This window comes from Cuculus canorus, chromosome W (assembly GCF_017976375.1).
Source record: "Cuculus canorus isolate bCucCan1 chromosome W, bCucCan1.pri, whole genome shotgun sequence".
NCBI lineage: Eukaryota > Metazoa > Chordata > Aves > Cuculiformes > Cuculidae > Cuculus > Cuculus canorus.
Genome location: NC_071440.1, coordinates 2,139,430 through 2,283,608, shown reverse-complemented (window position 1 = coordinate 2,283,608; position 144,179 = coordinate 2,139,430).

Here is a 144,179-nt window from a genome sequence, read left to right as displayed (position 1 = left end):
GTCATTTGTAAGTGTTTAAATGGTTTGTGCAAGTTGAAGAAAGGAAGAAGAGGAGCTGGAAGGAAGTATAAGGGGGGCAAAAGTGAGCAAAGAATTTCCTCAAGCAAGCCCCTTGGGGTGTATATTGAGACACTGGAAGGAATTGGCTGGGCGCCCAGGAGGTTCAATGAGTAAGAAGAAGTTGATAACGTTTTGCAATCAGTGGTGGCCCCTCTACATATTGGATGATCAGGAAAAGTGGCCAGTAAATGGCACCCTGGAATATAACACCCTGTTACAATTAGCATTATTCTTAAGAAGAGAAAGGAAGCGGGAAGAATATTCATATGCTGATCTGTTCTTTACCCTCCGAAACCATCCAGAATATCAAAGAGATTGCGGTCTTAACCTACCACAAGACCCTATGGTGATGGCCTTGGAAAGAGAAAATTTAAAAGAGAGAAAAGGCAAGTTGAGGAGGTGGTGTTCTGCATGTAGTATAGGGCAGAGTTGTGTGAATCCTGAAAAGGTTCGTAAAGCACAAAATAAAGGGTTACTGGGGCATGAAAGACCACCGCCAGCAGGGGCACAGGAAAATTCTGAAGAATCTGAACTTGGTAGTGCCACGGGAACAAGTAGTGCCCCAGAAACCCCTGTTGCGCGCCACACGAGGGCAAAGGAGGGGCTGAAAATGGAACTTATTCAGGCACCGTTACGGGACCAGATGGAAATGCAGTATTGATTAGGGTGCCGTACACATCGTTGGACTTAGAATCATGGGAAAGAAAGGCAAAAAGTTATAGATTAGATCCTGTAGGAGTGGCAAAACATTTTCAGTATTTAGTAAGGCAGCATAACCCTGATTGGAAGGATGTCCAGCTAATGCTAGACAGTGTGACCGAAACAAAAAAGCAGCTGGCCAAAGTGAAAAGGCATATTTCCTCCAACCTTTAAGGTTTAAATTGGGAAAACAGTTGGGAATTCACAAGTTTCTTTACACGCCAAACTCACCCAAGCCACTATTAGGACGAGATTTATTAGAAAAACTGGAAGCGGAAGTAAAATTCAGAAAAGACGGAATAGAATTTAAGGTAGGAGGTGATCAATTAATTGAACTTTTAAGCTTGGCACTGATAAGTCCCTCTGAAGAGATGAAAGTACCAAAGGAGGTGGAGGATAGAGTGTTCCCTGGGGTGTGGGCCACTGAGATGCCCGGCAGGGCAAAAACAGCCTTACCCATAACAGTTAAAATTAAATCAGGAGCCAAACCTATGAGAATAAAACAATATCCTTTGAGGTTAGAAGATAGAAAAGGAATTTGTCCAATCATAGAACGATTCTTAAAATATGGATTGTTAGTAGAATGTGAATCTGAATACAATATTCCCATATTACCAATAAGAAAACCAGATGGAAAATATAGAATAGTTCAGGACCTTAGGGCCATAAACAAGATAACTGAGGATTTATACCCTGTAGTGACCAATCCATATACTTTGTTAACAAAACTAAAATCTGAATTGTCCTGGTTTACTGTACTGGATTTAAAAGATGCTTTCTTCTGCCTACCTTTGCTGAAGAGGGTACCAGCAGAAATAGAGCCCCTAATTCCAGACGGTAAAATCCAAAGTGATCAAATTCCTAACTATTCGAAGAGGATCAAAAACTCATTAGAGATTTAGGGGGAAAAACAGAAGAAAATGGTTGGGTTAAAACACCACAAGGGAGAATAGTGGTGCCTAGCACATTACTCTGGGCTATAATCATGACTGAACATAAAAAGACTCATTGGGGAGTTGAGGCCTTGTATAAATATCTAAACAAACACATTGTCGCTCGCAACTTGTACACGACTATCAAACAAGTGACACGACAATGTGACATTTGTTTGCAAAATAACCCACAGGTAAGCCGGAAGTTGGAGCTAGGGCAAATAGGGAAAGGTAATCCCCCCGGACAATGGTGGCAAATTGACTTTTCAGAACTTCCGAGAAAAGGGGGATTTCGATATTTGCTTGTATTAACCGATACCTTTTCAGGATGGCCAGAAGCGTTCCCCCTGCCGAACAAACAAGGCTAGGGAGGTAACTAAGGCTTTGCTGCATGAAATAATACCGAGGTTTGGGGTCCCAGCAATAATATCTTCAGACAGGGGCCCTCATTTTGTGGCCAAAGTGACACAACAGGTTAGTCAGGTTCTGGGGACAGACTGGCAATTACATACTCCCTATAGGCCCCAAGCAAGTGGCCAGGTGGAGAAGATGAACCATATTCTTAAATTACAGATTGTAAAATTGGGTCAAGAAGCTGGACTAGCTTGGCATCAGTGACTACCCCTAGCCTTGTTGAGAATAAGAACTAAACCAAGGGCCAAGGAAGGATTGAGTCCCTTTGAAATGTTATATAGAAGGCCCTATTTGGTTCAAGCAGGAACATCAACACAATTCGGTGCTGAAATGTTAACAGACTATATAATAAGCTTACAAAAACAACTCAGAAAAATAGAAAAGCTGGTCTCAGGAACTCGTGCTCATGGCCTGGATGGGCCAATACATAATATAGAACCAGGTGATTATGTATATGTCAGATCTCTTTCAGACTCACCCTTGAAGCCGAAATGGGAAGGACCATTCCAGGTTCTACTGACGACACATACAGCAGTTAAGATACGGGAACAGGCATCGTGGACACATCACACCAGAGTGAAAAAGGCACATAAGTCTTCATGGAAGGTCACGCAAGTCCAACCGGGAAAATTGTCTTTTTCACGATCTTAATTACAATTCAGGAATGGGAGGGCACTTCTAGGCAAAACAATGCTGAATGGCCTTGGTCTCAAGCTTATGTTAGGTACACCAGATCCACGGGTATAAATTCTGCCCAAGAGGGCCTAAGTTTGTCTACTGTGGTTACACATGGAAATCAGATGTACCTCAGAAAAGAGTGGAATTGGGATAAAAAAGAAAGGGTTCATCGACTTCAGGGGAGCATGGGGGAAGAAATTAAAGTAGGATGCCGGATGATTAATGGTACCATTTATAAGAAGGCATCCCAAATTACTATCTCAACTATCCCTACAGATAAGAAAATAGAAATATGCACTTCCAGTGAATTAGATTGTTGGCATAATTTTACGTTAACACAGACCGTTAAGGTAGTTTGTCTTTGGGCACATGATACTATTGGACTCTCATTCAAATTTTAAATAGATGCTATAGTTAGGCCTGTTACAGCAAGCACACAAACAACAATCACACACCCTAAGAAAGATACGTCTACTGAACAACCTATGTCAACACCCAAACTCAGATCCAGAATCTATGAAAATCGGACCGTACGTAATCAGAAATATAGGTCAGCAACAAATGTTATTCCATTCAGAACGGTCCCATAAACGTGTGGAGATGCTAATGCAAATCAATGTCTCTGACATTCAGCCAGGATGCTCTCCCTTCTTCAAAACATCCTTTGAGGGCTGGACAACTCGGTTGCAAAAAAGAACGCCCTTTAGAGACCGAATGCAGAGAGACCTAACTGGCATATTAGGGATGGGATTGGGGGTCCTAAATGGAATTGATTCAGAAATACTGATGAATAAATTAGCCGCTGCAACTAGTGATCTGACAAAATTACAGCAGCCTTTTACAATCATCTCTATCAGCATTAGGAACTAGCCAGTGGCTCTTATCGAAAGTGTTACCAAAATGGGTTAAGATAGAAGAGCAAGACCATGAATTAATAATGAATGCACTTGGTACGGTTCAAGATAATATCTCTTTGGCTCTCAGTTATATACAGGTGCAATTGTGGATGCAGTCAGTGGCCCGCCTTAATTCTAAGAGAAGGTGGTGAAGGTACTTTCCCCACCGAAATTCGGAAAATAGTTTGGGATAGTGTCACTGACTTAGAGAGGGAGCATCAGTCCTGGTGTAAGCACCAGGCCTCATGTAAGCTAGACTGCAGTGGGACAAATTTCACCCTGAATACTTTGTTGTCTCTGTTTTATCCTCTTTGGTGCCGTTGAAAGGCTTCTCATTGCCTGACTGAGAGCAGGACATGTAGGAAAGGTTCAGTCCAAATAAGACTGAAGAGATGCTGGCAAATTATAAACCAGAAGGTCATATTGTTTACAAAACAAGCTCACAAAAAAAAGCGAAAAATAAAAGTGTTTCATTAGCCATGCCCTCTCAATAGAAAGCTGAAATACATGCTTTAAATATGCTTTCCTAACTTCATAGGCAAATAAATATGCTCATCTGCAAATTCCTTGTAGGGTAAATCTGCATCCAGCTTCCTGTCTCCATTAATTTCACATTTAAATAGATAAGACATATGAAATCAGAAAGAGTTAAAACCAGCAGCTCTGATTTATATCATTAAGTGCAAGGCATACATCTGTCACCTCCCCTACAAGATAACCCCATGTTCCACTCCTGCAGACAGACATCTCTTGCTTTCTGCAGGAGCAGCCTGAGCTGTTATTGATCAGTTAGACTCTGGCCCCACTGGGTGCTGTGTTTGAGAATCACGTTCACCTCCCGGTCAAAGAGCAATGAATTTTACTAAGCAAGCAGCAGTATTAGACCTATAGGGGAGGGGGTGTGGATGTGTCCTCTAGGCCTCCACTGGAGTATTGCTAGCCTTGGTGCAGAATGAGAAATGCAAAAGACAGAAGACAAGATCTCTCCCAGGAAAGAAAAATCAATGTCTGCATGGAACTGTATTCAGATTTTGGATCCCTCTAATTAGATGGGATTTCCCTAATGTGGTTTAGCATAAATCTTTAGACTTCCAGATGGGCCCTCCTGTTTCTGTCCCCAGACGCGCACTCTGTCCCTGAGTTTAATTACTTGGAAGCTGTGATGTAACTGTTCTCAGTATTAACAAAATCACCTTTGAGCTCTGCAGTAGATTTCAACTGAGTTGCAAATATCTCACCCTAAACAGAGCTCAGGCAGAAGATGACATAAATGAAGCTAAGCACACATCACAGTTGAAGAGCACTTAGAACTACTTGCTTATTTGCAAACAAATGCAATGATGACAGAATTCTCAGTTCTAGGAGAAGCAAGGCAGAGGGGTGAGGTGGGGTGGTGAGGTGGTGGTGATGGGGGGGGGGGTGTCAGCAGATTGGCCACCTTGGACTGCTGGAGGGCAGACATTGTCTGTTCCGAAGGATGGTCGATCAAGTTCCATGGGAGACAGTCCTTCAGGGCAAAGGAGCTCATGAGGGCTGGATGCTCTTCAAGAAGGAATTCCTGGCAGCACTAGAGCAGGGCCGTCCCTGTGTGCCGGAAAATGAGCCGATGGGGAGAAAACCGGCCTGGCTGAGTAAAGAGCTCTGGGTGGAAATCAGAAAAAGAGGAAAATATAGGAACTTTGGAAGAAAGGGCAGGCAACTCATGAGGACTACAAAGATGAAGTGAGGTCTTGTAGAGAGAAAATCAGAAGGGCTGAAGCCCAACTAGAACTTAGATTGGCCTATTCTGTGAAAGATAAAAAATCCTTCTACAAAGATATCAACAACAAAAGGAGGGCCAAGGAGAATCTCCATCCTTTACTGGACGCCAAGGGGAACAATAGTGACAAAGGACAAGGATAAGGCTGAGGCGCTTAATGCCTTCTTTGCCTCAGTCTTTAATAGTAAGGTGAGATGTTTCCCTGGGTACTCAACCTCACGAGCCAGTAGACAGGGAAGAAGAGCAGAACAAAGCTCCCTTGATCCAAGAGGAACTGGTTAGAGACCAGCTAGGCAAACTAGATATCCATAAGTCTATGGGGCCGGATGGGATCCACCCGAGGGTATTGAGGGAGCTGGCGGAGGTCCTTGCCAAAACTCTTTCCATCATCTCCCAGCAGTCCTGGCTCACTGGGGAGGTTCCACTTGACTGGAGGCTGGCAGATGTTACACCCATTTACAGAAGGGACGGAGAGAGGATCCAGGAAACTCCAGGCCTGTCAGTCTGACCTCAGTGCTGGGGAGGTCATGGAGCAGGTCATCTTGGGTGCCATTTCACAGCACACGCAGGACAATCGGCTGATCAGGGCCACTCAGCATGGGTTTAGGAAAGGCAGGTCCTGCCAAACTAACCTGATCGCCTTCTATGACAAGGTGACCCACTTGATGGATGAGGGACAGCCTGTGGATGTAGCGGACCTGGACTTTAGTAAAGCCTTTGACACTGTTTCTCGCTAGGCTCTACTTGAGAAACTGGCAGCCACTGGCCTGGACAGCCACACCTCTGCTGGATTAAGAACTGGCTCGATGGACGGGCCCAAAGAGTGGTGGTGAATGGCAATTCAGTCCAGCTGGAGGCCGGTCACAAGTGGTGTCCCCAGGGCTCGGTGCTGGAGACCAGTCCTGTTCAATATCTTTATCAATGACCTGGATGAGGGGATCGAGTGCACCCTTAGCAAGTTTGCAGACACACTAAGCTGGGAGGAAGTGTCGGTCTGTTGGAGGGTAGGGAGGCTCCGCAGAGGGATCTAGACAGGCTGGATCGATGGGCTGAGGTCAATGGGATGAGGTTTAACAAGCCCAAGTGCAGAGTCCAGCCCAGGTGGCCAAAAAGGGCAATGGCATTTTGGCTTGTATCAAAAACGGGGTGGCCAGCAGGACCAGGGAGGTGATTGTGCCCCTGTACTCAGTGCTGGTGAGGCCACACCTTGAATCCTGTGTTCAGTTTTGGGCCCCTCACGACAAGAAAGACGTTAAGGTCCTGGAGCGCGTCCAGAGAAGGGCAACACAGCTGGTGAAGGGGCTGGAGAACGAGTCTTGCCAGGAGCAGCTGAGGGAACTGGGTTGTTTAGCCTGGAGAAGAGGAAGCTGAGAGGAGACCTCATTGCTCTCTACAACTACCTAAAAGGAGGTGGCAGAGAGGTGGGTGTTGGTCTCTTCTCCCAAGTGACGGGTGATAGGACAAGAGGGAATGGCCTTAAGTTGCAATCACGGGAGGTTCAGATTGGACATTAGGAAAGTTTCTTTACAGAAAGAGTTATCAAGCACTGGCAGAGGTTGCCCAGGGAGGTGGTGGAGTCCCCATCCCTGGAGGTGTTTAAAAGGCGGGTAGATGAGGTGCTTGGGGGCATGATTTAGTAGTAGACAGGTACGGTTGGAGGTTGATGATCTCAAAGGTCTTTTCCAACCTAATGATTCTATGATTCTCTGAATGCTCCCCCTTTGCTTGTTCAAATTCTATTTCCTGTTGCAAGCATGCTTGCTCTCTGCCACCAGCTCAGCTCGAAGGGAGGATCGCTCTGCCTCCATCTCTGCCCAAACTCCATCTCCGCTTCCCTTTGTGCCTGTTTGCACCATTCCTTTTGAGCAGCCATGAGGTCAGCTGCTACCACTGCACAGACATACGCTTCTCTGCGGTGATGAAGGAGACGCAGACCTCGCAAATTTCTTTAAGCATATTCTTTTTAATCAGCACGGCATACAGGAATCAAATTAAGAAAGTACTACTATTGCTTCTCCTTAGTACCCGGCTTCTCTCATTCAGGCAGACCTTTATACAGTTCCTCGTTTTCCAACCTTCAGACAAATAGGACGTTTTTGGTTTTGTCTATTCCCCACTCTCTTGACCGTTTTCAGTCATATCTCCAATTCACTCATTCCCAGGCAGTTTTTCCCAGCCTGGCCTTATCACACATTCAAGATAAATGATCCTGTGTGCTGAGCTCGAACACCTGGTGGTTTTTAATAATATTTATTGTAATATGCTTGGTACCAGCTTCATGCTTTATCTTAGTCCCAATTAATCTTCCATATACTTGGCGTTGCTACTGCACCTTTCCTTTGCCTGGCTTGCTCTGGCAAGAGCCCTGATCTGTTCTGCCACCGCAACTGGTAACTGTCAGTGTTTCTCTGCCAGCCACATCTCGCAGGGTCAGGACATGCTTTATAATCTTTCAAAACATTTTCTAATGGGGAGCAGTCGAGGACGAGCATCCGGACTGACATGCTTACTGCTGGGACACAACCTGCTCCTTAAGCAAGCGAGTAACTCCCTATCACAAGCTGCTTATCCCTCCTTAAAACCTACAATTTTGGGAGCAGAGCAGTCCAGCACTTCCAAAAGCTGACGGTCTGCTGGGACACATCTACTTCGCCGTTCCATAAACTGCTTATCCCAGTATCACACTGTCCCCCTCACCGTTGCTCACCAGGACCCTGCTCGCTGCACCAATTTAAAAGCTGTCACGGCCCACTTTTTTAAAGTGAGTTCTTTATCCCGGCATGGTGCCAGAGCGATCCAAAATCACTCAGTGGGAGGGGTGTAAATGATACTTTTTACTAAATGAGGTGCATGCCCTTAAAACATTCATTTTACTCTCCCATTCATGCTCTTAACCCAGGCATTGTGAGCAAAACAGTCTTGAGTCATGGAATTTCACTGAATTGAATTTATTGCCAATTTCATCAACTTATAAATATGGATTTGAGTGCTGTGAAACAAGTAAGTGAAACAAAGAGATAGGTTCAATAGCCAATGTAACCATTAAGCAGGTATTCCTTATTCACAGCACTGGAGGAAGCACTGGGATTTCCCTCAGAGCGCTCCAACTCAACAGCGATTCCAGAGAGTTTATATTTACAGAGGCATTTACATATTCATAGTTTTTTCCATGTTTTTCCATTGACATAAGCACGCCCGTTCCTGGAACTTCATTGCATATCCAGGAGGTGAGTCATTCCGTAGTCATCTTCTTGCAACCCACGGTAGTTTAAGTCTGGCTCCACCCAAGTAGTTAATCTTATCTTGTCACCCAGAGTAGTTAATCTTATTTTGGTCATTAATCTTATCTTAAAACACAGTGGATTAGTTTTAACACATTGCAGTCGACAGTTTATCCCATCTCATCATTTACAAATTGTCCTAGTACTCATCACCTTGTCATAAGAGTCAAACAAAGATCAGGGAAAATACCCTTTCTCCTTTGCCTGTCTTAACTTTGCTCCAGACACCTCTTCTCCCTCCTTAGTCCTTCAGTGCCCTTGCTTTTGCTGCATTTTATACTCAGTCCCTTCGGTGAGGTGGTGGGTGGGCACAGGAGGTTGGGGGGGTCAGTATTGAGTGATCTGATCTGGAACCAGCTGTGGCCGGCAGAGGGCAGTCTGTGGCCTCCTCTCACACACATCAGCCCTGCAGCCCCCACCTCCAATACCTTGCCAGTTATGCCAAATACACTCCACCCCTTGCCTCTTCGAACACCTTAATATAAATTCTACCCTTCTTCCCAGACAATGGGGATTGCCATGGTAACAATGTGTACGTGCACTGGGTATATGTGGCAAGGCTTGGTAGTGGGGGGAGGGGCCTGCAGGGGTGGCCTCTGTGGGAAGAGGTAAGGGGCCTGCTTGTGCCAGACACAGCTGGTTCCAGCTGGCTTGGCAATGGACCCACCGCTGGCCACAGCTGAGCCAATCAGCAGTGTTGGTGGTGTCTCTGTGCTAACATATTTAAGAAAGGGAAAAAAAAAATGCTGGGCAGCAAGAGGAGGAGGGAACAAAAAGAGTGAGAAACAGCAGAGGGAACACCAAGTTCAGAAAAAGGAGGAGGAAGAAGAGGTGCCTCCATGGCGGAGCAGACATTCCCTGAAGCCTGTGGAGGATCTGTGTGGGAGTGGATATTCACCACAGCCATTGGAAGACCCATGCCAGAGCAGATGGAACTGCTACCCATGGAGAGGCCACGTTGGAGCAAATTTTCCTGACAGTACTGAAGCCTGTGGAGAACCCATGCAAGGATGTGGTGGGTTGACCTTGGCTGGATGCCAGGTGCCCACCAAGCCGCTCTCTCACTCCCCCTCCTCAACTGGACAGGGGAGTGTAGGAAATATATTGGAACAAACTGGACATGCTGTAATCCTAGAAGCCTGCTTGCACAACCCTGCCTATGACAATCAGTAGAAAGGAATGTGCTAAAGTATCAATGTTTAGACACAAAGGCCTATAGTCAGTTCTTAGATACAAAGCCTTAGTATAAGGCTTCAAGGTTGTGATGTTTTCTGAGAGCTTTGCTATCTCATGAGAATGAGGAGGCTGGCTTGATAAAGTCAGAACCAGGCATGGGAACCGGGTGCGTAGTTCAACAGTGTGACTTTACGATTAGACTATGTCGTAAATATTCTGATTCCATGGAAACATGCACTCATGATTATCTGTATAAATAGACCCTCAGAATGTTACAATAAACGAGCAGTGATTCATACCTCTGGGAGGACTCGTTCATTGACTCCGGGGCTCCCTTCCCCCAACAGGGGAGAGAAAGTATAGCAAAAGGCTTGTGGGTCGAGATAAGGACAGGGAGAGATCACTCACCAATTACCATCACGGGCAAACCAGACTTGATTGGGGGAACTTAATTTAACTTATTGCCAATCAAATCAGAGAAGGATATGAGAAATAAAAACAAATCTTAAAACGCCTTTCCCCCACCCCTCCCTTCTTCCTGGGCTCAACTTCAGTCCTGACTTCTTTACCTCCTCTCCCAGAGCAACACAGGGGGACAGGGAATGGGGGTTGCAGTCAGTTCATCACATGTTGTCTCTGCCACACCTTCCTCTTCAGGGGGAGGACTCCTCACACTCTCCCCCTGCTCCAGTGTGGGGTCCCACCCACTGGAGTCAGTCCTTCAAGAACTTCTCCAATGTGGGTCCTTCCCATGGGCTGCAGTTCTTCACAAACTGCTCCAGCATGGATCTTTTCCACAGGGTGCAGTCCTTCAGGAACGGATTGCTCCAGCGTGGGTCCCCCGCAGGGTCACAAGTCCTGCCAGAAGACATGCTCCAGCATGGGCTCCTCTCCACAGGGCCACAAGTCCTGCCAGAAGCCTGCTCCAGCGCGGCTCTCCATGAAATAAGAGCCTCCTTTGGGCACATCCACCTGCACCAGCATGGAGTCCTCCATGGGCTGCAGAGTGGATCTCTGCTCTGCACCTGGAGCACCTCCTCCCCCTCCTTGTTCTCTGACCTTGGTGTCTGAAGGGTTGTTTCTCTCACATATTCTCAGTCCTCTCTCTTGAATGCTGTTGCACAGCAGGTTTTTTCCCCCTTCTTAATATGTTATCCCAGAGGTGCTACCAAACATCGCTGATTAGCTCAGCTTTGGCCAGAGGTGAGTCTGTCTTGGAACTGGCTGTCTGACATGGGGGAGCTTCTGGAAGACCCATGCCAGAGCAGTTGGATGTTTCCTGAAAGAATTGCAGCCCATAGAGAACCCACACTGAAGCAGACTGTTCCTGACAGGTACTGCAGCCCATGGAGAGGACCCATGCTGGACCAGATTTTTTTCCTGAAGGGCTGCAGTCCATGGAGAGGACCAACACTGGAGCAGGGGAAAAGTGTGAGGAGGAAGGAGAGACACAGAGAAACTGATCAGGACCTCCCCATTTCCCATCCCCCCCCCCCCCCCCCCCCCCCCCCCCCCGCACCACTGGGGGGGGGGGTGTGGGTGTGGGGGGGGGGTGTTAAAAGGAGTCAGGAGCGAAGGAGTGAAGTTTGAGATTGGGAAAAGGCGTGAGGGACTGTTGTTTTAAATTTTGTTTGTTTGTTTGTTTCTCACTATCCAAATTATTTTAGTTGGTAATAGATTAAAATAATTTTCCCCAAGTTGAGCCTGTTTTGCCTGTGACAGCAACTGGTGAGATATCTCCCTGTCTTTATCTCAACCCATGAGCTTTCTCATTCCTGTTTTTTTCCTATTTTCTCCCCCTGTTCTGCTGAGGAGGGGGGGTGAATGTGCAGCTGGGTGGGAGTTTAGCTGTTAGCCAAGACTAACCCCCCATGGTATGTACATTCAGTAAAACTCCACCCCTTGCCTCCTGCAAAACACAAAAACCTAGAAGGTTACTACACTTTGAACATATATCCATTACAAACTCCACCCCTTGTCTCTACAGACTAGATTTTTGGGCTTAACCTCATAATAATCTGAACTCTTATTACAAACCTCAGGCCTTGTCCCTGCAAAACACACAGCCGAGAACATTATAGCCCTTGGAATATTCACTATAGTTTAGCCTACAAGTAAATGATTAAGATATAAGCAACAGGTAACACCACCATTAGAAGTTCATGACTTTGTTCTCCTAGAGCATGCTCCACATCCTCTAACAGCATTAACTGAGGTCTGACCTTTTCCCTGCACTTCTAATTTTTAATTCGCAGATTGAGATCTCTGACGGGCTTTCTGCCCCACTTCATCATATCCCCCCCCTTTTCCTTCAGGGACATCTGTAAGTCCCAGTGTGTAGGGTGTGGATGTGGAAATTTTCAACCCTTGGTGCCTTTTGAGTTTGCCCAAGCTACTGGGACTCTGCGTCATCCTTGGCTACGCTGCTAGTCTTACATCTGCCTTCCAGCATGTTCCTCCCAGTACAGTACATATAGGTCACTCTTTGATCAATAGGATGTCCCACTGTCTCATCAGGCAGTGCCACGGGAGCATTAGTAACTGTGCCTAACTGTCAGAACTTTTGGGCCATGGCATTAGTGATCACTGCCTTTTTGGGGTATCCCTTCCCCCTTGCCTGTAAACACACTCCAGCAGTCCAAGCAACTGCAGTTGATTACCTGCTTCTTCCCAGTCCTTCCACGAGGGTCTCTCATTTGCAGGATCAGGCCATTGCTCCATGTAGCCCTCCGTCAGCTGATCCCAAAGCTTTCGTCTCTTGCACAGAGCAGCATTTACAAGTGGCATAAGCCCCAAACTCCGCAAAGCAATACTCTCTTGAGCCATCAGCTGTATCCCAGTGTCCCCAGTTTCCCAGCAATGCCATAGCCACTGCAGGAACGTCTCCCTAGGGTGGCAGCTGTAGGTGCTGAGTAAAGGACCACTCCAGGGAACAGTGCTCCCATTCCCATAGGGCTACCTACTTGCTCTAACTGGGGCAGCCTGAAAGGGATCGATTTTCAAGTCACCATCAGAGTCCTCAACTTCCCCATCCCGGGTGTTGGGGTCCCATTCCAGGGCAGTCACTTTAAGCTCTATGGCTATTCCTGCAGCAGCCTGGGCAGTTCTGTGCACAGCTTTCCACATGGCCATTTCAGTGCTAGTAGTCGCTAACTTCTGAGCAAGGGCTTCCATTCCAGAGCAAACGGCAAGCCCTAGTTGCACCCCCACAGCAGAGCAGCACACTTTTCTTCAGGCATCTCACATTCAGCACAGCCAGGGCTGCAGCTCCTGGGCTAATGTTTTTGCATCCTGCACATGGTGACTGTCCAGGCTCCAGGCCACTGGGACACGGGCTTGGAGAGGGACTCATCCCAGTTCTTCCCAATTGCCTTTCCATCTGGCAAAAGCTCTCTTTCTGGTCCCCTCCTTGACTGTCCCCTGTTTCCACATTGTTTGCACCTACCCACTCCATAGGCAATGGGTGCGCCACTACCACCACAACACAACACCACAAATTTCCAATACCAAAACCAAGGCTCCTCTGGAGTTTCGAAGTCACTACCATTATTCCAGTCCAGGCTACGCCAGGTCCAGGAGGTGCCCTCATTCTCCACCAATCACTGCTGTGGGCAACCAGTCTTGAATCAGAGAATTTCATGGCATTTAATTGATTGCCAGTTGCAGCAACTTTCAATTATGGATTTAGGTATTGAGAAAAAAGTAAGACAGTCAAGCAAACGCTTTGGGAAAACACCTTTCTCCTCACTTTGCTGGTCTCAACTTCACTCTAGACACTTTCCTCCTCCTCCCTTTCCTAGTCTCCAATCCATTTGTCACATGTTACATTAAGTCCCTTCAGTGACATGATGGGCAGTGCAAGAGGTTGAGGTCAGTGCATAGTGGTTTCCTTTTTTTTCTGCTTCTTGTTTCTTACTCTTTTCAACTGCTCTCTCTGGCATGGGCTCCTCCACAGGTCGCAGTCCCCTCAGAGGCATATGTCCTCCTGTGTCTTCTTTTGTGTGTCTTCACATCTCCTTCAGTATCTCCTTTTGTGCCTCCTTCTTTGCTCCAGCAGCTATCGACATCTTAATATGTTTTAGCAGAGGGTGCCATGTGTTCCTCTGGCTGATTCCATTTTTGGCATGTGGTGGATTGGTTTTGTTTGTTGCCAAGCTGGCTGGAGCAGGCTGTGACTGGCACAAGGCAGGCTGTGACCCCCTCCCACACAGGTCAACACTATAGCCTCCGACCTCTCCTACAGCTACCAAAAGCTTGCAAGTCATACTGGTACACTCAGGTCAAATTGATCTCTACATCCCTTGTTCTTATTGGCAGTCTCTGAATTGTTATAGTTCCTGCAGGAATGCAGGTTTCTTTACAGGGCTAACAGATGGAGACCTATGTTCCTTGCTCCTGTTTCATAGAATCATAGAATCATTAGGTTGGAAAAGACCTTTGAGATCATCATCTCCAACTGTACCTGTCTACTACTAAATCATGTCCCCAAGCACCTCATCTACCCGCCTTTTAAACACCTCCAGGGACGGGGACTCCACCACCTCCCTGGGCAGCCTCTTGCCAGTGCTTGATAACTCTTTCTGTCCCCTCATCCAGGTCATTGATAAAGATATTGAACAGGACTGGTCTCAGCACCGAGCCCTGGGGACACCACTTGTTGACCGGCCTCCAGCTGGACTGAATGCCATTCACCACCACTCTTTGGGCCCGTCCATCGAGCCAGTTCTTAATCCAGCAGAGGGTGTGGCTGTCCAGGCCAGTGGCTGCCAGTTTCTCAAGTAGAGCCTAGCGAGAAACAGTGTCAAAGGCTTTACTAAAGTCCAGGTCCGCTACATCCACAGGCTGTCCCTCATCCATCAAGTGGGTCACCTTGTCATAGAAGGCGATCAGGTTAGTTTGGCAGGACCTGCCTTTCCTAAACCCATGCTGAGTGGCCCTGATCAGCCGATTGTCCTGCGTGTGCTGTGAAATGGCACCCAAGATGACCTGCTCCATGACCTTCCCCAGCACTGAGGTCAGACTGACAGGCCTGGAGTTCCTGGATCACTCTCTCCGTCCCTTCTTGTAAATGGGTGTAACATCTGCCAGCCTCCAGTCAAGTGGAACCTCCCCAGTGAGCCAGGACTGCTGGGAGATGATGGAAAGAGTTTGGCAAGGACCTCCGCCAGCTTCCCTCAATACCCTCGGGTGGATCCCATCCGGCCCCATAGACTTATGGATATCTAGCTTGCCTAGCTGGTCTAGTCTAACCAGTTCCTCTTGGATCAAGGGAGCTTTGTTCTGCTCTTCTTCCCTGTCTACTGGCTCGTGAGGTTGAGTACCCAGGGAACATCTCACCTTACTATTAAAGACTGAGGCAAAGAAGGCATTAAGCACCTCAGCCTTATCCTGAGGGGCTGGCGGATGAGAGGCAGATTAATGAAATGTTACAAGGCAGCTTGGTGAGACGCCTTTGATAGTGAAAGGCAACTGAGATGACAGTTGTGGCAGGATAATGAAAGCGAGTCAGGAGGAGATAGGATTCGATTAAGTGAAGACGAAGCCCAGTCTTACTGGGGACTAGGAGTATATCTCACAGTAGATGACCACAGAGAGCCGTGGTCCCTTACCCAGCGAGCTGCATTCTGGGCTGTAGGGCTCGATCCTTTAGAATGCAGGGACCCCACGGTCATACTACCCTGGGGGTGAGCTATCTTACAGAGAGCGTGCATAAGGCATCCTGCCTCCAACTGATGCATGAGTTGCAGTTAGTCCCTGGACAACCCTCACCCATGCAGACGCTGCCAAAGCAGACAGGATGACACCGTTAGTGAGGGGACTGCCTGATGCACTGAAAATGTATGCAGTGCAGATCCAGGATTGATTGCGAGCTGCGGCAGCAGGAGGACCTCAGGCTGGCCCAGGTCTTACTTGGGGAGAGGTAGCAAGGGAGTTGTTGAATTACAGACACCGTGTGGGATTTTGGACAAAGGATGGAAAGAATCAGGCTGTAGTTTAGGCGGATGGAAGCATCAAGAGGCGCTCCTTTCCACTCGAAGGGGGGTGGAAGACACAGGGAACCTGTTTCCCGATACCAGCTATGGAGAGAAGGGATAAGTAAAGGCATCCCAAAAGACCTAATGGATCAGCAGTCTTTCTCCAACCTGCAGCTACTGATAGAGATGTGGAAGTTCCCAGGAGACAGGGAACAAGGAAGGGAAAAAGCTCATGAAGACAATCCCTTTGGCCCCTCCTGAACCACCTCCTCATGTTTCGGAGCAGGGAAACCTCCTGCACCATCCCCAGTAAGTGAGCTGGGGGGCAGCGAGTGGGTACACATACAAAGGCTCTCAGAAAACAACCAAGGGGATTTGTTGGCAACTTTCCCCCTTGGCCCTTCCAAAACTCCCGTTATTTTCGTGGTAGATACCGGGGCACAAATCTCAACTTTGAATATCGATACAGCGCCCGTAGGGGGATAGTGCCAGACAAAAAGAAAATCCTAATCACAGATGCTTTTGGTTATTCCCAGCGTCAGCCAGTAGCACGAATGAAATGTTGGCTCCCGGGAGACGATCACCTGACAGACACAGTCATGGTATTGGGCACCCTTCCTTCCCCTACTGTGACAGTGAGGCTCTTACAAGTTGCCCCATTTCTCCCTCCCTCATAAATGTGGAAACCATATCCTCTACCTTTAGGAGCCAAAGAGGGTATTACCCTGGTAAGACAGGAGCTACAGGAACAGGGGGTGATTATACAAACCTATTCTCCCTACAATTCTCCAGTATAGCCAGTTCGTAACTGAACATTAAATAGCAGCTCACTGTTGGTTATCAAAAGCTGAACGCCAACACTGGCCCACTAACAGCTGCTGTGCCCAATATAGCTGAATTGATCTCCACTATACCAGAGCAGTCCCACAGAATTTTAGCCACCATTGACGTGAAAGGTATGGTTTTTTATGGTTCTATTACAGAAGGCTGATCAGGATAAGTTTGCTTTCATATGGAAGGGAATCCAATATACATTCACCCATTTACCACAAGGCTATCGGCACTCGCCCATGCTGGCACATCATGCCCTAGCACAGGAGTTAGCTGAGATATGCCTGGAAGAAGGAGTCAAGTTGTATCAGTATATTGATGATGTACTGATAGGTGGATTGATAGTTAGAAAAAACACTGCAAATGGTGCACTTCTAGCAAAGCATTGTGCTGGCACAGCCTAACTTAGCCTGCAAAAAACAGGACAGCTGTCTGTATTGGGGGAAGAAGCTGTACATCCTGCAGAGACTGCTGTAAGCACAGGTCCTTCATCAATGCCACCATATACCTGCAGCCAGATGTGTGGGCTGATGGAAGATACAATACCTGATGGTGACATATCCCTCCCCTCCTTGAAGCTGCTGAAGAAGGGCTGCTTTGCTAAGCCACGGGGTGGAGAGGGGCTAGATGGAGGTCTGATGGCCACTCCACATCAGCGCCACATCAAAGCCCACATGTGCAGCAAGGATGAGTGGGGGAGAATGAGCTCGCCATTATGTCTCTGCCACTCGTTTGCCTATCAGGATGACCAAACTGGCTCCTGGCTATCCCCTTCCTTGTCAGAGTTACACCAGATCTACAGGACAAAGACTCCGAGGTGATCCTCAAAGCAAAAGTATTAATAAGATTTGGGAATAGAAATCGACATATGTTGTACTGGGATGATTTATAAATACAGAAACGATAAGTTGTGTGTGTTGGAAATGGCCTGATGTACGACTCTGGAATTTTCTGGATCCCTACGCCTTGGTGGGGGTTGCACTGGCAGGGGGGATGAAGCAACCTACTGTGTCCCTTACCATGTTACTTCAGATGGACTGACTCAGACAAAGGTGATTACTCACTTAGAAAGTTTGGGGCTACAAATTCCACCAGAAAAGATACAACCTCCATCTCCAGAAGTGAAGTTTCTGGGCATAAGGTGGAAAGGGGGAGCGGCATGCATTCCTCCCGAAACTTTAACACCTTTGGAAGTGGTAAAAATGCCCGAGAATAAGAAAGAATTACAACACATGCTAGGCCTGTTAACTTTCTGAAGGAGACACATACCAGACCTTTCCATTATTGTCCGTCCCCTATATAATCTCACTCGTAAAGGAGGCCAGTGGGATTGGACTCACATTCATGAGGAAGCCTTAAAGTTGCTAACTTTTGAGGCGGGGGTACACCAAGCTCTGGGTCTGATTCACCCAACTGACCCACTCTACATTGAACGGGGCTTTGCGGCACATGGTGCATCCATTCATATGTGGCAACGTGGTCTAGAGGGTCCGACTTGGCCTGTGGATTTCCACTCTCGCAGCTTTAAAGATGCTGAGAAACAGTACTCAGCATGGGAGAAAGGTCTTTTTGTGGTTACTCTAGCCTTACATGAGGCAGAAAAGACCATCAAGCAACAGAAACTGCGAGGACCTTTTAAGGTGCTGAGGCTGGTACTGTTTGGTACCTCTCCCCCTGTGGGCGTGGCACAGTGAGATACTGTGAGAATGTGGTATGCACAGTTAGAACACTTCTCCCATACCTATAAAACAGAGGAAGGACCCCCCAAGCTATTGCCAATCCAAGATGAATCATCCATCTCCCCAGAGAAAGGGACCCTTCCTAGTGAAATCAAGGCAGCTCCTTCTTTTCACCCCCACGTGAAGAATGTGTGGTTCACTGATGCTTCCTCCCGACAGGAAGGAAAGAAATGGAAATTTCGAGCAGTGGCTCTCCATGTTGATTCAGGGGAGCAGATTACAACAGAAGGGGAAGGCAGTGCCCAAGTGGGAGAATTAGTAGCAGTGTGGAGTGCATTGGATAGGCAACAAGAGGACTTAGATCCCAGATACATCTATACGGATTCTTATGCCATGTTTAAGGGATGTGCTGAGTGGCTTCCTTTTTGGGAGCAGAACCAGTGGGAGGTGAATAGAGTCCCAGTACAGCAGAGAGATAAATGGAAAGAAACACTGGATATAGCTAAACAGAAGCCAGTAATGGTAGGATGGGTGGCTGCCCACCAGAAAGGGGACCAACCTGCACCTATATTGAACAACCAAGTCGATTCCTTCACCCATCTGATGGGGCGAATGGAAATGGAAGAGACAAGTAGATGGGAATGCTTGCTTGAATGGTTGCATATTAGAAGAGGGCACAGTGGAATTAAGGACCTCCTATGAGAGGCAGTGGAAAAGGGATGGCCAGTGACATGGGAAATGTGCTCCACTGTAATTTCCTCGTGCGGTGTTTGCCAAACTCGATTTGAGAAACACCCCATACAGGACCCTCCTCTTCATATACGAGACAGAAAGGGACTGTGGGAGGCCTGGCAGACTGATTTATATTGGACCTTTTAGGCTATCAGAAGGTAAAAGGTAAAAGGTGTGGGTGGAAGTTGTATCCGGACCTGTACAGGCTGAGGCGTTCGCCAGGATGACAGGAGAGAGTACAGTGAAGGGTTTAAAGCTACGGTTCAGTTTCCTTCCAAAACCTAAGACTCGTCAATCTGACAACGGCAGCCACTTTACTGCCAGGGCGGTCCAGGAATGGGCAAAAGGGGAAGGAATACAGTGGATATTCTATGCCCCCTATTATCCTCAAGCAAATGGAATTGTTGAGAGGGCCAATGGGCTCTTAAAGCAGTACCTCCAACCCCATGAGGCAGGGCGATCCACTCGCCTCTCCAGTGCAATGACCCGTGTGAATGATAGATGGGGAGCTAATGGGTGTCCCAAACTTTAATGCCTTTTGCTCTACCCCTCCTGCTTTGGGTCACAGACAAAAGATGACAGAAGACCCCCAGGTTATTCAGGGAGAACCAATATACTGAGCTGGGCAGTCTGTTCTTGTGAACTTGCCTACCATCAGAGAAGTTCCACTGACCCTGAAGATACCCCTAGACTCCACTTCTTGGGTCGCTGTGGATGACCAAACACGAGAACATAAGATCAGTACTAAGTGGATTATTCCCTCTTTTTGACATCCAACCCAAAAGGATCGGCTATATCCCTTCTTGTCTCCTATACAGGTTATCATCAGGACATCTCTTGCTCAGGAAGATTGGAGACAAGCACTGATAATCTACATTCCCTGTATTGCTGCAGTTTTTATACGTTGTTTGTGTAAACAGCTTTGATATATTGTTTTGTATAAATAAAAAATAAAGAGAGGGGGAGTTGATAACACAACAGAAGTATTATTGTGTAAAATATGCTCCCTAACCTCTCATGCTTTAATGTTAGGCTGTTTACTGCTTTGCAATATTCTTACAACCCATGAAAACCAAGAGGCTCCCAATTTGGTCTGGAGCCAATCCGAGGTTACCATAGAATGTGGGGACACATAGACAAAGGGATATGCGTGGCCATTCCTAGATCAGTTCAAGAGGGCCTGAGATTCTTCATGCTAAACTTGGACTGGTCCAATCTATTCAGACGTAACAGTGCTACCTGTGGAGCCTTCACAGATGATCGGTGGGAGGTGACAATGGGTGACAAAATTCAAACAATATATTGGCAAGGGAATGTGGCGCTGGGGACCTCTGGTCTTCGAGACCTGTGCAAAATTGCACCTATACTCAAACATCAGTAAATGTAACTTTTGAGACATCTGTGAATGTGAGGGGGAATGTTATCATAATTAGTGGTCCCATAAAACTGGACTCCCAGGAAAAGGACCATATTTGTAAAACTTTACCTTGGGACCCCACATTTGACCCATTCTATGTGCCAGACTATTATGAAGCCAACTACACTGTGCTGTGGGGACCTTCCTGGTGCATTTCCCTTCCAAAACAACAAATTCCAGCTGGGAAAGCCTTGAACAAATTATTATTTACCTGGCCACGACAAGGTAGAAAGCGACATCGTACTGACATTTCACCCCCTCACCATGGACCTGATAGGCCTCTTTTTAACTACTCCAAAGTTATTACCTGTGAAGATGGGCCAGGAGAACCTCCTGCGACCTGGTTGTTAACAGTATAACAACTCTGATGAGAAATATGTGCATCTGCAGGATGTGCAGGATGGAGAAACGATACCAACTGCAACTTGACAGATACAGCTTGCAAGAACCGATGTGGGGTTCCCCACACACATTTTCCCCGCAGAGGCATGCCCCTACACACACGACCGGCAAACACCCTATTCAACTGGACAGATCAAAAGGAATGCAATACCAGTACGTATTCTACCTGCTGTTTGTGAACAGAGAAGGCCTTGTGGGGGATGTGACAGTTGGAGGACGCCTGGGACAAAGCGATCATGAGATGACAGGGTTTTAAGTTCTAGGTGAGATGAAGAAGAGGATTAGTAGAACAGTCACCTTAAACTTCCAGAGGGCAGACTTTGGACTGTTCAGAAGGCTGGTTGGCAAAGTCCCATGGGAGACAGTCCTTAAGGGCAAAGGAGCCCACGAGGGCTGGGCGCTCTTCAAAAATGAAATCCTAGCAGCTCAGGAGCAAGCCACCCCCATGTTCCGGAAAAGGAGCCGGCAGGGGGAAAAAATCAGCTTGGTTGAGAGGCATCAAAAAGAAGAGGAATGTCTATGAGCTTTGGAAGAAGGGACAGGCATCTTGGGTGGACTACAGGGAGGAAGTGAGATCATGCAGGGAAAAAATCAGGAGAGCTAAGGCCCAACAAGAAATCAAATTGACTAAGTCTGAGAAAGATAATAAAAAATCTTTCTACAAATACATTAACAAGAAAAGGAGGACTGGGGAGAATATTCAGTCCCTATTGGATGCAGAAGGAACAACAGTGACAAGGGATGAGGACAAGGCTGAGGTACTTGGTGCCTTCTTTGCCTCAGTCTTTAATAGTAAGGGAAATTGTTCCCCGTGTACAAACCCAGGAGTTAGAGGAGCAGAATGAGACTCCCATGATCCAAGAGGAGGTGGTTAGAGACTTGCTTGCCCAGCTAGACAGCCACAAGTCTATGGGACCAGATGAGATCCACCCAAGAGTATTGAAGGAGCTGGCGAATGTCCATTCCAAACCCCTTTCCATCATCTTCCAGCGGTCCTGGCTGACTGGGGAAGTTCCACTGGACTGGAGGCTGGCTGATGTTGTGCCCATCTACAAGAAGGGTTGCAGGGAAGATCCAGGGTGCTACAGGCCTGTCAGTCTGACCTCAGTGCTGGGGAAAGTCATGGACCAGGTGATCTTGAGTTCTATCATGAAGCACATGCAAGAGAACCGGGTGATCAGGCCCAGTCAATATGGGTTCACAAAAGGCAGGTCTTGCCAAACTAACCTGATCGCCTTCTGTGACAAAGTGACTCGACTACTGGATGAGGGAAAGGCTGTGGATGTAGTCTTCTTGGACTTCAGTAAAGCCTTTGACACAGTTTCTCACAGCATTCTGCTTCAGAAACTGTCAGCCTCTGGCCTGGACAGGCGCACACTCTCCTGGGTGGAAAACTGCGGAAGAATGGCTCATGATTTAATAGCAGTGAACAATCCAGGGTTTGCTGTCTGTAGCTAGGCCTGACCTTGAGATAAGATAAAAGGGAGTAGAATACAAGAATGTGGAATCCAGCACGGGAAAGTCCCGAAGAGTTGTGATGAGAACTTTGTATCTGCCCCTTTCGCGTGCTCAAGAGTGTCTGGCCAGTTGCGCGACAGCATAAGGGTGGAAGCGTGGATCTGATGGAGGGTAGGGAGGCTCTCCAAAGGGATCTGAACAGGCTGGACCGATGGGCTGAGACCAATGGAATAAGGTTTAACAAGGCCAAATGCCGCGTCCTGCACTTGGGGCACAACAACCCTATGCAGTGCTATAGAGTAGGAGAAGTCTGGCTAGAAAGCTGCCTGGAGGAGAAGGACCTGAGGGTGTTGGTTGACAGCCGACTGAACATGAGCCAGCAGTGTGCCCAGGTGACCAAGAAGGCCAATGACATCTTGGCTTGTATCAGAATTGGCGTGACCAGCAGGTCCAGGGAGGTTATTCTCCCTCTGTACTCGGCACTGGTGAGACTGCACCTTGAATACTGTGTTCATTTCTGGGCCCCTCACCACAAGAAGGATGTTGAGGCTCTGGAGTGTGTCCAGAGAAGGGCAACGAAGCTGGTGAGGGGTCTGAAGAAGTCTTACGAGGAGCGGCTGCGAGAGCTGGGGTTGTTTAGCCTGGAGAAGAGGAGGCTGAGGGGAGACCTTATTGCTCTCTACAACTACCTGAAAGGAGGTTGTGGAGAGGAGGGAGCTGGCCTCTTCTCCCAAGTGACAGGGGACGGGACAAGAGTGAATGGCCTCAAGCACTGCCAGGGGAGGTTCAGGTTGGACATCAGGAAAAAATTTTTCATGGAAAGGGTCATTGGGTGTGGAGAGTTTTTGTAGAGATGTGGCTTGAGGAGAAGGGACGTGAGAAAATACAGCTGGTGAAATAATAGCAGCCTCGTACAAGGCCACAGTCTCCTTGAGCAAGAAGCTAGGCGATAACAGGAGATAAAAACAGGAGCTAGAAAAACCACAAACATCCTAGGAATGTAGCAATAGAGGCAGGGCTGACACTCTGCATCTGACCAATGATGAGCCTTACTTTTGCAATATGTATGAGCCTTATTACTGCTATTATAAAAGCATGCCTATCGTATCAATAAATTGAGACTTGTTGATCATCATCGGATGTGCTTGTCTCCCGTCGACTCCGTCAATTGGGCACTGGAACAGGCTGCCCAGGGAGGTCGTTGAGTCACCTTCCCTGGAGGTGTTTAAGGGACGGGTGGATGAGGTGCTGAGGGGCATGGTTTAGGGATTGTTAGGAATGATTGGACTCGATGATCCAGTGGGTCCTTTTCAACCTGGTGATTCTATGATTCTAAGTATCCCGCTCCCTTTGGCTAGCTTGGGGATGCTCTGATGGAAAATTTTACTCACATCTAACATTTACACATCATGCTGGACTAAAGTGTGCAGTGGGTATCCCTTCCCTATGCCCCAATCTAGTTTTCAATTTCACCATTCCACATAAGCAAATCAGGCGAGACACACCAACTGGACGTCCAGAGTGGGCCATCTCTGGAATACGACCTCCAGACTACTACACCACCGGGCAACTGGTGGTCATGTTTTCTGAAGATGTCTTTACCCCTTATAAAGTTTTAAAGCGGCACCAATTTGTTTTAGAAAATGTCACGTGGCATGTACACATCTTGAGTAATTGGACAAGGTTTGCATTTGGAGAATTGAATTTACAGGTGGAACAAGTCTCAAAGATGTCTCTTCAGAACTGTCTAGCCTTGGATGTGCCGCTTCTTAAGGAGAACAGAGTCTGCGGAATGTTAAACCTCACTGTCAGAGAGTGCTGCATCACCCTTCACAATGCATCTACCTCAACAGAAGCAGCTAAAGCCAAGATGAAGGAAGTTGTGGACCAGACTGCTGAACTGTTCCAATCGAGAACTTTCACAGCAAGAACACCCCTCACATCCTAATAGGGCATGGATTTGCCCTATAAATAGTGCCTGACAAGAAGGTACGTAGCACATGCGCCCACCACCCCATGGAACTGGCCTGAAGAATTGCTGCCAGGTGGACCACATTTTCCTGAGGAACTCCTGTGCCCCACTGGAGTGGTGATAATCTTTCTTTTTCCCCTGCTACTTCTCTTTCTCTTTCTCTGACTTGTCTTACCGTTCTTTCCTTTTTCTTGGCACTATGCTGTATCGGATCGAATCCAAGTTATGTTTTATTTTGTTTAGCAACCTTGGCTGTGTTCAAGGCATCAGACTGTGATCTGAACAGATTGGGATCTGGTTTTGAAACTTTGAAAAGCTGCAACTTGGAGTGCACCCGAGTATCTGTTTTGTGATTTTGGCTGTGTCCAAAATAAATACTGCATTTGAATTTACCCTGGGAGATTTGTTGGTCTCCAATTTGTCACGCAGATATTGAAAGAACACTTTTTACCTTCTCTTTTCAACTGTGCATGTCAGGGTGAGCCCTTAACATTACTGGTGTCGGGAGTAGGGTGTAACAACTTGTCTCCAGTCCTGTCCCTTGTTAATCCTGACATGTTGATTTGACTTCTTAGATTGACCTCGGACCTGACTTGTCACCTCACCCATGTCTGATGATTGTTGGACTGTGGATGGAACCTGCTACTGTCACCATCCCTGCTCTGCTCACCCTGTTTAGATACTGTGGTATTGTGCCCCTTTTGGTTAGGTCACTGCCCCTGCCTGCACTGCAGTTGCCCTTGTGTCAGAGTCCAATACTGTCTGACCAGGTTCTTTTAATTATTCCACATGAGGACGGTTTAATATTTAATGTCAGATTTACTTATCTGTAGGTATTTGATGTTATGTGAGATTTTTGATTTAGCAGACTGATACAGCAACATACTGAAATCACAACACACACTATAGCAATTGCAACAGAGCTGGATCACAATACAAGCATGATTCCTATTACCAATATCTATATGCTCACCATTATGACACTGAGCATCTCCAGCTGCCAGGAATGAATACATGGGTTGAAGCCAGCTCAAGCCTGTTACTCTCTTCAAAGTTCACCTTGCTGGCTGTCCAGATTTTATGTTCTATGTTGGGCTGAGCCACATATACACTTCCTCCATGTTGGTCTGTCTGGCTTAGGAAGATAAAAATCTCTAGTGATTATTTTGGGGAAGGTCATTTACATAACCAGCTGCCCACTCAACTGATACAGCTGTTTATCTAAAACAGTCCCATCTGTGTTAAGTTCAGCTTCCTTTACGATACGCGTGGTCATTTCCCACATTCTTTTCTGAGCTTCACCAGCTCATCACCCTTGCCTATCTTCTCTGACCCTTCTTCCATTGTAGAGGTCTGTTGATGGTTACATCTTGGTTCTCAGCTCACCTTCCGTCACGGAGCAGTTCTCTTGCTGCTCCTTGACAGTTAGCTCAGGCTTTGTTGAGCCCTGAGCTGAGCACCATGGAGTCTGGCGCTCAGGCTGGACAGGGATTTGCCCCCATGATCCCCCCCCATCTCCAGGCTGACCTACAAACCCTGCAGGAAGCTGTAATCAGCATGCAGAAGCAGGTCACAGCCTGCCCCCCACCTCCCCAAACCCTTCAATGGGCATCAGGTGAAGTATGGGAATTTATTCATGAGATACAGCTAATCTGACAAGAAGGTACATAGCACATGAGCCCACCACCCCATGGAACTGGCCTGAAGAATTGCTGCCAGATGGACTATGTTTTCCTGAGGAACTGCTGTGCCCGTATCTTTATGACATGTATCAGTGCCCAGCCCTGATCCACCCCAAGCACAGTGATTGCTATAAGATGAGAGAAGAACCTGAGATTGGGGAGGGGGGCATCAGTCATGAGACTTTTCCCCTTTGGGTAACCATGGCACCTGGACACCAAGATTTTGCCCTTCCTCATCCTGCACACACCCCTCTTTCTAGTCATCCTTAGGCTGCCCTGGTTATGGAATAAGAACCTGTAATTAACTGACAATTGGTCTTCTTGGACTTTCCTGTAGAAAAGGAATATTTAGAGTCTGAGGACAAGATCTGACCCTCTTGGGGCTGTCTCCTCCACCACAGCACCCTCTGTGACTTGACCCAGAGACTCCCATGCCCTGGCATGCCTACATCATGTGAACAGCTGTCCAGGTTGAACATACCTCTGCCTCAGTCACGAGACTCCTTGCTCCCAACAATGTTCCTAGTATAGTGACTTTGAGAAGAAGGGGATGGAAACACTACTGTCCTATTGCCCATATGACTGTCCATTGACCTGATCCTAGGTCCTCCTAGGAGGAGCATTTCAGATGCATCTATGCCTGGAATTAGCAGCTCTTGAGGACAATTGGGCATACAGGTTCATCTGTCCCCTCCATCTCCCCCACTGGGGCCCTCATGTTATTCAGCAAAAAGAATGATGGAGGTTTCTGCTTTTGCATAGAATACAGGAGGTTGAATGATACAATGGTTAAAAATCACCATCCACTTCCTTCTCATCCTGAAGCTCTAGGTATATCTGCAGGAAGCATCTCTATGCCAAACTCAAGAAATGCTCCTTTAAGAAACCAAAATGAGCATTCACTACAGCTCCATTCCTAGACTACCCAGATGGTGTTTCATTGTAGAAGTGGATGCCTTAGACAGAGCTGTAGGGTTGGTTGAGGTGGTGGAACAGTTGTTTGATTTATTAAAAGAACATCAGTGTCGCTAAAGTTCCCTGGGCCAAGAGTGGGCAAAAGCTCATTGGTTCCAACCTCAGTGTGTAGTCGATCAAATTAAGGTACTGCACAAAGAAAGGGGGTTTTGGATGGGGAAAAGTAAAGTTCTCATTGGTGCAGTACTAGGAGCTCATTTAGCTACCACCATAGAAGACAGGAAACAAAGAGTGAGGCACGCAGATGTGATTATTGACTCATTGCAGATGGTGGTTAAATTGTTACAAGACCAACTAGGAGATCTTAAAGATCAGTTAGAAGAGGAGACAAGTCAGAATAAGATTTTGTAGGAGGAGTTGAGAAACTACTTATGTCAGGAAATGACTGACTCCGAAGAGGTGGAACCAAAAATATTGGGGGGGGGGGGGGGGGTGCAATTAAGCAAATTTATCCTCAGGAGGAACTGCAAAAGGCAAAGGAGGCTTTAGAATTGGAAAATGTTCCTCATGTATGCCCCCTGGTTAAAACTGAATATGCGTATGACCATGGGGAAGATCAGAACCCTTTGGTAATTACAAAGAGGAAGCTCCATTTACAGCTAAAGAACTAGCCAAGCTCAGGAAGGACTTTGGTAGGAACCCCCGAGAATCTGAAACAGAGTATGTTTGCAGAGTCTCCTTGATGGGCAGGGTGTGTAATTGATGAGCCAAAGCAGACAAGGGGGGTTGGGAGTGTGGAATAGCATTTTGTTATCAGAAAAGGAGGCTGAAGGCTACTGGGGCCCTAGTGTGTTTTTAACAACTGTCAATTGCCAGGCACGATGGTCTTTGACACAACATACCACGTATTGGGCAGGGGAAGGGGTCTTAATCTCCTTGAGCGAGGTGCTCCCCTCACTATTACTGGAGGCAAGGATCAGTTGGTGAAGAACATACAAAACACTGCCTGCCTTCAGATGATGCATGATTGTGAGCTTAAGCCTAATCGGAGCTCCATGATGATGACTCCTCTGATAAGAGGTCTTCCAGCTCCAAGGAAAAATACAAAACACCCCCAGGACATATAAAGTGTTGGCAGTGTTAGAGGGGACAGTAACTCTAGATCATCACCAGTCATCCAGGAGGAAGGTTTGGACATGAGGGGAAGGTAGCACAGAAATTAATTATGGTAGGAAGTGTGGTCCTCTCAACAGTTCTTCTGTTAGATCGGAACCAAAGAACATTCAAGCTACTGGGGTAACTCTTCCCCAAATGCTAGGACTCCCTTGTGGGTGCAATGCCAAGTATATGGAAGTTGAATTGGGACTAAGATAAAACATGAAGCCGGTACTAAGCATATTGCTATAAATATTATTTAAAACACCAGGTGTTCCGAGCTTGACACACAGGATTATCTTGAATGTGCAATAAGGCCAGGCTACGAAAAACCACCTGGAAATAAGTGAATGGCAGATATGGCTGAAAATGGTCAAGAGAACGGGGAATAGACAAAACCAGAAACATCCTGTTTGCCTGAAGGTTGGAAAAATCGAGGAACTGTATAAAGATATGCCTGAACGAGAGGAGCCAGTACTAAGTACTAAGAGAAACAGTAGTAGTACTTCCTTTATTTGATTCCTGTATGCTGTGCTGATTAAAAAGAATATGCTTAAAGAAATTTGCAAGGTCTGCATCTCTCTCATTGCCACAGAATGGTGCCCCATGTGAGCCTCTTCTGGGTGAATGCGTGATCCAACAGGCGAGTTTGTTCATTATTTTTTCAGGATTTTTTTTGGCCACAGTCCTTAAGAAAGGGTACAGTAGCGCCTGTTGAACAGGAAAGCTAAGGAATCGTATTGCAATGGGACAAACACTTTTGCAAGAGCACAGGCTATATTTGAAAATACTGCAACAAGCATTGTATGCTGCTGGCTATAGAGAAACCTGAAAGAAATTTAACACAATTACTACTACTGGTAAAAGACCATTGTGACTGGTTTCTGGCAGACAGTTCTTTTGATAGTACTATTTGGGAGCGAGTAGTGGAATGCTTACAGGCACGTGAATAATCAGGTGCTCAAACCCCTGATTTTGTTCTTGTGACATAGTGATTCTTATATTCCGCATTAGCGCAGCTCAAACCATCAGAGGCTACTGTTAAAAAAAAAAAAAGATAGCGACAAAAGCCAAAATATACATGAACAGTTTAAAAAAAGCCCCAAATGACTCTGAGGCTGAGGACCCTTTTAATCCAGGGCCAGTTAATTCACAGAATGACTCAGACATACCCTTCTGCTTTGTCAAAAACACTGCCGCTAACTCCTACACTGCCCACGGCTCCTACTAACCCCTTTACAGAGGAATCAATTGAGGTAAAAATCAGTAATACAAAAGTGTAAAGCAGCAGCTCTGGAACAGGGTGATTTTAGTTTTGCCTTCCCTGTTACACACAATCCAAAACAGCCTCCAGCTTATGAAACTTTGCCCTACCAACTTTTCAAACAGCTTAAAAAAAAAATCAGTTATGGACAAGAGTACAAAATGCATTCACTGTAGGAATAATAGAGGCATATATAATGACACCATGGGATCGGAAAATACTAATGAAAACAGTATTATCCTGTGACATCCCACAAGATCAGGCTGCCCAAGGCCCCATCCAGCTTGGCCTTGAACACCCCCAGGGATGGGGCGCACACAACTTCCCTGGGCAGCCTGTTCCAATGCCTCACCACTCTCACAGTAAGGAAATATTTCCTTACATCAAGCCTAAATCTGACCTCTCCAGTTTATACCCATTACCCCTAGTCCTATCACCACAAGCTTTTATGAATAGTCCCTCTCCAGCTTTCTTGTAGGCCTCTTTCAGGTACTGGAAGGTCATTATAAGTCCTTCTCTGCTGGACAGCTCTCAATCACATCATCTCCCTCCTGTACTGAAACTGGGGATTGCCCCGACCCAGGTGTAGTACCTTGCACTTGGCCTTGCAGAACTTCATGAGGTTCTCACAGGCCCACTTCTCCAGCCTGTCCAGGTCCCTCTGGATGACAGCCTGTCCTTCCGGTGTGGCAACTACACCACTCAGCTTGGTGTCATTTGCAAACTTGCTGAGGGTGCACTCAATCTTGCTGTCAATATCATCGATGAAGACACTAAACAGCACTGGTCCCAGTAAGGACCCCTAAGGGACATCACTTGTCATGGATCTCCATCTGGACTTTGAGCCATCGACCACTACTCCTTGAATACGACCATCCAACTGGTTTCTTATCCACTGAATAGTCAATCTATCAAATCCATATCTCTCCAATTTAGAGAAAAGAATGTTGTGAGGGACAGTGTCAATGGCTTTACAGAAGTCCAGAGAGATCACATCCATCGGTTTACCCATGTCCACTGCTGCAGTGACCCCATCATAGAAATCCACTAAGTTGGTCATACAGGATTTGCCCCCAGTGAAACCATGCTGGCTGCCATTAATCACCTCCATGCGCTTTAGCATAGCTTCTAGGAGGATCTGTTCCACGATCTTCCCAGGCACAGAGGTGAGGCTGACAGGTCGGTAGTTCCCAGGCTCGTCTTTTCTACCCTTTTTAAAAATGGGCACAATGTTACCCTTTTTCCAGTCACCAGGGACTTCTCCTGATTGCCATGACTTCTCAAATATTATGGAGAGTGGCTTGGCCACCACATTGGCCAATTCCCTCAGGACTCTGGGATGCATCTCATCATGTCCCATAGACTTATATATGTTCTGGTTCCTCAGGTGGTCACAAACCTGATCCTCCTCTACAGTAGGAGGGGGTTTACCCCCTCGGTCACCATCTTGTTGTCCCATGACCCAGGAGGGGTGAGGAGAGCGGTTATTGCTGAGGCAAAAAGTTGTTAAGTACCTCAGTCTTCTCCTCATTTGTTGATACGTGATCCCCATTTCCAGCCATCAGTGGGGATACATTCTCTTTAACCTTCCTCTTCTGATTGACGTACCTGTAGAAGCCCTTCTTGTTAGTCTTTACTTCCCTTGCCAAGTTCAGCTCCAGTTGCGCCTTGGCCTTCCTGACCTCATCCCTACACAACTGGGCAGCATCCCTATGCGCTTCCCAGGTTCCTTGCCCCTGCTTTCACTGTCTGTGCAGTTCCCTCTTGCTCTTCAGTTTGACCAGCAGGTCTTCACTCGGCCACACTGGTCTCTTCCCTTTCCTGCCTGATTTTCTACATTTGGGGATTGAGCGCTCTTGCGCTTTATAAAAAGCATCCTTAAATGTTTGCCAGCTCTGTTACACTCCCTTGTCCCCTAGGACCACATCCCAGGGGGTCCTACCTTGAAGAGCCAAAGAGCACCCTATGAGCTCCTCCTTGGAGCTCCCTAACTTTCTCACCTTCTCTTGACTTCTCAAATTGCAAAACAACTTGGCACCCTAGATGGGACACCCTCTCTGCCCGGCTGCAGGTGGGGAGTGGGGCATTCTAAGGCGCGCCCCGGTTAAGCTATTTCTCTGGAGAATCTCCCATCTCTATCCGATCACTGTGGGGGGAGAGACGGCCCATCAGCGGGCGGACCAGGTATGTGATTTATGTATGATAATTTGGATGTACCTGCAGGAGAAGGAGGGGCCGAGTCTGTAGATCATGGATGGGACGCCTCACGTGATGACGAAGGGTTAGGGTCATTTTGCCGAGACCCCGTAAGTCTGTAATGGGGGATATGAGTCCCCTACTTGCGCTGGGCGAGGAGGTGGCACTGCCTGCCCCTGGGTAAAATAGCGAATTCGCTGCTGTGGTATGGTATGGGTGGTCCCTGCTGTGATAGCAAAGCACCAGGTAAAATATAATCCCAAGATTCTTGTTAGACGGAGACACGTAGTGAGGGATTATGGTATTATATATGGTGTTATAGATAAGATAATATTATCATTGTATATAGTATTATTATTAATTGAGTACTCCTTGCTGAGGAAGCAGGAGTGCTGCATATGAGATAGCTATCATCTACACTTGTTGCAAATCTTCAGTATCAGTACTGTGTATATTTTAACATAATTAAGAGCTCATTTTAAATTTCTCATATGTTATGGAGTGTTTGAATGTGAGTGTGTGGTAGCGTGAGATGCGCAATTGAGCACGAAGCGAGTGCCGAGTTCCAATCCGCGGTTCTGCTCTCCTGCAAAGAAAGCAGCCGGAGACGAATGAAGTGAGTGATCACTGCTATACGGTGTGTGTTTTATGTCATAAGTATACTCTGTGACTTACTTGATGTATAACAGAGTACCAGCAGATTTGAGAGGGATAGCTTACCAGGGGACATTCTTCCTCCATAGACAGGAGCCAGAGGTGGACTGAGCTATAAATGTTGAAAGACTTGCAAATTGTTTAGAAGCCCTGTTTGTTTTGATCCTAGGAATGCACCTACTAAGCCTTTTAATTCCAAACATACATTGAGCCATCAAATGGGTATATTTACCTCAGACCTTTGGAATGGAAGGCTGCAAAGGATGAAATTTTAAAATATCTAGCATAGAAGAAGAAAAAAAAAGGAGAAAAATGGGAGAAGTGGCTGAGAGTGCCCCTCCCTTTTACCCCCTTCCTGGTATGCGAGTTATGCGATTTAGGTGCTGTGTGTGTGAGTTAACCCCTCCCCTCCCAGAATGTGAGTTAAGTGTTCTGTGTGACAGAAAAGAATAATTTGAAAGTGTAAAAGCAAAAGGTTTGCGTAGACAGGGGGGCCAGAATTCTGCAGGCTGCGGGAATGGATCAGATTTGGTGTTCGGACTATCATAAAGTTTTATTGTGCTATTCAGCTAGGTTGGGATCACTCTATTGTCCCGAGTGTCTGTAATCTGTAGATGGGAACTGTTGTTGCTGGTATTGTGGGAAGTCTCTGAGAAATTAGAGACAGGACATTTGTAAGTGCTTAAATGGTTTGTGGAAGTTGGAGAAAGATAGAGTTGGAAAGTAGTATAACGGGGGCAAAACTGAGCAAGAATTTCCTTGGGCAAGCCCATTAGGATGCATATTACAGCACTGGAAGGAATTAGCGGGGGGAGCCGGAGGCTCAATGAGTAATAAGAGGATTACATTACCGTTTTGCAACTAATGTTGTTTTTAAAGAGGAGGAAAGTGGAATGAAGTGTTTTTCACCCCCCGAAACCATTCAGATTAGCAAAGGGATGGTGGGATTTTGCCACTGCAGTACCCTATGGTACTTGCCCTTGAGCAGGAAAATAACAATTTAAAGGTAAACTGAGGCAATGTTGCATGATGTGCAGTATTGAGCAAGGGTGCACTAGAATAAATAAAATTCACCAGACACCAGAAGAGAACAATATTTATCTGATTTGCTTAAGCCTCCCCCTCGATCACAGGAGTGGGATATGGGTTCAGACGAGTGTCCCCCCGAATAGCCCGGTATCTTCCTGTGTCAGGGAAAGGTCTGCTTTGACAGTTTTGCAGGCACCTCTCTGGGAAGAACAAGACCAAAAAGAAAAAAAAAAAAACCAAAAAAAACAAAACCAATTTAGTCCACCAGGAGGCACTACACAGGTGCAAGGCTGGAGCAAACTTTCCAGAACTAATTATAATACCAACCAGGGAAAGGTTATGAATATGTAGTAGGTGCTTATACCTATGCATGTCTTTACACTATAAGTAGCTGCCTGTTAAGCTATACGGTGTGCAAGCTAGGAGGAGAACCCCCTTGCACCCCAGCACTGGAAATAAACATACCTGCTTTATAACTCATTTTGGGTTATAGGGTTTATAACTAATTTATTTCATAGGGTTCATAACTCATTTTGTGTTATTGGGTTATAGGGTCTTACGAGGAGCGGCTGAGAGAGCTGGGGTTGTTTAGCCTGGAGAAGAGGAGGCTGAGGGGTGACCTTATTACTCTCTATAACTACCTGAAAGGAGGTTGTGGAGAGGAGGGAGCTGGCCTCTTCTCCCAAGTGACTGAGGACAGGACAATGGGGAATGGCCTGAAGCTCCACCAGGGGAGGTTCAGGCTGGATATTAGAAAAAAATTCTTCACAGAAAGAGTCATTGGGCACTGGTACAGGCTGCCCAGTGAGGTGGTCGAGTCACCTTCCCTGGAGGTGTTCAAGGAACGGGTGGATGAAGCGCTTAAGGGACATGGTTTAAGGGAGTGTTAGGAATGGTTGGACTCGATGATCCAGTGGGTCCTTTCCAACCTGGTGATTCTATGATTCTATGATTCCGGAAAACACCTTCAGACACCAAGGTCAGAGAACAAGGAGGGGGAGGAGGTGCTCCAGGTACTGGAGCAGAGATTCCCCTGCAGCCCTGGTGAAGACCATGTTAGTGACAAAGGCTGTCAACCTGCAGCCCATGGAGGACCACGGTGGAGCAGATATTTACCCTGCAGCCCATGGAAGACTCCACACTGGAGAAGGTGGATATACCCTGAAGGAATCTGCAGTCTGTGGAGAGAAGCCCATGCTGGAGCAAGTTTTCTGGCAGGGCCTGTGGCACTGGGGGACCCACACTGGAGCAGTCCATTCCTGATGGACTGCACCCCATGGAAAAGACCTATGCTGGAGCAGTTCATGAAGAACTGCAGCCCATAGGAAGGACCCATGTCGGAGAAGTTCATGCAGGACTGTCTCCCATGGGTGAGACCCGACACTGGAGCAGGGGAAGAGCATGAGAAAGAAGGAATGGCAGTGATGAAGCATTATGAACTGTTTACAGCCTCCATTCCCCATCACCCTGCACCACTTGACAGGAGGAGGTAGAAGAGTTGGGAGTGAATCTGAGTCTAGAGAAGAAGGGAGAGGTGAGGGAAGATATTTTTAGGTTTGCTTTATTTCTCACTGTCCTACTCGGTTGCAATTAATTGGCAAATTAAATTCATTTCCCCCAGTCAAGTCTGGTTTGCCCATGACAGTAAATGGTAAGTATTCTCTGTCTTTATCTCGACCCACAAGCTTTTCATTACATTTTCTCTCTCTTTTCTGTTGATAGAGGAGGAGTGATAGAGTGGCTTGGAGGGCAGCTGGTGGCAAGCCAAGGTCAACCCACCACATCACCTTTTGTCAAGCATGTGCTTTTGCAGCTCCGCCAGCTTTGCTCTCATACACCCCTCATGTACACACCTTTCTTTCTCCAGTGTTCAATCCCACCTTCACTTTCCTTCCACTCCTTTTCTCCAGTTCTCCATGTATTTCATAGGCCTGTCACAGAGAGCAAACACTGAAGTCTGTATCTTCAGCCTCCCCATCACGTGGCACATGCAGAAAAGTCACTGTCATATTGATGGCTCAAAAAGAAAAATATTCACCCTGAGGAAGACTTCCTACTTCATCCCTAAGACCCCGGCCCACGACCATCAGGAGGCACTACGCAGGCACAAGACTGGAGTGAACTTTCCAGAACTAATTATAATACAAAGCGGGAAAGGGTATGAATATGTAGTAACTCATTTTGGGTTATAGGGTTTAATTCCGCAAAACACCTTTGCCCCCCTCAGGAAATTTCCCACAGACTGCTCAACTTCCTACAGGACATTTTCTGATGCCAGAGGCTTTCCCAGACAGCATCATTACTGACTGAGTAGAGAGGGCAGCAGTTTACAGCCAGATTTTGGAAGGAGCTTGTGGGACTCTTCCCCATAAAAACTCGCCTCTCACCCTCTCACCACCCCTAGACCAATGAGCAGTCAGAGAGAGTGAATTAGAACCTGGAACAATATCTCTGGCATTACAATAATTTTCTCCAGGATGACTGAGTCACCCTCCTCCCATTGACATAGTTTGCTTACAAAAATAACATCCTTGCATCTACAGAGCAGACACTATTATTTGCTAACTTTGATTTCCACCTCCGGAGTCATTCAACCACAACAGCTGCTTCACATGCACCTGCAACTGGTGACTTGCTTGTACAATTCCAGCAAATTCACATCCTCCTCATAATCCAGTTGGACAAAGCCAAAAGAGGCAAGAGGGCAGGCAGATGGTGTTGCCTAGCCACAGCCATTGGTCACTGAGTTTGGCTTTCCACCAAGCACATCCAGACTGCCTGACCACCTGACAAGCTGGACCATCATTATTTGGGGCCTTTCACAATAGCTGACCAAATCAACCCAGTTATCTGCTGCCTGGAGCTTTCATGATCCCAGAAGATTCACCCAGTTGTTCATGTCTTCCTCCTGAAGCCTCATCATCTAGACCCCTTCTACTGCAAGCCCATGATAGAACCTGTTGTTATCACCACTTCTGCTGTGCTCACCCTCCTCATATACTGTAGGGATGTATCCTGGTTGGTTGGGTCATTGCCCCTGCCTTTTATGTAATTGCCCTTTGGTTTTAACTCTTTTTTTTTTTTTTTTCCTTCATAGTTTTGTTCTTGTTTCTCTTTGTCAATAATAGTGTGAGAAGTTACAGGCAGTGCCATAAGGCATGGCTGGATTTCAGACACCTAAGGGGAGCATCAGAGGCCTTTGGGGGAGTAGAATCTCGCAAGGCCAGCAGTGCTTGGGTATCTTTATCAGTAATAATATATATGGCCTTGGGAGACGAGGATGACTTGAATGCCTTGGAACTGGTATCAGAAATACCAAATTTATGTACAGATGTAGTAAAACCGGGGTGAACAGGGAAAACATGTTTAGGGGTGATTGTTTATATGGGAGGAGAGGGGCATTAAGTGGGGGAATCCACACCACCATCTCCTGGCAAAATGGCTTGGATACCAACAGCTGATAAGAGAGGAATGTGAGTCCAAATAGTGTGCATGAATATAATATCCAAAACTGTTTGAGAGAGTGTTTACCCAAAAGCTGATGAGGCTGAAGAGGAAGTTTGCTTAAGTTGACCATGGGACAAATTAAGCAGTAACCAGTGAATTACCAAGACACTTTTGAAAAAAAAGGCATCAGCTCGAAAAGAAGTATAAAAGCAGCATGAAAATTTGTAACAGTGGGGAGAAAAAAGTGAGAACAAAGCAGGAATCAAAACCTGGTTTGACACTGCCAAAAGTCACCCTGCAGGCATCATGACCTCCATCTAGGCCTGTGGGACGCCATGAGTAGTATTGCACTGAAGGTACAGAGTGCATGCAGCAAATAGAGACTCACACCTTCGGGGTGTGTATGTGATCTCACGGGGTGCTCTCTCACCAGGAATGTAGGGAGCAGCATGACTTCACATAAAGCTGGATCACTCACATTTCCCACAGGAAGTGTGTGCAAGTAGAGGTACCCGCACTCCCAGGAGAGGGTGTGCATATAACCATGTGAACGTGTGTGTGCATATGGGGAGGGTATTAGAACTTCTTGAGGTTAGTTACAGAAGGGTGCTTAATTTTTTTTAAGTGTGTAGTACTGTGCTTTATCTGTTGAATTCCCGATATTGATCCTGAATGTATAACTCACTGATTGCTGGCTAATTATGCTGTTAATAAATCAACAAACTATTTGGATCCTGATTTGCTTTAAACTACATGGGTTCACCAGATTTTTTCCTACAGCAGATGTATGAGGGCAGCAAAAAGGAGGGTGAAGACATGGGAAAAGGAATAATTTATGCAAATCATGGGATTAGGGCTGTCTGGAGGCACCTGCCAGACAGCCCTGAACTGGATCACTACAGCTTAAATCAAGATGTTAAACAAAGCCTGTTGTTCTGACCATGCCGTGCAAATCAAACCTTATTCTGTGCTCAGGAGGATGGGAGGGAAGGTAGGCTGTTTTCTGTAGCTAGCAGGAGAACACTCTGACAGGATGGGTCAAGCATCTCAGTATTGCCATATCAGTGCCCATTATAGACATGATGGCATTTTGCTAATCAGTGCCTAATATCTGACATAGTTGGCAGAATCCTGATCTGAAGTCAGCAGACTAAACAAGTATGTCTGGAAAGGAGAGTTTGGTTATAGGAGGAAAAGGCCCTCTGGGGGAAGCAGAGGGGTGCTTGGAATGAGTAGGGAAATTGATGGAATGATGTGCAGAAGGGGAAGGTAGCATGGACAGGTCCTGAGCCATGATCCTCCTGGATGAAATGGAGAAATTGGATGGGAAACATAGTCACTAACTACTCTAAGAATGAGAAATTATGTAAGGCCACTCCAGAATTTCTACATCACTGCAACCCCCTCGGTTCCACAGCCTCCAGCTCTGACTCCCTGGATTACTGGGAAGACCTGTTGCTGTCATCACACTGCCTCTAGTGCTGTGGGACTGTACCCTGTTGGTGAGGTCATTGCTTGGCTTGTGTTGTGAATGCCCCCAGCTTCTGGCTCACCTGCCTTGAGGGGGCAGCCCTGCTCTTGCGGCTCCCTGACAGGTGTTTCAGTACCTAAGGCAGTCTCTTAAAGGTTAAAAAGTGACCCTGCCTGATGAGCAGGTTGTCTAAATGATCCTTTTAAAGTAGGCAGGGCTTTACCAATGATAAAGAATGCCCATTCATGTCATCATGCCATTACACACTAGCTCATATACATAAACAGTTCTGTTCCTTCTCATTTGTTAACTGAGAGAGGCTATGAAATTTTCAGGGAACATTAAGAGTGAATGCTTTGTTGAGGGAGTACAAGCTGGGAGACAAGGATGACAGCAATGCAGGCCAGGTGACTTCACTTACAAGGTGTGCAGCCCCACCCTCAGGGTGCAGTGAGGGCTGGCTGCTCCCTAAGGGAAGAGGAGCCAGGAACTGAGCATGATAACAAGGCCAGCAGAAGCAGTGACCTTGCCAGCAAGGACCCAGTCCTACAGTACCTGAGTGAGGCAAGCAGGGCAGGTCTGGGGATGGTGGCTGGATTCAACCAAGAGTCCCAATTGCCAGGCAAGTCTGTGGTGGTGAGGCAGGTCTGAGGCCAAGCTGGGAAGTCTATCCCCAGATCAGGATCTGCAGCAGTGGGGTCTATGAACAAGTACAGGCATGGCTGTGATGTAGTTGTAGCTCAGGTAGAGGACAGCTGCTAGAGTCTCAGCTTAAAAGCAGCTTCCAAGGGAAGTAGGTCTAGTCTCCCAGCAGAGAGTGCTCTCCCCAAAGTCACCAGAGGGAAGCTGCCCTGAGTGGAGGCAGCCAAACCTCTAGGAGGAGGGGCTGCTTTCAAGGGCCCTTAAACCCACAGGACCTATCTGGGTGAGGAGAGCAGAGTAGGTCTAGTGACAGTAACCAGGGTCAGACAACAGTCTAGATAGCCAGGCAAGTTCATAGTGGCTCATTTTTGAAGTCTGAAATATTGAGGTGCTTTACTGAAGGCTGATCGCTAAGAAAAATTTCCAAACTATGAAGCCAAATCATATCATCTCTCTATGTACAGAGGAAAGATTCCCAACGAAACAATACCAGGTGCTAGACAACGCTGCAATGAACACAGGCTATCTATGTGGATGCAAAAGATTAGTCATTACAAGAGAAGCTAGTAAAATACCTTGAAATGCTTTATCATCTATAGACTGATGACAAAGGTTCCCTTTTCACACAAACTATGATTAGCAAGGGCTTGAATGAAAGCTGAGGCAGAGGCTCAACCTAAATAAGATGGCAGTGATTCTGGGAACAGCAACCCAGGTGATAACTAGTATATCAATCTCTTCAACTGAGAAAGGTCTGAGGAAGGCAGTGTTTTAAGAATGAACGTTTGGGACATGTATGTGCATTTGAGAAGATGAGAAAAGAAGAACACTATACGTACTCAAAACCCTTCTTAAAATACCAAATTTCAAACCCATTTCCCACTTCTTTCCCTAAATAGAATCATGGAATGATTTGTGTTGGAAGGGACCTTAAAGCCCATCCAGTTCCAACCCCCCTGCCATGGGCAGGGACACTTCCCACTGGATCAGGTTGCTCCAAGCCCCATCCAACCTGGCCTTGAACACCTCCAGGGATGGGGCAGTCACAACTTCTCTGGGCAACCTGGGCCAGGGCCTCCTCACCCTCACAGGAAAACATTTCTTCCTAAAATCTAATCTCAATCTCCCTTCTTTCAGCTTAAAACCATTCCCCCTTGTCCTATCCCTGCACTCCCTGATCAAGAGCCCCTCCATAAAATGAGAATGAGGTACTCATTCTTCCATCTACATTAGAAGTCAAGTAAATTAACTTCTAAAAGAAAGCTGTATCTTAGATTGCCAAAGCACAAGAACAGCTGCCAATAATTTTCCCTTCAACAGTGAGAAAATGTTTTCCACATCCAGAGAGCCCTAACAACCAAATAGATATTTACTGTAACTTATACACACAAAGACAAAAACCAAAACACTCCACTACTATAGAACAAGCATAAGAGAGTTCAACCAAAACGTATCTAAAGAAAAAAGAAAAAAAGCAACAGATAAACAAAAACAGGAGGAAAGAAACACATCAACATCAGCATGTTCACATTAAGAGAGATTCATTACAAAATTTTTAAGACACTCCCTGATATTTTGCATTCTTGTTTGAAGAGAAGAGAGTGTAGTCAGAGCATCCCTCCATGGTTTTGCAGCATCATGCTTCTCTCCTCTCTTCCAAGTCAGACATTCCCAATCATTTTAGAGTCACACTGAAAACATTCCTAATCCCCATCCAGGGTTTCAACTCTATGTATAGCTGACATCATTCTATCTGAACTTCTAATATAAAGCACATACCATATATGTAGACCTGATGAGTGATTTTCAAGTGCAAGAATCTGGAATTAAAAAAACATTTAAAACCTTGTTCTCAGGCAATATAGGTTAAAAAGATTGTGTGTGCATGCAGGTTTCATTTTGCCAAGGTAACATTGAGGGTGAAGAAAAGAGTATATAACCAGCATGAAAAGAAGAGCAAAAGTTTATTTAAAAAAAACTAGTTCAGATTTTCCAAGGGTTTGTACATTCACAGTCACGCTTATTAGTACCCTGATTGGAGTGTTGGAATGGAGGGACAGACAGGCAAGGGAGATGAGGTGGTATTGTCCTCTATGTCAATGACCAGCTGGAGTGCATGGAGCTCCACCTGGGGATGGATGAGGAGCTGACCAAGAGCCTATGGGTCAGGATTAAAGGGAAGGCAGGGACAGGAGGCATTATGGTGGGGGTCTGCTACAGGCCACCGGACCAAGAAGAGGGAACAGATGAGGCCCTCTATAGACACCGATAGGCGCAGCCTCACGTTTTCAAGCCCTGGTCCTCATAGGGGACTTCAACCACCCTGATATCTGTTGGAGGGACAACACAGCAGGGCACAAGCAATCCCGGAGGTTCCTGGAATGCGTTGATGATGACTTCCTTCTCCAAGTGATAGAAGAGCTGACAAGGAGAAGTGCTATGCTGGACCTTGTTCTCATCAACAAGGAAGGGCTGGTGCGGAATGTGAAGCTCAAAGGAAGCCTTGGCTGCAGTGACCATGAAATGGTGGAGTTCAAGATCCTTAGGGCAGTGAGGAGGACACGCAACAAGCTCACTGCCCTGGACTTCATGAGAGCAGATTTTGCTTCTTCAGGGATCTGCTTGGTAGGGTGCCATGGGGTAAAGCCCTGGAGGGCAGAGGGGTCCAAGAAAGCTGGTCAATATTCCAGGATTACCCCCTCCAAGCTCAGGAGCGATGCATCCCAACAAAGAGGAAGTCAGGCTAAAACACCAGGAGCTCTGCATGGATGAACAGGGAATGCCTGGACAAACTTAAACTCAAAGAGGAAGCAGAAGGCAAAGGCAGGAACTGGGAGAGCAAAGAACCACACACTGTAGAAGATCAGGCGTGAGACATTCTAAGGAACCTGAAGGTACACAAGTCCATGGGACCTGATGAGATGCATCTGTGGGTCCTGAGGGAACTGGCAGATTAAGTTGCTAAGGCCCTATCCATCTTATTTGAGAAGTTGTGGCAGTCTGGTTAAGTCTGGAAAAAGACTGGAAAAGGGGAAACATAACCCCCATTTTTAAAAAAGGAAATAAGGAAGACCCAAGGAACTCCAGGCTGGTCAGTCTCACCTCTGTGCCCAGAGACATCATGAAGCAGATCCTCCTGGAAACTCTGCTGAGGCACATGGAAAATAAGGAGGTCACGTGTGTCTCCCTGTGTGAGGGCATGTTTCTCCCTTTATATGTGCATGAGCGTTCTCCTCTCCTACTGCATGTGCATTTGCTCAGCTGATATGGGGAGAGCAGTGGATATCATCTACCTCAAATTTAGCAACGTGTTTGACATGATCTCGATGGCAAGTTGGTAAGATGTGAACTGGATAGATGGACCACAAGATGGGTAAAATACTAGCTAAACTGCTGAGCTGGAAATAGTCAAGACAGCTTGATGAGGTTGTAGGTAACGTAATCTAAGACCCTGCTTTAAACAGAAGGTTACACCAGATGATCTCCAGAAGTTCCTTCCAACCGAGACTTTTTTATGAGAGACACATTTGCTCATATGTGTGCAGAGAAACATTCATGCATACATACTTGCTTGCTACAAACATACCTATAGAAGCATTTCTTGTTATTCTTGACATCTCTTGCCAGTTTGAGCTCCAGCTGAGCTTTTGTCTTCTGAAGGAAGAGATTATTTGTTATAAGATGCTAAGCTATTATATGTTTGAATATTATGTATAGTTTTTGTGATTTTAGAACTAAAATATAGGATCAGCTTGAATAATATTTTTTAGCTAGCCTGTGCCTGGATACTTATGCTTACATAAGGAATTTTAACAAGGCTGCAGTTAGAAAGAATGGGAAAGAATGTGACTGTATCTAATTAAGCCAGGTAACAAGGACTAGTGCAATGACAAGAGAAAGAAGAACCAGCTAGGACCAGATGCAACCTTGAAGAGGTGCCCAAGGAATCTAAGAGCATGTGCAAGAAGGAGAGTTGAGAAGTTCATTGTGAAGAAGACTGCAAGCCTTCCTCTAAAAGCCCCCAGCCCAAGACCCCTAGAGGGCAGAGCGTGTGCGCCAAGGGGAGGAAACTTATGTAAATAAATTCGGGGAACTGATTATAATAGACACACCTGTTCCAGGAAAAGTGATGAATATGTATGCTTTGACTGTATATCACCTTTGTGAATTGTACTAGAAGTTGCACGCACATTAGGTGGAGCCATCCCCTGCATGCCGGATGTCGCATAAAAGGATACCTTACTTAATAATCAAATTGGCATTGATTATTGAGTCTGGCTTTACATGGCATCAATTTCTAACTGGATCTTTTCATGCCCAAGCAATATTTTTATATTCTTTGGGAATTTGTCACTTTTTCCATCTCTCATATGCTTCCTTTTTTGCATCTGAGCACTCTCAGTAGCTCAGTATTGGGGACAGTTCTGTTTAATATCTTTATCAATGATCTGGACAAGGGGATTGAGTGCACCCTTGGAAAGTTTGCAGATAACACCAAATTGGGTTGGAGTGTTGATCTGCTTGAGGGTAGGGAGGCTCTACAAAGGGATCTGGACAGGCTGGATCGGTGGGCAGAGGCCAGCTGTATGAGGTTCAACAAGGCCAAGTGCCGGGTTTTGCTCTTGGGACACAACAACCCCATGCAGCGCTACAGGCTTGGGAACAAATGGCTAGAAAGCTGCCCAGAGGAAAAGGACCTGGAGGTCCTTTTCATCCAGCTGAACATGAGCCAGTAGTGGCCCACGTGGCTAAGAAAGCCAACAGCATCCTAGCTTGTATCAGAAACAGCGTGGCCAACAGGACCAGGGAAGTGATTGTCCCTTTGTACTTGGCATTGGTGAGGCTGCACCTCAAATCCTGTGTTCAGTTTTGGGCCCCTCACTACAAGAAAGACATTGAGGTCCTGAAGCATGTACAGAGAAGGACAACAAAAGTAGTGAAGGGGCTGGAGAACAAGTCTTATGAAGAATGGCTGATGGAACTGGGGTTGTTTAGCCCAGAGAAGTGGAGGCTGAGGGGAGACCTTCTCACTGTCTACAACTGCCTGAAAGGAGTTTGTAGCGAGGTGGGTGTTAGTCTCTTCTCCCAAGTAGCAAGTGATGGGATGAGAGGAAATGGCCTCAAGTTGTGCCAGGGGAGGTTCAGATTGGATACTAGGAATTATTAGGAAATATTAGGAAAGCTGGGGAGGGGCTCTTTATCAGGGAGCATAGTGATAGTGTTATCCAAGGTGGGGCTAAAAGAATACTTTTGATCTTCTAGGCTGAAAGAATAACGAAAATATATTTTGTGCCTTGTTTATCTTCTAGGTTTCTATTACATCCTGACATCCGATCAGGGCACCCTGACATCTCTTGACACCTGTTAAGGGAGGTAGACACCTAGTTGTGAGAAAGTAATAAACTCAGTAGTTAATTAACTCAAGGCTGAGAACCTGTGTGTCCTCAAGGAAAGGAGCGTCAAATAGGATGAATTTGTGATGGTTTAGTGTTAATCTGAAGGACCTCCTTATCCTAACTAATGATGTGAAAAAGCAGATTAAGCAGTTTTTTAGAATTGTGTAACTTAATGAATATGTATTAGATAGGTGTAACAATTATATTAACTAGGCAGGATCTTAAGCGTTCGGTTTATATAAATAACCTTTTGCGGTTTTCGCTAGGTGTGCTAGTTCTGTGGAAAACCTTTCCACCTAGCACTGTGTTCACAATAAAAGCAATGTCTCCTCTCTAAACAAAATACTTTGTTTTAGGACTTACTTTATTGATTTCAGGTAACAATTGTACGAGGGGTAACAGTTTTAAGGTGAATGAGGGGAGAATGAGATTAGATATTAGGAAGAAATGTTTTCCTGTGAGGGTGGGGAGGCACCAGGACAGGTTGCCCAGAGAAGTTGTGACTGCCCCATCCCTGGAGGTGTTCAAGGCCAGGTTGGATGGGGCTTGGAGCAACCTGATCCAGTGGGAAGTGTCCCTGCCCATGGCAGGGGGGTTGGAACTGGATGGGCTTTAAGGTCCCTTCCAACACAAACCATTCTATGATTACTTCACTGAAAGGACTGTCAAGCACCGGAACAGGCTGCCCAGGGAAGTGATTGAGTCAACATCCCTGGATGTGATGCTTAGGGACGTGGTTTAGTAGTGTCTTGACAGTGCTAGATCAAGTGCTAATATCAACTCAATGATATTAAAGGTCTTTTCCAACCTAAATGATTCTATGATTCTAAAGATGGTTTCTTTTTATGTCTACTCCTGTTCCTGCTTAGGAGGATGGACTGCTCTTGTGCTTTGAGGAAGCTGTCTCTGAAAATCTCCCAGGACTCTCGAGTTCCTCTGACCTGCAAAGCAAACTACCATGGGATCCCTCATAACAGTTCCCTACACGAGTTGAAATCAGCTCTTCTCAAGTCCAAGGTCTTTATTCTGCTATTTGTCTTCCTCATGCCCTGTTGAACTATAACAGAAGATTGGCAAGGAGGAACTATAACAGCACTGGAACAGGCTGCCCAGGGAGGTGGTCAAGTCGCCTTCCCTGGAGGTGTTTAAGGAATGGGTGGATGAAGTGCTTAGGGACATGGTTTAAGGGAGTGTTAGGAATGGTTGGACTCGATGATCCAGTGGGTCCTTTCCAACCTGGTGATTCTATGATTCTATGGTTCTATAAAACATGCTCAAGTGACCTTGCAGCTGGGATGTAGAAAAACACATAAATCATGCTAATCATTGCCCAGTCTCATGTGCTTGACAGGTAGAACCTTTGTGTTTAGGTAACATAGGCCTATCATAAACTCCAGGCCATCCCAGAAAACACGCTTGAGAAAGATCAAAGCACAGTGGAAAACTACTATGCCTGTATTTTATCAGGGAAAGGCAAAGTGGCAGGTTTGACAAATGCTTTCTAGTAAGGACCGAGCTCCACAGTGCCTGCATTCCTGCTTGCATTCTGTCTGCCCGGGTGCTGTTTTGGAGTTGCCTCAGTTAACAAGGTAATGGAAATAAATTTATTCTTTGCATTGATAGGTAAACATAAAAAATATAGAGTTTAAAGAAACTTAGAAGCAGCTTAGTTTATTGTAAACCGCACCATATAGGGGAAAAGCCAGACTGAATTCAGGGCGAGTTCACTTGTGGAAGAGGATATACTTCAACCCTGAGACCCCAGCCCACGACCACCAGGAGGTGCTGCACAAGCGTGAGACTGAAGAGATCCTTCCAGAACAAATTATAATATGAAGATTATGAATATGTAGTAGGTGCTTATAAATATGCATTTCTTTACACTATAAGTAGCTGTTTGTTAAGCTATACATGTGCAAGTTGGGCAGAGCTTATCTCCCTCGCACCTGCCAGCAAATAAACACATACCTGCTTTATAACTCATATTGTATTGGGTTATAGTTTGATTCCACAAAACAGCATTTTATCCGTGGCTTTGTAGTTGTTCCTGCATCCTGCCTGTGTTCCGCTCACACACGCCCCTTAGGATCTCAAACTGTGATCACTGCAGCCAAGACTGCTCTTGACAGTCATATCTCCAAATTCCTTATTTGTAAGCAGTAGGTCCAGAAGAGCACCCAGCGATTCCATTAGGAAGCTGTCCTCAATGAATTCAAGAAATCTCTTAGAATGCTTGTTCACTGCTGTGTTGCTTTCCCCAACAAATATCAGGATAGTTGAAGTCCCCCATAATAACCAGGGCCTGCAGATCTGAGGCTTCTTTAAGTTGCTATAGTGTTTGCATGTACCTTCCTGCGTGCACTGTGTGCATGTGCAACTCTCCCTGTGAGCAGTGAGGATTTCTCTCCCTATGTACATGTTTAAGCGTCCTCTATGCGTGTGCATCTCCATCTGTCTGTGTCTGTAAACATCTCTGTAAAGATCAACTTCTTTATTTGTATTTTGTCTGTCTTAAACACCATCTGGGTGCGAGGCTGAGCGGTGCTTGGGGGCTTTGTGCAGCTTGGCAGCAGCAAAGGAGAGAGGGGGAGGTGCGTGAGCAGGCACTGCTCCCCCCCACCTGCAGTGTTGGCTCCTGGTGCTGAAGAGGCAGGAGCACCCCTGACTGCACATGGGTGCCCAAAGGGTTCATGTGGCGGTTATTCTGGCAAGGGTCCATTGAGCTGCCAGTGACCCCTGAAGCCCCCAGCCCCAATTCAAGAACTTTCCTGAAGGCACTGAATGTGAAGGCATTATAATGTGTTTAGCTATGCTTTGTTTGTTTAAGTTTAAAGTAACTATTTCCCTTATAAAATGTTTTAGCTATGCTTTGCTAGTTTAAGTTTTAAAGTAGCTATTTCACTTACAGAAGCATATTTTGTTCTTGATAATGAACATCTGTTGCCTGTGCCTGGCCAATTAAGCCAGATAATAAAGACTAGTGCAATGATAAGAGAAAGAACTCGTTAAGACCAGGATAAGAGGAAGAAGAAACAGCTAGGACCAGACGCAACCTTGAAGGGATGCCCAAGCTGTCTAAGAGCATGCGCAAGGAGGAGAGTTGAGAAGGTCACCCTGAAGAAGACTGCGAGCCTTCCTCCAGAAGCCCCCTGCCCAAGACTACCAGAGGGCAGAGCGTGTGCGCGCCAGAGGGAGGGAATTTACGTAAATAAAATCCGGGAAATGATTATAATAGACACACCTGTTCCAGGAAATTTAATGAATATGCATGCATTAGTGTAATAAATAGGTGACCATTTTGTTTCTCAGTGTGCAAGCTAGGTGGAGCTATCCCCCTTGCATCTGATGCATCATACACCAGATGTGTAAACATACCTGCTTTATAACTCTTCCTGAGTTCTTCCCGCACATCAGTGCTTCTAGGCCTCTAGGCCAATTCGAGAACTTTCCGCACAGAGAAGCGGTGCAGGCTCAGCAAGACCACTCCTCACATGCTAACAGGGGACACAGCTCCTCCATGAATAATCACTACCAAGAAGCACGTGTGCGTGCCCTCTGCCCCATGGACCATGGTTCCTGAAGAAACCTCCATTGGAGTGGTGATTGTTTTTCCTCTTTTCCCTGCTACTTCTCTCTCCCCTTATTCTACCAGATCTATTTTTTTTTTTTTTCCTCTTGGCACTTTCCAGTGGATTTGATCATATCTGAGTTCTTGTTGTGGACTGTGCATGACTTTGACCATGTTCAAAGTGAAGATTGAGATGTGTTTGTTACTTTGGCTATGTTCAAAGTAAATATTGGATTAAAGCATACCCTGGGAGTGATTTGTCTGTGCACATTAGTGTGTTTCTATGTCTATCTCTGTGGACACTGCTTGTAAAATATATTTAGCTGTTACTGTTTAGTTACTCCCAAAATTTGAAGAGGGTTTAATAATATAGTCTTGAACTTGATTTTTTTATTACCTTTTGGCAAAAATGGAAAACTTGTTTTCAAGAATATGAATAGCAGGATTTTCAACAACATCAAAAAAAAATCAACTTCCTGATTCCACAAATAGGTGCACAACTCATTCTCTGGTATAACATTTAAATGCACTAAATAGATTTTCACAAATCCAAAGTGATTTTTCCCAGGGTAAGGGGTAGGACAGGAATAATTTCTTCTCCCCCATCTACACATGACCCGATTTGATCTGTAAAATATCCACATTTTCTTAACGCTAGATTAATTGCAGATCATAATACACATTAACTTTATAAGTTTGAAATTATAACTAACAATGAACATTCATCTGCTATGAGGATCCAAACAAATTGTAAAATGTAATCATTTGATTTTGGTACCCAAAGGAGCTAAACTCTTTGAACAAACTGGCCCCAACTGTTCCAAGTGCCATAGTTGCAAAGAAGCTTTTCTGACTGCAACATCATCTTTAACAGAGATTGCTAAAAACCTGAATGTTTAGCACAGGATCTGTGTTAATGAAGACCAAAACTTTTGAACAACCCTCCATTCCTCTTCAGACAAAAGACAAGAAAGTAAATGAACTCCCCCTAATCCAGTGGCAAGATCTTGGTACACAGTTACCAGGACTATGATGAACTGAACAAGCAATAAAGGTTCTGTTTCTTTACTGTATCTAAGAGTTTCAAAGTCACAGACAACGTAAAATCTTTTCTTTCACAGTACTACACTAAGTTGATTTTATCATGAGATTATCAGAAATGTGTGAGAGCTAGGAGAGGATTTGTGATCAGACTTTGACCTGAACTGTTCAACTATACCAAGAATGTCCAATTTCTATACAAAAGTTCATTTCAGTTCTGCTGTTAAGTAAAACTTCCCTTCCTGAGATCACTTATCTTGAGAAGATTTTTTTTTTCTGTTAAATATAATCTTTTGTGAAAGGCACACATAACTAGGGAGGAGATAGCTACATAAGAAGCAATATTCAATACACATACACAGATATTTCTGCAATATATAAACCAATTCAAATGTAAAAATTAAAATTCTTTCTAAAATTTTAACATGGCATTCCTTTAAAGCATTTCCAGCCACAAATTCCAAGGGAAAGTGGTAAACCCTGTTGTGTATAAAATATATCTAATTTTAAAGTAAGATTTCTAACATTGCAAACATCCATGCTACAGATTTCCATAAGTCATCTAAGTAACTCCCCAAGACATAAGCACAGTTACAAATATATTCTAGGAAAGGACTAATTAGTATATTTATCCACGCTCTAATCCCAAAGAACGATTTCTCATTGTTTGCTGTGCTCCCTGTACCAATGCATAGTTATTGACTTCACATATATAAAACCTATGTTATAGATATGGTTATGTAGTTATAAGATTTCAATATATTATATAATAGTTCTTATTGCTATATGCAAACAACGGTGAAAAAACATCTAGGATCCAGAACAGATCCCAATGCTGAAAGCACAGTTGTGTTCAAAATTTAATCATGTGGGAAATCCCAATGCAGTCTAGAAGAAAACTTCCACGTTTAAAAATAAACACATAAACCTAAGTGTTAGGGCCTCAGTCTTGAAAACATCATAGCTCCAAAATAAAAGTGAGTTCAGTGCTCCAAAGCTGTTCCTCAGAGGGATATCTTCATGTAACAATTTTTAACAGGAAATGGACTTGACACTTAAAAAGTCAGGTGTCAAATGGCCAATATACAGAAATTATTAGGAAGAAAGATAAGGTTTCCGTAAGATGATATTTTCACAGCATTTTGGAGTTACCAACACATACAAGAATTTAAGAAGCTATATCAGTCTTAATAATAGTTTCAAAATACACTGACGGTAAAGTCGTCAACCAGCTAGGGGCTGCTTTGGATTTATATACGCATGCGATTTTGGAACTGAATGCTACTCCTGAAGGTCTTCAAGTTTCCCAACAAAATAAATATTCTAAAAAACAAACACTTGATGCTTACAAAAGTGTCAGTTCACTTTCCAGTACCAATATAGCCAAAGGACAGTAAGAAAGCAAGCAGCCAGCTACTCATTAAGGAAATTAAGTAAGAGTACATCACCCATACACTTATGCAATCTACTACATTTAATAACAGATTAGCTGTATTAGGAGGGCGTTTCTTTACCAAATAGATTAAAGCTAACCATATACAATCACTGAATCTCACATAATATTTTGGAGGATAAGCTAAACAGAGTTACTACAAAGTTACACAGCTTTGGTATTCAGAATACCACAAAAGTTAATGATAGTACAGACATATTTCAAGGCACAGTAAAAAAACAGTAATCTCAAATTAGAAAAAAAAAACATTATACCAACAGGCCAGGAAATACAAAGACAGCACAGATATTATACTAAGAACAAACGTGCCTACTCAAATATTTACAGCATTTATTCTCCAACAGCATAATTTATAATGCCACATCTGATTCTAAGAAAAACAATATATATATCTGAAAGGTCTCAAAGAATGGAATAACTTTAAATGCTTCTATCCTAACACCCAACTCGGGCTCTGTGGCAAGACCCATGCACCCCTTTAAGCCACACAGAGCAAGAGTTCAGAAACTTTTTCAGAACCCTAACAATTCTTTTTTTTTTTTTTTTTTTTTTTTTAGTAACCCTATGTTGTGGTTTAACCTCAACCAGCAACTAGGATCATACAGCCACTCTCTAACACTTTCTTCCAACAGCTTTTATTGCTGATGTCATATGGTATGGAACATCCCTTTAGTCGGTTGGGGTCAGCTCTCCCAGCTGTGTCCCCTCCCAACTTCTTGTGCACCCCCAGCCTGCTCGCTGGTGGGGTGGGCTGAGAAGCAGAGAAGGCCTTGACTCTGAGCAAGCACTGCTCAGCAGTAACTAAAACATCCCTGTATTATCAGCACTGTTTTCAGCACAAATCCAAAACACAGCCCCATACCAGCTACTGTGAAGAAAATTAACTCTATCCCAGCCTAAACCAACACACCCTAGCAGAGTTTTTGCTCGGTCGCTTTTCTGAGACCCCGACGTCTCTCATGTGTGTGCTGCTGTTCTCTTGTCACCCCCGGGAACTGAGCACCCTCCACGCCGTGAGGCGACCACTCAAGAAGGTCACAAACTCTGAGGGCAGAGACACCTCAAAGAAGATGGAGGGCGATACCACGACTCTGGTCTCTTCCCCCATCCCCGCGCGTTTTACCGCCTGGCGTCCAGACACCCGTCGTGTCTCCCGTGGGGACACATACCCAGCAGGGCGGGCATAACTCCACTGAAGTGTTGCGGAGGGTGGTCAACTTCTGGGACCTTTGAGGGAGAAGATGAACATAGGGGTAGTCCGGGGGGAGGGGGGGAGAATAGCCTTCCCCGCCCCAAAATACTTCCCCGCCTCACACGCACCGCTTACCTGACACAGGGGCTCTGGTGCCCGAGGCGACGACGTGTCTGCCCCTGCCCTGGCTCCGAGTTCCTTGCTCCGGGAGGCTCGGCCTGTGTAGGGGTAGCGGCGGCTGCTGGCAGAGGGTGGGGGGAGGCGGCTGCTGGAAATGAGCGGCGGCCCCATTCATGGCGAAGCTGAGGAAGCTGGAGTGGATTCAGGGGAGTTCCGGGGGGGGCGGTGACGGCTGCAGCAGCGATGGGGGAGGGGGAGAAGAAGGCGGGGAAAGACAGCGCAGGAGGAAGAGGGAGGGAGCCGGTGGAAGGAGCCACCAGTCTGCTGGTTAGCCCAACTTCCCTACCCGCTTCTCCCACCTGGCGAAGGGGATCCGATCGATCTTTAACGCCGTCCTCCCCGGACTTTGCGGATTCTCGGTCGTAGTTCCGCAGGCAGGCGGAAGGAAAGAGGCGGGAGTTGGGCTGCACGGCGTAAGGTTGCGAGTTGGCGGCGATCGGCATCACTTCCCCCCGCCCGCCTCCAAGCAGTTGGCAGCAGACAGGATCCCAGCTGCTCAGACAGCGTACGAGGGGTAGTGGGCACGGTAGCAAACTTCCTTTCGGTCTCCCCTCCCCTGCGAAGTAGCAGCGGTGGGGCAAGGGGTCTGACACCGCTGGTTGTCCCCGATACGGGCTATGGGACGCTGGGCGGGGGCTAAGCCTGCTAGCTCGGCAGGAGAGGCGATTAGCTGTGCCTCACGACTCAGAGGACTAGGGCTCAGTGTAAGAGAAAACAAAGGCGGCATAGAAGGCTATTATACCTCTCCCTCCCTCACCTCTGCCCTGAAAACAATAACAGCGCTACGCCAGGGGAGCGAAAGAAAAGGGTATCTGAATCAGTGAAGTCAGTCGTCTCCCCTCGCTCTTCCGTCTCGGGGACTTCCTCTGCTGTCTTGGCCCCCCCCTCCTACAAGACAGCAAGGTCTTCTTCTCAATCCCGTCCCTGACCGGAAGAGGGGGGTGATTCCCCGCGGGTGCTTGTTCAGGTATTAGATCCGCCTTTGCGTGTTTGCGCGCTTTCCTCTCTCCCTATGTAAGGAAAGGGCAATTCCTCTATCCCCTAACGCTGATCTGGCTGCTCTCAGGGAAAAAGTTGTGTCGTTCATCCTCTGCCATCGGCCTAAATTATACACTTTTAGAAAGAAGAGTGCTCAGCTTGCAGCCAGCCCTGCGTGTTCCTGTTTCTATACCAACTCTGTCCACTCAGATCCCAAGGCAATAGAGGGGAACAGTGCCTTTCTGGAACACCAGACCTCGAACAGGACAGAAAGTGACAACCAAGGGAGGGCCTCATCCCCACCAGACACATAAACTTTTCTCCCCTTGTTTTGTTCTCCCTTCTACTTCCTTTCTCCACTTCTTTTCCTTCCATTCCACTCCCATTGCCAGCATTCAGCTGCACCAGCAGATCTCAGCCCAACCACCTTGGGTACCCCTTGGCCATGCTGGAAGGGGAAAGCTATCCTGCATCACACAGCACTTGAGATGCTAGGGCATATCCCTCTCCCAGGCCTTGCTCCCTTCTTTCCACAGATTCTACTTGCCCCCACTCCCAGCGGTGGCAGTGACAGATGTCTCAGCAGTCAAGAGCCTGGCACTAAGCTCAGGCAGAGCTCCACTCATCTTTATCTTTTTTTCCCTTCTCTTTTCAAAATCTTATGACCAAAGCATGCAAGCAATGGAGGGAGGGCAGCCTCACATGGATTGCTGTATGCGCACAGAAAATAGAAAGCCACTGGCTAGTAGTACTGCCTGTATTGCTTGGCATATACTGCTGCATCTCAGTATGAGGAAAGGCTGAGAGAGCTGGGGCTGTTCAGCCAAAAGAGAAAGCTTGGAGGGGTCTCATCAACTGATATAAATACCTGAAGGGAGGGTGCAAAGAAGACAGAGACAGGGTCTTTCCAGTGGTGCTCAGTGACAGGACAAGAGGCAATGGGCACAAAGGTAAACACAGGAAGTTCTGCCTGAACATCAGGAAACACTTCTTTACTGTGAGGGTGACCGAGCACTGGGACAGGTTGACAGAGAGCTTGTGGAATCTCTGACCTTGGAGATGATGTAAAAGCCATCTGGATATCATCCTGGGCAACTGGCTCTTGGTGACCGTGCTTGAGGCAGGGGGGTTGGACAAGATGAGCTCCTGAGGTCCCTTTCAATCTCAACCATTCTGTGATTCTGTGTATGTGTGTGTACGCACAAAGCTATAAGCTCAACAGGGAAGGCTTGAAAGGGTTTGGTAGACTTTTCCAGGCCTGGCTCCTTGCCATCCATGCATTTTCAATTAAATGAGCCTTTGTCTTACCAGGGTGGCCCTGGTTCCTGGGAGAGCTGCAAAAAGCCAGGAAATCTCTGCCTGAAATAAATATTCAGCAATCAATTGTGTTGAAAAAGCCCTGAGCAGATCAGACACACCAAACCTGCAACTGTCATTGTCCACTTTGTGCTACTTCATTGATCAAGACTCAAGCATGTCCTTTATGCTCCAGCTACCCCTAGCTTCTCCCATTGCTCCAATTCAGAAGCACCTACAAGTGTCTCCCTACAGCTTCCTCCCCAACCTCTCACATGCAGTGAGTTTGCAGGGAATGTCTGTAATTGCAAAGGAGTCTCCAGCAACAGGGCTGCCTTTGCAGTGATGCATTTCTCTCCCTTTCAGCTAAGTGCTTTGCGGGCGGGGGGAAGAGCAGAGTGGAGGTGGGAGAAGAGAGAACTGCTGCCATCATTCGATTGGGCAGTCAGGCTATTTATTGCATGGGGCTGTGTGCTGTTTGCAGGGTTGGCTCTTCATTCATTACATGCAAACCCTTGCTGCTGTTTGGGGAGAAGAGTTGAGCTGTCAGAAAGAGCAGCGCACAGTGGCGGGGACTGGAATCAATTATTTACAAAAACCTAAACGTATCTTGGGCTTGTGGTAAGGTTCCGGTGGGGGGGGGGGGGGGGGGGGGGGCACTGCAGAGGTGGCTCCTGTGAGGGAACACCAAAAGCTGCCCCCATGTCAGATAGAGCCAGTTCCAGACGGCTCCAAGATGGACCCACCGCTGGCCAAAGCTGAGCCAGACAGCGATGTTGGGAGTGCCTCTCTGATAACATATTTAAGAAGGGGAAAAAATGCTGCACAACAGCAGCCAAGAGGAGTGAGAATATGTGAGAGAAACAACCCCGTGATGAGCAAAAGCAGACATGGAGGGTTGGGACTGTTTGTTAGAGCTTGGCGTTGTTCGCCTTGAAGACCTTGGAAGTTGATAACGAAGGAGCCAGCTAGCAGAAGTTTACCGATAAGTGGGCATTGGAATGCACAAAACTGGCTGCATTTGGTTCAGGAGTTTGAAAACAGCCAGAGGAGACCGCATCTGTGCAAAGTTCAAGAATAAAAATATTCATCCCGAGGAAGACTTCCTACTTCATCCCTAAGACCCTGGCCCACGACCACCAGGAGGCACTACACAGGTGCAGGACTGGGGAGAACTTTCCAGAACTAATTATAATATGAAGAAGGGAAAGGTTATGAATATGTAGTAGGCACTTATACCTATGCATGTCTTTACACTATAAGTAGCTGCTTCTTAAGTTATACAGTGTGCAAGCTAGGAGGAGAACCCCCTTGCACCCCAGCACTGGAAATAAACATACCTGCTTTATAACTCTTTTTGGGTTATAGGGTTTGATTCCACAAAACAATTTGGCACCCTAGATGCGACACCCTCTCTGCCCAGCTGCAGGATTGGTGGGGAGTGGGACATTCTAAGGCACATCCCAGTAAGCTATTTCTCCGGAGAATCTCCCATCTCTATCCGATTGCTGCGGGGGGGAGAGACGGCCCATCAGCGGGTGGACCAGGTATGTGATTTATGTATTATATGGTATGATAAATTGGATTTACCTGCAGGGTAGTAGGGGACGAGTCTGTAAATTGTGGATGGGATGGAGCACGTGATGACAAAGGCTTAGGGTCACTTTGCCGAGACCCTATAAGGCCATGAGGGGGGACATGAATCCCCTACTTGTGCAGGGTGAGGAGGTGGCACTGCCCGCCTCTGGGTAAAATAGTGAATTCGCTGCTATGGTATGGTATGGGTGCTCCCTGCTGTGATAGCAGAGCGCCAGGTAAAATATAATTCCAAGATTCTCACGACACGGAGACACGGAGTGAGGGATTATGGTATAATCCCGAGATTCTCGTAAGGCGGTGAACGCAGGGTGAGGGATTATGGTATTATATATGGTATTATAGATAAAATGATATTATTGTATATAGTATTATTATTAATTGAGTACTCCTTGCTGAGGAAGCAGGAGTGCTGCATATGAGATAGCTATCAGCTACACTTGTTACAAATCTTCAGTATCAGTACTGTGTATATTTTAACATTGTTAAGAGCTCATTTTAAATTTCTCATATGTTATGGAGTGTTTGTATGTGAGTGTGTGGTAGCATGAGATGCGCAATTGAGCACGAAGCGAGTGTGGAGTTCCAATCCGCGGTTCTGCTCTCCTGTGAAGGAAGCAGCCGGAGACCAACGAAGCAAGTGATCACTGCTATACGTTGTGTGTTTTATGTCATAAGTATACTCTGTGAATTGTTTGACGTATAACAGAGTACCAGCGGAATTGAGAGGGATAGCTTACCTGGGGACGTTGTTCCTCCATAGACAGGAGCCAGAGGTGGACTGAGCTCTAAATGTTGAAAGACTTGCAAATTGTTTAGAAGCCCTGTTTGTCTTGATCCTAAGAATGCACCTAGGAAGACTTTTAATTCCAAATATCCATTGAGCCAGCAAATGGGTATATTTACCTTGGACCTTTGGAATGGAAGGATGCAAAGGATGAAATTTTAAAATACCTAGCATAGAAGATGAAAATAAAAAAATTAAAAAAAAAGTTGGAGAAAGGTAGAGTCAGAAGGTAGTATAATGGGGGCAAAACCGAGCAAGAATTTCCTCGGGCAAGCCCATTAGGATGTATATTACAGCACTGGAAGGAATTGGTGGGGGGGAGCTGGAGGCTCAATGAGTAAGAAGAGGACTACAGTACTGTTTTGCCACTAATGTTGTTTTTAAAGAGAGAGAAAGTGGAATGAAGTGTTTTTTCACCCTCTGAAACCATCCAGAGTGGCAAAGGGACAGTGGGATTTTGCCACCACAGGACTCTATGGTACTCGCCCTTGAGCAGGAAAATAACAATTTAAAGGTAAACTGAGGCGGTGTTCCGTGATGTGCAGTATTGAGCAAGGGTGCACTAGAATAAATAAAATTCACCAGACACCAGAAGAGAACAAGATTTATCTGAATCGCTTAAGCCTCCCCCTCGCTCACAGGAATGGGACACGGGCTCTGACGGGTCTCCCCCTGAACAGCCCGGTATCTTCCTGCGTCAGGGAAATGTCTGCTTTGACAGTTTTACAGGCACCTCTCTGTGAAGAACAAGACCAAAAAGAAAAAAAAAAAAAAAAGAAAAGAAAAAAAACCAAAAAAACAAAACCAAAAACATGAGATTTGGAAAGAGCATTTCCTATCCAAGACCCGATGTGGGATCCAGACAGATCTAAACATGTAGAAAAATTACAGGTATATCAGGAGTGATTCTCGAAGGGAATGAAAAGGGCCATTCCCAAACAAGTAAACAAGGTCCCTCTAAATCACCGTCCGAATTTCTAAATTGACTGAGGGATATAATATACAACAACTAGGTTTTTGGGTTTGGGCCAGTCTAAAAGAGGAATAGTGGCTCATGTGAAGGAAGACTGACGGGGACCTGGAGAATCCACCCTAGTGGATCCACTGGTTATAATGAAGCCAGGGAAAGAGGAGAAGAAAGTAGAATTTTAGTTGACACAGAGGCAACGTATTCAGTTCCGAACTAAGCTTTGATGTCCCTAGGAAATAACTGCATCGTGGTAAAAGGGGCAACTGGCCAAAGGGAAAAGGCATATTTTTGTGAACTCCTAAGATATAAACTGGGAATACAATGGGGCATCCACAGATTCTTGTATATGCCCAACTCCCTGAAGGCACTTTTGGGGAGAGATTTATTAGAACAATTGGGTGCAATAATCAAATTTGAAAAGGGAGAGATTACTCTGGAGGTAAATGACCAGCAGTATATGCATAGAATGGGTTTATCCTTAGTCAGTGTTCCCAAAGAAGGAAAAATCAGTGAAGAAATCGCAAGCGAGGTATACCCCGAGGTATGGGCCATCGATGTGCCCAGGACCGTAAATAAAATAACCAAAACCTTTACCCGGTGGTGGCAACTCCATATACCCTGTTAACTGTATTAATACCTGAACTAAACGGGCTTCCAGTTTTAGACCTGAAGGATGCCTACTTTTGCCTCCCTCTCCATGAAGCCAGACAGAAAATATTTGCATTTGAATGGAAAACCCTGAAAGCAGGTACAGAACTCAACTCACCTGGATATTTGGTAATCAACTTGCAAAGGATCTTGAGGCCTGGAAGCCCCACCTGCGGAAGGGAGACTGTTGCAGTATGTAGATGATACCCTGATTGCCACCAAGACAACGCTTGCATGACCTGGATGGTGAGTCTGTTAAACTTTTTGGGGCTCCAGGGTTACTGGGTATCTAAAAGAAGGCCCAAATAATGCAATCTACTTGGGCTATGAAATCAGTGCTGGACAAAGAACTTTGGGACAGACCTGAAAAGAGGCAATATACCAAACCCTGAGACTGTAAACAGTGAAAGAGTTACGAACTTTCTTGGGGATGACTGGGTGGTGTCAGCTATGGATCTATAACTATGGACTGCTTGTTAAACCCCTGTATACACTAACCACGGCGGAACAGAAATACCTCCAATGGAGCAAAGAGGCTGTGCAAGCCTTTGAACAGCTGAAGAAAGCCCCGATGTCGGCCCCGGCCTTAGGACTTCAAGATGTGAGTAAGCCATTTTTCCTCTTCTCTCATGAGAAGCAAGGGATTGCCCTAGGGCCTGGCTGTTTATGAGCAGTTGCAGCCGTTGTGTCAAACATCCAGGAGGCATGAAGATTTACCCTGGGGCCAGAAAATGACTGTGTTAGTGTCTGGAAGTGAAAGGTGGGCACTGGCTTTCTCCACAAAGATTCCTAAAATACCAAGCTATAACGGTGGAACATGATGATATGGGAATTGTGGTTACTAACATCATCAACCCAGCTTCTTTTCTCAGTGGAAATACAGGAGAACCAGTGCACCAGGACTGCTTAGAGACCATCGAGGTCACATACTTGGCCGTTTGGACCTGAAAGACAGTCCCATGGAAGACGCTGAGGGCTGGTTCACGGATGGAAAAAGCTATGTCCTAAGCAATAAAAGACATGCCAGGGCAAAAACACCAAGTATGCAGAGGGATCCTGACACTGCTGGAAGCAGTCCAGCTGCCTGAGAAAGCGACAATCATGCACATCAAGGTGCACCAGAAAGTGAATTTGAAATTGGGGAGAGGAAATGAGCTGGCGGACAGAGAGGCACAACTGGCAGCCAAAGGTGAGGCAAAACCAAAAGGGGCTTTGATCCCTGACAGGCGAATCTCCGTAGAAGGTAAGCCAGAATATACCAAGGAAGATCAGATAATCATAAATTTATAATAGACCTGGAAGGGTCATATAGTAAAGAGGGGTGGGTCCTCACTCCTCAAGGGAAACTAAACATTCTCCCTTATTTAAAATGGCTTTTGATGAAGGAAGAACACAGGAAGAGACATGAGGGGAGCAGAAGCTTTATATAAACACCTAATTAAAGGGATTGTAGCTAGAAATTTATACAGCATTGTGAGACAAGTGGCTCAGCAGTGTGACCTTTGCCTCCAGACTAATCCCAAAATTACCCCAAACCAGAAATGGGCCAAATTGGAAGAGCCAACGGGCCTGAACAACACTGGCAGATTGAATTTTCGGAACTCCCAAGACAGGGGGATGTCGATACTTATTGGTATTAACTGGTACCTTTTCACGTTGGCCGGAGGCATTCCCTACTTGAACAAGGAGATAACCAGGACATTTATACAGGAGATAATACCACGCTTTTGGGTTCCAGCAACAATGTCTCCTGATAGGGGACCACATTTTATCTCAGAAGTAGTACAACAGGTCAGTCACTATTTGCGTATAAAATCATGACCTCCTATATGGTGGCATTGGACAAACAGCTCCAAAAGATTGAAAAACATGAGGCTGAGACGTGAAGTAGGGGGTTGGATGAACCTGTGCATAACATATGACCTGGAGATTATGTATATGTAAAGCCTCTTGTAGAGAGGACTCTGGAACCGCAGTGAGAAGGACCGTTCCAGATGTTCCTTGCCTCCTTCGCAGCAATCAAAATCAAGGAGCAGAGTGCATGGATCCATTGCACCCAAGTGAAAAAGCCACATAAATCTCCATGGAGGGTCACGCAAATCCAACCAGGAAAATTATTTTTCTCATGATTATAATTATAATCCAGGGAGGGAAAGGCACCACCAGCAAAAAAAATACTGAGTGGCCTTGATCTCAAGCTTTTATTTGGTATACTGGAGCCCTGGGAAATATTCTGATTGAAAGGGTTTAAATCTATCAACTGTGGTTATGCATGAAAATCAAGTATATGTGAGGCAAGAATGGAATGTGGATAGAGAACAGGGGATTCAGCAACTTCAGGGGACTGTAGGAAAAGAAATTAAAGTAGGATGCTGAATGGTTTATAGGACTATCCATAAAAAGGCATCCCAAATTACTATCTCAACTACACCTACAGCTAAGAATACAAAGACCTGTATTTCCAATGAATTAGACTCTTGGCATAATTTTACATTAGTACAGACCATTAAGGTGGTTTGTCTTTGGGCCTATGATACCATTGGGCTCTCATTCAAATTTAAAATAAATATTACAGCTAAGCCTATTACAACCCATAATTTATGAGATTGATCCGTATATAATCAGGAATACAGGCCAACAGCAAATGCTGTTCAATCCATAGTGTTCTCTTAAATGTGTTGAACTGCTAATGCAAACTGATATTTCTGAAATTCAACCAGCATGCTCTCATTTCCTGAAAACATCCTTTGAGGGCTGGACAACCTGGCTGTGAAAGCAAGTGCCCTTCAGGGGCAGAACACAAAGGGGCCTAACGGGAGTGTTACAGTCAGGATTGGAGGTCCTAAATGGAATTGACTATCAGAAATGTTACCAAAGTGGAAAATGTGGAGAAACAAGACCATGAATTAATAGGAAATGCACTCGGTGTGATCCAAGATAAGGTTTCTTTGGCCCTCAGTTGTATACAGGCACAATTATGGATGCAATGAGTGGCTGCCTTAATTATAAGAGAAGGTGGTGAGGGTACTTTCCCACTGAAATCCGGAAAGTGGTTTGGGACAGTGCCACTGGCTTAAAGAGGAAGCTTCAGTCCTGGTAGACTCTGGTAAATTTCACCTATGACCCCATCACTAATACAGCCACAGCCTTTGTGTTTACCATATGTAACTCGGCAATATATGTAATCCACTCCATCATTGCATTAGGATTAAGCCATGATAAAACTGTGCTCTATCCTTCTGAACATAGACCATGGGCACAAATAGTGAATGGGAAATGGCAAACTGTAAATTTAGAATCTTGCATTACACGAGAACAACAAGGATTCATTTGCTAAATAATGCAATCCATGCTTGAGATATCTGCCTCGACACTGAGCAAAGCATCTGTCACTTTGAGATCCATCTAGACGCTAATCAGAAGACTGCACTTGTATATATGGGCCAGGGTTGTGTGTATTCGAGAACTACTTGTACCTCTGTAGTAATAGATGAGATAATTATGGATAGTAAGAATCACTCTAATTTCTAATTTCTATATTTGTTAGCTTGTTAAGATTGTTGGGTGTGACTTTTCTTACTTAGCACCAGTCGTATCCCATCAGCTGATAAAATCCACCTATACAATATTTCACAAATTATCACCTGTACCTATTGGAATGAATCTTACTTTGGTAAAATGATTAACGAAACAGTTAATGAAACATCAGGACTTGATTATAATTCTGGACAAGGTCCAGGAAAGTGGGAAAAGACCCTGATAACAGTCCATCATGACACAGAGGAAAGAAAGGGCGTCCTATAAAGGCTAAAAAAAAATGTGAACCATCATTGGAGGGTCGTGTTTTTTGGATGGTCCCCTACTGCCACTGGCATTCTAAATATTTTGTGTCACCCCATTATTGCCCTTCTGATGCTAGTTTTAGTTAGCTTTGTTTCCTCTGCTATGTTATTTATTTGGAATTAGAGAATGCTACAACAACTAACAATTTTGACTTCTATGTAACTAAAAATTTTGACTTCTATGTCTAGTGCCTATGAGAATGTGTTAAAAGGGTAATTTTTCAACAAATCTCATCCAATTCCCCTTTGAGAGATAAATTACACAGTTGGCAAATGAATTTGCCCATGTTAAAAACACAGGGGGTAATTGATGAGCAAAAGCAGACAAGGGGGGTTGGGACTGTTTGTTAGAGCTTGCCGTTGTTTGCCTTAAAGACCTTGGAAGTTGATAATGAAGGAGCCAGCTAGCAGAAGTTTACTGATAAGTGGGCATTGGAATGCAGAAAGCTGACTGCATTTGGTTCAGGAGTTTGAAAACAGCGAGAGGAGGCTGAGTCTGCACGAAGTTCAAAAAGAAAAATATTCATCCAGAGGAAAACTTCCTACTTCATCCCTAAGACCCTGGCCCACGACCACCAGGAGTCACTACACAGGCACAAGGCTGGAGCAAACTTTCCAGAGCTAATTATAATAAGAAGCAGGGAAAGGTTATGAATATGTAGTAGGCGCTTATACCTATGCATGTCTTTACACTATAAGTAGCTGCTTCTTAAGTTATACAGTGTGCAAGCTAGGAGGAGAACCCCCTTGCACCTCAGCACTGGAAATAAACATACCTGCTTTATAACTCATTTTGGGTTATAGGGTTTATAACTAATTTATTTTATAGGGTTTATAACTCATTTTGTGTTATTGGGTTATAGGGTCTTACGAGGAGCGGCTGAGAGAGCTGGGGTTGTTTAGCCTGGAGAAGAGGAGGCTGAGGGGTGACCTTATTACTCTCTATAACTACCTGAAAGGAGGTTGTGGAGAGAAGGGAGCTGGCCTCTTCTCCCAAGTGACTGAGGACAGGACAATGGGGAATGGCCTGAAGCTCCACCAGGGGAGGTTCAGGCTGGATATCAGAAAAAAATTCTTCACAGAAAGAGTCATCGGGCACTGGAACAGGCTGCCCAGTGAGGTGGTCGAGTCACCTTCCCTGGAGGTGTTCAAGGAACGGGTGGATGAAGCGCTTAGGGACATGGTTTAAGGGAGTGTTAGGAACAGTTGGACTCGATGATCCAGTGGGTCCTTTCCAACCTGGTGATTCTATGATTCTATGATTCCGCAAAACACCTTCAGACACCAAGGTCAGAGAACAAGGAGGGGGAGGAGGTGCTCCAGGTACTGGAGCAGAGATTCCCCTGCAGCCCTGGTGAAGACCATGTTAGTGACAAAGGCTGTCAACCTGCAGCCCATGGAGGACCACGGTGGAGCAGATATTTACTCTGCAGCCCATGGAGGACTCCACACTGGAGAAGGTGGATATACCCTGAAGGAATCTGCAGTCTGTGGAGAGAAGCCCATGCTGGAGCAAGTTTTCTGGCAGGGCCTGTGGCACTGGGGGACCCACACTGGAGCAGTCCATTCCTGATGGACTGCACCCCATGGAAAAGACCTATGCTGGAGCAGTTTTAATTGGCAAATTAAATTCATTTCCCCCAGTCAAGTCTGGTTTGCCCATGACAGTAAATGGTAAGTATTCTCTGTCTTTATCTCGACCCACAAGCTTTTCATTACATTTTCTCTCTCTTTTCTGTTGATAGAGGAGGAGTGATAGAGTGGCTTGGAGGGCAGCTGGTGGCAAGCCAAGGTCAACCCACCACATCACCTTTTGTCAAGCATGTGCTTTTGCAGCTCCGCCAGCTTTGCTCTCATACACCCCTCATGTACACACCTTTCTTTCTCCAGTGTTCAATCCCACCTTCACTTTCCTTCCACTCCTTTTCTCCAGTTCTCCATGTATTTCATAGGCCTGTCACAGAGAGCAAACACTGAAGTCTGTATCTTCAGCATCCCCATCGCGTGGTACATGCAGAAAAGTCACTGTCATATTGATGGCATGGGATTGGGAAGTAGGCATTACAGTGACCATGGTGAAAGGCACATGTGCGCATTCCTCAGTCTGACATTCTTAGAATGGTTTTTTTTCTGGGCTTTATTTTCCCTCCTGAGACTGTGAAGCAGGGATGCTATGGGCATAAGTTTTAGTAATTTGTTACCATATTATCTGACAGATAAATTGCTTCCCTTCAAAGAAAGGGGCAAGCTCTAGTCCTTGGAGAATCCACTGGGACCTTCACAGTCTCTCAGGGTTACATGCAAGCAATTCTGTCCCCGTGCATGAAGATTAATTAACATTTAAAAATTCCACATATTTGATTAGTGTAGTGATGCCCAGCTCTGCTGTCAAGATCAATCAGAAGAGGTGTCTGGAATGTTTAACAGTTAATTTAACTGGGAAAAAGAAATGGACAGGTGTGGCAGGGTGACAGACTTTTCAGTTACTTCAATTTGCTTAAAAAATACTTCAGTCAGTATTTGAAGGGGTAATATTTTCTAGACCTGTAGCTTGCAGTTTCTTGGTGCAAGCAATTATACTGACCTTACCATTTCATATAAGTGAAAAATTTGACACAATGGCTGCAGCATATGAATTTGGTAACATATCTAGTAAGCATTTTTCATCTCAACCATTTTACAATTAAAAGATACATAAATGCAATTAGGACATTTTCTCACAAGAATTAAAAATGTGTGTGTATTAAAAAATGCCACAACTGCTGCTGCTGATGTGTTTCCTGCAATTTTATAAGATGCAATAAAATTAATAGTTTAAATAGGAATTTAAAAAAAAAAAAAAAACAAAAAACCAAGACCAAACAAAAATTAAGTACATGTTTGGGACTCTGTTTTATTTAACTGCTGAACAAGCCCTACCATATTTGGGGGGGAGTTTAAGCCCTTTCTTAAGTGGGATGTTACTGAATGGATGTGGAACATGAATAATTTTGAACATGTCTGTGGGACTAGGGATCAAACTTGGGAGGCTAACCAAAAGGTGCACACAACCCCCACCCTATGCAAAGAAGAGACCAATCCTGTGAGTCCAACCAACAGGCCCTCTGTGGTGGATCGACCCCATTTGGTAGTTAAGCACCACACAGCTGCTCGCACATTTTCCTCTGCAGCGGGATGAGGGAGAGAACAGGAAAAGCAAAAGCAGGAAAACTCATGGGATGACATAAAAAGAGTTAAATAAGCAAAAGAAAGAGGAAGAAGAAATGGAAACAAAAATGTGATGTAAAGACAATCACTCAACATCTCCCACAAGTAGACAAGCCAGTCTCTGAGCAATGGCTATCGACTCACCCCACCCCCCACATCTCCATTTTTATTGCTGAGCATGATATTATATGGCATGGAATATCCCTTTGGTCACTTTGGGTCAGTTGTCTCACAGCAATGGGGGAGCTTGCAGCTACCTGCAAGACCATTATCCCAGCTGTCCACTAAGGAGGAGTTTCACTTTCCCTTTTCTCTCTCCTTCCTCCTCTTCACCCAAAACGTATTTTTACCACTATAGTCAACATATATCATCAGTTATAGGCCCTGCAAACAATTCTTTGTGTATCTAAGTCTGTATCTCAATCCTTTGTGCAACAGGGGAAGCAGTTCATGATCTGCAGGGCAAGGCTGCTATTTGGAGGGACCTTGACAGGCTAGAGAAATGGCCTGACAGGAACTTCATGAAATCCACCAAAGGCAAGTGCAAGGTGCTGCATCTGGCATGGAATAATCCCACTCACTCAACACAACAGGCTTCTCTGAGTGGAGAGTTAGACTAGATGGCTTCCTGTTCTACCTTCCAACCTAAATTGTTTTGTGATTCTACAGTAATGTAGGACTCAAGGACTGATATCCTGTAACTATCGCTTCAACCTCAAAGGATTCATAAGTGCATACTCTACAGACAGTATCTCTGGGACTTGAACCCAGGTCACCACATCAAGCCTACAGATCCCTGTGCCTCTGATGAAAGGATTAGGCCCTCCAGAAACATCACAAACAGGGAGAGAAGGCCAGAGTTGACTAGTGCAACAATCACCCTTATTGACCAAGAAAGAATTCTCTGATATTTGGGAACCTGCTTCCTTACCAAGTCACAATTGGATTACAGCTCCTTTGTACCATCTCAGCATTACTGAGTGCTCATGACTAAACTAGCAAATCTAGTCACAGAAATCAACTTCTCCAGGCAGCCTCCTACCTCCAGTTGCTGCCCAGTACAGCAGAGATGGTAGTAATATGTGGAATGGCCTGTTTTCCTAAAGGGTGCCTGGAGTTCCACCACTGGTGTTGCTGGGTCAAGGCCAAGAGATTCCTATCACAGTAAGACAAGTACAACTTCTATCAAAATCAAGAAGTGACAGGTGTCATACCAGCCAATATGTGTAGAAGCCCTGCCTCTACTTACAGTCACATGTCCAACTTGCCCTAGTAAGTCCCTTCTCTGTTCCAGTCACAAGGTCAGTTTACCCAACCTCTTTTTGCCCTGGAGGCTGGCATTTTTTAAAATGCCATAACCCATGTGTTCTCAGACTGCCCTGTGATTGGACAGCAGAGCAAGCGACCCCTTCCATTTTACGTCGTAAGCTGACAGGGGGAAAAGATTTTTAAACCAGTCTTTAAACAAAGTACTAAAGCAGTGTAGCATTCATCGCTTCGTTACTAATGATAAAGTAAAAGCTTCCATCATACAACATCATACCGCAATAGGACGCATGACACAGAGGATTATCTATCCTCTCCACCTGAGTGAACATGATGACATAAGAAATAGGGGGCAATGGCAACAAATTCCTGCCTGGCGCAGCAGGCACTTCTCCTCTGTGACTACCCCACCTTCCCAGGTGCCCTTGCATTAGGTACGAGGCTCTGCAAGTGGAATCATAGAATCAAAGAATTGCTAGCATGTAAGGGACCCACTGAGTCATCCAGTCCAATCATTCCTAACAATCCCTAAACCATGCCCCTCAGCACCTCATCCACCCGTCCCTTAAACGCCTCCAGGGAAGGTGACTCAACCACCTCCCTCAGCAGCCTATTCCAGTGCCCAATGACCCTTTCCATGAAAAACTTTTTCCTGATGTCCAGCCTGAACCTACCCTGGTGGAGCTTTAGGCCATTCCCCCTTCTCCTATCCCCTGTCACTTGGGAGAAGAGGCCATCTCCCTCGTCTCCACAACCTCCTTTCAGGTAGTTGCAGGGAGCAATAAGGTCTCCCCTCAGCCTCCTCTTCTCCAGGCTAAACAACACCAGCTCTCTCAGACGCTCCTCTTAAGACTTGTTCTCCAGACCCCTCACCAGCTTCGTTGCTCTTCTCTGGACACGCTCCAGAGCCTCAACATCCTTCTTGTGGTGAGGGGCCCAGAACTGAACACAGTACTCAAGGTGCGGTCTCACCAGTGCCGAGTACAGAGGGAGAATAACCTCCCTGGACCTGCTGGTCACACCGTTTCTGATACAAGCCAAGATGCCATTGGCCTTCTTGGCCATCTGGGCACACTGCTGGCTCATGTTCAGTCGGCTGTCAACCAACACCCCCAGGTCCTTCTCCTCTAGGCATCTTTCTAGCCAGACTTCTCCTAGTCTGTAGCACCACATAGGGTTGTTGTGCCCCAAGTGCAGGACCCGGCATTTGGCCTTGTTAAACCACATGCCATTGGCCTCAGCCCATCGGTCCAGCCTGTTCAGGTCCCTTTGCAGAGCCTCCTTACCCTCCATCAGATCCACGCTTCCACCCAGCTTAGTGTTGTCCGCAAACTTGCTAAGGGTGCAGTCAGTGCCTTCATCCAGGTCGTTGATAAAGACATTGAACAGGGTCAGACCGAGTACTGAGCCCTGGGGAACCCCACTTGTAACTGGCCCCCAGCTGGAGTTAACTCCATTGACCACCACTCTCTGGGCCCGGCCATCCAACCAGTTTTCCACCCAGGAGAGTGTGCACCTGTCCAGGCCAGAGGCAGACAGTTCCTGAAGCAGAATGCTGTGAGAAACTGTGTCAAAGGCTTTACTGAAGTCCAAGAAGACTACATCCACAGCCTTTCCCTCATCCAGTAGTCGAGTCACTTTGTCACAGAAGGCAATCAGTTTAGTTTGGCAAGACCTGCCTTTTGTGAACCCATGTTGACTGGGCCTGATCACCCAGTTCTCTTGCATGTGCTTCATGATAGAACTCAAGATCACCTGGTCCATGACTTTCCCCAGCACTGAGGTCAGACTGACAGGCCTGTAGTTCCCTGGATCCTCCCTGCAACCCTTCCTGTAGATGGGCACACCATCAGCCAGCCTCCAGTCCGGTGGAACTTCCCCAGTCAGCCAGGACTGCTGGAAGATGATGGAAAGGGGTTTGGAAAGGACATTCGCCAGCTCCTTTAATACTCTTGGGTGGATCCTATCAGGCCCCATAGACTTGTGGGTGTCTAGCTGGGCAAGCAAGTCTCTAACCGCCTCCTCTTGGATCATGGGAGCCTCATTCTGCTCCTCTGACTCCTGGGTTTGTACACAGGGGAAACAATTTCCCTTACTATTAAAGACTGAGGCAAAGAATGCATTAAGTACCTCAGCCTTGTCCTTATCCCCTGTCACTGTTGTTCCTTCTGCATCCAATAGGGACTGAATATTCTCCCTAGTCCTCCTTTTCTTGTTAATGTATTTGTAGAAAGATTTTTTATTATCTTTCTCCGACTTAGCCAGTTTGATTCCTAGTTGGGCCTTAGCCCTCCTGATTTTTTCCCTGCATGATCTCACTTCCTCCTTGTAGTCCACCCAAGATGCCTGTCCCTTCTTCCAAAGCTCATAGACATTCCTCTTCTTTTTGTTATGTCTCAAGATCTCCCTACTCAACCAAGCTGTTTTTTTCCCCTGCCGGCTCCTTTTCCAGAACACAGGGATGGCTTGCTCCTGAGCTGCTAGGATTTCATTTTTGAAGAGCGCCCAGCACTCGTGGGCTCCCTTGCCCTTAAAGACTGTCTTCCATGGGACTTTGCCAACCAGCCTTCTGAACAGTCCAAAGTCTGCCCTCTGGAAGTTTAAGGTGACTGTTCTGCTAGTCCTCTTCTTCATCTCACCTAGAACTGAAAACCCTATCATCTCATGATCGCTTTGTCCCAGGCATCCTCCAACTGTCACATCCCCCACAAAGCTTTCTCTATTCACAAACAGCAGGTCAAGGAGGGCACCCTCCCTTGTCGGCTCACTCACCAGTTGCGTGAGCAAGTTGTCTTCCACACACTCCAGGAACCTCCTAGACTGCTTCCTTTCTGCTGTATTGTACTTCCAGCAGATATCAGAAAGATTGAAGTCTCCCTCAAGGACAAGAGGTAGAGATCTAGAGACTATCCCCAGCTATTTATAGAAGAGCTCATCAGCTGCTTCTTCTTGGCTGGGTGGTCTGTAGCAGGCTCCCATCACAATATCTGCCTTCTTGTGGGCTCCTCTGATTTTAACCCACAGGCACTCAGTCCCTTCCTCACCGTAATTGAGCTCAAGGGTATAAACATACTCTCTAACATAGAGGGCTACACCACCTCCTCTCCTACCCTTCCTGTCCTTCCTGAAGAATTTATACTCCCCCATGGATGCACTCCAGTTATACGAGTCATCCCATATGTTTCTGTGATGGCAACAACATCGTAGTCACCGTGCCCTACAACAGCTTCCAACTCCTTCTTATTGCCCATGCTGTGTGCATTGGTGTAAATGCACTTCAGTACTCATATTGAGACTCCATCGTTACTCCGGGTCCGCCTCCCACTCCAACATCTGGTAGCAGAGGACGGTCACAGGACACCTTTGACTTCTCCGAGACTGCGGTAAGCAGCTAGAGGAGGGGAGTGGGAAAACAGCGGCTAAGGGAAGCGCTGCCTGTGCATAGTCAAGGTAGACAGCTGGTGTGAGGTCGCTCCTCGCCCCTTAGGGATAATAATGGAAATAGAAGCTGCGGCAACGCTACTTGCGGGAATCCTCTCTGAGAGAGGCCATGAACTGCCCGCAAAACGGCTGATAAAACTTCTACATTTAGGTAGAAAGTGGGGACACTTGATTGATCCACATACGATGTTTTCTGTTACGGAGTGGCGAGATTATGGAGAAACGTGGCAAAAGACTATATCAGGAACAGACAAAGAGGAAAAGGAAATTAAAACTGTTCGCGGGGATTGGAATTTGGTGTTGGACACTTCAAAAGAGATGAAAGCGGAGAGGGAGGTGGCTTGTGCAGCAGCCCAAATGCTGGGACCTCTACCTAATGTCGAAAAAACCCCAGCCGGGGCGGGTTCGATTTCCCGTTTATTCGGATTGCCTGCGGTGAAAGGCATGAAAGGAACTGTTTGCAAGAATGTTGGCGAGTTAATGCGAAAAGCTGAAACAGGGGAGAAGGGGGGGGGAGCACTGGTTCGGGAAGGAGGAAGTTGATGCATTGGGAGACATGGAACCGACTGAGAAAAAGCAGGAAGTACCCAAGGGTGGCTTTAGTTGCCGCCCACGTTCCTGTGCTCCTCCTTCGGTACAGCCTTCTGCCCCCCCAATCGAGGAATTAACTCCTCCGGTGCCGCCTTCCCCTCCGCCTCTGTATCCTTCATTGTTGCAGCCCAGTGATTCGTCCAGTGATACGTCCGGCACTATAACGCAAGATATAGATGAAGGAATTCTATGTACCAAGGAAACGGCCACACAGTTGCTGCAAACAGTTCTGCAACGTCTTGACCATTTGGACCTATGTTTAGATAACAAGGAACAAGCCTTACCGCCCTGCTTATCCACTACTCGACCGGCTTTATTACGGGGAGTGCAATGGAAGGGAATTATCAAAGATGCCATAGTGCAAGGCCAGTGGATGTCACCTAACAATAGTGAGGGGCTAATGCCCTTAGCTGACGGAGACCAGCTCACAGGGACGCCTTAAATTGACAGACGGACTACCGCTCTGGTGGCAAGTAGCAATATTTTATTCTCCAACCGGAGTTTTTATACCCTTCTGGTTCCTCTTCGGACAATGATTAAGTGCTTCTAGTTAAGATAACATCGTGCTTGCATGCACTATTTACATACTTTATTACTATTCTTGTCGTGAGAAAGCAGGCTCTATAAGTTCTACAAACAAGGGTCTACGTGTCTGGCCAGAGTTCACATAACATCCTTAACTAAATCTGCAGGTGTTCCTGGAGTGTATACATTTAACTTGGGCCCTGGAATGGGGAGAAACCCATTATATTGCCAAGAACCTCTGTGTCCACATCCTCCCTTCCAGGAGGAGCGGCTTTTGATCTCAGCACAGTGTTCTGTTATTGACCCTTCCAGGCCCTACAGAACACTGCTCTCAAGGCCTCTGGCTTCATCATTCTGCTTTTGACCCTTTCAGGCCCTCAGAATGTATAATGGTTCTCCTCACTTAGCTTTTCCTGTCGTCCAAGAAAATGGACAGGGGAAGTGGGAACCGCATGATTGGAAGATTTTACAACAGGCGCGTGCCACCGTGACCACATATGGTCCGAAATCCAAAGCTGCGTGACAGATAGTGACCTGGATTTTCTCAGCAGATTTGATGTGTCTGCATGATTGTCAAAATTTAATGAGACTACTTTTGACCCCAACTCAAATTTGATTGAACTTGTGCAATCACTTGCTACCGCAGCTCAGAAAGGAAGGGGCTGTGTGCTAAAGGGAGGAGAGTCATCAACCAACCAACCCTTCCACGGGAAGTGTTATCAATGTGGGAGTGAAGGGCATTCAAGATACCACTGCCGAGCGATAGTTTGGTGCGATAACTGCCAGAAGCCAACTCACTCTACAAGAGCACGTACGGGAAACGGGAAACTGAGCTCGGGCAGAGGCCGCGTGCAGACACAAGTAAATCCTCCACAAACCTTTCAACCCAAAGGCCAGGTTTTATGCAACAACACCAGCCAGCAACCCGAGGGAGCTTGGGAATCGATGTGGAAGCCGCAGTAGATGTTACCCTCATAGATTCTACAGTACAAAAGGTTCCTACCACAGCTCATGGTCCACTTTACCATGAGAACAGCAAAATCGGGGGCCTTTTAATAGGTCGATCATCTGCTGGTGTAAAAGGATTAATTATAATACCTGGATTGATTGACGCAGATTATACAGGGACGATACAAGTCATGGTGTATACACTTTGTCCACCTATCTTTATACCGGCAGGTAGTGAAATAGCACAGATCGTGGCCATTGAAAGTATCTTACCTTCACAGTCCCGAGTGGAATTCTATAGGGGCGACCGGGGTTTTGGATCTACAGGCCCTGCTGTTTGTTTTACCACTAAACGGCCTGTATTAACAATTGGACTGCTCTGTGACAATGAGACTCGACAGATTCGAGCCATGTTAGACACTGGTGCAGATATCACGATAATCAGCTGTGAAACATGGCCTCGACATTGGCCAGTGGAGCAACCTTTATCAACTATAGCCGGAGTAGGAGGACACTCTTTCCCACAGATCAGTCGGGAACCGATTCAACTAGAGTTCCCTGAAGGACAAAAGGCTGTATTAAAAGTATATGACAACCAAGGACTGTTACCTGTTAAACAATTGATACAAACCTTATTTTATAATATATGTGCATATTGTAAGTGTTGTATGTGTTCGGTACTGTGTATAGTTTAAATATTCATACCATCGTGCTATTCTTATTGACTGGTTGTAAACAATATTGTATAGGTATATTAAGCCAGCTCTCAAAAGAATGGTTCTGTATGTGTATGCGTGTGTGTGTTTAAAGCGCTTTAAACGTTTGTAAGAGTTGCAAATTGGGTTTTGGTTATAGGAGCTTGAGCCTCTGTTTGTTTCGATTAATCTTAAAAATGCAACTCTGAGACCTTTCAATCTCAAACGTCCACTAAGCCAGCAAACAGGTAGATTTACCTGGGACCTTTGAAGTGAAAGGCTGCAGAGGACACAATTTCAAACTGAAAAAAAAAAACCAAAAAAAAAAGAAAAATAAAAAAAAGAACGTAGACAATAGAAAAAGAAAATGGAAAAAACCCCAGCCCTATGGCTGTGTGTGTTTCCCCTCCCCCGCATTCCTCCCCGCCCTTACTCCTGATATGTGAAGGTTTTTTGTTTTGTTTCAGCTTGGCAGTCCTTATCTTTCTCTAGGGGAGTAACAATTTATGAAGAACACTCTGCATTCCAGTGTCCGTTATAACCATTTGATGGACTGGCACTGCAGACATTGAGGGATATGCTGAGAGATAAAGGACTTGTGGTTGCACCTGAAAAAGTATAAAGGTCAGCTCTGTGGAAGTATTTGGGCTGGCGCATTTCTGATGCCCAAATCCGACCACAGAAAATCGAACTGACGACCAGTTTACGAACTGTTAAAGATGTTCAAACGTTGTTAGGGAATATTCAATAGGTCCACCGTTGTGTGGACATTTCCAACTCTGATATTGCTCCCTTGACTGTGTTGTTGCACAGTGCCGACACAGCCTGCAAAATTGAGCTTACCGCAGGTCAAAGGACTCTTTTACAAAAAGTCAGTTGTCGCTTACAAAATATCTTGGTCATCTTGGAAGATACTGAATTTACCGATATCGCTTTTGCTTTGTAAAAATAGCGAATCCCCATATGCATTTATTTGTCAATGGCAAAACAAAAGAGGGGAATCTGGGAAGGACAGAGACCTGAATGACCCTGCCATTGCCAGTAGCAAGAGAACTGATAAAGCTGAATCATTTTGGGTATTGGAATGGGTGTTTCTGGGTGTGCAGCCAAAAATGAGCATTCAAACCAGACCCAAAGCTGTGGCAGAGTTAGTACAAAAAGGCAGATCTCGAATTATTGAGATCAGCGGTCAAGAACCTGCAGACATTAGCATTCCAATTAATGCTGTAGACCTAGAATGGTGGTTACGAAATGTAATACCACTTCAGGAAGCCCTATTAGGATTTGAAGGACAAATACGTTCACAGCAGCCGCAAGGGAAAAAGTGGCAGATATTGTCACGAAATCAGTGGCTGGAAAGAACGGAAGTCAGTATGCAACCACTGGTGGATGGCCTTACTGTATATACTGAGGCCAGAAAACGACTGCATCGTGCTGTTTGTGTATGGCACCAACGTGCTGAATGGCACGAGCATATTTTGGAGGGACAGCCCCAAGACTCTTTACAGACCTTAGAGTTAACTGCTGTTGGTTGGGCCCTGTTGAATTGGCTAACCACCCCTCTTAATGTTGTAACGGACTCATTGTATGTAGCAGGAGTAGTCCCAAGATTAGTGGATGCTCTTTTAAGACAGACAACTAACCCAAGATTAGGAGCATTGTTTGTGCAATTACGCTCCACGCTTCAACAACGCACAGAGCCTTGTTGTGTTATTCATGTGCGAAGTCATCAACTTGACGTAGGACTAGGAAGGGGTAATCAGATAGCAGATAGCTTCGTTAGTCCAGCTCAGCATATGCCCCCTATGGATCAATTTTGTCTAGCAAGACAGAGTCACGACCAATTTCACCAGAATGCCAAAGGATTAAAACGACAGTATGGCTTAACAGAGAATGAAGCCCGTAGTATTGTACAAGCCTGTCCAAGATGTGGAAATCACGGTCCAGGAATAGGGATTGGAGTTAACCCTAAAGGACTAAAGTCCTTAGAGCTTTGGCAAACGGATGTCACTCACATTGGGGAATTTGGAAGACTAAAATATGTTCACGTGCTTTGCTGTAATGGGGGTGCCTGAGACCATAAAAACAGATAATGGGCCTGCCCATACTAGTGAAAAGACGAGGGTCTTTTTGTCCCAGTGGGAGTACAAGATATTACAGGAATCCCGCACTCTCCCACTGGGCAGGCTTTGGTGGAGCAAACTCATCAAGTGTTGAAAGATTATTTACAAAGACAAAAAGACACTGAAATGGATGTGCAAATGAGATTGAATAAGGTTTTGTTCGCATTAAACTATTTGTGTTTAATGAGTGATAGAGAAGAGCCACCGGTGATAATACATCATCAAAGTATAAGGTTGAATGAAAAGACAATTATCCCCAGCTTTCGAGTATTATATAGAGATCCAGTAACGGGAATATGGAAAGGACCTGTTGCTGTAATATTTAATGGTCGAGGATATATGTGCGTTTCCACAGAAGGTGGTCCTAGGTGGATACCAGCAAAAAGCATTCGACCCTATCTACAGATGTCATCAGAACATGATCAACGGCCTACACAAGAAGATCCTGCACAGGAATGAATGAAGAAAGCTGTAATTGTGGGAACTGTGATCCCTGGGTGTTCCATAACTGTGGTGACTGTGATAATAATCAGTGACCCTGTAATATGGACTATTAAGGATCAAAATTGGAAAAAAGTAAAAGAAAACTGTAGGCATCGAAAAATGTATGGGTTACTCTTGCACAAGTCTTGAACATTACTAGTTTTGTGCCAGTTTGGTGACCATTTGTGACTGTCTTATAGGAGTTCCCATAAAAAAAAAAAAAAAATAATTTTTTTTTAACTTTAATCAAACAATGCAAGAGTTGAAGTTACAGTTTAACATCACTAGTAACTCACCCTTTCGATGGGAAAACCAGAGAGAAGCATTCGATAAATATGATAATTGGGATAACAAACTTCCAATTGGATCCGAACCACAAGAACTTGAACTTGTGGATTCATTGAATGCTACGTATTCTTTTTGGGTTTTTTTTTGTTTTTATAGGTTTAGCATCGTGGTCTGAGGTATAGAAGGAAACAAGACTAGCGGACCAAGCAGCACCAACAATAATAATCCCATGGGGAACAGCAGTGATTGGGAGCGGAAATGGTGCAACATTACAATGTGAAATAAAACTCACTCCGCTCCTGGCACTGTATTACCAAGACGATTACCACCAGGATACCTTTCAATCTGTGGTAATCGAGCGTGGGCAGGCATGCCCTCTAACCCAAAGGGTGGACCATGTACCATTGGTCAGCCTAGTTTGGGCGTTCCATATCATCATCCAAATCAAACTCATCCCACAATGTGGAAAAGAGACCTGAATTATGGAATTTTTGGGAAAGATTTTTGCATTTCTTTTGCTATCAAGAGTCGCAGCCATAAAAGCGCGTAAAAACTGAGAAGAATTATTTTGTTGGGTAGTGAAGCAAGCCAACATGACAAGTCGAATTTTGTCTGAACTGGCTGCAGCAATAAATTTTTCTTCTTTTTTCGTTTGTTATTGGCGCATGGTCATGGCTGTGGCAATTTTGACCTAGGTCTCTCCCCTTTTTTTTTTCCTGGTCCGCCTCCCCCTCCGACATTCACATCTAGTTTAAAGCTCTATTTAAGGCCTAGCTAGATTTTTAGAAAGTACTTTAGTCCCCCTAGGAGACAAGCGTGACCCATTCCTAGTAAGAAAGCCTGGGGGTGGGTGGGTCACCCCATGATCAAAGAACCCAATGCCTTTCTCCTCACACCAGGCTGGGAGCCAGGCATTAATCAACTGTTTCTCTTTGACCTCCTGCTTCTCATTTCTTAGCATTGGAATGGAACTAAACACTATGTGTGCCCCAGAGCTCTCCAACGTTCTCCCTAGAGTCCTGAAGTCTCTCTTGACGGCTTTCAGCTTTCTGTGCTGTAAGTCATCATTGCCTATTTGAAATACTAATAGAGGGTAGTATTACTTGCATTGTTCCCGTAAAGTCGGTATCAATCAGTCCCAGTAAAACCAACAATCCTTGCTTTTTGACAGCTGATTGTCCAATTAACAGTGCACTAATTCCATTTCCTAAGGGGGCCCTTAACTGCCGTAGGGATGAGCCGAACTGCAGTGTAACAGATTTCTGTTCTTTAAAGGCAGTAAAACTTTCTGATTGTTGCAACCCTTCCATCACAAAGGACTATCCTGTGTATGTTGCGGGCAGCATCAGCGGAGCAGTTAGCACGTTCTCTTTCACAGCTTTTCAAATCTCCTTTATTGCTTTGTAACTAATTGGTTCCCAGCAAGGACCAGCCTCCCGTGCATAAATCATAGGAAAAAACTGTAATGGTTCAACGTCCCCCTGCCACTATGATTCCCTCCTGACTTGCACCCATCTGTCTGAGGGACAGGGTAGAAATAAATCAGGCTCCTTCTCGTGGTCTGTCGGACCCGGATCAAAGGGGTTGTCATCCCCATCTGAGAGTGCAGGGGCAAGCGCAGCCAGTTTAGGGGGTTGGGGAGTTAGTGCAGCTGTTAACAGTCCTGCACTCGGGTGCATATCATCACTGTGCTCTCTGGAGCCGACATGTGCCTTTAGCGCTTCAGAAACAATCCACCAGGGACCAAGCAACGCACTAGCCATTTTATCTGACGAGTCACTTGATCCAATAATTGAACTCCCATCTTATCCCAGGTTTCTTGCTTGAATGCTGAGCAAACATCAAAAGAAGGCTCCTGATCCTGAGCCCATGCCAAAAGCGCTTTAAGGTCATTAATTTTCCAGTGTTCAGTTTTGTTTCTTTAAAATACATTTAAATAAGTCTATTACATCTTTCTGTTCCTGGGTTATCATGTTCCCCATCACATGATGGGCGGCTCACCTTCCTTCCAGCGGGTAGGTGTCTACGGGTGTACCCTGGGCTTCATTTCAGCCCTCCAATCATTCTGTCGACGTATGCCACCAGACCATGCTCCTAACTCGAGCCTCTGTTTGGACCCTAAATTGGGTGACATTTGTGGCATATTAACATGCCTGGACTCATCTTTTGTTTCAAGCTAAGACCAAGTTTATTGTTACAAGCTCAAATTTCTACCTTACTAAAAATGTCAACACCTCTCCCACAAGTCCCTCATAAAAATTTACACAGCATGTTTTTCTCCTTGCAAGCTCCTTTTAAACACTGTTATTGTTTGTAGAAACATTTTATATTAACGAAGGCCACGATGCCCTTGAAGGACCATGAACAGTGTAGTAAAGTAAACAATGGATAGCAACAGTAAGCTATGGCTCTATGCCCAGAAGCTGAGAGGGAGGTGTAAGCTAGAAAAGTAGAAATCATGATAACTTAGGGGAAAAGCATGTAAAATATGCAAAGCTAATTAACCAAGTAAGCACTTGATCTAGGCGTGTGGACAATAGCAACTAACCAATAGTAGTATAAACTTATACGCGTGAACAGTTTGTAACCAATCAAATGATGCCAGGTTTTAGATGCAACATAACATTGTGTATATAAGGAGCTCACTAAGAGCAATAAAGGTCTTCAGTCCAAGATATCTGAGTCCATGTCATTAATCTCCTCAAATGGTGACCCCGACAATCACGTGACGCAGTAAGAGAGCCGCTGATCTGGGGATCTGAGAGATGCTGGAAAGGATAGCGCATGGGGTAGACGTCTCAGCTGAACGATCGTCTTGCCGGCTGGACCGAGCAGACAAAGAAGAAGAAAGCCCCTGGGCCCACAATCACCTGTTCCACAAGATTCGGGAGAGCAGCTGAGAAACTAAGCAGTGTAAGAAGGGGGCGAATATGTTGACAGAAGAAAAGGCGATAGTAAAGATGTTTAAGCATATTTTGAAAAGGAAAGGAGTTCATTATGAAGAACATAAACTGGAACTGTTATTAGCATGGTTAAGGAGGAAGAATGCGCCTGCAGAAGCACCGCGTGTTTTTGACATTGGGACTTGGAAGGAGGCTGGTGAATTACTGTTTGAACATGCCACAAAGGGAGATTTAAATGCTTCCCGTGTGTTAATAACATGGGGATTGCTATATGAAACACTGAAAGATTTTAAAGCACGACAAGATCTAGCAGAGGCTAGTGCCTTAAATAATCCTGACCCTCCTGGTCCGGTATTGAAGGACCTAAAGGTGACTTCTAAAAGGACTTCAAGGAAAATAAAAAAGCGATCACCATTGTGGAGTGATTTTGAGGATGAGGAAGCTGCTAAGAAACAATCATATCCAACTAAAGACAAGACTTATAAGACGCCCACCGAACTTGCAAGCGAATCCGAGCCACAAGGTAAAGGTGAACGATTAACTGTAGTACAATCCTCTGCCCCACCTCCTTCCGATGTAAGATCTCCACTGAATGCCACTAATCCACTCCTCTGTCCTCCACTACCAAGTGAAACTTCTGAGGATGAAAGCAATACAGATAGGCACAAGTCCTCTTCCTCCAGGAGGGAAGCGCAGCTGCGGAGACAGGTTGAAGTGTTGCAAATTTTTCCCACGATTTATTACGAGATGCAGATCTTCGCTGGAAATCAGTTAGTCATGAAGCAATAAAAGAAATTCAAAAAGCTGTAAAAAGAGAAGGTACTGACTGTTTTGCTGTGAAGCTGCCTGCCGCCCCACTGCTTGAAGCAGCCGCCAGCTCAATTGCGTGCATGAATAATTCACAGCCGTCACAGGATAGTCCTTTGCAACGAAAATGTTGTAACAACCAAAGACTATTATCTGTTAAACAATCGATACAAACCTTATTTTATAATATATTTGCATATTTAAAGTGTTGTATGTGTTTGATACCGTGTATAGTTTAAATATTCGTACCATTGTGCTATTCTTATTGACTGGTCGTAAACAACATTGTATAGGTACATTAAGCTAGCTTTCAAAAGAGTGGTTCTCTGTGTGTGTTTAAAGCGCTTTAAATGTTTGTAAGGTTTTCCAATTGGGGTTTGGTTATAGGAGTTTGAGCCTCTGTTTGTTTTGATTAATCTTAAAAATGCAACTCTGAGAACTTTCAATCTCAAATGTCCACTAAGACAGTAAATAGGTAAATTTACTTGGGACCTTTGAAGTGAAAGGCTGCAGAGGACAAAATTTTAAAATACCTAGAAAAAAAGAAAGGAGAGAGAGAAAAGAAAGTGGAAAAAAAATACAAAAAAAGAAAGAAAATAGAAAATACAGAAAGAAAAACAGAAAAGAAAATTGAAAAAGAAAAAAGAACATAGAAAATAGAAAAAGAAAGAAAAATGGAAAGAAGCACAGCCCTGTGGCTGTGTGTGATTTTCCCCTCCCTTTTCCTCTCCCCCATTTCTCCTGATTTTTTTTGAATGTGAAGGCTTTTTTTCTTTCAGCTTGGGAGTCCTTATCTCTCTAGGGGAGTAACAATTTATGAAGAACACTCTGCATTCCAGTGTCCCTTATCAGATCAGCTGATGGACCCTAGTGCAGACAACCATAAAGAGGATTTTAGCCAGACACTAAGGAGAGTATAATTTAAAAGTTCAAAAAGAGTACCCTCTGAGATTAAAAAACTGCAAAGGAATAGAAAAATTTCATGCATTTGCAGCCTTGAGAATTCCCATACAGGTAAAAACAGACAAAAGAGGCCAGGAATTCGACAATGCCTGGACCATTACCATAAATGTTGAAAAGGCTGTCACTTTACAAATCAACGCCGTTCCAAATACGATATTGGGGGTAAACCGTTAACATCAAAGAATCAAGGAAACCAGCAACCCAGCGCGCAGTGGAGACGTGTGAGAACAGTAAATGCTCGCGCACGGATCTTCTCCACAACCTCCTCAATCAAAATAAGGGATTAATGCGTTCACAAGGTATCGCTCCAAGCTTTTGGTCCTATTGTTTGAAAACGTTAATTTAGCTGAAGAATCAGGGCTCAATTAAAATAAGATTAAAATTATAGGTTATATATATTGTATTTAGCATTTGATATATATTGTGTTTAGTGTTTGATTTTGTTGATCTTTATAGTTAAGTATGTGCAGACTTTGTGTCTGTCTCTGCAGACAGTGACAGTTTTCTCACATACCACATATAACCTTCACAAGTACATGGTATTAGGGAGTGCTTAGAAAGTATGTACTAACAACCTTATCTGAGCAGAGCCTACGCTTTTACTAACAACCTTATCTGAGCACAGCCTACGTTTGTGAAGGCCAGAAGCATACCAAGGGCAGTCAAGTGAAGATAAAGAAATGCTGGTGTCCACACAAATGATGAGACAATCCTCAAATACATATGCATGAAGAAATGATGTAATCTGTTGAATATACATTAGATTGTGAGAAACACTTAAGGGTTAAATTGCAGACCCTCCGGGATCGTCTTTGAACCAAATTTGGGTGTGCATACCCCTGGTTCCCGGGGCCTCGAAATAAAGCACCACATATAACCCTCCTGGAATGGTTATGTGTTTGTCTCTACGCTAACACTATTGGTAATGGTTTAAGTGCTTGGTTAGTGGGTCATTCCAGTGTTACTTTGCAATGTCTTTTTGTGCAACCTGGTGTTATTAATTCTGATTTTACTGGACAAATACAAGCTACGGTTTATATTACTTTCCTACCTGTGTGTATCACCCAAAGCAGTTGTGTTGCTCAATTAATACCATTTCAAAGATTGTATTAGAGAAAACAGGTCTTCAAGTCGCACCTGAAAAAATTCAAACCTGGAAATATCTTGACTGGAAAATTTTGAATGAGACAATTGAACCCCAGCAAGTCAAATTGCAAATAGTACTTAAAGTGATTTACAAAAGCTCCTAGGAACAATCAATTGAGTTAAACCTTATTTGAGTATTACTAATGCAGAACTAAGTCCATTATTTGATCTTCTTAAGGGGGACATGGCTTTAACAGCACCTCCTACTCTTACAGTGACGTACAACAAAGTTTGGGCAAAATTGAAAAAGCCATTACTCAGAGAAAAGCCCATAGATGACTTGATGGTCATCCAATATGTTTGTTTGTTTTTGTTACTCTGTGCCAGGCATTCGGTCTAATAGCACAATTAGTCCCTTTTAAAAGTAAAGCTCCCCAAGCTGAAAACAAAGAAAGGGGAAGTAGAGGCTTTGGATCTACAGGACAAGAAAAACAGATAATGTGGGCATTAGAAATTCAAAAATCAGAACCACAATTAAAGGTGACATTGATATTAGAAAATCAAACAATTCAAATAACTATGTTGGTGGATACTGGTGCGGATGTCACTGTCATGGCAGGAAAAGACTGGACTGAAGGATGGCCGTTGGTCAGTCCTCAAGAAACATTGTTAGGGGTCGGAGGAAATACGACAAGGAAACAAAGTAAACAGATGTTGACATTTCAAACAGAGGAAGGATCCAAAGGCTTTGTAAGACCATATGTGGCTCCTATACCCATGAGTCTTTTGGGCAGAGATGTACTTGGACAGATGGGGCGTTTTTTGTCGTCAAAAATTTTTTTAATAATGACCACTGAAGGACAGCCAATATTCAAGCTGAAATGGAAAACTGAGAAGCCAGTTTGGGTAGACCAGTGGCTATTGACCACAGAAAAGGTTGCAATCTTAAAACAGCTGGTACAAGAACAATTGCAGGCTGGACACATCAAACCCCCTACCAGCCCTTGGAACACACCAGTGTTTATCATTCCTAAAAAACCAGGAAAATGGAGACTGTTACATGATTTGTGTGGGATTAATGAAGTTATGGAAGACATAGGACCTTTACAATCAGGATTACCATCACCTACAATGATTTATAGAGACTGGAACATTTTAGCTATTGACTGTTTTTTTTTACCATACCTATTGACCCCAGCAATAGTGAAAAAATTTGCCTTTTCGGTTCCAAAACCAAACAGACAGGGACTGGTGTAGAGATATCAATGGGTGGTGTTACCACAAGGGATGAAAAATGCGTCAACAATGTGTCAACTTTATGCTGACCAAGCCTTACAAGGTTTTTGGAAAAAATATCCACACCTATTAGTGTATCATTATATGGATAATATACTAGGGGAGGGGAAAGATAATTTGGAAAGGTATAAACAGGAATTATGTGACATGTTGCAAAAACATCAATTGCAAATCGCACCAGAAAAGGTGCAGAGTGTTGTACCATGGATGTATTTGGGGTGGAAAATTTTGGATAAAACCATCAAACCACAAAGGGTATCAGTTAGAATTAACATCTAAACACAACAATGTGCAGATCTTGCTGGGTAATATCAATTGGATCAGGAATTTGATAGGGGTAGATAATCAAACATTGTTACCTTTGTCTGAGTTGTTAAAAGGAGATACAGATATATTAGCACCAAGGAAACTAACAAAGGAAGCAGAACAAACATTGGAAAAAATAGAAAATGCAGTAAGCAACAGACAAGCACATCCTGTAGTGTATGGGTGGCCTGTCGGTTTTCGATCATCAATAACGCTTATCAGCCTGTTGGGTTAATAATGCAATGGGTTGAAACTGATTTGGACAAATTAAAAATTATAGAATGGCAGTTCTTATCTAATCAGCCATCAAAGACAATTCTAACGAGTAGAACTGTTTGCACAGTTAATCATGAAAAGTGGAGATCGGATAGAGGAATTGAATGGGAAAGAGCCTGAAACAATAGTCTTTCCAATGACAGAACGATATTTACAATGGAGTATGCAGAACAGTTTAGAATAACAAGTGGCCTTGGTGAACTTTAGTAGACAAATTAAAATTCATCATCCAGGCCATTGGTTGACAACCTTTTTGCAACAAGAATGTCTAGAGGAAAAATCTAAGTGTAGTACCACACCAGTAAATGGGCTGACAGTTTTTACAGATGGGAGTGCAACACCTTATTGGCATTCCACATTCTCCAACCGGACAGGCAATTGTAGAATGAATGCATTGCACCATCAAAACTCTTCTGCAAAAACAAAAACAGGAAGAACAGGAAGAAACACCAGTAAACAGGTTAGCTAGGGTACAATATGTTATGAATTTTTTACTATTGACAGGAGGTACTTTAATCTCTCCAATAGTGAAATATATGCAAACCATGTCAACAGGAATGATTGAACATAAAAATTAAGTGAAAGTCGTGGTAAGAACTAGGGAAGGAAATTGAGAAGGTCCATTTCCATTGTTAACCTGAGGACGAAGATATGCTTGTGTCATTACAGACAGTGGTCCTGATGAGTGAAAGCAGACAAGGAGGGGTTGGGAGTGTTTGTTAGAGCTTGGTGTTGTTCTCCTTGAAGAGCTTGGAAGTTGATAATGAAGGAGCCAGCTAGCAGAAGTTTACTGATAAGTGGGCATTGGAATGCAGAAAGCTGGAAAACAACCAGAAGAGACTGTGCTTGTTTACAGTTCAAGGAAAAAAACCTTTTTTCATCCTGAGGAAGACTTCTTATTTCATCCCTAAGACCCTGACCCACGACCACCAGGAGGCACTACGCAGGTGCAAGATTGGAATGAACTTTCCAGAACTAATTATAATACGAAGCGGGAAAGGGTATGAATATGTAGTAGGTGCTTATAACTATGCATGTCTTTAAACTATAATTAGCTGCCTGTTAAGTTAAACGGTGTGCAAGCTAGGAGGAGAACCCCCTTGCACCCCAGCGCTGGAAATAAACATACCTGCTTTATAACTCATTTTGGGTTATAGGATTTGATTGCACAAAACAGTCCAAGATAGGTTCCAGCAAAATGAGTCAGTAATAATGGATGCTTGTGTAATGTATAATTATACCTATAACATCGCTCAAAAAGGTCAGAATGTAAATGTTACTTTACCTGTGTATAGAAATGCTACAGCCTGGTACAGTTATACCTCTCCTAAAGTATCACGTTCTTTTTCTTTTCCAGTTGCTTTGCCTGTAGGAATTTTTTCTAATTTGTGGGGATAGAGTGAGAGGAGGAATTCTGTCAAAATTTAATGGTGGGCCATGTAGCCTTGGACGGCTTACGCTACTAACACCCAATCTCACTATGATTTATAACAAGAAATGAAGTAAACAAAATAAACCATCTATCCATCAATTTGGGGCTAACTGTGAGAGTACAGTCACCTTTCTGGGAACGTGGACAAATTGTAGTTGCCTTAGCATTAGCTCCTGGGGTAGCAACTGCAGCAGCCTTGACAAAGCTGACAAATTTGGGATGTTGGTTGAGTAAGCAGACTAATGCTACTTTGATTGCTTTGAGTGGCTTGTTAACGGATGTTGATAGTGTTAGGCATGCTACATCACAAAATAGAGCTGCAATGGATTTTTTAGTATTTGCGCAAGGACATGGGTGTGAAGATTTTGAGGAAATGTGTTTTATGAATTTATCAGATCATTCAGCATCAATTCATAAACAATTACAACAACTGAGAGATCTGACAAAACGACTGCAATATGGTAATAAAGGTGATTGGTTATGGGATTTGTTGTCAGGATGGGGATTGACAGGTTGAATACCGGAATTGTTGATTCATGGTGGTATGTTATTGTTAGTGATTTTCATTATCATAACAGTGATCCCCTGTTTTTCACAATGTGTACAAAGAATGATTCAAAACCAAATACAACAAGTGAATGCAGTGATTGTGAAAAACAAAGCAGGGGGAATTGTGGAAACATTCTTAGAAGCTGGAGGCCACGATGTTTTTAGAGGACCTTGAATGGCAAGATAAGAGAGAGTTGGAGGTAGGAATGAGAAGAATTGGCAGCACGCCCAGAGTAGAAGAAAGAAAACAGGGCTTAAGAAAATGCAAGTTATGATGACAATGTAGAAGAGCATGTAAATACGCAGAGTCAGTCAACCAATTAAGTGTTTAGAATAGGCGCGTGAACAGTAGTAATTAACCAATAAGACTGTAAACCTGAGCGTGTGGACAGTCAATAAAATATATATAAGTTTAGCATTCTGATTAATAAAAGGTCTTTGATTTGCACTTGGAGTCTGTTATCTTCAATCTCCTCAGGTACTGAACCACGTTTTAAGGGCCTTCATGGTATTTTCTCCCATAGCTCAAGAGAAAGCTTCTGCCTGTAACAAACCTGAGTTTACCTCTACTCCCACCAAGACATATTGCTTCCCCTCAGATTTACGGAAGAGGCCAATATAATCATTCTGCCAAGTTCATCACATGGAGAGGAGTTTCAGTCATGATGTGATGGTCTAAGCAGATTTGGCACTGTGGCCACACAGAAATGCGGGTACGTCAATTCTCCCTTGACACAGGCCATCCTCTGGCCTGCGCCTTGCAGTAGCGGTGGACTCGGAATGACCACGTTTAACATGTAAACACTTTGGCAGTCTGTTCCACTGTTCTCCTTCTGGGGAATCTTGCAGGGGGGTGAGTCTGGCTAGTTCATCTGCTCTATTATTCCATCTACTGGATGGAGAGCCATCCTCCTGATGAGAGGGAATCCACCCTACCTGGAAGTCCCCATTTTGTGCTGTCTTGAAGATATCCTGCCATTTCTACTTTTGCTATATTGGCACTCAATTGACCTCCCAATTATTCATTTCCCAAAAGGGAAGCCACTCAGTACACCCTTTGTAAACTGCAAAGGAGTCAGTGTAAATGTATATGGGATACTTCAAATCCCTTTCGTGGTCAAATACACTCCATATCGCTATTAAATCTCCAAGTCCTTCTTTTATCACTTCATTACCAGTATTCAGGTGAATAGCTACTGATCGATACTTCCATTCCTTGCCCTCATGCTTAGATGATGCATCAGTAAACCATACATTTTGTAAGTCTTCAGAAAAGGGAGGAGCTACCTTAATAACTGACGGTGGGGAGATAATGTCACTCTGTGGGAGTATCTCCTCTTGGATATTCAAAACTTTACAGGTTCCCTCAGTGACTTTGAAGATATTACAAAAATGTTCAATTTGAGCATATCACTTTCTCACTGAGGCTCGCTGGGCCACCCTGTCAGGGAGTGGAGTCCCTTTCAACAGTGGTTGAATCACTTTAAAAGGACCCCTAGGTATAATGGACTGATTGCAAATAGTATGTTCAGTTTTGCGTAAGGCCCAACTTATCACAAAAAGACCCTTCTCCCAGCTAGAATAGTGCTTTTCCGCATCCTTAAGACTATGAGAAGCTACTGTGCTACTAGAAAGCTACGATCTAGTTGCCATCACTGAAACTTGGTGGGATGAATCCCATGACTGGAGTGTGGCTGTCGTTGGCTACAGGCTGTTCAGAAGGGACAGATCAGGAAGAAGGGGTGGAGACATTGCCTTCTACATCAGGGAAGTGATAGAATGTTATGGGAGAAAGCACGTTTAGGTTTGAACTTGATGAGAGAAGACTGTGTCCCTGAATCTGTACAGACCTAAAAGATTCCACTGTCGTGCGTATGCCAATGCAAGTGGCTGATGCCTTGGCATGCCTACGATATCAGCAGAGAGCACAGACCAAGCGACTATTGGTCTGAAGCTTACTAGCTACCTTAATGTCCTTGGAATCATTAGCTGTACTCATGGGATACTGGTGAAGTATGCGAGAATCGAAGAAGCAGAAAGTATAACAAGGAGATAAGGTGTACATCTCTAGCTGCAGTCCTTGTCTTTATCTCTATGTAGCCATGGGAACGCGAGCAGTGCAATTTTACTGGGGTAGCTGTTAACAAGGCAGATTAGGGTATATAAGCCTTGTACTTTCACTCAATAAACGATTTTGTTTGTACCACAAATTAAGTCCGTGCCTCCTCTGCTACAGAATGTGAAGAGCTGACATTGAAGAGTAGTCAAGAACAGGCTGAAAGCCTGTAGGTCAGAATAAAAGACCGAGGAACCAACAGGAATCTTGTGGTTGGTGTCTACCACAGGCCACCTGATCAAGGAGACCCAACTGATGAAGCCTTCTTCCTCCAGCTACAGGAGGCTTCATGCTCACAAGCCTCATACTACTAGGGGACTTCACCCTAACATCTGCTGGAAAAGTAGCATGGCAAGCTGTAGGCAATTCAGGAGACTCCTGGAGCGCATTGAAGATAATTTCTTAATCCAGCTAATAGAGACCCCCACCTGAGGGGGTGCAAGAGTGGACCTGATGGTCACCAATACACGTGAGCTCATCAGTGGCATCAGGATCGGAGGCAGCCTGGGCTGCAGTGATCAGGCCCTCATGGAGTTCAAAGTCCTGAGGGATATGGGACAGGCAAGGAGTATAGTCAGGACCCTAAATTTCAGGAAAGCAGACTTCCAGCTCTTCAAGGAGTTACACAATAGGACCCCCTGGGATACGGTCCTAGGGGACAAGGGAGCAGAACAGAACTGGCAGATCTTTCCATGGATGCTTTCCATAAAGGCAAGAGCACTCAGTCCCCAAATGTAGGAAATAAGGCAGGGAAGGGCGGAGACCAGCGTGGCTGAGTGGAGACCTGCTGGTCAAACTGAAGAGCAAGAGGGAACTGCACAATCAGTGCAAGCAGGGACAGGGAGCCTGGGAAGAGGATAGGGACACTGCTCAGTTGTGTAGGGGTGGGGACAGGAAGGCAGAGACACAGCTGGAGCTGAACTTGGCAAGGGAACAGAAGACTAAGGGCTTTTACAGGTACATCAACCAGAAAAGGAAGGTTAAAGAAAGCGTAGTCTGAATGATGAAGGAAAAGGGGGACCTCGTATCAACAGATGAGGAGAAGGCTGTGAAGAATGTAGATGTAATTCGTGTCAGAAAACACAATGTAACGCCTGTTGGTGCACGACCTGCAAATTAGCATTACAGACGATAGGGAAAAAGGCCTGCTGGAATGATTCGGAGCCTGAGTAAGGACTTCCTAGGGAGGCATGGAACAATAGCAGGAGACTGTGGATTAACTTGATAACGACCTGAAAGATACCTCGTGCAGGAAACCGAGTTCAAAGTACAGAAGTGAAGATAAGGAAAATGAAAAGGAGATCGCCACATGGACAATATCGACTTGCAAAATAATATAAAAGGAACTGAGAACTTGGACTTAAGTGTGCGTTGTTGGTGGAGCGGAGACTCCCCAGCGCACCCAGCGTTGTTTGCTTCTAATGCTTTCCCATATAAATATAATAAAACAATCTTTTGCATAAATTACGATTTATTGAGTATTTATAACAAGGCTGAGGGACTGAACAGAATTTTTTGCATTAGTCTTCACCGACAGCCACTCTTCTCACCCTTCCTGGGTCAATGGACAACAAGATGGTGACCAGGGAGGTAAAGCCCCTCCCACTGTAGAGGAGGATTAGGTTCGTGACCACCTGAAGAACCTGAACATACATAAGTCTATGGGACCTGGATCAGGGCAATTCATGGTTTCAGTACAGGATGAGGGATGATGTGATTGAGAACAGCCCTGCAGAGAAGGACCTGTGGATGCTGATTGATGAGAAGCTCTATATGAGCCAGCAATGTGCACTCACAGCCCAGAAGACCAACCATATCCTGGGCTGCATCAAAAGAAGTGTGGCCAGCAGGGTGAGGGAGGGGATTCTGCCCTTCTCTTCCACTCTGGTGAGACCCCACCTGGAGCACTGTGTCCAGTTCTGGAATCCCCAATATAAGAAGGATATGGAACTGTTGGAAGAGATCTAGAGGAAGGCTACAACGATGATCAGAGGGCTGGAGCACCTCCCAAACAATGACAGATTGAGAGAGTTGTTCAATCTGGAGAAGAGAAGGTGTAGCGTAGGGAAAGGTAAATGTTGTAAAATGATATAATGTTGTAAATGTAAGAAAACTGGGGGTTGTAAACAAGAGATAATTGTAGGGCAGCTGAGCTAGTCTTAATTGCTGCAGCTGTGGGATCCGAGAAGTAGCCAATCACCGGGGTAGCTGCTAACGAGGTGCTAAGGGTGTATAAAGCCTGGCGTGGCATAGCAGTTAAGAAGACCCCTCAGTGGAGAAGCTTAGGGTAAGAGAGAGCACTCCAAGAGAGAGCAGCCAAGAGACGGTGAGAAAGTTAGGGAGCTCCAAGGAGGAGCTCATAGGGTGCTCTTTGGCTCTTCAAGGTAGGACCCCCTGGGATGTGGTCCTAGGGGACAAGGGAGTGTAACAGAGCTGGCAAACATTTAAGGATGCTTTTTATAAAGCGCAAGAGCGCTCAATCCCCAAATGTAGAAAATCAGGCAGGAAAGGGAAGAGACCAGTGTGGCCGAGTGAAGACCTGCTGGTCAAACTGAAGAGCAAGAGGGAACTGCACAGACAGTGAAAGCAGGGGCAAGGAACCTGGGAAGCGCATAGGGATGCTGCCCAGTTGTGTAGGGATGAGGTCAGGAAGGCCAAGGCGCAACTGGAGCTGAACTTGGCAAGGGAAGTAAAGACTAACAAGAAGGGCTTCTACAGGTACGTCAATCAGAAGAGGAAGGTTAAAGAGAATGTACCCCCACTGATGGCTGGAAATGGGGATCACGTATCAACAAATGAGGAGAAGACTGAGGTACTTAACAACTTTTTGCCTCAGCAATAACCGCTCTCCTCACCCCTCCTGGGTCATGGGACAACAAGATGGTGACCGAGGGGGTAAACCCCCTCCTACTGTAGAGGAGGATCAGGTTTGTGACCACCTGAGGAACCAGAACATATATAAGTCTATGGGACATGATGAGATGCATCCCAGAGTCCTGAGGGAATTGGCCAATGTGGTGGCCAAGCCACTCTCCATAATATTTGAGAAGTCATGGCAATCAGGAGAAGTCCCTGGTGACTGGAAAAAGGGTAACATTGTGCCCATTTTTAAAAAGGGTAGAAAAGACGAGCCTGGGAACTACCGACCTGTCAGCCTCACCTCTGTGCCTGGGAAGATCGTGGAACAGATCCTCCTAGAAGCTATGCTAAAGCGCATGGAGGTGATTAATGGCAGCCAGCATGGTTTCACTGGGGGCAAATCCTGTATGACCAACTTAGTGGATTTCTATGATGGGGTCACTGCAGCAGTGGACATGGGTAAACCGATGGATGTGATCTCTCTGGACTTCTGTAAAGCCATTGACACTGTCCCTCACAACATTCTTTTCTCTAAATTGGAGAGATATGGATTTGATAGATTGACTATTCAGTGGATAAGAAACCAGTTGGATGGTCGTATTCAAGGAGTAGTGGTCGATGGCTCAAAGTCCAGATGGAGATCCATGACAAGTGATGTCCCTTAGGGGTCCTTACTGGGACCAGTGCTGTTTAGTGTCTTCATCGATGATATTGACAGCAAGATTGAGTGCACCCTCAGCAAGTTTGCAAATGACACCAAGCTGAGTGGTGTAGTTGCCACACCGGAAGGACAGGCTGTCATCCAGAGGGACCTGGACAGGCTGGAGAAGTGGGCCTGTGAGAACCTCATGAAGTTCTGCAAGGCCAAGTGCAAGGTACTACACCTGGGTCGGGGCAATCCCCAGTTTCAGTACAGGAGGGAGATGATGTGATTGAGAGCTGTCCAGCAGAGAAGGACTTATAATGACCTTCCAGTACCTGAAAGAGGCCTACAAGAAAGCTGGAGAGGGACTATTCATAAAAGCTTGTGGTGATAGGACTAGGGGTAATGGGTATAAACTGGAGAGGTCAGATTTAGGCTTGATGTAAGGAAATATTTCCTTACTGTGAGAGTGGTGAGGCATTGGAACAGGCTGCCCAGGGAAGTTGTGTGCGCCCCATCCCTGGGGGTGTTCAAGGCCAAGCTGGATGGGGCCTTGGGCAGCCTGATCTTGTGGGATGTCACAGGATAATACTGTTTTCATTAGTATTTTCCGATCCCATGGTGTCATTATATATGCCTCTATTATTCCTACAGTGAATGCATTTTGTACTCTTGTCCATAACTGATTTTTTTTTTAAGCTGTTTGAAAAGTTGGTAGGGCAAAGTTTCATAAGCTGGAGGCTGTTTTGGATTGTGTGTAACAGGGAAGGCAAAACTAAAATCACCCTGTTCCAGAGCTGCTGCTTTACACTTTTGTATTACTGATTTTTACCTCAATTGATTCCTCTGTAAAGGGGTTAGTAGGAGCCGTGGGCAGTGTAGGAGTTAGCGGCAGTGTTTTTGACAAAGCAGAAGGGTATGTCTGAGTCATTCTGTGAATTAACTGGCCCTGGATTAAAAGGGTCCTCAGCCTCAGAGTCATTTGGGGCTTTTTTTAAACTGTTCATGTATATTTTGGCTTTTGTCGCTATCTTTTTTTTTTTTTTAACAGTAGCCTCTGATGGTTTGAGCTGCGCTAATGCGGAATATAAGAATCACTATGTCACAAGAACAAAATCAGGGGTTTGAGCACCTGATTATTCACGTGCCTGTAAGCATTCCACTACTCGCTCCCAAATAGTACTATCAAAAGAACTGTCTGCCAGAAACCAGTCACAATGGTCTTTTACCAGTAGTAGTAATTGTGTTAAATTTCTTTCAGGTTTCTCTATAGCCAGCAGCATACAATGCTTGTTGCAGTATTTTCAAATATAGCCTGTGCTCTTGCAAAAGTGTTTGTCCCATTGCAATACGATTCCTTAGCTTTCCTGTTCAACAGGCGCTACTGTACCCTTTCTTAAGGACTGTGGCCAAAAAAAATCCTGAAAAAAATAATGAACAAACTCGCCTGTTGGATCACGCATTCACCCAGAAGAGGCTCACATGGGGCACCATTCTGTGGCAATGAGAGAGATGCAGACCTTGCAAATTTCTTTAAGCATATTCTTTTTAATCAGCACAGCATACAGGAATCAAATAAAGGAAGTACTACTACTGTTTCTCTTAGTACTTAGTACTGGCTCCTCTCGTTCAGGCATATCTTTATACAGTTCCTCGATTTTTCCAACCTTCAGGCAAACAGGATGTTTCTGGTTTTGTCTATTCCCCGTTCTCTTGACCATTTTCAGCCATATCTGCCATTCACTTATTTCCAGGTGGTTTTTCGTAGCCTGGCCTTATTGCACATTCAAGATAATCCTGTGTGTCAAGCTCGGAACACCTGGTGTTTTAAATAATATTTATAGCAATATGCTTAGTACCGGCTTCATGTTTTATCTTAGTCCCAATTCAACTTCCATATACTTGGCATTGCACCCACAAGGGAGTCCTAGCATTTGGGGAAGAGTTACCCCAGTAGCTTGAATGTTCTTTGGTTCCGATCTAACAGAAGAACTGTTGAGAGGACCACACTTCCTACCATAATTAATTTCTGTGCTACCTTCCCCTCATGTCCAAACCTTCCTCCTGGATGACTGGTGATGATCTAGAGTTACTGTCCCCTCTAACACTGCCAACACTTTATATATCCTGGGGGTGTTTTGTATTTTTCCTTGGAGCTGGAAGACCTCTTATCAGAGGAGTCATCATCATGGAGCTCCGATTAGGCTTAAGCTCACAATCATGCATCATCTGAAGGCAGGCAGTGTTTTGTATGTTCTTCACCAACTGATCCTTGCCTCCAGTAATAGTGAGGGGAGCACCTCGCTCAAGGAGATTAAGACCCCTTCCCCTGCCCAATACGTGGTATGTTGTGTCAAAGACCATCGTGCCTGGCAATTGACAGTTGTTAAAAACACACTAGGGCCCCAGTAGCCTTCAGCCTCCTTTTCTGATAACAAAATGCTATTCCACACTCCCAACCCCCCTTGTCTGCTTTGGCTCATCAATTACACACCCTGCCCATCAAGGAGACTCTGCAAACATACTCTGTTTCAGATTCTCGGGGGTTCCTACCAAAGTCCTTCCTGAGCTTGGCTAGTTCTTTAGCTGTAAATGGAGCTTCCTCTTTGTAATTACCAAAGGGTTCTGATCTTCCCCATGGTCATACGCATATTCAGTTTTAACCAGGGGGCATACATGAGGAACATTTTCCAATTCTAAAGCCTCCTTTGCCTTTTGCAGTTCCTCCTGAGGATAAATTTGCTTAATTGCACCCCCCCCCCCCCCCCAATATTTTTGGTTCCACCTCTTCGGAGTCAGTCATTTCCTGACATAAGTAGTTTCTCAACTCCTCCTACAAAATCTTATTCTGACTTGTCTCCTCTTCTAACTGATCTTTAAGATCTCCTAGTTGGTCTTGTAACAATTTAACCACCATCTGCAATGAGTCAATAATCACATCTGCGTGCCTCACTCTTTGTTTCCTGTCTTCTATGGTGGTAGCTAAATGAGCTCCTAGTACTGCACCAATGAGAACTTTACTTTTCCCCATCCAAAACCCCCTTTCTTTGTGCAGTACCTTAATTTGATCGACTACACACTGAGGTTGGAACCAATGAGCTTTTGCCCACTCTTGGCCCAGGGAACTTTAGCGACACTGATGTTCTTTTAATAAATCAAACAACTGTTCCACCACCTCAACCAACCCTACAGCTCTGTCTAAGGCATCCACTTCTACAATGAAACACCATCTGGGTAGTCTAGGAATGGAGCTGTAGTGAATGCTCATTTTGGTTTCTTAAAGGAGCATTTCTTGAGTTTGGCATAGAGATGCTTCCTGCAGATATACCTAGAGCTTCAGGATGAGAAGGAAGTGGATGGTGATTTTTAACCATTGTATCATTCAACCTCCTGTATTCTATGCAAAAGCAGAAACCTCCATCATTCTTTTTGCTGAATAACATGAGGGCCCCAGTGGGGGAGATGGAGGGGACAGATGAACCTGTATGCCCAATTGTCCTCAAGAGCTGCTAATTCCAGGCATAGATGCATCTGAAATGCTCCTCCTAGGAGGACCTAGGATCAGGTCAATGGACAGTCATATGGGCAATAGGACAGTAGTGTTTCCATCCCCTTCTTCTCAAAGTCACTATACTAGGAACATTGTTGGGAGCAAGGAGTCTCGTGACTGAGGCAGAGGTATGTTCAACCTGGACAGCTGTTCACATGATGTAGGCATGCCAGGGCATGGGAGTCTCTGGGTCAAGTCACAGAGGGTGCTGTGGTGGAGGAGACAGCCCCAAGAGGGTCAGATCTTGTCCTCAGACTCTAAATATTCCTTTTCTACAGGAAAGTCCAAGAAGACCAATTGTCAGTTAATTACAGGTTCTTATTCCATAACCAGGGCAGCCTAAGGATGACTAGAAAGAGGGGTGTGTGCAGGATGAGGAAGGGCAAAATCTTGGTGTCCAGGTGCCATGGTTACCCAAAGGGGAAAAGTCTCATGACTGATGCCCCCCTCCCCAATCTCAGGTTCTTCTCTCATCTTATAGCAATCACTGTGCTTGGGGTGGATCAGGGCTGGGCACTGATACATGTCATAAAGATACGGGCACAGCAGTTCCTCAGGAAAACATAGTCCATCTGGCAGCAATTCTTCAGGCCAGTTCCATGGGGTGGTGGGCTCATGTGCTATGTACCTTCTTGTCAGATTAGCTGTATCTCATGAATAAATTCCCATACTTCACCTGATGCCCATTGAAGGGTTTGGGGAGGTGGGGGGCAGGCTGTGACCTGCTTCTGCATGCTGATTACAGCTTCCTGCAGGGTTTGTAGGTCAGCCTGGAGATGGGGGGGGATCATGGGGGCAAATCCCTGTCCAGCCTGAGCGCCAGACTCCATGGTGCTCAGCTCAGGGCTCAACAAAGCCTGAGCTAACTGTCAAGGAGCAGCAAGAGAACTGCTCCGTGACGGAAGGTGAGCTGAGAACCAAGATGTAACCATCAACAGACCTCTACAATGGAAGAAGGGTCAGAGAAGATAGGCAAGGGTGATGAGCTGGTGAAGCTCAGAAAAGAATGTGGGAAATGACCACGCGTATCGTAAAGGAAGCTGAACTTAACACAGATGGGACTGTTTTAGATAAACAGCTGTATCAGTTGAGTGGGCAGCTGGTTATGTAAATGACCTTCCCCAAAATAATCACTAGAGATTTTTATCTTCCTAAGCCAGACAGACCAACATGGAGGAAGTGTATATGTGGCTCAGCCCAACATAGAACATAAAATCTGGACAGCCAGCAAGGTGAACTTTGAAGAGAGTAACAGGCTTGAGCTGGCTTCAACCCATGTATTCATTCCTGGCAGCTGGAGATGCTCAGTGTCATAATGGTGAGCATATAGATATTGGTAATAGGAATCATGCTTGTATTGTGATCCAGCTCTGTTGCAATTGCTATAGTGTGTGTTGTGATTTCAGTATGTTGCTGTATCAGTCTGCTAAATCAAAAATCTCACATAACATCAAATACCTACAGATAAGTAAATCTGACATTAAATATTAAACCGTCCTCATGTGGAATAATTAAAAGAACCTGGTCAGACAGTATTGGACTCTGACACAAGGGCAACTGCAGTGCAGGCAGGGGCAGTGACCTAACCAAAAGGGGCACAATACCACAGTATCTAAACAGGGTGAGCAGAGCAGGGATGGTGACAGTAGCAGGTTCCATCCACAGTCCAACAATCATCAGACATGGGTGAGGTGACAAGTCAGGTCCGAGGTCAATCTAAGAAGTCAAATCAACATGTCAGGATTAACAAGGGACAGGACTGGAGACAAGTTGTTACACCCTACTCCCGACACCAGTAATGTTAAGGGCTCACCCTGACATGCACAGTTGAAAAGAGAAGGTAAAAAGTGTTCTTTCAATATCTGCGTGACAAATTGGAGACCAACAAATCTCCCAGGGTAAATTCAAATGCAGTATTTATTTTGGACACAGCCAAAATCACAAAACAGATACTCGGGTGCACTCCAAGTTGCAGCTTTTCAAAGTTTCAAAACCAGATCCCAATCTGTTCAGATCACAGTCTGATGCCTTGAACACAGCCAAGGTTGCTAAACAAAATAAAACATAACTTGGATTCGATCCGATACAGCATAGTGCCAAGAAAAAGGAAAGAACGGTAAGACAAGTCAGAGAAAGAGAAAGAGAAGTAGCAGGGGAAAAAGAAAGATTATCACCACTCCAGTGGGGCACAGGAGTTCCTCAGGAAAATGTGGTCCACCTGGCAGCAATTCTTCAGGCCAGTTCCATGGGGTGGTGGGCGCATGTGCTACGTACCTTCTTGTCAGGCACTATTTATAGGGCAAATCCATGCCCTATTAGGATGTGAGGGGTGTTCTTGCTGTGAAAGTTCTCGATTGGAACAGTTCAGCAGTCTGGTCCACAACTTCCTTCATCTTGGCTTTAGCTGCTTCTGTTGAGGTAGATGCATTGTGAAGGGTGATGCAGCACTCTCTGACAGTGAGGTTTAACATTCCGCAGACTCTGTTCTCCTTAAGAAGCGGCACATCCAAGGCTAGACAGTTCTGAAGAGACATCTTTGAGACTTGTTCCACCTGTAAATTCAATTCTCCAAATGCAAACCTTGTCCAATTACTCAAGATGTGTACATGCCACGTGACATTTTCTAAAACAAATTGGTGCCGCTTTAAAACTTTATAAGGGGTAAAGACATCTTCAGAAAACATGACCACCAGTTGCCCGGTGGTGTAGTAGTCTGGAGGTCGTATTCCAGAGATGGCCCACTCTGGACGTCCAGTTGGTGTGTCTCGCCTGATTTGCTTATGTGGAATGGTGAAATTGAAAACTAGATTGGGGCATAGGGAAGGGATACCCACTGCACACTTTAGTCCAGCATGATGTGTAAATGTTAGATGTGAGTAAAATTTTCCATCAGAGCATCCCCAAGCTAGCCAAAGGGAGCGGGATACTTAGAATCATAGAATCACCAGGTTGAAAAGGACCCACTGGATCATCGAGTCCAATCATTCCTAACAATCCCTAAACCATGCCCCTCAGCACCTCATCCACCCGTCCCTTAAACACCTCCAGGGAAGGTGACTCAACGACCTCCCTGGGCAGCCTGTTCCAGTGCCCAATTGACGGAGTCGACGGGAGACAAGCACATCCGATGATGATCAACAAGTCTCAATTTATTGATACGATAGGCATGCTTTTATAATAGCAGTAATAAGGCTCATACATATTGCAAAAGTAAGGCTCATCATTGGTCAGATGCAGAGTGTCAGCCCTGCCTCTATTGCTACATTCCTAGGATGTTTGTGGTTTTTCTAGCTCCTGTTTTTATCTCCTGTTATCGCCTAGCTTCTTGCTCAAGGAGACTGTGGCCTTGTACGAGGCTGCTATTATTTCACCAGCTGTATTTTCTCACGTCCCTTCTCCTCAAGCCACATCTCTACAAAAACTCTCCACACCCAATGACCCTTTCCATGAAAAATTTTTTCCTGATGTCCAACCTGAACCTCCCCTGGCAGTGCTTGAGGCCATTCACTCTTGTCCCGTCCCCTGTCACTTGGGAGAAGAGGCCAGCTCCCTCCTCTCCACAACCTCCTTTCAGGTAGTTGTAGAGAGCAATAAGGTCTCCCCTCAGCCTCCTCTTCTCCAGGCTAAACAACCCCAGCTCTCGCAGCCGCTCCTCGTAAGACTTCTTCAGACCCCTCACCAGCTTCGTTGCCCTTCTCTGGACACACTCCAGAGCCTCAACATCCTTCTTGTGGTGAGGGGCCCAGAAATGAACACAGTATTCAAGGTGCAGTCTCACCAGTGCCGAGTACAGAGGGAGAATAACCTCCCTGGACCTGCTGGTCACGCCAATTCTGATACAAGCCAAGATGTCATTGGCCTTCTTGGTCACCTGGGCACACTGCTGGCTCATGTTCAGTCGGCTGTCAACCAACACCCTCAGGTCCTTCTCCTCCAGGCAGCTTTCTAGCCAGACTTCTCCTACTCTATAGCACTGCATAGGGTTGTTGTGCCCCAAGTGCAGGACGCGGCATTTGGCCTTGTTAAACCTTATTCCATTGGTCTCAGCCCATCGGTCCAGCCTGTTCAGATCCCTTTGGAGAGCCTCCCTACCCTCCATCAGATCCACGCTTCCACCCTTATGCTGTCGCGCAACTGGCCAGACACTCTTGAGCACGCGAAAGGGGCAGATACAAAGTTCTCATCACAACTCTTCGGGACTTTCCCGTGCTGGATTCCACATTCTTGTATTCTACTCCCTTTTATCTTATCTCAAGGTCAGGCCTAGCTACAGACAGCAAACCCTGGATTGTTCACTGCTATTAAATCATGAGCCATTCTTCCGCAGTTTTCCACCCAGGAGAGTGTGCGCCTGTCCAGGCCAGAGGCTGACAGTTTCTGAAGCAGAATGCTGTGAGAAACTGTGTCAAAGGCTTTACTGAAGTCCAAGAAGACTACATCCACAGCCTTTCCCTCATCCAGTAGTCGAGTCACTTTGTCACAGAAGGCGATCAGGTTAGTTTGGCAAGACCTGCCTTTTGTGAACCCATATTGACTGGGCCTGATCACCCGGTTCTCTTGCATGTGCTTCATGATAGAACTCAAGATCACCTGGTCCATGACTTTCCCCAGCACTGAGGTCAGACTGACAGGCCTGTAGCACCCTGGATCTTCCCTGCAACCCTTCTTGTAGATGGGCACAACATCAGCCAGCCTCCAGTCCAGTGGAACTTCCCCAGTCAGCCAGGACCGCTGGAAGATGATGGAAAGGGGTTTGGAATGGACATTCGCCAGCTCCTTCAATACTCTTGGGTGGATCTCATCTGGTCCCATAGACTTGTGGCTGTCTAGCTGGGCAAGCAAGTCTCTAACCACCTCCTCTTGGATCATGGGAGTCTCATTCTGCTCCTCTAACTCCTGGGTTTGTACACGGGGAACAATTTCCCTTACTATTAAAGACTGAGGCAAAGAAGGCACCAAGTACCTCAGCCTTGTCCTCATCCCTTGTCACTGTTGTTCCTTCTGCATCCAATAGGGACTGAATATTCTCCCCAGTCCTCCTTTTCTTGTTAATGTATTTGTAGAAAGATTTTTTATTATCTTTCTCAGACTTAGTCAATTTGATTTCTTGTTGGGCCTTAGCTCTCCTGATTTTTTCCCTGCATGATCTCACTTCCTCCCTGTAGTCCACCCAAGATGCCTGTCCCTTCTTCCAAAGCTCATAGACATTCCTCTTCTTTTTGATGCCTCTCAACCAAGCTGATTTTTTCCCCCTGCCGGCTCCTTTTCCGGAACATGGGGGTGGCTTGCTCCTGAGCTGCTAGGATTTCATTTTTGAAGAGCGCCCAGCCCTCGTGGGCTCCTTTGCCCTTAAGGACTGTCTCCCATGGGACTTTGCCAACCAGCCTTCTGAACAGTCCAAAGTCTGCCCTCTGGAAGTTTAAGGTGACTGTTCTACTAATCCTCTTCTTCATCTCACCTAGAACTTAAAACCCTGTCATCTCATGATCGCTTTGTCCCAGGCGTCCTCCAACTGTCACATCCCCCACAAGGCCTTCTCTGTTCACAAACAGCAGGTAGAATACGTACTGGTATTGCATTCCTATTGATCTGTCCAGTTGAATAGGGTGTTTGCCGGTCGTGTGTGTAGGGGCATGCCTCTGCGGGGAAAATGTGTGTGGGGAACCCCACATCGGTTCTTGCAAGCTGTATCTGTCAAGTTGCAGTTGGTATCGTTTCTCCATCCTGCACATCCTGCAGATGCACATATTTCTCATCAGAGTTGTTATACTGTTAACAAACCAGGTCGCAGGAGGTTCTCCTGGCCCATCTTCACAGGTAATAACTTTGGAGTAGTTAAAAAGAGGCCTATCAGGTCCATGGTGAGGGGGTGAAATGTCAGTACGATGTCGCTTTCTACCTTGTCGTGGCCAGGTAAATAATAATTTGTTCAAGGCTTTCCCAGCTGGAATTTGTTGTTTTGGAAGGGAAATGCACCAGGAAGGTCCCCACAGCACAGTGTAGTTGGCTTCATAATAGTCTGGCACATAGAATGGGTCAAATGTGGGGTCCCAAGGTAAAGTTTTACAAATATGGTCCTTTTCCTGGGAGTCCAGTTTTATGGGACCACTAATTATGATAACATTCCCCCTCACATTCACAGATGTCTCAAAAGTTACATTTACTGATGTTTGAGTATAGGTGCAATTTTGCACAGGTCTCGAAGACCAGAGGTCCCAGCGCCACATTCCCTTGCCAATATATTGTTTGAATTTTGTCACCCATTGTCACCTCCCACCGATCATCTGTGAAGGCTCCACAGGTAGCACTGTTACGTCTGAATAGATTGGACCAGTCCAAGTTTAGCATGAAGAATCTCAGGCCCTCTTGAACTGATCTAGGAATGGCCACGCATATCCCTTTGTCTATGTGTCCCCACATTCTATGGTAACCTCGGATTGGCTCCAGACCAAATTGGGAGCCTCTTGGTTTTCATGGGTTGTAAGAATATTGCAAAGCAGTAAACAGCCTAACATTAAAGCATGAGAGGTTAGGGAGCATATTTTACACAATAATACTTCTGTTGTGTTATCAACTCCCCCTCTCTTTATTTTTTATTTATACAAAACAATATATCAAAGCTGTTTACACAAACAACGTATAAAAACTGCAGCAATACAGGGAATGTAGATTATCAGTGCTTGTCTCCAATCTTCCTGAGCAAGAGATGTCCTGATGATAACCTGTATAGGAGACAAGAAGGGATATAGCCGATCCTTTTGGGTTGGATGTCAAAAAGAGGGAATAATCCACTTAGTACTGATCTTATGTTCTCGTGTTTGGTCATCCACAGCGACCCAAGAAGTGGAGTCTAGGGGTATCTTCAGGGTCAGTGGAACTTCTCTGATGGTAGGCAAGTTCACAAGAACAGACTGCCCAGCTCAGTATATTGGTTCTCCCTGAATAACCTGGGGGTCTTCTGTCATCTTTTGTCTGTGACCCAAAGCAGGAGGGGTAGAGCAAAAGGCATTAAAGTTTGGGACACCCATTAGCTCCCCATCTATCATTCACACGGGTCATTGCACTGGAGAGGCAAGTGGATCGCCCTGCCTCATGGGGTTGGAGGTACTGCTTTAAGAGCCCATTGGCCCTCTCAACAATTCCATTTGCTTGAGGATAATAGGGGGCATAGAATATCCACTGTATTCCTTCCCCTTTTGCCCATTCCTGGACCGCCCTGGCAGTAAAGTGGCTGCCGTTGTCAGATTGACGAGTCTTAGGTTTTGGAAGGAAACTGAACCGTAGCTTTAAACCCTTCACTGTACTCTCTCCTGTCATCCTGGCGAACGCCTCAGCCTGTACAGGTCCGGATACAACTTCCACCCACACCTTTTACCTTTTACCTTCTGATAGCCTAAAAGGTCCAATATAAATCAGTCTGCCAGGCCTCCCACAGTCCCTTTCTGTCTCGTATATGAAGAGGAGGGTCCTGTATGGGGTGTTTCTCAAATCGAGTTTGGCAAACACCGCACGAGGAAATTACAGTGGAGCACATTTCCCATGTCACTGGCCATCCCTTTTCCACTGCCTCTCATAGGAGGTCCTTAATTCCACTGTGCCCTCTTCTAATATGCAACCATTCAAGCAAGCATTCCCATCTACTTGTCTCTTCCATTTCCATTCGCCCCATCAGATGGGTGAAGGAATCGACTTGGTTGTTCAATATAGGTGCAGGTTGGTCCCCTTTCTGGTGGGCAGCCACCCATCCTACCATTACTGGCTTCTGTTTAGCTATATCCAGTGTTTCTTTCCATTTATCTCTCTGCTGTACTGGGACTCTATTCACCTCCCACTGGTTCTGCTCCCAAAAAGGAAGCCACTCAGCACATCCCTTAAACATGGCATAAGAATCCGTATAGATGTATCTGGGATCTAAGTCCTCTTGTTGCCTATCCAATGCACTCCACACTGCTACTAATTCTCCCACTTGGGCACTGCCTTCCCCTTCTGTTGTAATCTGCTCCCCTGAATCAACATGGAGAGCCACTGCTCGAAATTTCCATTTCTTTCCTTCCTGTCGGGAGGAAGCATCAGTGAACCACACATTCTTCACGTGGGGGTGAAAAGAAGGAGCTGCCTTGATTTCACTAGGAAGGGTCCCTTTCTCTGGGGAGATGGATGATTCATCTTGGATTGGCAATAGCTTGGGGGGTCCTTCCTCTGTTTTATAGGTATGGGAGAAGTGTTCTAACTGTGCATACCACATTCTCACAGTATCTCACTGTGCCACGCCCACAGGGGGAGAGGTACCAAACAGTACCAGCCTCAGCACCTTAAAAGGTCCTCGCAGTTTCTGTTGCTTGATGGTCTTTTCTGCCTCATGTAAGGCTAGAGTAACCACAAAAAGACCTTTCTCCCATGCTGAGTACTGTTTCTCAGCATCTTTAAAGCTGCGAGAGTGGAAATCCACAGGCCAAGTCGGACCCTCTAGACCACGTTGCCACATATGAATGGATGCACCATGTGCCGCAAAGCCCCGTTCAATGTAGAGTGGGTCAGTTGGGTGAATCAGACCCAGAGCTTGGTGTACCCCCGCCTCAAAAGTTAGCAACTTTAAGGCTTCCTCATGAATGTGAGTCCAATCCCACTGGCCTCCTTTACGAGTGAGATTATATAGGGGACGGACAATAATGGAAAGGTCTGGTATGTGTCTCCTTCAGAAAGTTAACAGGCCTAGCATGTGTTGTAATTCTTTCTTATTCTCGGGCATTTTTACCACTTCCAAAGGTGTTAAAGTTTCGGGAGGAATGCATGCCGCTCCCCCTTTCCACCTTATGCCCAGAAACTTCACTTCTGGAGATGGAGGTTGTATCTTTTCTGGTGGAATTTGTAGCCCCAAACTTTCTAAGTGAGTAATCACCTTTGTCTGAGTCAGTCCATCTGAAGTAACATGGTAAGGGACACAGTAGGTTGCTTCATCCCCCCTGCCAGTGCAACCCCCACCAAGGCGTAGGGATCCAGAAAACTCCAGGGCCATACATCAGGCTATTTCCATCACACAAAACTTATAGTTTCTGTATTCATAACTCATCCAAGTGCAACATATGTAGATTTCTATTCACAAATCTTATTAATACTTTTGCTTTGAGGATCACCTCTGAGTCTTTGTTCTGTAGCTATGGTGTAACTCTGATAAGGAAGGGGATAGCCAGGAGCCAGTTTGGTCATCCTGATAGGCAAACGAGTGGCAGAGACATAATGGCGAGCTCATTCTCCCCCACTCATCCTTGCTGCACATGTGGGCTTTGATGTGGCGCTGATGTGGAGTGGCCATCAGACCTCCATCTAGCCCCTCTCCACCCCGTGGCTTAGCAAAGCAGCCCTTCTTCAGCAGCTTCAAGGAGGGGAGGGATATGTCACCATCAGGTATTGTATCTTCCATCAGCCCACACATCTGGCTGCAGGTATATGGTGGCATTGATGAAGGACCTGTGCTTACAGCAGTCTCTGCAGGATGTACAGCTTCTTCCCCCAATACAGACAGCTGTCCTGTTTTTTGCAGGCTAAGTTAGGCTGTGCCAGCACAATGCTTTGCTAGAAGTGCACCATTTGCAGTGTTTTTTCTAACTATCAATCCACCTATCAGTACATCATCAATATACTGATACAACTTGACTCCTTCTTCCAGGCATATCTCAGCTAACTCCTGTGCTAGGGCATGATGTGCCAGCATGGGCGAGTGCCGATAGCCTTGTGGTAAATGGGTGAATGTATATTGGATTCCCTTCCATATGAAAGCAAACTTATCCTGATCAGCCTTCTGTAATAGAACCATAAAAAACCATACCTTTCACGTCAATGGTGGCTAAAATTCTGTGGGACTGCTCTGGTATAGTGGAGATCAATTCAGCTATATTGGGCACAGCAGCTGTTAGTGGGCCAGTGTTGGCGTTCAGCTTTTGATAACCAACAGTGAGCTGCTATTTAATGTTCAGTTTACGAACTGGCTATACTGGAGAATTGTAGGGAGAATAGGTTTGTATAATCACCCCCTGTTCCTGTAGCTCCTGTCTTACCAGGGTAATACCCTCTTTGGCTCCTAAAGGTAGAGGATATGGTTTCACATTTATGAGGGAGGGAGAAATGGGGCAACTTGTAAGAGCCTCACTGTCACAGTAGGGGAAGGAAGGGTGCCCAATACCATGACTGTGTCTGTCAGGTGATCGTCTCCCGGGAGCCAACATTTCATTCGTGCTACTGGCTGACGCTGGGAATAACCAAAAGCATCTGTGATTAGGATTTTCTTTTTGTCTGGCACTATCCCCCTACGGGCGCTGTATCGATATTCAAAGTTGAGATTTGTGCCCCGGTATCTACCACGAAAATAACGGGAGTTTTGGAAGGGCCAAGGGGGAAAGTTGCCAACAAATCCCCTTGGTTGTTTTCTGAGAGCCTTTGTATGTGTACCCACTCGCTGCCCCCCAGCTCACTTACTGGGGATGGTGCAGGAGGTTTCCCTGCTCCGAAACATGAGGAGGTGGTTCAGGAGGGGCCAAAGGGATTGTCTTCATGAGCTTTTTCCCTTCCTTGTTCCCTGTCTCCTGGGAACTTCCACATCTCTATCAGTAGCTGCAGGTTGGAGAAAGACTGCTGATCCATTAGGTCTTTTGGGATGCCTTTACTTATCCCTTCTCTCCATAGCTGGTATCGGGAAACAGGTTCCCTGTGTCTTCCACCCCCCTTCGAGTGGAAAGGAGCGCCTCTTGATGCTTCCATCCGCCTAACTACAGCCTGATTCTTTCCATCCTTTGTCCAAAATCCCACACGGTGTCTGTAATTCAACAACTCCCTTGCTACCTCTCCCCAAGTAAGACCTGGGCCAGCCTGAGGTCCTCCTGCTGCCGCAGCTCGCAATCAATCCTGGATCTGCACTGCATACATTTTCAGTGCATCAGGCAGTCCCCTCACTAACGGTGTCATCCTGTCTGCTTTGGCAGCGTCTGCATGGGTGAGGGTTGTCCAGGGACTAACTGCAACTCATGCATCAGTTGGAGGCAGGATGCCTTATGCACGCTCTCTGTAAGATAGCTCACCCCCAGGGTAGTATGACCGTGGGGTCCCTGCATTCTAAAGGATCGAGCCCTACAGCCCAGAATGCAGCTCGCTGGGTAAGGGACCACGGCTCTCTGTGGTCATCTACTGTGAGATATACTCCTAGTCCCCAGTAAGACTGGGCTTCGTCTTCACTTAATCGAATCCTATCTCCTCCTGACTCGCTTTCATTATCCTGCCACAACTGTCATCTCAGTTGCCTTTCACTATCAAAGGCGTCTCACCAGCTGCCTTGTAACATTTCATTAATCTGCCTCTCATCCGCCAGCCCCTCAGGATAAGGCTGAGGTGCTTAATGCCTTCTTTGCCTCAGTCTTTAATAGTAAGGTGAGATGTTCCCTGGGTACTCAACCTCACGAGCCAGTAGACAGGGAAGAAGAGCAGAACAAAGCTCCCTTGATCCAAGAGGAACTGGTTAGAGACCAGCTAGGCAAGCTAGATATCCATAAGTCTATGGGGCCGGATGGGATCCACCCGAGGGTATTGAGGGAGCTGGCGGAGGTCCTTGCCAAAACTCTTTCCATCATCTCCCAGCAGTCCTGGCTCACTGGGGAGGTTCCACTTGACTGGAGGCTGGCAGATGTTACACCCATTTACAAGAAGGGACGGAGAGAGGATCCAGGAAACTCCAGGCCTGTCAGTCTGACCTCAGTGCTGGGGAAGGTCATGGAGCAGGTCATCTTGGGTGCCATTTCACAGCACACGCAGGACAATCGGCTGATCAGGGCCACTCAGCATGGGTTTAGGAAAGGCAGGTCCTGCCAAACTAACCTGATCGCCTTCTATGACAAGGTGACCCACTTGATGGATGAGGGACAGCCTGTGGATGTAGCGGACCTGGACTTTAGTAAAGCCTTTGACACTGTTTCTCGCTAGGCTCTACTTGAGAAACTGGCAGCCACTGGCCTGGACAGCCACACCCTCTGCTGGATTAAGAACTGGCTCGATGGACGGGCCCAAAGAGTGGTGGTGAATGGCATTCAGTCCAGCTGGAGGCCGGTCACAAGTGGTGTCCCCAGGGCTCGGTGCTGAGACCAGTCCTGTTCAATATCTTTATCAATGACCTGGATGAGGGGACAGAAAGAGTTATCAAGCACTGGCAGAGGCTGCCCAGGGAGGTGGTGGAGTCCCCGTCCCTGGAGGTGTTTAAAAGGCGGGTAGATGAGGTGCTTGGGGACATGATTTAGTAGTAGACAGGTACAGTTGGAGATGATGATCTCAAAGGTCTTTTCCAACCTAATGATTCTATGATTCTATGAAACAGGAGCAAGGAACATAGGTCTCCATCTGTTAGCCCTGTAAAGAAACCTGCATTCCTGCAGGAACTATAACAATTCAGAGACTGCCAATAAGAACAAGGGATGTAGAGATCAATTTGACCTGAGTGTACCAGGTATGACTTGCAAGCTTTTGGTAGCTGTAGGAGAGGTCGGAGGCTATAGTGTTGACCTGTGTGGGAGGGAGTCACAGCCTGCCTTGTGCCAGTCACAGCCTGCTCCAGCCAGCTTGGCAACAAACAAAACCAATCCACCACATGCCAAAAATGGAATCAGCCAGAGGAACACATGGCACCTCTGCTAAAACATATTTAAGATGTCGATAGCTGCTGGAGCAAAGAAGGAGGCACAAAAGGAGATACTGAAGGAGATGTGAAGACACACAAAAGAAGACACAGGAGGACATATGCCTCTGAGGGGACTGCGACCTGTGGAGGAGCCCATGCCAGAGAGAGCAGTTGAAAAGAGTAAGAAACAAGAAGCAGAAAAAAAGGAAACCACTATGCACTGACCTCAACCTCTTGCACTGCCCATCATGTCACTGAAGGGACTTAATGTAACATGTGACAAATGGATTGGAGACTAGGAAAGGGAGGAGGAGAAAGTGTCTAGAGTGAAGTTGAGACCAGCAAAGTGAGGAGAAAGGTGTTTTCCCCAAGCGTTTGCTTGACTGTCTTACTTTTTTCTCAATACCTAAATCCATAATTGAAAGTTGCTGCAACTGGCAATCAATTAAATGTCATGAAATTCTCTGATTCAAGACTGGTTTGCCCACAGCAGTGATTGGTGGAGAATGAGGGCACCTCCTGGACCTGGCGTAGCCTGGGACTGGAATAATGGTAGTGACTTCGAAACTCCAGAGGGAGCCTTGGTTTTGGTATTGGAAATTTGTGGTGTTGTGTTGTGGTGGTAGTGGCGCACCCATTGCCTATGGAGTGGGTAGGTGCAAACAATGTGGAAACAGGGGACAGTCAAGGAGGGGACCAGAAAGAGAGCTTTTGCCAGATGGAAAGGCAATTGGGAAGAACTGGGATGAGTCCCTCTCCAAGCCCGTGTCCCAGTGGCCTGGAGCCTGGACAGTCACCATGTGCAGGATGCAAAAACATTAGCCCAGGAGCTGCAGCCCTGGCTGTGCTGAATGTGAGATGCCTGAAGAAAAGTGTGCTGCTCTGCTGTGGGGGTGCACTAGGGCTTGCCGTTTGCTCTGGAATGGAAGCCCTTGCTCAGAAGTTAGCGACTACTAGCACTGAAATGGCCATGTGGAAAGCTGTGCACAGAACTGCCCAGGCTGCTGCAGGAATAGCCATAGAGCTTAAAGTGACTGCCCTGGAATGGGACCCCAACACCCGGGATGGGGAAGTTGAGGACTCTGATGGTGACTTGAAAATCGATCCCTTTCAGGCTGCCCCAGTTAGAGCAAGTAGGTAGCCCTATGGGAATGGGAGCACTGTTCCCTGGAGTGGTCCTTTACTCAGCACCTACAGCTGCCACCCTAGGGAGACGTTCCTGCAGTGGCTATGGCATTGCTGGGAAACTGGGGACACTGGGATACAGCTGATGGCTCAAGAGAGTATTGCTTTGCGGAGTTTGGGGCTTATGCCACTTGTAAATGCTGCTCTGTGCAAGAGACGAAAGCTTTGGGATCAGCTGACGGAGGGCTACATGGAGCAATGGCCTGATCCTGCAAATGAGAGACCCTCGTGGAAGGACTGGGAAGAAGCAGGTAATCAACTGCAGTTGCTTGGACTGCTGGAGTGTGTTTACAGGCAAGGGGGAAGGGATACCCCAAAAAGGCAGTGATCACTAATGCCATGGCCCAAAAGTTCTGACAGTTAGGCACAGTTACTAATGCTCCCGTGGCACTGCCTGATGAGACAGTGGGACATCCTATTGATCAAAGAGTGACCTATATGTACTGTACTGGGAGGAACATGCTGGAAGGCAGATGTAAGACTAGCAGCGTAGCCAAGGATGACGCAGAGTCCCAGTAGCTTGGGCAAACTCAAAAAGGCACCAAGGGTTGAAAATTTCCACATCCACACCCTACACACTGGGACTTACAGATGTCCCTGAAGGAAAAGGGGGGGGATATGATGAAGTGGGGCAGAAAGCCCGTCAGAGATCTCAATCTGCGAATTAAAAATTAGAAGTGCAGGGAAAAGGTCAGACCTCAGTTAATGCTGTTAGAGGATGTGGAGCATGCTCTAGGAGAACAAAGTCATGAACTTCTAATGGTGGTGTTACCTGTTGCTTATATCTTAATCATTTACTTGTAGGCTAAACTATAGTGAATATTCCAAGGGCTATAATGTTCTCGGCTGTGTGTTTTGCAGGGACAAGGCCTGAGGTTTGTAATAAGAGTTCAGATTATTATGAGGTTAAGCCCAAAAATCTAGTCTGTAGAGACAAGGGGTGGAGTTTGTAATGGATATATGTTCAAAGTGTAGTAACCTTCTAGGTTTTTGTGTTTTGCAGGAGGCAAGGGGTGGAGTTTTACTGAATGTACATACCATGGGGGGTTAGTCTTGGCTAACAGCTAAACTCCCACCCAGCTGCACATTCACCCCCCCTCCTCAGCAGAACAGGGGGAGAAAATAGGAAAAAAACAGGAATGAGAAAGCTCATGGGTTGAGATAAAGACAGGGAGATATCTCACCAGTTGCTGTCACAGGCAAAACAGGCTCAACTTGGGGAAAATTATTTTAATCTATTACCAACTAAAATAATTTGGATAGTGAGAAACAAACAAACAAACAAAATTTAAAACAACAGTCCCTCACGCCTTTTCCCAATCTCAAACTTCACTCCTTCGCTCCTGACTCCTTTAACACCCCCACCCCACACCCACACCCCCCCCCCCAGTGGTGCGGGGGGGGGGGGGGGGGGGGGGGGGGGGGGGGATGGGAAATGGGGAGGTCCTGATCAGTTTCTCTGTGTCTCTCCTTCCTCCTCACACTTTTCCCCTGCTCCAGTGTTGGTCCTCTCCATGGACTGCAGCCCTTCAGGAAAAAAATCTGGTCCAGCATGGGTCCTCTCCATGGGCTGCAGTACCTGTCAGGAACAGTCTGCTTCAGTGTGGGTTCTCTATGGGCTGCAATTCTTTCAGGAAACATCCAACTGCTCTGGCATGGGTCTTCCAGAAGCTCCCCCATGTCAGACAGCCAGTTCCAAGACAGACTCACCTCTGGCCAAAGCTGAGCTAATCAGCGATGTTGGTAGCACCTCTGGGATAACATATTTAAGAAGGGGGAAAAAACCTGCTGTGCAACAGCATTCAAGAGAGAGGACTGAGAATATGTGAGAGAAACAACCCTTCAGACACCAAGGTCAGAGAACAAGGAGGGGGAGGAGGTGCTCCAGGTGCAGGAGCAGAGATCCACTCTGCAGCCCATGGAGGACTCCATGCTGGTGCAGGTGGATGTGCCCAAAGGAGGCTCTTATTTCATGGAGAGCCCGTGCTGGAGCAGGCTTCTGGCAGGACTTGTGGCCCTGTGGAGAGGAGCCCATGCTGGAGCATGTCTTCTGGCAGGACTTGTGACCCTGCGGGGGACCCACGCTGGAGCAATCCGTTCCTGAAGGACTGCACCCTGTGGAAAAGATCCATGCTGGAGCAGTTTGTGAAGAACTGCAGCCCATGGGAAGGACCCACATTGGAGAAGTTCTTGAAGGACTGACTCCAGTGGGTGGGACCCCACACTGGAGCAGGGGGAGAGTGTGAGGAGTCCTCCCCCTGAAGAGGAAGGTGTGGCAGAGACAACATGTGATGAACTGACTGCAACCCCCATTCCCTGTCCCCCTGTGTTGCTCTGGGAGAGGAGGTAAAGAAGTCAGGACTGAAGTTGAGCCCAGGAAGAAGGGAGGGGTGGGGGAAAGGCGTTTTAAGATTTGTTTTTATTTCTCATATCCTTCTCTGATTTGATTGGCAATAAGTTAAATTAAGTTCCCCCAATCAAGTCTGGTTTGCCCGTGATGGTAATTGGTGAGTGATCTCTCCCTGTCCTTATCTCGACCCACAAGCCTTTTGCTATACTTTCTCTCCCCTGTTGGGGGAAGGGAGCCCCGGAGTCAATGAACGAGTCCTCCCAGAGGTATGAATCACTGCTCGTTTATTGTAACATCTGAGGGTCTATTTATACAGATAATCAGAGTGCATGTTTCCATGGAATCAGAATATTTACGACATAGTCTAATCGTAAAGTCACACTGTTGAACTACGCACCCGGTTCCCATGCCTGGTTCTGACTTTATCAAGCCAGCCTCCTCATTCTCATGAGATAGCAAAGCTCTCAGAAAACATCACAACCTTGAAGCCTTATACTAAGGCTTTGTATCTAAGAACTGACTATAGGCCTTTGTGTCTAAACATTGATACTTTAGCACATTCCTTTCTACTGATTGTCATAGGCAGGGTTGTGCAAGCAGGCTTCTAGGATTACAGCATGTCCAGTTTGTTCCAATATATTTCCTACACTCCCCTGTCCAGTTGAGGAGGGGGAGTGAGAGAGCGGCTTGGTGGGCACCTGGCATCCAGCCAAGGTCAACCCACCACATCCTGCATGGGTTCTCCACAGGCTTCAGTACTGTCAGGAAAATTTGCTCCAACGTGGCCTCTCCATGGGTAGCAGTTCCATCTGCTCTGGCATGGGTCTTCCAATGGCTGTGGTGAATATCCACTCCCACACAGATCCTCCACAGGCTTCAGGGAATGTCTGCTCCGCCATGGAGCACCTCTTCTTCCTCCTCCTTTTTCTGAACTTGGTGTTCCCTCTGCTGTTTCTCACTCTTTTTGTTCCCTCCTCCTCTTGCTGCCCAGCATTTTTTTTTCCCTTTCTTAAATATGTTAGCACAGAGACACCACCAACACTGCTGATTGGCTCAGCTGTGGCCAGCGGTGGGTCCATTGCCAAGCCAGCTGGAACCAGCTGTGTCTGGCACAAAGCAGGCCCTTACCTCTTCCCACAGAGGCCACCCCTGCAGGCCCCTCCCCCCACTACCAAGCCTTGCCACATATACCCAGTGCACGTACACATTGTTACCATGGCAATCCCCATTGTCTGGGAAGAAGGGTAGAATTTATATTAAGGTGTTTCGAAGAGGCAAGGGGTGGAGTGTATTTGGCATAACTGGCAAGGTATTGGAGGTGGGGGCTGCAGGGCTGATGTGTGTGAGAGGAGGCCACAGACTGCCCTCTGCCGGCCACAGCTGGTTCCAGATCAGATCACTCAATACTGACCCCCCCCAACCTCCTGTGCCCACCCACCACCTCACCGAAGGGACTGAGTATAAAATGCAGCAAAAGCAAGGGCACTGAAGACTAAGGAGGGAGAAGAGGTGTCTGGAGCAAAGTTAAGACAGGCAAAGGAGAAAGGGTATTTTCCCTGATCTTTGTTTGACTCTTATGACAAGGTGATGAGTACTAGGACAATTTGTAAATGATGAGATGGGATAAACTGTCGACTGCAATGTGTTAAAACTAATCCACTGTGTTTTAAGATAAGATTAATGACCAAAATAAGATTAACTACTCTGGGTGACAAGATAAGATTAACTACTTGGGTGGAGCCAGACTTAAACTACCGTGGGTTGCAAGAAGATGACTACGGAATGACTCACCTCCTGGATATGCAATGAAGTTCCAGGAACGGGCGTGCTTATGTCAATGGAAAAACATGGAAAAACTATGAATATGTAAATGCCTCTGTAAATATAAACTCTCTGGAATCGCTGTTGAGTTGGAGCGCTCTGAGGGAAATCCCAGTGCTTCCTCCAGTGCTGTGAATAAGGAATACCTGCTTAATGGTTACATTGGCTATTGAACCTATCTCTTTGTTTCACTTACTTGTTTCACAGCACTCAAATCCATATTTATAAGTTGATGAAATTGGCAATAAATTCAATTCAGTGAAATTCCATGACTCAAGACTGTTTTGCTCACAATGCCTGGGTTAAGAGCATGAATGGGAGAGTAAAATGAATGTTTTAAGGGCATGCACCTCATTTAGTAAAAAGTATCATTTACACCCCTCCCACTGAGTGATTTTGGATCGCTCTGGCACCATGCCGGGATAAAGAACTCACTTTAAAAAAGTGGGCCGTGACAGCTTTTAAATTGGTGCAGCGAGCAGGGTCCTGGTGAGCAACGGTGAGGGGGACAGTGTGATACTGGGATAAGCAGTTTATGGAACGGCGAAGTAGATGTGTCCCAGCAGACCGTCAGCTTTTGGGAAGTGCTGGACTGCTCTGCTCCCAAAATTGTAGGTTTTAAGGAGGGATAAGCAGCTTGTGATAGGGAGTTACTCGCTTGCTTAAGGAGCAGGTTGTGTCCCAGCAGTAAGCATGTCAGTCCGGATGCTCGTCCTCGACTGCTCCCCATTAGAAAATGTTTTGAAAGATTATAAAGCATGTCCTGACCCTGCGAGATGTGGCTGGGCAGAGAAACACTGACAGTTACCAGTTGCGGTGGCAGAACAGATCAGGGCTCTTGCCAGAGCAAGCCAGGCAAAGGAAAGGTGCAGTAGCAACGCCAAGTATATGGAAGATTAATTGGGACTAAGATAAAGCATGAAGCTGGTACCAAGCATATTACAATAAATATTATTAAAAACACCAGGTGTTCCGAGCTCAGCACACAGGATCATTTATCTTGAATGTGTGATAAGGCCAGGCTGGGAAAAACTGCCTGGGAATGAGTGAATTGGAGATATGACTGAAAACGGTCAAGAGAGTGGGGAATAGACAAAACCAAAAACGTCCTATTTGTCTGAAGGTTGGAAAACCGAGGAACTGTATAAAGGTCTGCCTGAATGAGAGAAGCCGGTACTAAGAGAAGCAATAGTAGTACTTTCTTAATTTGATTCCTGTATGCCGTGCTGATTAAAAAGAATATGCTTAAAGAAATTTGCGAGGTCTGCGTCTCCTTCATCACCGCAGAGAAGCGTATGTCTGTGCAGTGGTAGCAGCTGACCTCATGGCTGCTCAAAAGGAATGGTGCAAACAGGCACAAAGGGAAGCGGAGATGGAGTTTGGGCAGAGCTGGAGGCAGAGCGATCCTCCCTTCGAGCTGAGCTGGTGGCAGAGCAAGCATGCTTGCAACAGGAAATAGAATTTGAACAAGCAAAGGGGGAGCATTCAGAGAATCATAGAATCATTAGGTTGGAAAAGACCTTTGAGATCATCAACTCCAACCGTACCTGTCTACTACTAAATCATGCCCCCAAGCACCTCATCTACCCGCCTTTTAAACACCTCCAGGGATGGGGACTCCACCACCTCCCTGGGCAACCTCTGCCAGTGCTTGATAACTCTTTCTGTAAAGAAACTTTTCCTAATGTCCAATCTGAACCTCCCGTGATGCAACTTAAGGCCATTCCCTCTTGTCCTATCACCCGTCACTTGGGAGAAGAGACCAACACCCACCTCTCTGCCACCTCCTTTTAGGTAGTTGTAGAGAGCAATGAGGTCTCCTCTCAGCTTCCTCTTCTCCAGGCTAAACAACCCCAGTTCCCTCAGCTGCTCCTGGCAAGACTCGTTCTCCAGCCCCTTCACCAGCTGTGTTGCCCTTCTCTGGACGCGCTCCAGGACCTTAACGTCTTTCTTGTCGTGAGGGGCCCAAAACTGAACACAGGATTCAAGGTGTGGCCTCACCAGCACTGAGTACAGGGGCACAATCACCTCCCTGGTCCTGCTGGCCACCCCGTTTTTGATACAAGCCAAAATGCCATTGCCCTTTTTGGCCACCTGGGCTGGACTCTGCACTTGGGCTTGTTAAACCTCATCCCATTGACCTCAGCCCATCGATCCAGCCTGTCTAGATACCTCTGCGGAGCCTCCCTACCCTCCAGCAGACCGACACTTCCTCCCAGCTTAGTGTTGTCTGCAAACTTGCTAAGGGTGCACTCGATCCCCTCATCCAGGTCATTGATAAAGATATTGAACAGGACTGGTCTCAGCACCGAGCCCTGGGGACACCACTTGTGACCGGCCTCCAGCTGGACTGAATGCCATTCACCATCACTCTTTGGGCCCGTCCATCGAGCCAGTTCTTAATCCAGCAGAGGGTGTGGCTGTCCAGGCCAGTGGCTGCCAGTTTCTCAAGTAGAGCCTAGCGAGAAACAGTGTCAAAGGCTTTACTAAAGTCCAGGTCCGCTACATCCACAGGCTGTCCCTCATCCATCAAGTGGGTCACCTTGTCATAGAAGGCGATCAGGTTAGTTTGGCAGGACCTGCCTTTCCTAAACCCATGCTGAGTGGCCCTGATCAGCCGATTGTCCTGCGTGTGCTGTGAAATGGCACCCAAGATGACCTGCTCCATGACCTTCCCCAGCACTGAGGTCAGACTGACAGGCCTGGAGTTTCCTGGATCCTCTCTCCGTCCCTTCTTGTAAATGGGTGTAACATCTGCCAGCCTCCAGTCAAGTGGAACCTCCCCAGTGAGCCAGGACTGCTGGGAGATGATGGAAAGAGTTTTGGCAAGGACCTCCGCCAGCTCCCTCAATACCCTCGGGTGGATCCCATCCGGCCCCATAGACTTATGGATATCTAGTTTGCCTAGCTGGTCTCTAACCAGTTCCTCTTGGATCAAGGGAGCTTTGTTCTGCTCTTCTTCCCTGTCTACTGGCTCGTGAGGTTGAGTACCCAGGGAACATCTCACCTTACTATTAAAGACTGAGGCAAAGAAGGCATTAAGCGCCTCAGCCTTATCCTTGTCCTTTGTCACTATTGTTCCCCTTGCGTCCAGTAAAGGATGGAGATTCTCCTTGGCCCTCCTTTTGTTGTTGATATCTTTGTAGAAGGATTTTTTATCTTTCACAGAATAGGCCAATCTAAGTTCTAGTTGGGCTTCAGCCCTTCTGATTTTCTCTCTACAAGACCTCACTTCATCTTTGTAGTCCTCATGAGTTGCCTGCCCTTTCTTCCAAAGTTCCTATATTTTCCTCTTTTTCTTGATTTCCACCCAGAGCTCTTTACTCAGCCAGGCCGGTTTTCTCCCCCATCGGCTCATTTTCCGGCACACAGGGATGGCCTGCTCTAGTGCTGCCAGGAATTCCTTCTTGAAGAGCATCCAGCCCTCATGAGCTCCTTTGCCCTGAAGGACTGTCTCCCATGGAACTTGATCGACCATCCTTCGGAACAGACCAATGTCTGCCCTCCAGCAGTCCAAGGTGGCCAATCTGCTGACACCCCCCCCCCCCATCACCACCACCTCACCACCCCACCTCACCCTCCTGCCTTGCTTCTCCTAGAACTGAGAATTCTGTCATCATGCATTTGTTTGCAAATAAGCAAGTAGTTCTAAGTGCTCTTCAACTGTGATGTGTGCTTAGCTTCATTTATTTCATCTTCTGCCTGAGCTCTGTTTAGGGTGAGATATTTGCAACTCAGTGAAATCTACTGCAGAGCTCAAAGGTGATTTTTGTTAATACTGAGAACAGTTACATCACAGCTTCCAAGTAATTAAACTCAGGGACAGAGTGCGCGTCTGGGGACAGAAACAGGAGGGCCCATCTGGAAGTCTAAAGATTTATGCTAAACCACATTAGGGAAATCCCATCTAATTAGAGGGATCCAAAATCTGAATACAGTTCCATGCAGACATTGATTTTTCTTTCCTGGGAGAGATCTTGTCTTCTGTCTTTTGCATTTCTCATTCTGCACCAAGGCTAGCAATACTCCAGTGGAGGCCTAGAGGACACATCCACACCCCCTCCCCTATAGGTCTAATACTGCTGCTTGCTTAGTAAATTCATTGCTCTTTGACCGGGAGGTGAACGTGATTCTCAAACACAGCACCCAGTGGGGCCAGAGTCTAACTGATCAATAACAGCTCAGGCTGCTCCTGCAGAAAGCAAGAGATGTCTGTCTGCAGGAGTGGAACATGGGGTTATCTTGTAGGGGAGGTGACAGATGTATGCCTTGCACTTAATGATATAAATCAGAGCTGCTGGTTTTAACTCTTTCTGATTTCATATGTCTTATCTATTTAAATGTGAAATTAATGGAGACAGGAAGCTGGATGCAGATTTACCCTACAAGGAATTTGCAGATGAGCATATTTATTTGCCTATGAAGTTAGGAAAGCATATTTAAAGCATGTATTTCAGCTTTCTATTGAGAGGGCATGGCTAATGAAACACTTTTATTTTTCGCTTTTTTTTGTGAGCTTGTTTTGTAAACAATATGACCTTCTGGTTTATAATTTGCCAGCATCTCTTCAGTCTTATTTGGACTGAACCTTTCCTACATGTCCTGCTCTCAGTCAGGCAATGAGAAGCCTTTCAACGGCACCAAAGAGGATAAAACAGAGACAACAAAGTATTCAGGGTGAAATTTGTCCCACTGCAGTCTAGCTTACATGAGGCCTGGTGCTTACACCAGGACTGATGCTCCCTCTCTAAGTCAGTGACACTATCCCAAACTATTTTCCGAATTTCGGTGGGGAAAGTACCTTCACCACCTTCTCTTAGAATTAAGGCGGCCACTGACTGCATCCACAATTGCACCTGTATATAACTGAGAGCCAAAGAGATATTATCTTGAACCGTACCAAGTGCATTCATTATTAATTCATGGTCTTGCTCTTCTATCTTAACCCATTTTGGTAACACTTTCGATAAGAGCCACTGGCTAGTTCCTAATGCTGATAGAGATGATTGTAAAGGCTGCTGTAATTTTGTCAGATCACTAGTTGCAGCGGCTAATTTATTCATCAGTATTTCTGAATCAATTCCATTTAGGACCCCCAATCCCATCCCTAATATGCCAGTTAGGTCTCTCTGCATTCGGTCTCTAAAGGGCGTTCTTTTTTGCAACCGAGTTGTCCAGCCCTCAAAGGATGTTTTGAAGAAGGGAGAGCATCCTGGCTGAATGTCAGAGACATTGATTTGCATTAGCATCTCCACACGTTTATGGGACCGTTCTGAATGGAATAACATTTGTTGCTGACCTATATTTCTGATTACGTACGGTCCGATTTCATAGATTCTGGATCTGAGTTTGGGTGTTGACATAGGTTGTTCAGTAGACGTATCTTTCTTAGGGTGTGTGATTGTTGTTTGTGTGCTTGCTGTAACAGGCCTAACTATAGCATCTATTTAAAATTTGAATGAGAGTCCAATAGTATCATGTGCCCAAAGACAAACTACCTTAACGGTCTGTGTTAACGTAAAATTATGCCAACAATCTAATTCACTGGAAGTGCATATTTCTATTTTCTTATCTGTAGGGATAGTTGAGATAGTAATTTGGGATGCCTTCTTATAAATGGTACCATTAATCATCCGGCATCCTACTTTAATTTCTTCCCCCATGCTCCCCTGAAGTCGATGAACCCTTTCTTTTTTATCCCAATTCCACTCTTTTCTGAGGTACATCTGATTTCCATGTGTAACCACAGTAGACAAACTTAGGCCCTCTTGGGCAGAATTTATACCCATGGATCTGGTGTACCTAAGCTTGAGACCAAGGCCATTCAGCATTGTTTTGCCTAGAAGTGCCCTCCCATTCCTGAATTGTAATTAAGATCGTGAAAAAGACAATTTTCCCGGTTGGACTTGCGTGACCTTCCATGAAGACTTATGTGCCTTTTTCACTCTGGTGTGATGTGTCCACGATGCCTGTTCCCGTATCTTAACTGCTGTATGTGTCGTCAGTAGAACCTGGAATGGTCCTTCCCATTTCGGCTTCAAGGGTGAGTCTGAAAGAGATCTGACATATACATAATCACCTGGTTCTATATTATGTATTGGCCCATCCAGGCCATGACCATGAGACCCCAAAACCAGCTTTTCTATTTTTCTGAGTTGTTTTTGTAAGCTTATTATATAGTCTGTTAACATTTCAGCACCGAATTGTGTTGATGTTCCTGCTTGAACCAAATAGGGCCTTCTATATAACATTTCAAAGGGACTCAATCCTTCCTTGGCCCTTGGTTTAGTTCTTATTCTCAACAAGGCTAGGGGTAGTCACTGATGCCAAGCTAGTCCAACTTCTTGACCCAATTTTACAATCTGTAATTTAAGAATATGGTTCATCTTCTCCACCTGGCCACTTGCTTGGGGCCTATAGGGAGTATGTAATTGCCAGTCTGTCCCCAGAACCTGACTAACCTGTTGTGTCACTTTGGCCACAAAATGAGGGCCCCTGTCTGAAGATATTATTGCTGGGACCCCAAACCTCGGTATTATTTCATGCAGCAAAGCCTTAGTTACCTCCCTAGCCTTGTTTGTTCGGCAGGGGAACGCTTCTGGCCATCCTGAAAAGGTATCGGTTAATACAAGCAAATATCGAAATCCCCCTTTTCTCGGAAGTTCTGAAAAGTCAATTTGCCACCATTGTCCGGGGGGATTACCTTTCCCTATTTGCCCTAGCTCCAACTTCCGGCTTACCTGTGGGTTATTTTGCAAACAAATGTCACATTGTCGTGTCACTTGTTTGATAGTCGTGTACAAGTTGCGAGCGACAATGTGTTTGTTTAGATATTTATACAAGGCCTCAACTCCCCAATGAGTCTTTTTATGTTCAGTCATGATTATAGCCCAGAGTAATGTGCTAGGCACCACTATTCTCCCTTGTGGTGTTTTAACCCAACCATTTTCTTCTGTTTTTCCCCCTAAATCTCTAATGAGTTTTTGATCCTCTTTCGAATAGTTAGGAATTTGATCACTTTGGATTTTACCGTCTGGAATTAGGGGCTCTATTTCTGCTGTACCCTCTTCAGCAAAGGTAGGCAGAAGAAAGCATCTTTTAAATCCAGTACAGTAAACCAGGACAATTCAGATTTTAGTTTTGTTAACAAAGTATATGGATTGGTCACTACAGGGTATAAATCCTCAGTTATCTTGTTTATGGCCCTAAGGTCCTGAACTATTCTATATTTTCCATCTGGTTTTCTTATTGGTAATATGGGAATATTGTATTCAGATTCACATTCTACTAACAATCCATATTTTAAGAATCGTTCTATGATTGGACAAATTCCTTTTCTATCTTCTAACCTCAAAGGATATTGTTTTATTCTCATAGGTTTGGCTCCTGATTTAATTTTAACTGTTATGGGTAAGGCTGTTTTTGCCCTGCCGGGCATCTCAGTGGCCCACACCCCAGGGAACACTCTATCCTCCACCTCCTTTGGTACTTTCATCTCTTCAGAGGGACTTATCAGTGCCAAGCTTAAAAGTTCAATTAATTGATCACCTCCTACCTTAAATTCTATTCCGTCTTTTCTGAATTTTACTTCCGCTTCCAGTTTTTCTAATAAATCTCGTCCTAATAGTGGCTTGGGTGAGTTTGGCGTGTAAAGAAACTTGTGAATTCCCAACTGTTTTCCCAATTTAAACCTTAAAGGTTGGAGGAAATATGCCTTTTCACTTTGGCCAGTAGCTCCCTTTACCGTTACAAAATCATCATCTACAGGTGTCAAAGCTTGATTCAATAGCTAAAACATTGCACCAGTATCTACTAAAAATTCAACCCCTTGTTGTTGTTCCCCTAGCTTCATTATAACCAGCGGATCCGCTAGGGTGGAGCCCCCGGGTCCCCGTCAGTGGTCCTGTTCTATCGGGACTTGGGTTATGGGGATCCTTACACTCCTTCTAATTCCCATGCTTCCTCGGGGACAGTCTTTCTTTCAGTGTCCCATACGCCTGCACCACGCACACTGATTGTCCAAGACAGGGGGCCCTGAGAAATCTCTTTTTCCAGAGGTCCCGGCTTCTCTTTTCATTAGGACCCTGCCCTGCTGTAAAGCTGCTACCAGAGCCCTACTATCTTTTCTCCGGTCTTCTTCTGCCACTTTACGGTCTCTTCTCTTATCTTCCACCTCTCTGTTGCTGAATGCTTTCCAGGCCTCATCAAGCAATTTTTCTATATTCCGCCCCTCGGGCATTCCCAGCTTTTGTAATTTCCTTTGTATATCCTTAGCAGACTGTCCGATAAAAAGTGAAATCAATTGTTGTATCCCGACCTCCGACTCAGGGTCTAGAGGGGTTTGGCGCCTCATTGTATCTCTCAGTTTCTCAAGAAATTCTGATGGGGATTCATTCGGACCCTGTCTGACTGCATACAACGCTGACCAATTTACAGTTTTAGGGATAGCTCTCTCTATTCCTTTTGCAATCCACTCTCAATATTGCTCCAAGAGCTCCATATGTATTGATCTGTTGCGATCCCAATGAGGATCCTGTAAGGGGAAATGATCCTTTATATCCTCCCCTGATCCTTTAAGGTGATCTTCAGCTAATTCCTGAGCCTTCTTTATTATTAGCTGCTTTTTTGTTTCAGTCACACTGTCTAGCATTAGCTGGACATCCTTCCAATCAGGGTTATGCTGCCTTACTAAATACTGAAAATGTTTTGCCACTCCTACAGGATCTAATCTATAACTTTTTGCCTTTCTTTCCCATGATTCTAAGTCCAACGATGTGTACGGCACCCTAATCAATACTGCATTTCCATCTGGTCCTACTGCCTCCCGTAACGGTGCCTGAATAAGTTCCATTTTCAGCCCCTCCTTTGCCCTCGTGTGGCGCGCAACAGGGGTTTCTGGGGCACTACTTGTTCCCGTGGCACTATCAAGTTCAGATTCTTCAGAATTTTCCTGTGCCCCTGCTGGCGGTGGTCTTTCATAATCCGGTAACCCTTTATTTTGTGCTTTACGAACCTTTTCAGGATTCACACAACTCTGCCCTATACTACATGCAGAACACCACCTCCTCAACTTGCCTTTTCTCTCTTTTAAATTTTCTCTTTCCAAGGCCATCACCATAGGGTCTTGTGGTAGGTTAAGACCGCAATCTCTTTGATATTCTGGATGGTTTCGGAGGGTAAAGAACAGATCAGCATATGAATATTCTTCCCGCTTCCTTTCTCTTCTTAAGAATAATGCTAATTGTAACAGGGTGTTATATTCCAGGGTGCCATTTACTGGCCACTTTTCCTGATTGTCCAATATGTAGAGGGGCCACCACTGATTGCAAAACGTTATCAACTTCTTCTTACTCATTGAACCTCCTGGGCGCCCAGCCAATTCCTTCCAGTGTCTCAATATACACCCCAAGGGGCTTGCTTGAGGAAATTCTTTGCTCACTTTTGCCCCCCTTATACTTCCTTCCAACTCCTCTTCTTCCTTTCTTCAACTTGCACAAACCATTTAAACACTTACAAATGACTTGTCTCTAAGCTCTCAGGGACTTCCCCTGAGACTAGCAACAACAATTCCCATCCACAAATTATGGACACTCAGGACGATAAAGTGACCCCAACCTGGCTGAACATCACAATAAAATCAAAACCACAAAACTGCAGCCTGTAGAATTCTGACTTATCCACGCAAATTTCTTACTTTTACACTTTCAGTTTATATACACAAAGCACTTAACTCACATTCTAGGAAAGAGTTAACCCGCACAGCAAGTGCTTCACAAGATAAGCTCAACTGGCCTTCCAGAGAAGGGGAGAAGGAGGAGTACACTCAATTTCGTCTCAGACATCCACACACTCACATACAAACACTCCACAACATATGAGAAGTTTAAAATGAGCTCTTAACGATGTTATAATATACCCGGTACTGATACTGAAGATTTGCAACAGGTGTAGAAGATGATAGCTATCTCATATGCAGCACTCCTGCTTCCTCAGCAAGGACTACCCAATTAATAATAGTATATACTATAATGTTATATTATCTATAATACAATATATACACCATAATCCCTCACTACGCGTCTCCGTCTAATGAGAATTTTGGGATTATACCATAATCCCTCACTCCGCGTCTCCGTCTAATAAGAATTTTGGGATTATATTTCACCTGGTGCTTTGCTATCACAGCAGAGAGCACCACAGCTGTGAATTCACTACTTTACCTGGGGGCGGGTGGTGCCACCTCCTCACCCAGCGCAAAAGGGGATTTTTATCCCCCTAACGATTTTACGAGATCTCGGAGTGACCCCAACTCTTCGTCACCACGTGAGGCGTCCTATCCACGACTTACAGACTCGCCCTCCCCCTATCCTGCAGGTAAATCCAAATTACAGAGATTACAGAAAGTACATACCTGGTCCGCCTGCCAAGGGTCCGTCTCTTCCCCTGCAGCGATCGGATGGGGATGGGAGCTTCTCCATAAAAACAGTCCGGGGCACGCCTTAGAATGTCCTATTCCCACCGAGTCCTGCAGCCGGGTAGAGAGGGTCTCCTGGCTGGCTCGCCAAATTGATTTGCGGAATCAAACCCTATAACCCAAAATGAGTTATAAAGCAGGTATGTTTATTACACCGGTGGGTGCGAGGGAGATAGCTCTGCCCAAACTCGCACACCTTATGGCCTAACAAGTGGCTACTTATAGTGTACAGATAGAGGTATACGTAATCATCTAATACATGCTTATTACCTATCCCCGCTTCATATTATAATTAGTTCTGGAGAGTTCGCTTCAGTCTTGCGCCTGCGTAGTGCCTCCTGATGGTCGTGGGCTGGGGTCTTAGGGATGAAGTAGGAAGTCTTCTTTGGGATGAATATTTTCTTTTGAACTTTGCGTAGACTCAGCGTCTTCTGGTGGTTTTCAAACTCCTGAACCAAATGCAACCAGCTTTCTGCATTCCAATGCCCACTTATCAGTAAACTTCTGCTAGCTGGCTCCCTCGTTATCAACTTCCAAGGTCTTCAAGGCGAACAACGCCAAGTTCTAATGAACGCTCCCAGCCCCCCTTGTCTGCTTTCGCACATCAGGGAATTGGATGATATTTTGTTGGAAAACTATCCTTTTAATGCATTTTCATGGGCACTAGACATAGAAGTCAAAATTATTAGTTGTTGTAGTATTCTCCAATTCCAAATAAATATCATAGCAGAGAAAACAAAGCTAACTAAAACTAGCATCAGAAGGACAATAATGGGGTGACACAACTTATTTAGAATGCAAGTCACAGTAGGGGACCATCTGAATAACACGCCCCTTGAATGATGGTTTAAATTTTCCTTTACCCTTTTAGGACCCCCTTTTTTTCCAGTCGTGGTGGATTGTTATCAGGGTCTTGTCCCTCTTTCCTGGACCTCGTCCAGAATTATAATCAAGTCCTGATGTTTCATTAACTGTTTCATTAATCATTTTACCTATGTAAGATTCATTCCAGTAGGTACAGGTGATAATTTGTGAAATATTGTACAATTGGATTTTATCAGCTGATGGGATACGACTGGTGCTAAGTAAGAAAAGTCACACCCAACAATGTTAACAAGATTACAAATATAGAAATTAGAAAGATTCTTACTATCCATAATTATCGCATCTATTACTACAGAGGTACAAGCAGTTCTCGAATACACACAACCCTGGCCCATATATACAAGTACAGTCCTCTAATTAGCGTCTAGATGGATCTCAAAGTGACAGATGCTTTGCTCAGTGTCGAGGCAGATATCTTGAGCATTATTTAGCAAATGAATCCTTGTTGTTCTCGTGTAATGCAAGATTCTAAATTTACAGTTTGCCATTTCCCATTCACTATTTGTGCCCATGGTCTATGTTCAGAAGGATAGAGCACAGTTTTATCATGGCTTAATCCTAATGCAATGATGGAGTGGATTACATATATTGCCGAGTTACATATGGTAAACACAAAGGCTGTGGCTGTATTAGTGATGGGGTCATAGGTGAAATTTACCAGAGTCTACCAGGACTGAAGCTTCCTCTTTAAGCCAGTGGCACTGTCCCAAACCACTTTCCGGATTTCAGTGGGAAAGTACCCTCACCACCTTCTCTTATAATTAAGGCAGCCACTCATTGCATCCATAATTGTGCCTGTATACAACTGAGGGCCAAAGAAACCTTATCTTGGATCACAACGAGTGCATTTCCTATTAATTCATGGTCTTGTTTCTCCACATTTTCCACTTTGGTAACATTTCTGATAGTCAATTCCATTTAGGACCTCCAATCCTGACTGTAACACTCCCGTTAGGCCCCTTTGTGTTCTGCCCCTGAAGGGCACTTGCTTTCACAGTCAGGTTGTCCAGTCCTCAAAGGATGTTTTTAGGAAATGAGAGCGTGCTGGTTGAACATTTAAGAGAACACTATGGATTGAACAGCATTTGCTGTTGGCCTGTATTCCTGATTATATACGGATCAATCTCATAAATTATGGGTTGTAACAGGCTTAGCTATAATATTTATTTTAAATTTGAATGAGAGCCCAATGGTATCATAGGCCCAAAGACAAACCACCTTAACGGTCTGTACTAATGTAAAATTATGCCAAGAGTCTAATTCATTGGAAATACAGGTCTTTGTATTCTTAGCTGTAGGTGTAGTTGAGATAGTAATTTGGGATGCCTTTTTATGGATAGTCCCATAAACCATTCAGCATCCTACTTTGATTTCTTTTCCTACAGTCCCCTGAAGTTGCTGAATCCCCTGTTCTCTATCCACATTCCATTCTTGCCTCACATATACTTGATTTTCATGCATAACCACAGTTGATAGATTTAAACCCTTTCAATCAGAATATTTCCCAGGGGTCCAGTATACCAAATAAAAATTTGAGACGAAGGCCACTCAGTATTCTTTTGGCTAGAGCTGCCTTTCCCTCCCTGGATTATAATTATAATCATGAGAAAAAAAATTTCCTGGTTGGACTTGCGTGACCATTCATGGAGATCTATGTGCCTTTTTCATTCGGGTGCGATGGATCCATGCACTCTGCTCCTTGATTTTGATTGCTGCGAAGGAGGCAAGGAACATCTGGAATGGTCCTTCTCACTGCGGTTCCAGAGTTCTGCAAGAGGCTTTACATATACATAATCTCCAGGTCGTATGTTATGCACAGGTTCATCCAAACCCCTACTTCACGTCTCAACCTCATGTTTTTCAATCTTTTGGAGCTGTCTGTCCAATGCCACCATGAAGGAGGACATGATTTTATACGCAAATAGTGACTGACCTGTTGTACTACTTCTGAGATAAAATGTGGTCCCCTATCAGGAGACATTGTTGCTGGAACCCTAAAGCGTGGTATTATCTCCTGTATTAATGTCCTGGTTATCTCCTTGTTCAAGTAGGGAATGCCTCCGGCCAACCTGAAAAAGTACCAGTTAATACCAATAAGTATCGACATCCCCGTCTTGGGAGTTCCAAAAAATCAATCTGCCATTGTTGCCCAGGCTCATTGCCTCTTCCAATTTGGTCCATTTCTGGTTTGGGGTAATTTTGGGATTAGTCTGGAGGCAAAGGTCACACTGCTGAGCCACTTGTCTCACAATGGTGTATAAATTTCTAGCTACAATCCCTTTAATTAGGTGTTTATATAAAACTTCTGCCCCACCATGTCTTTTCCTGTGTTCTTCCTTGATCAAAAGCCATGTTAAATAAGGGGGGATGATTAGTTTCCCTTGAGGAGTGAGGACCCACCCCTCTTTACTATATGACCCTTCCAGGTCTATAATAAATTTCTGATTATCTGATCTTCCTTGGTATATTCTGGCTTCCCTTCTACGGAGATTTGCCTGTCAGGGATCAAAGCCCCTTTTGTTTTTACCTCACCTTTGGCTGCCAGTTGTGCCTCTCTGTCCGCCAGCTCATTTCCTCTCCCCAATTCCAAATTCACTTTCTGGTGCACCTTGATGTGCATGATTGTCACTTTCTCAGGTAGCTGGACTGCTTCCAGCAGTCTCAGGATCCCTCTGCATACTTGATGTTTTTGCCCTGGCATGTCTTTTATTGCTTAAGACATAGGTGTTTCCATCTGTGAACCAGCCCTCAGCGTCTTCCATGGGACTGTCTTTCAGGTCCAAACGTCAGTGGACGTTTGGAACTAAAAGGCTTCGTAGGTGCATTCCTAGGATCAAGACAAACAGAGCTTCTAAACAATTTGCAAGTCTTTCAACATTTTGAGCTCAGTCCACCTCTGGCTCCTGTCTATGGAGGAACAACGTCCCCCGGTAAGCTATCCCTCTCAATTCTGCTGGTACTCTGTTATACGTCAAGTAATTCACAGAGTATACTAATGACATAAAACATACAACGTATAGCAGTGATCACTCTCTTCATTTGTCTCCGGCTGCTTCCTTCGCAGGAGAGCAGAACCGCGGATTGGAACTACGCACTCGCTTCGTGTTCAATTGCGTGTCTCACGCTACCACGCACTCACATGCAAGCACTCCACAACATATGAGTTTTAAATGACCTCTTAACGATGTTAATATATACACGGTACTGATACTGAAGATTTGCAACAGGTATAGAAGATGATAGCTATCTCATATGCAGCACTCCTGCTTCCTCAGCAAGGAGTACCCAATTCACAGTAATATTATACTATATATTATCTTATCTATAATACCATAATCCCTCACCACGCGTCTCCGTCTAACAAGAATCTTGGGATTATACCATAATCCCTCACTCCACATCTCCATCTAACATACTTATTACCTATCCCCGCTTCGTATTATAATTAGTTCTGGAAAGTTTGTTCCAGTCTTGCGCCTGCGTAGTGCCTCCTCATGGTCATGGGCCGGGGTCTTAGGGATGAAGTAGGAAGTCTTCCTCGGGATGAATATTTTTCTTTTTAGCTTTGTGCAGACTCAGTCTCCTCTGGCTGTTTTCAAACTCCTGAAACAAATGCAGCCAGCTTTCTGCATTCCAATGCCTACTTGCGACGGGCGAGGGAAGCAAGCAGACAACTCAATGTGAGTGATAAAGCAAGCTTCTACTTTATTGATTACAGTTGTGGTTTATATATCTTTTACTACATTTTGCTTAGTCATTCCCTAAACTTGATTGGTTTGGTTATACATTTGTCAAACAATCATTGGCTACTACTACATTCATTTAATCTTATTCCCTTCTACTTGCGGATACAGCTGGGGGCCCAAGATATGTTCCTGCTTCCTGCTTCCTTCAAGTTGTTGCTTCAAGCTTATCTTCAGATCCATTCGACCTTCACATTCTTCCTTATCAGCATGTTTTAACATACTTCTGGTACAACTTCATTGCAGCTGATAAGTTTCCACCGAGATACTCATGCTAAACAAAAGCCTTATGATAACCGTGTCTCGCACAGCCTTTCCATAGATCCATGGCCTTGTTCACTTAGCCATTCATGCATCCATTCTCCAACAGTTCCCCCTTTTTCTTTTTGAGCAAGCAAAGCATTTTGATTTTTCATTATATTGCGCATAATACAATTGTAACCTATCTTAAATACAACTACGAGCAATAATATCAGCCCAAACCAGTGCAATGCTTCCTTAATTATCGATAGGAGCCAAGGGGATAGGGATCCAAAGATCGATTGTAACCAGCTATCGATTCCCCATCCTTCTTCTTGCGTAAGGCCGTGAAGGCCTTGTTGCAATTCTTTTATTTTAGCATGGATGGATGTAGAATGATCGGAAAAGTTCATGCAACACATACCTTCAAACTCCTCACACCCATGTCCTTGCGCTAAGAGCAAAGAGTCTATAGCGGCTCCATTTTGAAGCACCACGTGATTAACACTTTGCACATCTGTAGTAAGCATATCTAAAATATCTGATGTCTTATTTAATTCGTCTTTTGCCCAACACCCCAATTGTTTTGCTAAATTCATTGCCTTATTAGCTGCAGCTCCAGGGAGGACGGTCGCAATTGCTACCTGTTTGAATTCACTCCAAAATGTAGGGTCTCCTATCTGATCGCAGTCTAGCTCATGTACACTGCGCTTTACTCTGCTTGCGTTTTGACTCCATTGCATCAGTAGGGATATATTGGGGTGAAATAATGATAACTTTCCCAAATAACAAGGCCCTCCTTGTGGTTTTGCCGGTATGCCATTCCAAGCCCTGTCTCCACAAATTAAAAATATCCCGGGGGGCAATTTCTTCGGGGCCGTAATGTTGGCACCGTTACATCGGGAGTAAAGCTGACTATACACTGTTCCTGACTCCAGGGATGAGTCTAGGCTGGCCCAATATTTGCGATTCTTGTTAAAGTCATTTAGGTTCAGTAGCTCAAAACTGAACCAACCCCCCTGTCTGGCATTGGATAAACTGGCATTTGCACTTCCAAAGAGATCTAATTCCTCTGGGGGAGAGTGCAGGATGATCTTCAAGGACAGTATGATCTCACATTTTTGGCAGCCATCCTCAATCTGATGGTTACCTCCCCACTGGTGCAGCTGGCTACAGCCCTCAGCGCTCAATAAGTTTTCTCACAGGCTGCTTTTGTTCACAAAACCACAAAATTCCCCTGGGGACCAAACAGGCAAACCTATCAGGCAGGTTCGAAAAGGATTGGTAACCCCTCCTAAGCTAAGGCAAAGTGATGATTGATTAGTTTGGCTTGCTAATGTTACCCAGATGTTATCTCTTGGCTGATTAAAGCGTGTGATTCCTACTGTGCTGGCTATCACAGCACCAAGCGATATAATACAACTAAACCTCATTTTTCTTCCCCTGTCTTTCTTCTCTTATTTCTTTTAAATCTTACTGTTCCTAATCGTTGCAGTTTTAACTCCTGCAATTTGCTTAAACACTGATCCAATTCTTTGTCAGGATCCCCTATAATGGGCCCTATCACGGAATGCTGTGTTATGGGCACCACCCTTTTACATCTCATCGAGACAATGCATGATCTACCTTGAATTGTAATCCTTTTAACAATGCTTTTCAATTCCCGACGGTAGTAAGCTAATATTTTCTGCTCAGGTGCTTCATGTAGTGCTAAAGCCGTGGTCGTTGCTATTCCTGTTTGTTTCTGTAGGTCTCTCTGCCAGTTACTAAAGTTATGATTAAATTCACATTTGCTACACCATAAAGCCCGCACAAAAGATTGTTCTATCCAGAGAATCTTACCACAACCCCCGCAATTTAAAGCTACCCAAGCGGCGCAACATGGACTATTACAGTCGAGACATTTTTTTCCCGCTGGTCCTTGTATATAAAATTCTGACAACTGTCCAATAGTTATAGTTAGACCTTGAAAAGTCTGGCAGTGCTTTATCGTCCTGTTGATGGTTTCTGAGTATCCTTTCAATTGTGCCAGCAACGGTCGTAGAATCAGCAACAACTTCTCTTCTATTCTTCTTTTGTCTTCCTCTATTGGAATGTTTTGCGATCGTTGCATAGGCGTTTATTCAAATTCCTGCTTATTCTTCTGCAGTTTCTTGCCGGTCAGCGGTGTTATCAATGCCGGGGCCAGATGGGGTACCAGGAGCTATAGAAGCTTTAGTCCAACGACTGGGAATCCATTTTGGTCTTGTGGGGGTAAGCACACACATATAACCCCTTCCCATATATCTAACTTCTGCTGGCCCCATCCAGGTTCCCGTTGTTAGATCTCTGTACATAACAAACATTGGTGGATTCTTTTGCTCATCACTATCATGACTATGGATCCATGCTGCTGGTTCTTTCTGATCTCCAAATATACATAGTTGGTTTAAAACAAAGAGAGTCTTTGCTAATCGTTCTTGAACATCAGATAGATCCATAAATTTTTGAAGATATTGCTTTAGGGTTTGATGAGCCCTTTCAATAATAGCTTGACCTGTGGGGGAATGTGGAATACCAGTAGAATGCCGTGCTCCCCATGTTTGTAAAAATCGTCGAACCCTCATGCTAGTATATGCTGGACCATTATCCGTTTTTATCATCTGAGGCACTCCCATAATGGCAAAACATTGTGTTAAATGTCTTATAACATGGAGTGCCTTTTAACCCGTTTGCGCAGAGGCCCATATATATTTGCTATAAGTGTCTATGGTGACATGTACATATTTCCATCTGCCGAATGCAGCAAAATGGGTCATGTCCATTTGCCATAATTCTTGAGATCTGAGACCTCTTGGATTTACACCTAACCCTAAACCAGGTCCATGATGACTGCATGTGGGGCAAGCACGGACAATTCCTTTTGCTTCCTCCATTGTAATGTTGAATTGTCGATGTAGTCCTCGTGCATTTTGGTGAAAGGCATTATGCGCTTCTCGTGCCTTCACAAAATCGCTCAGTGGTGCGGCCAAAGATCCAAGTTGATCTGCTCTATAATTTCCTTCTCCAAGTCCTTCTGCCCACATATGACTTCTAATATGTACTATGCAAAAAGGGCACGTTCGTTGTCGAATAGCTGATTGTAGTTGTCGAATTAAATCAAACAACCGTTGATTGTGTATTTCTTTTATCCGAGCATCTTCTACACGATTCACTATATTGGCAACATACATGGAGTCCATTACTACATTCAGATCATGATGCATCCACTGAGAAAAGGTCCAGACAACAGCTGTCAGTTCAAGGGTTTGTAAGGAATCCTCTGGAACTGCAGTCAATATTTTATGCTTCCAAGTCTTTCCCTCATACCAAGTGGCTGCAGCTCGTCGTGACTTCTTTCCTGCATCAGTATAAACAGTAATTGCATGTTCCAAGGGTCGTTCGCTACGTTTCGGGCGTTCCACCCAATTATTATTGCTTATCCATTTCAATACAGGCAATTTTAATGATTCAACTGTGATGGGACAGGCGTCACTGAGTAAGCTTAATTGCAAAGCTGATGAGTTTTGTAGCCACCATTCCAAATCATTTCTACGTATGGGTAAGTAAATAACATTGGGCTCATCCCCAAAAATTTGCCTTATGCGCGAGCGACCTTTTCGAATGATTTCTGCTAAATTTTCCGTTTTTTCCTGTATTGTCTTTTTTGGCTGCATACTTGTAAAGATCCACTCGAGTACTCTAATCTCCCCCTTATTCTTTATTTGCGTAAGGGCTCCGATAAATTGGGATCGCTCTTGGAGAATTGTGAGGTCCACAGGCAAGTTGGGATCTATACGATCCACTGTGCGGTCAACAAGAGTTTCACTAAGGCGTTGTATCATTTGTTGTTGTTCGATTGTTAAAGTAATTTTCCGTGCTGGATCAGTTCCTTTTAAAAGAGGACGCAAAACATCCAGTTCATCATTGGGGATTCCTGCTATAGGTCGCAACCATTGCAGGTCCCCTAAAAGTCATTGAGCATCATTAACTGTTGTAAGCGAGGTGCAAAAGGTTAATTTTTGTGGTTGTACTTGAGAATTTGTTATGTTCCATCCTAGATATTTCCAAACAGGGGAACGTTGATTTTTTTCCATTGCTATAATCAATTTATGTGTAGTTAGTTGTGTCTCCAAATATTTCTCTTGTTGAGTGGTAAATGGCTGGTTCTGTGCAAAAAGAATATCGTCCATATAGTGGTAGATCATGGTTTGTGGCCATGCACGCCTTATTTCTCTTAAAGCATTATCCACAAACAACTGACACAAAGTGGGACTATTTTTCATGTCCTGCGGCAATACTGTCCACTCAAAGCGCAAATCAGGTCCTTCCCTATTGATTGTGGGTAAAGTGAATGCAAAGCGTTGAGTGTCATTAGGATGTAACTGAATAGTGAAGAAACAGTCCTTTAAGTCTATGATCAGCAAATGCCACTCCAGAGGTATCATTGCTGGGTTTGGGAGGCCTGGTCGCAAAGCTCCCATAGCCTGCATTTGTTGATTTACTGCTCTCAAGTCATGTAAAAGCCGATATTTTCCTGATCTCTTCTTTATCACAAAAATAGGAGCATTCCAAGGACTGGTGGATGGTCTCAGATGCCCTTGTTCCAATTGTTCTTGGACTAGCTGATGTGCATGTTGTAGACTTTCCTTCTTCAACGGCCACTGCCCGATCCAAACAGGCTCATTTGTTAACCATTTTAAGGGGATCGGGAAAGTCCAAATGGCAGTGACCGTACCTAAAAAGGTGATTCGGTAGTCAATATTACGCCAAGTTGATTTAAAACATCTCTTCCTATGAGGGCGTTGACACCAGTTGGTAGTGGCATAATTGTTACATAAAGAGACGCAAGTTTGCCGTCCAGTATGACTTGTACACGCTGCTGACTTCGACAAACTTGTGCTGATCCTCCGACACCTTCGACATCGTTTAAGGTTCTTTGTGATGGCCAATGCGAGGGCCATTGTTTTTCTGCAATAATGGTAATGTCTGCTCCCGTATCCAATAGTGCAGTCAAGCGTTTTGTTTCCTTATCATGTTGTAATGTGATGTGAACGATCAGTCGCTGGTTCATAGGCAAAGTTAAAAGTGCAAGCTCTCCGGTGGACCCGAAGCCACCGTTTCTCTGGGCTTGAGAAATTGGTCCAACCATTTGTTTAGTCAACTGCTGCACCGGCACAAGTTGAGCTATGCGACTGCCTGCCGGAATGTAAATTGGAGGAAAGTTGGTTTGTACCACTATCTGAATTTCTCCTGAATAATCGCTATCAATTACTCCAGGCAAGACAAAAAGTCCTCTGAGTCTGCTAGACGAGCAGCCAAACAACAAAGCTCCATGTGGCTGACCATTAATTATCAGCGGTCCCATTATTCCAGTTGAAATTTTTTGTGGCTTAGAGTCAATTAACGTAACATCTACTGCTGTTGCCAGGTCCAATCCGAGGCTCCCCTTTGTTGCTGGTTGTAGTCTGTTTGCTGGTTGAAGCTGCTTCTCAGCTGGTGTTGGGTCACTACTGCACACTGAGGAAAAGTTGCTGCAGCGGTTTGAGCCGCGATTGTGGTTGGTGCACCACGGCTCTTGGCGCTCGCTTTCCCGTTTCCTGAACGTCGACATGCCTCTGCGCTGTGGTTACTCAATTGGCAGCTTGGACACCACACCTTAGCTTCTCGGCACTGCCATCGCATATGGCCAGTACGCCCGCAGCGAAAACATTTAAATTCACGTCTTCTGGGTGTGCTGTTTTGAGGCCTATCTGGTGGCTTCAAAGGGGTCAGTGCGGTGAAAACCTGTCCCTGTGCCTTAATTAAGTTTTCTCCTAATTCCTTAATAGTCTCCACTAGCATAGCCTGATTCCCCACTGGTACTCTGCTCATTCGCTCTAACATAACCTCTATGCTAGCGTCTAGGGGCAATGTAATTAATATACTTCTAGTATAATTATTACAATTTTCTAATATACATTGCCGTAACAAAGGTCCCTTCATGAATTCTGCCATGTCAGAGCGATTGATTGCATCCGTTACTCTATCTACAAAAGAGGCAAATATTTCCTCCCTCCCTTCCTTGTTTCACTGACATATAAGATGGCATGGACGGGGAGGTTTTAACCTTTTGCAGAGCTTCTCGGGCCAGTTTCATCGATTCTAAGAGCACATATGGACCAGTTTGCATATGTATTTCTACAGACGCAAAAGGTCCTACTCCCATTAGTTGCTCTACAGTTACTCCGGTCAATCGATCATTTTGATCGCGCGGCGTATGTGTGGAAATTTCACATAACCTTTGCCAATGTGTTTGCCATAATAATTGTTGAGATTGTTTTAAAATAAGCCGCATAATATTTTTTATGTCTTCAGGACATAAAATACTGCTTCCCCAAATATAATTTAACATTTGCCTTGCAGGTTCACTATGTAGCCCAGATTCATTAACTGTACTTCTTAGTTGATTTAATATCTTCCAATCCAATGTTTCATGAACTCCTGTCATGCCTCCCGCATTATCTACTTGATATAAAACAGGAAAGGCATGCATATCAAGCTGACTTAACGTTTCAAAGTCTTGCTGTGCTACCGCCTCTCGTGCTATATTGTTCCAACCCACTCGTAGCAGTCGCGGCTGCGTTCGCCATTTTGGGACAGCAATTTTTTCCTTTTCAGCCACCTCTAGAGTTGTTCTTATAGACTCAACCTCCTCATCATCCTCTGATACTTCCCTCGGGGGTGCCGAAGGCTGCACAGAAGGATCAGGGGAGTGAGTAGACGGACGCACAGGCACAGGAATGCCAGTTGGTGGTGGTGAAAAGTAATTGCCTCCCTCTGTTAATCGACCTGCCTCTGGGTTGCTTTGATCGAGGCGAGCAGTAGCAGCAGCGGCAATGCGTTTTTCAGCTTGATATTTTTTAATACAATTAATCACTTCCCGCCATGATTTCATCAGTTTTTTCGCAGTTTTATCCTCATCTATAACTGCGTCCCATAAACTATCTCCATAATTTCTCCACTCATCTACTTCGAAAACACTTTCTGCTTCTACAAAGAACCCTTTTTCCTTCTCAACTGCTAATAATCCAGCTAAGTCCTTAATCGGACCTACTCCCCGCTTTTCTAAAAAGCGTTGTAAAATTTCAAATGCTACCTCTCTTTCCATTGCGCACTTTTCCGTGACCCTCTTTCGTTATCCGGTCATATAAGATGCAGCCTTTCACTCTGTGCGTCTGGGTAGTCTTCTTACTCAGCCGGCGAACCTCTTCTTTTCTTATCCGGGTTCAGGCGCGGATCGTAAGTACTGATTCAGTGTTGCCGATCTTCCGCCCCCTGGTCGCTGCTACCAGTGCTTTGCCGAGCTCGCCATCTGGTGGAAACAGGGATTGGGGGTCCCTGTTCGGGCGCCACTTGCGACGGGCGAGGGAAGCAAGCAGACGACTCAATGTGAGTGATAAAGCAAGCTTCTACTTTATTGATTACAGTTGCGGTTTATATACCTTTTACTACATTTTGCTTAGTCATTCCCTAAACTTGATTGGTTTGGTTATACATTTGTCAAACAATCATTGGCTACTACTACATTCATTTAATCTTATTCCCTTCTACTTGCGGATACAGCTGGGGGGCCCAAGATATGTTCCTGCTTCCTGCTTCCTGCTTCCTTCAAGTTGTTTGTTCAGCTTATCTTCAGATCCATTCGACCTTCACATTCTTCCTTATCAGCATGTTTTAACATACTTCTGGTACATCTTCATTGCAGCTGATAAGTTTCCACTGAGATAATCATGCTAAACAAAAGCCTTATGATAACCGTGTCTCGCACAGCCTTTCCATGGATCCATGGCCTTGTTCACTTAGCCATTCATGCATCCATTCTCCAACACCTACTTATCAGTAAACTGCTGCTAGCTGGCTCCTTTGTTATCAACTTCCAAGGTCTTCAAGGTGCACAACTCCAAGCTCTAACGAATGCTCCCAACCCCCCTTGTCTGCTTTCGCTCATCAATGCACCACTCAATATATTATTTTTTCATTGGGACATAAATGATTGTAAGGTCTTGGCCTAGTAGCTGAACACTTCTTTTTCTTCCCTTGGTGATTATTATTGTAATCATCTCAAGCCTAGTTACAATTGTTTTCCGAGGTTGGTGTGGTAAAAATATCCACTCCACAATTCATAATGAATCTTCTGAATTTTCCTCTATTCATTGCCCTAATATCCCTAACGGTTGTGGTGCTCCACTTAAGATGATGAATCAGAGCCCTTTTACTTCTATGATACGGTGAGCTTGTCATTGCTGTAACATTATGTCAATTTTATCCAGAGCTCTAGTTGCTTCCCGGGTAAGTCATCGTGTGGATTGTAGATCGGGATTACCTTTTAAGAAATCAAACAAAGGTTGTAAATCATCATTGGTAATACCCAATAATGTTCTTATCCAATTGATGGCCCCCAAAATCTTTTAATGTTGCAAATCATTTAATGTTTGAACATCACGTTTTAGGAGCACTGCCTGGGGCTCAATATGGCTATCAAATATTTTCCATCCCAAATATTTCCATGGCATGGTTTGTTGAATGTTTTCAGGAGCTACTTTCATGCCCCATTCTATGGTCTTTTTTACACTTTTTACAACTTCTTCCATTTGAGTCATATCAGATCCTGCAACTAATATATCATCCATGTAATGATATATTATTATATTCAAGTCTTTACATTGAACTCTGACCTCAGACAATGCACCTGCTACATACATTTGACAAATTGTGGGGCTATTTTTCATGCCTTGTGGTAAAACCACCCAATGATATTGCTTTACCAGTTCTTGGATGTTAATTGATGGTACCAAGAAGGCAAATAGTGGAGCATCCTTTTCATCTAATGGGATAGTAAAAAACACACCCTTTAAAATCAGTTACCACTATGTACCACTTAGCTGGAATCATGGTAGGTGAAGGTAGCCCTGGCTGTAATGTTCCCATATCCTCAATTGCTTCATTAACTTTTCGCAAGTCATGTAATAAATGCCATTTTCCAGATTTCTTTTTTATTACAAATACAGGTGTGTTCCAAGGACTATTAGTCTGGACTATGTGTCCTTGATTTATTTGCTCCTCTACTAACTCTTGCCATGCACCCAGTTTTTAACTAGACAGGGGCCACTGCTCGACCCATAGCGGGGTATCTGATTTCCATGTTAAAAGTATGATTGGGCGCTTTCCTGTGGTGGCCCCGATAAAAAAAAATGCCCATCGTTCATGGTTCCGACACCGACACCTGTTCGATGTGTTGCACTTAACACATCTCTCCCCCACAAGATTAGTGGAATGTGCACAACAAAGGGTTGCACTACAGCCATTTTACCATCGGGTCCCTCGATTTGTACGTGATTTACACTTTGAAAGGATGTAGCGGTCCCACCTATTCCAGATAAAGGTGCATTTACGGCTTTTAATGGCCACGTGTCAGGCCATTTCGCATATCACCGTAACAGCTGCTCCCATATCAATCATGCCATCCAAGATAATATGTTCTGGGTCTCCCCTTTTTAAACTTAACGTGCGCTTCAGCATAGGACGCTGAGTTTGTAAGGACTGAACCTCATGCATTTCAGGGACTCCCGTGGATCCAAAACCTTGTGAGCCACGCTTTCTAGAGTCAGCTTGGAACACAGTTGCCTTGAACAAAACTAATTATGCTATCCAGCTATTCTTTGGTTTTAACACCGGTGGGGACGGTGTCCATACCATTGCTTGAATTGTTCCAGTAAAGTCTGCATCTATGACCCCGGGTAAAACAAAGATTCCCAACTGAGTTATTGATGATCGTCCTAATAACAAGGCACTAAAGCTCCCCCCCACACACAGTGGTCCTTTTACATTCAGTGGTATTGTGTGGACTGCGGATGATTGCAGCACTACTTGTGACAGTGGTGTCTACATCCATCCCAGCGCTGCCGCTGGTTCTTGCTCTGAGGTGAGAGCCGCTGCTTGCCACGGACGCATTTGTGTCAGCACATGCCTCCAAACCGCACTCTGCTGCTGGTTTCCCAACAACACTCTCCCGTTCTTATCCCATTTTGATCTACACCAACTGGCAAAATGTTTACCCTTTCCACACCGAGGGCAGATTCCAGGCTCTCTATCCTGGCATTGAATGTGTCAGTCTCGTTTAAAATGTTTCTCCTCGCCACATCTATAACAGAACGTCTTTCTGTCTGGGTTTGTAGTCAGAGCGGCAGCCATTATCTGTGCCTGATAGGGAAATGATCCTTGCTGCTGGCGTGCCTGAATCGTATCAACAATTGTAGGATTTTTCAAACCACGCAATATTTTTCTACATTCGTCATTAGCATTTTCTATCGCTAATTGTAAAATTAACGTGCCTTTAGGTGTCGGATGGTCTACCTGCTTGTCGAGTGCATCCTTCAATCTGTCTATAAATGCCATATACATTTCACCGGGCTGCTGTTTAATGCTTACAAATGCCTGATTCATCTTTCCAGCATCCGGTATCTTTAGAAGTGTATGATAAGCCAAAAGCCGCGCCTGTTGTAAAATCGCATTATTTAAACGGGCTTGTAAATGCGGCTGAGCCAGAGCTGTTCCCATTAACTGTGGGACACCCGCCTCGAAAAGCGGATCCTCTTGAGGGCGTTCAAGATTATCTAAAGCCGCGACTTCTACCGCTTTACACCTGCTACTTTCAAACAAAAGTCTTTGAGCAGGTGTTAACAACAAGCCAACTATCTGGGTAATAACATATGGAACCAATTCCATTCCCAAGAAAACCGTTTGTAGCATGCTTTGAACTTATGGTGAACCCATGCCATAATCCATTACATTCTTTCGCAATTCTTTTATCAGGGTAAAGGACAACACCTCCCATTCTGGTCCCCCAGCGGCTTTTCTACTAACTGGGCAAGCTATAAGGTCGGTCAGATCGTGTTCCCCTTCGGTAAGGGCTTGGTTCTTGAACTGCTGCCAGCGTCGTTTAATCTGGTCATTTCTTATTGTGATCTGTTGCAGTCCCTTCTGTAATGTGGAGACTGCCTGAATTACAGAAAGTGAATCTCTGGGTTCCGATTTCCCAGTTTCCGCTGTCTGTGTCTGTGCTCTTTCTTGTGTTGGAACTGCTGCCTTGCTTTTCTGGGATGTTAACCCTTCTGTCTCGGGAGGGGAGGGTCCAAAGCCCCGGGCTTGCAAAGCCCCTCCATCCTCCAGGAAGGGAATGTCATTTAGAGGTGCGGGAGGCGCTGATGGTGTTAACAAAGCACCGAAATCTGTATCTCCCTGTGCCTTTTGTAGTTCGTTTAACTCTTTGTCCGATCTTAAGTGTTTTAACAATTCGAACATTAACCGCCAGGTAGATAATAGGTTTAGCGCCACAGGGTCATCCCTGGTATCTGTATCCTACAATTTAACTCCTGCAGCATTTCAGACTTTCATATCATATGCTCGGTCACTTCTAAACCTGGCTCGTGGCTCTGTACCCATTTTAACAAAGTCCTAAGTCGCTGCTCATCATACTTAGCCCCCTGTTTCTTCAAAATTGATGTAAGGATATTAAGTGTGGACTGCTCTTCTGCGGACATTAAAGACCCCATCCCAGTCCCGTTCACTGACCTTTTTTTCAGGCGCTACACAACTTCAGTACTTCTTACTGGCTTCAGAGCTCCTCACTGGCTTACCTTCTCTCAGGTGTGTTCCTGCTTCAGCCCTCCTTGCTAGCCCTTTATACGTTCAACCGAGCTTCGCTACCATCGCTGCTTCTCAGCAATTCTTCCCCTGACTAATATCAGGTGTTTACCTCTTAGGGGTGTGGGTCCCCTACCCGTTGGGCACCATTTGTAGCGAATGAAGGCATGGACTCCATTTGGGGGTGACAAATGCAATCGCTTTAATGTGAAAAGGCAAAAGCTTATATACTCCCTCTGTATCCAGATAACATCTACCCCAGTGAATTTCCACCAAGCAGTGACTAATGCTGTGGTCCTTATCTTCATGTTTTTGTTTTCTACTTGGAATCACAGAATCACACGCATTCTTTTAATGATTCCAAGGTCTTCTAGCAAGCTTCAGGGCCTCGGCCACTGGCTCTGTGCTTGCTGGTGATACCGCGGGTATGCTAAGGCATCGGCCGCTTGCGTTTGCATACGCGTAGCTGTTTTGCAGAATCAAACCCTATAACCCAAAATGAGTTATAAATCAGGTATGTTTATTTCCAGCGCTGGGGTGCAAGGGGGTTCTCCTAGCTTGCGCCTTGGATAACTTAACAAGCAGCTACTTATAGTGTAAAGACATGCATAGGCATAAGCACCTACTACATATTCATAACCTTTCCCCGCTTTGTACTATAATTAGTTCTGGAAGGTTCGCTCCAGTCTTGCGCCTGCGTAGTGTCTCCTGGTGGTTGTGGGCCGGGGTCTTAGGGATGAAGTAGGAAGTCTTCCTCAGGATGAAAAAAAGTTTTTCCCCTTGAACTGTGCACAAGCACAGTCTCTTCTGGTTGTTTTCCAGCTTTCTGCATTCCAATGCCTACTTATCAGTAAACTTCTGCTAGCTGGCTCCTTCGTTATCAATTTCCAAGGTCTTCAGGGCGAGCAGCAGTGAACATTCCCAACCACCACCACCCCCCCCACCCCCGTCTGCTTTTGCTCATCACGGCAGTGGAATCTTTTATGCCCACAGTTCCCCTCAGCAGTCTCCTACAACTATGACTTGCCTTTTCCTCCTCGTGGCGGTTGTAGTAATATGGAGGGGGGTGTCATTCTGGCCTTGACCTCTCTTCTGGTGTAGACGAGTCATCCCCCACATTGTCCACTGATTGGTCCTCCACAGCTAGAGCCTCATATTGTTGGAAAACTCTAGTTTGTCTTACTATAATATAGTCAAATAACTAATGGTTCTAACAATTCTATTAAATATAGTTAAAAACTAACTACTCTGTTGAAATTTTGCTTGCTCCAGGGTATAGTCTCGAGGTATCCTTATTTGGGAAGGAATGCTGAAAACTCTTGCTGAGCTAGAAGAAATCTTATCTATGTTAACAGAACATAGAGTTAGTATCTTTATCTAATACAAGCAGTAAACTTGCAAAAAGCTAACAGTTTGCATAAAAATGTAAAGAATGCTGAAATCCAACCAGTCCTTGGGAGGTTGATGGTCTGCCAAAAGCACAAAGGTGAAAAGGACAGTATGAGGAAGATGAGTTACTTCATCCCCACGACCACCGAAAGAGGGTGCGCAAGCGCAGTAAGGGTTAATGTCGCAAGACTGGCTGGAGCAATCTTGAAATGAATATGTAACAAGTTAGGCGGAGACCTTTTGAATATGTAATAGATTGAGCAACCTTTCAAGGATAAATGGCGAACGCGATGTGACGGTCTTTGGAACCAGATTTGGGTGCGTACCCCTGGTTCCCGGGGCCTCGAAATAAAGCACCACATATAACCTTCTTCGTATGGTTATGTGTTTGTCTCTACGCTAACAATATCTGTTGTGCAGAGGCACCTGGGGAGGTGTGGGTAAGGAGGGGGTTTGCTTGCTGCCCCGTTGGTGGAGTTGCTTCCACTCGCTATGTCCCTTAAGTCCCTGCCTCCATCCCAGTGGGGGGAGGATACCAGATCCCTTTGATCAGGGGCTTTCTCCGGTGCTTGTCTCTGTTCCTGTGTGAGGGAGCTCAGGGTGTGTTTCCACTAGTGGATGTCTTGCGCAGACTCCCTGATGCTCTTTAGCCTCTCTACTTCCTCTCGCAGCTCTGCCACCAGGCCGAGGAGATAGTCCACCTGCTCGTACGTCAACACAGCTGTACTCCTGCTGCCCTCCATTTCCAGTGCAAGCTGGGGGCACTCCCTGCGGCTGCATGTATGGCTGCATGTTTTCCTGGGAGCTCAGTCTGGGCTGATGCATCCCTTCTGGCATGTGCAGAAGATGCAGCCTCCCGCCAGGTGGATACAATTTTATTAAAATATAACTTTGTTATCTGCATAATTTGAAAGTTTCCTCTTAAAGGAGTACCCTACAATATTCTAAGAAATGGTAGATGCCATAGACAGTATCCTCTTGCGTGTTATGTACTTGTATGAGAGGCTGGGAGATGATTAACAACTTTTTTGCCTCAGTCTTCACTGACAACCACTCTCCTCCCTCCTGGGTCATGGGACAGCAAGACATTGACCAGGGGGGTAAACCCCCTCCCACAGTAGAGGAGGATCAGGTTCATGGCCACCTGAGGAACCTGAACATTTATAAGTCTATGGGACATGATGAGATGCATCCCAGAGTCCTCAGGGAATTGGCCAATGTGGTGGCCAAGCCACTCTCCATAATATTTGAGAAGTCATGGCAATCAGGAGAAGTCCCTGGTGACTGGAAGAAGGGTAACATTGTGCCCATTTTTTAAAAGGGTAGAAAAGACGAGCCTGGGAACTACCGACCTGTCAGCCTCACCTCTGTGCCTGGGAAGATCATGGAACAGATCCTCCTAGAAGCTATGCTAAAGCACATGGAGGACAGGGAGGTGATTAATGGCAGCCAGCACGGCTTCACCAGGGGCAGATCCTGTATGAACAACTTAGTGGATTTCTATGATGGGGTAACTGCAGCAGTGGACATGGGTAAACTGACGGATGTGATCTATCTGGACTTCTGTAAAGCCTTTGACAAGGTCCCCCACAACATCCTTCTCTCTAAATTGGAGAGATATGGATTTGATGGGTAGACTGTTCGGTGGATAAGAAATTGGTTGGATGGTCGTATTCAAAGACTGGTGGTCAATGGCTCAAATCCAGATGGAGATCCATGACAAGTGGTGTCCCTCAGGGGTCCGTACTGGGACCAGTGCTGTTTAATATCTTCATCAGTGACATAGACAGCAGGATCGAGTGCACCCTCAGCAAGTTTGCCAATGACACCAAGCTGAGTGGTGTCGAGACCTTATAGTGACTTTCCAGTACCTGAAAGGGGCCTACAAGAAAGCTGGAGAGGGACTATTCATAAAGGCTTGTGGTGATAGGACAGGGGGGAATGGCTATAAACTGGAGGGCGGCAGAGTTAGGCTTGATACAAGGAAGAATTTCTTCACCATGAGAGTGGTGAGGCACTGGCACAGGTTGCCCAGGGAGGTTGTGGATGCCCCATCCCTGAGGGTGTTCAAGGCCAGGCTGGATGGGGCCTTGGGCAACCTGATCTAGTGGGTTATCCCTGCCCATGGCAGGGGGGTTGGAACTAGATGATCTTTAAGGTCCCTTCCAACCCCAGCTATTCTATGAGTCTATGATTATGCAACTAAGTCTGGCTATTAACATTCACTGAGAAGATGAAAATGTTGAGTCTGTGTTAGAGAAAACAAGAAACACCACATGAATGCTGTATGATGTACCTGCACAAAGAAGTTGCAATACAGATTTTGAAAATGTTTGCTGTGTGTTATAAGCATAGATAAACCTTATCCCTCTCTATGTTTCTGCAATATGTTCCTGGGATATTATTTAGATTGCAAAGGATAATTTTTGTGGTTTACATTTGCTTTCTGCTCAGCCCAGTTCCTGTGAAGATTTGATTTGCAGGCTCCTAGAACCATTCATGTTGGGTGGTCCCTAGTCCAACCCCTGGATCAAAGCAGGGTCAGCACTGAAATCAGGCCAGGTTGTTCAGGGCTTTTTCTGATCAGGTCTTTAAACTTTGCCCCGCCGTTTGGTGTTGTGCACAAAGTTGATGAGGTGCATTGCATCTCCTCCTCCAGGACATTGATAAAGATATTAAGCAGGAGCTGTTCCAGAACAGACACCTGAGAAATTCCACTTGTAACCAACTTCCAGGTAGAGCACGGACCATTAACCTTTGAGCCCGATGGTCCAGCCACTTTCTCACCCATCTAGTAGTCCACTCATCTACACCACAACACCTCAACTTGGACATGAGTATGCTGTGGGAGAGTGTCAAAAGCCTTGCTAAAGTCCAGGTAGGCAACATTCACTACTCTTCCCTTGTCCCCAGAGCCAGTCATGGCATCATAGCATCATAGAAGGCATCAGGTTGTTCAAGCATGTTTTACTCTTGATAAATCTGTGCTGGCTCTTCCCAATCACCTCTTCCTTCATGTTCCCAGAAATGTGTTCCAAGAAGACTTGCTCAATGATTTTCCCAAGGATTGAAGTGAGATTGACCAGCCTGTAGTTCCTTGGATCATCCTTCTTGTCCTTTCTAAAGACAGGTACAACGTTTGCCTTTCTCCAGTCACTGGGCATCTTCCCTGATCTCTAAGCCCTTTCAAAGATGACCAAGAGGAGTCTCATAATTAAATCAGCCAGCTCTCTCAGCCCCCTTGGCTGCATCAACTTGATCTGCCCAGGGAAGTGGTGGAGTCACCATCCCTGAAGGTGTTCAAAAAAACATGTAGACATGGCACGTCGAGACATGGTTTAGTGGGCATGGTGGTGTTGGGCTGCCAGCTGGACTTGATCTTAGAGGTCTTTCACAACCTTAATGATTCTGTGATTCTACAATTCTATGATCTACCACTACTGGCAGTTTCTCTCCTCCTTGAACTATGTCTCTAGGCACAAAGGCCTGAGAGACCTTGTATTAGTGGCTATTCCTACTTAAAGCAGTGAATTTTGAACTCACCTGAAGTGAAAGAAAATCTGCGATACTGAATGCACCAGCTTTCTGCAATATTTTGAGTTTGTAGACTCTAAAACA